We start from the raw sequence: 144,179 nt of genomic DNA, 5'->3' as shown, positions 1-144,179 counted from the left end.
AAATGATGCAACTACTTTGGAAAATAGTTTGGTATTTTCTTCCAAAGTATATACCTACTAAGTGTTCCTGCCATTCCACTCCTGGTTATTTACTCAAGAGCAACTAAAGCCTATGGCCATATGTACAAAGACTCATACACAAATGTTCATAGTACTTTTATTTGTATATGGCCAAAATGTAAAACAACCCAAGTATCCATTAATAGGTGAGTGAATAAAAAAATATAAATAATATTACTCAAAATAAAAATGAACTACTGATACAGTAACATGGATTAATCTTGAAATAATTTCCTGAGTGATGGCAATCAAAATATATACTGTAGATTTCCATTATATAAAAATCTAGAAAATGCAAACCAATCTCCACTGACAGAGAGCAAATCCATGATTCTTGGGGACAAAAACGGGAAGTAAGAAGAGAGTAGAAAGGAGAGATGACAAAAGGATGCAAGGAAACTTTTTCTTCCTGTTAAAAGTAAAATAAGCCCAGGAAATAAAATTCAGCTGCTGTTTAATTTGCACACCAGATTTGGGAAAAGGTGCAATGATTCCTCCGTCAGGCATGTAGAGCTGTCCCCAACCTAGCCACATGTGTACAACTTCTGTGCATTGAGAGCTGAAGCATGGGCTATGCCCTTCAAAGCCATAGGGTGGGGCTGCTTGAGATTGTGAAGCCCAGCCACCACCCCAGCATATCTGGAAAGTGGGAACATGGGGTCCAAAAGGTTATATTCAAGTCTTAAGATTTAATGTTGCTTCCCTATTGAGTTTTTCATTACTTAGGACCCTTTCTCCTCCCTTATTTCCTGTTTCTCCCTTTTGAAATGAGAATGTTTTTCCTAAGTCCGGTCCACCATTATATTTTGGAAACACATATCTTATTTGATTTCATAGTCTCCCAGCTGTAAGTTAATGTTTTATTTTCTATCAAAGATAAACCCACAATGTAACACACAAACATGTTTACTGTAGAAACCATATGGTTAAAATGTAGCCATCTTTAAGCTCCTTGTCATGTATCCACTTCCAACTATAACTACAACTTTGCCATCCCCAATTTAAAAATAAGCCAATCCTCCTATCAGAGTAAGGGGCAGTGCTGCTTTAGGGATAACAGCAGGCAAACCGCCTTCCTAAGTGTGTTTTTCTTGCCAGACTACTGCTGTAGCACACCCTTCTGCAGAACTAAAGCTGGCCTTGCTGACCTACTTCCGAGCATGCCTTTGATTCCTTGTGGCACCCCATTATCCCTAAAACAGCCGAGAGCAATTTTCCTCAGGAAGAATCATACTTTGAGTGTGACCCATAACTGATTTATAATCAGGACTTAAGAATTTTGAGATGTTGATAGAGCAGGTTGATCTTTCAGGGATACTGAGATAGAATGAATGTATTCTGCATATGAGGAAAACATGAATTTTGGAAGCCAACAATAAAATTCTGTGGTATGAGTGTGTTCCCTGAAATTCATATATTGGAAATTTAATCCCCAATGCTACATTGTTGGAAGGTGGGGTCTAATGGGAGTGTTTAGGCATAAGGGCTCTGACTTCCTAAGTGGATTCATGCTGCTATAAAAATGACTGACAGAGCCAGGCCCAGAGGCACTGTAATTCCAGGAAGCTGAGAGGATCACAAGTTTGAGACCAGGCTAGGCAATCTAGACAGATCTTCTCTCAAAAAAAGAAGACTAGAAATGTAGCACAGTGGTAGAGTGGTTGCCTAGCATGTATGAGGCCCTAGGTTCAATCCTTGGTACTGCAAGAAAAAAAAAATGGCAAGATTGCATTCTTTCTCTTCTGATCTTGGGCCATGTGAGCACATAACATTCATCCCTGCTTGCCAGACAACTTTCTCCTATATAAGGATGCAGTAAAAAGGCCCTCACCAAATTCCAAAGCCTTGATCCTGGTCTGTACAACCACCAAAACTGAGAAATAAGATTCAGATCTTTATGAATTATCCAGGTGGTAGCTCAACTAGACTTAGGACAATAGACTGCCATGACTTCACTGTGCACAGTCAATACTTGAGCTCTCAATCATTAAAGCCACATGCCTGCAGCTCTCCAGGGCTGGTATTAAAAGACCCGGCTCTGGAGATACAACAAATCAGATCCTTCCCCTCACCCTAATTCAAACAGCAATGACAATAGTGAAAAACATAAAAGGAACTTTATGAAGAATGACTTTAAGGCATTTGCCAGTAAATGGATGGATCTAGAGACTATCATGCTAGATGAAATAAGCCAGTCCCAAAAAACCAAAGGTTGAATGTTCTCTTTGATATGTGGATCCTGACACACAATGGGGGAAGAGGGAAGCAGCTGCAGCCAGAATAGAAGTTCATTGGATTAGGCAAAGGGGAATGAAGGGAAGTGGGGGAATGGGAATAGGAAAGACAGTAGAATGAATCAGACATAACTTTCCTATGTTCATATATGAATACACAATAATGTAACTCCACATCATGAACAACCACAAGCATGGGAAGTTATACTCCATGTATGCATGATATATCAAAATACATTCTACTTTCATGTATAACTAAAAAGAACAAATAAATTTCTTTTTAAAAAAAGGAATTTTAATGCAGTACAGCTGCACTTTGAAGACAAGGGGATCTATGTCTTTAGTCATAGCTTCAAGAGACTGTCAATGCCTTTGAAGATTTATAGAAAGTGGAATGAGGGCAATGGCATTTGGGAGTCCTTTTAAGTGGAGGAACTGCACAGCTACCAAAGCAGATGATCCAAGCATGGTCTGATGGACCATTTCTTCCAGGTTTGCCAGGAAGGTCCTGGTCAGATAAGAAAGTTCCTCTCACCTAGGCATATTTTTTACTCTTGTCATGTTTATCCATCTTGTTTCTGGAATCCAAAGTGATTGCAGAGGAGAATGGCCTCTGAAGAAAAAAAGTCAGAAAGACAAATTGGAGTCACAATGGAGATGGGTCTGTGAGGTTGCCTCCCTCCATAAGTGCTTGTTATGCTATTACTGATTGCTGGTGACACTACAGGTCTGGAATCTTTAGGGAATCCCTCTCCCAGGCTCCATGAGGCATCGCCCTAGAGGGAACTCTTTGAGGTGGCTCTGCCCCCACCATAATTCACTGTTTGCTCCCTGAGGCTGTCCAAAGCATCCTTTGAAATCCAGGTGGAAGAAGTCATGCATCCACAGTACCTACACTCTATGCACCTGTGGAGTCAGTACCAAATGGGCACTTTCGCCCTGCAGAGCAGCAGCCTGAGCTTCACCTAGGCCTGCTCGTAGGAAGTACCATGCTGGAACACTAGGAACGGAGATTTGAGACAGGGACCCCTGAGCTCCAGGTCCCAGGGGCATACTGGGGTCTCTCGAAATCCTTCTGCCCTCAAGACCTGGGCCCATGAAGGGCATGACAAAGACCTGTGAAATGCCTTCAAGGTCATTCTCCCATTGTTTTGATGAATAGCATCCAGTTTCTTTCAATCAATACTAATCTCCTTAATGAACAAGGAGATTATATAATTGTGTGAAATGGGATATGTGACTTGAGTGTTATAGACATCAGAAAATAAGATTGGAATAAGAGAACCTGTGATTGTCCAGCTGATGACTGCTAGGTAAGTGATCCACAAGTATTCAGTGTACGGCCAGTGTAACCTGTGAATTCACAGTGTAGCCTGTGAATTCTGGAAAGACACAAACATGTTTTGCCTATGTTAATGACATAGCACACTCACCACAGAATTCAACTGAAATTTTTAACAAATTGCTAGAGGCTTAGTGGGAGCCATGACAAGAATGTGGAATCCCAGAAGCCACAAACCAGCGGGCGAACCTACAGAGTTGTTTCCACAAACCTCACTTGGCTAAGAACACAGAGGAAAAACTGAGAAAGCCAATCTCATGGATCATCCTTCAGTAAGAGAAGAAGCCTCTGTGGAAATGGCACAGAGTTCATTAAGATCTTTCTCTTGTCTCCCTGCCAAGAGATTGGAGAGGAGAGTGTGAGCTTCCAATTAGCACAATTCTGCATAATGTAGGCCTAGCAAAAGAGGAAGTACCCTCATTTCCAGATGTGTGCCTTTCAACCAAAAACCTTGAATTGAACACAGGATACCACAATTTGTGGTATGCCACTAAAACAGAATTTGGAGGGGGGGGGACATTTTGGAGCACTAAATACTTACATTAGAAAATTTTTTTTAAAAATTCTCAAAAATGATCAAAGTCTCTATATTAAGAAACTAGAACCCAGCACGGTGGCGCATGCTTATAATCCCAGCAGCTCAGGAAATTGAGGCAGGAGGATCAAGAGTTCAAAGCCAACCTCAACAACAGTGAGGAGCTAAGCAATTCAGTGAGACCCTGTCTCTAAATAAAATACAAAAAAAGGGCTGGGGGTATGGCTCAGTGGTTGAGTGTCGCTGAGTTCAATCCCTGGTACTCACCCACCCACCCACCCCCCCCAAAAAAAAGAAACTAGAAAAGAAGGAAAGAAACCAATTAAAAAAACAGAACTCAATAAATCAATAACAAAACCAATTTTAAAAATCAATAAAATGTAAAGCTGATTCTTGGGAAAAAAATCCAACAAAATTGCCAACCCCCCTCGCACAGTGATTAAGAAAAGAAGGGAGAAAACAACATTACATTGATAGTGGAAAAAGAAGATATTACTATAAACTTTACAGAGTGTAAGAATTAGAAAGTATTATAAAAAATCCCTATGCTTATAAATTCCACAACTTAATTCCCTGAAACTAATTCCCTGAAAGTCACACTGCTGAAGCTCACACAAGAAAAAACCGATAACTAGGGCTACATCTATTGGTCCTCACGCTTGCTGTTTATTGTACCTGCAATGTTTCCTCCATATTGCTACATTCCTTACCCAGCTCCAGGGTGAGGAGACCTTCTCGTGCCCCGTTAACAAAAGTAATTGCCTTTCCCAGTCACCAGATATTGCATAAATTTGGTTTTATCATTTCCAAAGTGTTTATACTATATAACCTTATCTGGTTTACTTTTTACATATTTGCTTATAATCTCTCTTCCCACTTTGTCTTGTTCACCAGTGTGACCACAGGACTTAGCACAGAGTTTGGGGGCTTGGAGGTGCTTAATATTATACTTTCTGAATAAATAAAAGTAATGATACTTCACAAAATAATCACTTCTTACCAGTCTTACTAATTTGTCTCAGCTAAGTCAAGTCCACCTGGAATAAAGACTTTAACAAGCTCAACCTCTGAATCTATAGCCCAAACCCCCATGTCTACTTCTACTTTGCATTATCTGGCTAATCTTCTAATCCCACTATCTGAAAATGAAGAAGTCAATTAAGTTCAACAGTGAGGAAACTGACAAACAAAATGTTTTCTCTGTTTAAATGTCTGAGTGCAGTATAAAACTTCCCCCCCCCCTTCCTTCTTATGCATATTAACCCATTTCATCATTGCAACACTGAAGATTGGGTATTATTATAGTTCCTGTCTTATCAGTGAAGAAACTGACAGAGTTTAAGTCACACTGTTCATCATACAGCCAGATTTTAAATCCAGGCTGTCTGGTGCCAGAGAGGAGGCTCTTAAACACTCCACTAGACAGCCTGTATGAAGGAGTAAATATCCTGCCTGATTGACCACAGGCACTTTATCATCGTTCCCTTTTCCATCCTGATTGACCAATAATCCAAGACAGAGACAGGAAACCAGGAAGCTAGTCCCTTAAGAAGCATTCCAGGATCCAAAGAGCCACTAGGGCAAGAGAGATGGGATCCAACCCAGAGAGGATCCAAGGGGGGGGGTAAGAAGGCCTTTCTCTAATGACAGTCACCACACAGAACAAAAAACCTTGCTCTCTTCAAGAAAGGGTACGTGAAATCAGGCAGAGTGGGCTGTCTAGAGTTGGCCCTATCTTCTGGCTGCAAGATCTCTCAAATCCAAAGAAAGTACTGTTTTTTGACCTACTGTCCAGCAATTTCTTATATGACTGGCTGGCAAAAGTAACATTGCTAACAATGGGCTGTCACACACCTCCTCTACACCAAGGGCAGAGTCCTCAGTTACCTAAGGAAAGTGATCCTGAAGGAAGCTCAGCAGATCAGGACATTTTGGCCAACCCTCCCTGGTTCCAGCTTCCTTGTTGATTTTAGCCTTTACATTGTTACCAGTAATCATTAAAGGGGGCCTTGGGGATTTCTATGTGAAAGTCTAGTACAGTTCTTATTTTACCTTCCACCTTGTATTTTTCTTTTTTTTAATATTTATTTTTTAGTTGTAGTTGAACACAATGCCTTCATTTTTATTTATTTATTTTTATGTGGTGCTGAGGGTCAAACCCAAGGCCTTGCAAGTGCTAGGCGAGTGTTCGACTGTGAGCCAAAACCCCAGCCCCAACCTGGTATCTTTCCCAAGGGAAAAAATTAACTTAATTAAGAAGTTTTTTCTTTACTTTTTTTTTGCCACAGTTGTTCCCTCAAATGAAAAAGTACAGCATTCCCCAGCCAAAAGGACAAAAATTAACTTAAAAAAATAAAGGCAGTCACCCAAAAAGTCCAAATCTTTCAGCAAATTAGGTCAGGGTTCTTGATTCCTAACACACAGATGATAGTCTCTTGAATAATTCAATACCTCTTTCATACCAGGACCAGGAGTTATGCCCTCCTAGCCTACAAACCCTTCAGGGAAAGTGAATAACTCTGGGGTTTTCCTGCAGAAAGAAATCTGCTCTTTACTGATTTCACAACACTCATGTCTGACTTCAGTGGTTCTCGATCTATGATGACACAACTCTTGCAGTGGCAAATATTCTTCAATAATACCTTTACTGTCTTAAAACTGAATTCATGAAAAATTATAACCTGAGCCAAGCACATTGGTGCACACCTGTAATCCCAGTGATTTGGGAGCTGAGGCCGGAGGATCACAAGTTCAAGGCCAACCTCAGTAATTTAATGAGAGCCTACCTCAAGATAAAAACTATTGGGATGGAGATGTAGCTCAGTGGTAAAGTGCTTCTGAGTTCAACCCCTAGAACCCCCCAAGAAAATTATAACCTACCCACACATATTATTATCTAAAAAACAACCAAATGCCTTGACTATAATACAAAAGAGAAATGAAAAGAATTACATTTATAATAAAACAATGTGTATGCCAACAGGCTCAGACACAGCTATACCATATAAATAGTAAATGTCTCCACACACGGAATCAGTGGGAATTTGACATATACGTGGGCATACTGATTTAGGTGTATTGCACTGGCAGTTCAAATGCCAAAACCAGCATGGTCTTTGGGTAATATGAAACCAAGAAAACAATTCTTTGTTGTTTGTGTAGGACACACAATATCTTTACTAACTTATTTTTTATGTGGTGCTAACGATTGAACCAGTGCCTCACACATGGTAGGCAAGTGCTCTACTGCTGAGCTACATCCCTAGCCCAAGAGAACAACTCTTGGTAAAGTTCCAAACAAATCAAGCATTCTCTTCATCAATTTACACAATTTAGTCTTGGAAAATGTAGACTATTTTAAAACCATACAAAAAATATTGTGATTTTATATGTAAAACCTAACTAGGTTCTATACCCCAAATTATAAGCAAGTTTCCACCTACTTGAGTGGTGACTGCAAGGCATTCAAGTTCTTTTTTTAATTGTTCTTTTTAGATATACATGACAGTATAGTATATTCATATATGTACATAGAAAAGTTATGTCCAATTCATTCTACTGTCTTTCCTATTCCTATCCTTCTCCCTTCCCTTTATTTTCCTCTGTGTAATACAGTGAACTTCTGTTCTTCCTCTCCCACCCTTTGTTGTGTGTTATTATCATCATATCAGAGAGAACATTCAATCTTTAGTTTTTTGGGGACTGGTTTATTGCACTTAGCATGATAGTCTCCAATTCCATCCATTTACTGGCAAATGTCATAAAGTCATTTTGTTTATGGCTGAGCAATATTCCATTGTGTATGTATACAACATTTTCTTTATCCATTCACCTGCTAAAGGACACCTGGGTTGTTTCCATAGCTTAGCTATTGTGAATTGAGCTGCAATAAACATTGATGTGGCAGTGTCACTGTAGTGTGCTGATTTTAAGTCCTTTGGCTATATGCCAAAAAATGGGATAACCAGATCAAATGGTGGTTCCATTCTAAGTTTTCCTAGGAATCTTTGTACTCTTTCCACAGTGGTTTCACCAATTTGTAGTCCCACCAGCAATATATGAGTGTACCTTTTCCCCCTCACCAACATTTATTGTTACTTGTATTCTTGATAACTGCCATTCTGACTGGAGTGAGATGGAATCTCAGTGTAGTTTTAATTTTTATTTCTCTAATTGCTAGAGATGTGGAACATTTTTTCATATATTTGTTGATAATTCATATTTCTTCTTCTGTGGGGTGCCTGTTCAATTGTTTTGCCCATTTACTTATTGGGTTATTTGGTTTTTTGGTGTTAAGTTTTTTTGAGTTCTTTGTATAGCCTGATCTATCTGAGGTGCAGGTAGCAAATATTTTCTCCCATTCTGTAGGCTCTCTGATCACGTTCTTGATTGTTTCCTTTGCTATGAAGAAGCTTTTTAGTTTGATGCCATTCCACTTATGATTCTTGACTTTACCTCTTCCATGTTAGGAGCCTTGTTGAGGAAGTCAGTTCCTGAGCTGATGTGATGAAAAGTTGGGGCTACTCTTTCTTCAAGTAGGTGCAGGGTCTCTGGTCTAATGCCTAGATCCTTGATCCACTCTGAATGGAGTTTTGTGCAGCCTGAGATATGAGGGTTCAATTTGAATCTACTACATATAGATTTCTGGTTTTTCTAGCATCATTTGTTGAAGAAGCTAGCTTTTCTCCATTGTATGTTTTTAGGGCCTTTGTCTAGTATGAGATAACTGCATTTATGTGGGTTTGTTTCTGTATTTTCTATTCTGTTCCATTGGTCTTCATGTCTATTTTGCTGCCAATACCATGCCATTTTTGTTACTACAGCTCTATAGTATAATTTAATGTCTGATATTATGATCACTTCCCTCACTAAGGATTGTTTTATCTATTCTTAGCCCCTTATTTTTCCAAATGAATTTCATGACTGCTTTTTCTATTTCTATAAAAAATATCATTGTAATTTTAATAGGAATTGTTTTAAATCTACATAGTGTTTTGGTAGTATAGCCATTTTGACAATATTAATTCTGCCTATCCAAGAACATGCAGGATCATTCCATTTTCTAAGATCTTCTTCAATTTCTTTCTTTAGTGTTCTGTAGTTTACATTGTAGAGGTCTTTCACCTCTTTTGTTGGATTGATTCCCAAGTGTTTGGGGTTTGTTTATTTATTTGTTTGTTTTAAGGCTATTTTGAGTGGGGTAGTTTCCTGATTTCTCTTTCAGCTAATTCATCATTGGTTTATAGGAACACAATTGATTTATGAGTATTAATTTTATATCCTGCTACTTTACTGAATTTGTTTATGATTTTGAGAAGCTTTCTGGTGGAGTTTTTTGAGTCTTTCAAATATAGGATCATGTCATTGGCAAACAGGGATAGTTTGAGCTCTTCTTTTCCTATTTGTATCCCTTTAATTTCTTTCTTTTGTCTAATTGCTCTGACTAGGATTTAAAGAACTATGTTGAATAGTAGTGGTGAAAGAGGGCATCCCTGTCTTGTTACAGTTTTTAGAGGGAATACTTTTTAATTTTCTTCATTGAGAATAATGTTGGCCTTGGGCTTAGCATATGTAGCTTTTACAATGTTAAGGTATGTTCCTGCTATCTAATCTTTCTAGTGTTTTGAACATGAATGGATGCTGAATTTTGTCAAATGCTTTTTCTGCATCTATTGAGATAATCATGTGGTTCTTGTCTTTCAGTGTATTGATATGATGAATTACATTTATTGATGTCTGTATGCCACATGATCATGGTGCACAGTATTTTTAGTATATTTTGTATGTAATTTGCCAGTATTTTATTAAGAATATTTGCATCGGGGCTGGCGATGTGGCTCAAGCGGTAGCGCGCTCGCCTGGCATGCGTGCGACCCGGGTTCGATCCTCAGCACCACATACCAACAAAGATGTTGTGTCCGCCGAGAACTAAAAAATAAATATTAAAAATTCTCTCTCTCTCTCTCTCTCTCCTCGCTCACCTCTCACTCTCTCTTTAAAAAAAAAAGAATATTTGCATCTTTGTTCATATTGCATCTATGTTCATTCAATATTGGTCTGAAGTTTTCTTTCCTTGATGTGTCTTTCTCTGGTTTTGATATCAGGGTGATACCAGCTTCCCAGAATGAGTTTGGAAGGGTTTTCCTTCTGTTCTATTTTATGGAATAATTTGAGAAGTATTGGTATAAATTCTTCTTTGAAGGTCTGGGAGAACTCTGCTGAGAATCCATCTGGTCCTGGGATTTTTTTTTGTTGGTAGGTTTTTGATGGTGTCTTCAATTTCATTGCTTGAAATTGATCTGTTTAAATTTTCTATGTCCTCCTGTTTCAATTTGAATACGTCATATGTCTCTAGAAATTTGTTGATGTCTTCAAGATTTTCTATTTTTTTGGAGTATAGATTTTCAAAGTAGTTTCTGATTATCATCTGTATTTCAAGTGTCCATGATGATATTTCTTTTTTCATCACAAAGTTTAGTAATTTGAGTTTTCTCTCTCTTTCTCTTTATCAGTTTGGCTAAAGGTTTATTAATCTTATATATTTTTTTCAAAGAACTTACTTTTTGTTTTGTCAATTTGGGGGATTATTTCTTCTGTTTCAATTTTATTGATTTCAGCTCTGATTTTAATTACTTTCTGTTTTCTACTTCTTTTTGTGCTGATTTGTTTTTCTTTTTCTAGGGCTTTGAAATATAATGTTAGGTTATTTGTTCATTGGATTTCTATTCTTTTAATGAATGAGCTCAAAGCAATGAACTTTCCTTTTAGCACTGCCTTCATAGTATTCAGAGATTATGATATGTTGTATCAGTTCTCATTTACCTCTAAGTATTTTTTTTTATTTCACCCCTCATTTCTTCTGCTATCCACTGGTCATTTAATAGCATATTATTTAGTCTCCTGATGTTAGAGTAGCTTACATTTTTTATTTTATTGTTGATTTCATTTCATTATGACCTGATAGGATGCAAGGTATTATCTGTATTTTTTATTTGCTAAAAATTGCTTTGTTTTCTAAGATACAGTCTATTTTAGAGAAGGATCCATGTGCTGCTGAGAAGAAAGTGTATTCAGGGGCTGGGATTGTGGCTCAGTGGTAGAGTGCTCGCCTAGCATGGGCAGGACCCAGGTTTGATCCTCAGCACCACATAAAAAATAAAGGCATTGTGTTGTGTCCATCTACACCTAAAAAATAAATATTAAAAAAAGAAAGTGTATTCAGTCATCAATGGATAAAATATTCTATATATGTATGTTGAGTCTAAATTATTAATTGTATTTTTTAGTTCTATATCTTCTTTATTTAGTTTTTGTTTGAAGGATCTAGCCAGTGGTGAGAGAGGTATGTTAAAGTCACCCAACATTATTGTGTTGTGGTCTAATTGATTCTTGAATTGAGAAGGGTTTGTTTATATGTAGATGCTCCATTGTTTGGGGCATAAAGACTTAAAATTATTGTGTATTGTGATGTATAATTCCTTTATGCAGTGTTGTTGTAGAGGACAGATGAGGCTAGGCACTGAAGATAGCAAGAAACAGTTTTATTTGACTGCAGCCAGGTTCAGAGGGCAGAGCTTTTGCTGTAATCAATTAATGCCCTGAACCCTGAGTTCAGGTAGTTTCATAATTTTATACCCAGCATATAAGGGGAGAGGCTCAGAAGTTCACAGTCTACAGAAGTTCACATAAAAGCAGCTTTTTCTTTCACTGTTCTGGGCAAGTTAACCCTTCAAAGATAACACCTGAGAAAGGGAGAGCTTCTTCTCCCCATTTTTTCCTGTTACCATGGAGCCAAATCGGTAAATTCTCTTATCTTAGAAATGTAGACATCTCTGTGAAGCCCACCTCAAGGCCAGAGGCTTGTTAAAGGATTTGTCTTTTTTTTAATTACACTTTGTATTTGCAAAAACACTTCTACAAACTACTATACTGGATAAATGTTTGTGAGAAATTAGTAAGGTGGGAAGACAGCACCTGGAGTGCTGATTTCTTCTAGGCCAGTGGCTAAGAAAAATAGGCCAACAGGAAAATAGGAAGTTTAACTACATTGAACTCTTTCGTAGAGACTCTTTTGCTGATAGTCCTAAAATCAGCCATGGTGAAGATTTCTGGAGAAGCCCAGTTAAGATTTTCTGTGGAGAAGGGGGTGCCACTACAGTATGAAATGCTCTTCTTTGGCCCTCTGATTAACTCTGGCTTAAAGTTCACTTTATCTGATATGAGACTAGAAATCCCTGTTTGTTTACAAGATCCATGTGAATAATGTTTTTTCCCATCCTTTTACCTTCAGTCTGTGGATGTCTTTGCCTATGAGGTGATAGTCTTTTGGAAGCAGCATATTATTGGGCCTTGGTTTTTAATCCAATCTGCCAGTTTATGTCTTTTGGTTGATGAGTTTGTGCCATTTACACTTAATGTTGTTATTGTGATATGATTTTTATTACCTGTCATTTTTATTTATTTCTGATTTTGAATTTGAATTAGTTTCTCCATTGATTCCCTGTTTTTTAGTGTAGTTCCTCCCTTTGCTGGTTTTCACTTTTATTTTTCATTTCTTCTAATGAAATATCTTTGATTATGTTTTATAGTGCAGGCTTTCTAGTTGTGAATTCTTTTAACTTTTGTTTATCATGGAAGGTTTTTATTTCATCATCAATCTAAAGCTTAATTTTGCTAGGGATAGTATTCTTAGCTGGCCTTCATTTTCTTTCAGAGATTGGCATATATTATTTTTTTTCTTTTTTTTTATTTTTTTTATTGTTGGTTGTTCAAAACATTACATAGTTCTTGATATATCATATTTCACACTTTGATTCAAGTGGGTTATGGATTCCCATTTTTACCCCGTATACAGATTGCAGAATCACATCAGTTACACTTCCATTGATTTACATATTGCCATACTCATGTCTGTTGTATTCTGCTGCCTTTCCTATCCTCTACTATCCCCCCTCCCCTCCCCTCCCCTCTTCTCTCTCTACCCCCTCAACTGTAATTCATTTCTCCCCCTTGTATTATTTTTCCCTTTCCCCTCACTTCCTCTTGTATGTAATTTTGTATAACCCTGAGGGTCTCCTTCCATTTCCATGCAATTTCCCTTCTCTCTCCCTTTCCCTCCCACCACTCATCCCTGTTTAATGTTAGTCTTCTTCTCATGCTCTTCTTCCCTACTCTGTTCTTAGTTACTCTCCTTATATCAAAGAAGACATTTGACATTTGTTTTTTAGGGACTGGCTAGCTTCACTTAGCATAATCTGCTCTAATGCCATCCAGTTCCCTCCAAATTCTATGATTTTGTCATTTTTAAATGCAGAGTAATACTCCATTGTGTATAAATCCCACATTTTTTTTATCCATTCGACTATTGAAGGGCATCTAGGTTGCTTCCACAGTCTTGCTATTGTGAATTGTGCTGCTATGAACATCGATGTAGCAGTGTCCCTGTAGCATGCTCTTTTTAGGTCTTTAGGGAATAGACCCAGAAGGGGAATAACTGGGTCAAATGGTGGTTCCATTCCCAGCTTTCCAAGAAATCTCCATACTGCTTTCCAAATTGGCCTCACCAATTTGCAGTCCCACCAACAATGTACAAGTGTACCCTTTTCCCCACATCCTCGCCAGCACTTGTTGTTGTTTGACTTCATAATGGCTGCCAATCTTACTGGAGTGAGATGGTATCTTAGGTGGTTTTGATTTGCATTTCTCTGACTGCTAGAGATGGTGAGCATTTTTTCATGTACTTATTGATTGATTGTATGTCCTCCTCTGTGAAGTGTCTGTTCAGATCCTTGGCCCATTTGTTGATTGGGTTATTTGTTATCTTATTGTTTAATTTTTTGAGTTCTTTGTATACTCTGGATATTAGGGCTCTATCTGAAGTGTGAGGAGTAAAGATTTGTTCCCATGATGTAGGCTCCCTATTTACCTCTCTTATTGTTTCTTTTGCTGAGAAAAAACTTTTTAGTCTGAGTAAGTCCCATTTGTTGATTCTAGATATTAACTCTTGTGCTATGGGTGTTTTATTGAGGAATTTGGAGCCCGACCCCACAGTACGTAGATCGTAGCCTACATTTTCTTCTATCAGATGCCGTGTCTCTGATTTGATATCAAGCTCCTTGATCCATTTTGAGTTAACTTTTGTGCATGGTGAGAGAAAGGGATTCAATTTCATTTTGTTGCATATGGATTTCCAGTTTTCCCAGCACCATTTGTTGAAGATGCTATCCTTCCTCCATTGCATGCTTTTAGCCCCTTTATCAAATATAAGAAAGTTGTAGTTTTGTGGGTTGGTTTCTGTGTCCTCTATTCTGTACCATTGGTTCACCCGCCTGTTTTGGTACCAGTACCATGCTGTTTTTGTTACTGTTGCTCTGTAGTATAGTTTGAAGTCTGGTATCGCTATACCACCTGATTCACACTTCCTGCTTAGCATTGTTTTTGCTATTCTGGGTCATTTATTTTTCCATATGAATTTCATGATTGCTTTCTCTATTTCTACAAGAAATGCCGTTGGAATTTTGATTGGCATTGCATTAAACCTATAGAGAACTTTTGGTAATATCGCCACTTTGATGATGTTAGTTCTGCCTATCCATGAACAGGGTATATTTTTCCATCTTCTAAGATCTTCTTCAATTTCTCTCTTTAGGGTTCTGTAGTTTTCATTGTATAAGTCTTTCACCTCTTTTGTTAGGTTGATTCCCAAGTATTTTTTTTTTTGAGGATATTGTGAATGGAGTGGTTGTCCTCATTTCCATTTCAGAGGATTTGTCACTGATATACAGGAATGCCTTTGATTTATGCATGTTGATTTTATATCCTGCCACTTTGCTGAATTCATTCATTAGCTCTAACAGTTTCTTTGTAGACCCTTTTGGGTCTGCTAGGTATAGAATCATGTCATCTGCAAATAGTGATAATTTAAGTTCTTCTTTTCCTATTTTTATGCCTTTAATTTCTTTCATCTGTCTAATTGCTCTGGCCAGTGTTTCTAGAACTATGTTGAACAGAAGTGGTGAGAGAGGGCATCCCTGTCTTGTTCCAGATTTTAGAGGGAATGCCTTCAATTTTTCTCCATTCAGAATGATGCTAGCCTGAGGCTTAGCATAGATTGCTTTTACAATGTTGAGGTATGTTCCTGTTATCCCTAGTTTTTCTAGAGTTTTGAATATAAAGGGATGCTGTACTTTGCCGAATGCTTTTTCCGCATCTATCGAGATGATCATATGGTTCTTATTTTTAAGTCTATTGATGTGGTGAATAACATTTATTGATTTCCGTATATTGAACCAGCCTTGCATCCCAGGGATGAATCCTACTTGATCATGGTGCACAATTTTTTTGATATGTTTTTGTATCCGATTCGCCAGAATTTTATTGAGGATTTTTGTATCTAGGTTCATTAGAGATATTGGTCTGTAGTTTTCTTTCTTTGAAGTGTCTTTGTCTGGTTTAGGAATCAGGGTGATGTTGGCCTCGTAGAATGAATTTGGAAGTTCTCCCTCTTTTTCTACTTCCTGAAATAGCTTGAAAAGTATTGGTATTAGTTCCTCTTTAAAGGTTTTGTAAAACTCTGCTGTATAACCATCCGGTCCTGGGCTTTTCTTAGTTGGTAGTCTTTTGATGGTTTCTTCTATTTCCTCAATTGATATTGGTCTGTTTAGGTTGTCTATATCATCCTGACTCAATCTGGGCAGATCATATGACTTAAGAAATTTATTGATGCCTTCACTATCTTCTATGTTATTGGAGTATAAGGATTCAAAATAATTTCTGATTATCTTCTGTATTTCTGAAGTGTCTGTTGTGATATTGCCTTTTTCATCCTGTATGCTAGTAATTTGAGTTCTCTCTCTTCTTCTCTTCATTAGCATGGCTAAGGGTCTGTCGATCTTATTTATTTTTTCAAAGAACCAACTTTTAGTTTTATCAATTTTTTCAATTATTTCTTTTGTTTCAATTTCATTAATTTCAGCTCTGATTTTAATTATTTCTTGCCTTCTACTTCTTTTGCTGTTGTTTTGCTCTTCTTTTTCTAGGATTTTGAGATGAAGTATGAGATCATTTATTTGTTGGTTTTTTCTTTTTTTGAGGAATGAACTCCAAGCAATGAATTTTCCTCTTAGAACTGCTTTCAATGTTTCCCATAGATTCCAATATGTTGTGTCTGTGTTTTCATTTATCTCTAAGAATTTTTTAATTTCCTCCTTGATGTCTTCTAAAACCCATTGATCATTCAGTAACCTATTGTTCATTCTCCAAGTGATGCATGATTTTTCCTTCCTTCTTTTATCGTTGATTTTCAGTTTCATTCCATTATGATCAGATAAGATGCATGGTATTATCTCTACTCCTTTATATTGTCTAAGAGTTGCCCTGTGACATAATATATGATCTATTTTTGAGAAGGATCCATGTGCTGCTGAGAAAAAAGTGTAACTGCTTGATGTTCGGTGGTATATTCTATATATGTCAATTGAGTCTAGGTTATTAATTGTGTTATTGAGTTCTATAGTTTCCTTATTCAACTTTTATTTGGAAGATCTGTCCAGTGGTGAGAGAGGTGTGTTGAAGTCTTCCATGATTATTGTATGGTGGTCTATTAGACTCTTGAACTTGAGAAGAGTTTTTTTGATGAACATAGCTGCACCATTGTTTGGGGCATATATATTTATGATTGTTATGTCTTGTTGGTGTATGATTCCCTTGAGCAGTATGTAGTGTCCCTCTTTATCCCTTTTGATTAACTTTAGCTTGAAATCTATTTTATTTGATATGAGTATGGACACTCCTGCTTGTTTCATATGAGTGATATGATTTTTCCCAACCTTTCACCTTCAGTCTATGTATGTTTTTCCTATCAAATGCGTCTCCTGTAGGCAGCATACTGTTGGGTCTTGTTTTGTGATCCATTCAACTAGCCCGTGTCTCTTAATTGGTGAGTTTAAGCCATTAACATTTAGGGTTATTATTGAGATATGGGTCATTCTTCCAGCCATATTTGTTTATTTATGTTACTAAACATGGTTTGTTTTCCTCTTTGATTATTTTTCCCCCTTACTGTCCTACCTCCCACTGTTGGTTTTCATTGTTATTTTCCATTTCCTCTTCCTGTAATGTTTTGCCGAGGATTTTTGGAGAGATGGTTTTCTAGCTGCAAATTCTTTTAACTTTTGTTTATTGTGGAAGGTTTTAATTTCATCTTCCATCCTGAAGCTTAATTTTGCTGGATACACAATTCTTGGTTGGAACCCATTTTCTTTCAGTGTTTGAAATATGTTATTCCAGGATCTTCTAGCTTTCAAAGTCTGTGTTGAGAGATCAGCTGTTATCCTGATTGGTTTACCCCTAAATGTAATCTGCTTCCTTTCTCTTGTAGCTTTTAAAATTCTTTCCTTATTCTGTATGTTGGGCATCTTCATTATAATGTGTCTAGGTGTGGATCTCTTATGATTTTGCGCATTCGGCGTCTTGTAGGCTTCTAGGATTTGGGATTCTGTCTCATTCTTCAAGTCTGGGAAGTTTTTTTGTATTATTTCATTGAATAGATTGCGCATTCCTTTGGTTTGGACCTCTATACCTTCCTGTATCCCAATGACTCTTATGTTTGGTCTCTTTATGTTATCCCATATTTCTTGGATGTTCTTCTCATGGTTTCTTAACAGTCTTGCTGAGCTGTCTATGTTCTTTTCAAGTTGAAATACTTTGTTTTCATTGTCTGATGTTCTATCTTCTAAGTGTTCTACTCTGTTGGTAGTATTCTCACTTGAGTTTTTAAGTTGGTTTATTGCTTCCTGCATTTCTAGGATTTCTGTTTGTTTGTTTTTTATAACCTCTATCTCCCTGTATAGTTGATCTTTTGCTTCCTGGATTTGTTTATGTAATTCATTGTTGAAGTGATCTTTCATTGTCTGATTTTGCTGTCTAATGTCTTCCTTGAGACTCCAGATCATCTGAAGCATGTATATCCTGAATTCTTTATCTGACATTCCATCTGCTGCAGATATTACCTCTTCTAACGTTGAGTTGACCTGCATTGCTTGTGGTCCTTTCTTTCCTTGTCTCTTCATACTGTTCGCGTTTCTTTCTGCTTGGTGAAACTGTTGTGTTACTGAATTTTCCCCCTATATATTTGTATTACTCTTGTATAGTTGCAAAGTCTCCCGCGCAGGCACGGGCGGTGGCTCTGCTCCTCCTCCAATTGGGGCAATGTGCCTACCACACCGGCAGGCCGCTGGGCCTGTTCTGCCGGTTGGTAGCAGGTACACCTACCTTGCAGGCACGGGCGGCGGCTCTGCCCCTCTGCGGGCCCCTGGACCTGTTCTGTCGGTGGTCACAGTTCCACCTACTTTGCAGGCTCGGGCAGCGTCTCTGCCCCTCTGAAGGCCGCTGCGCCTGTTCTGCCGGTGTATGGCAGGTCTGCCTACCTTGCAGGCATTGGGGGAGGGGGCGGCTCTGCCCCTCAGCAGGCCACAGGGCCTGTTCTGCTGGTGGTCACAGTTCCACCTACCTTGCAGGAGCGGGGGGGGGGGCAGCTCTGCCCCTCACCAGGCCTCTGGGCCTGATCTGCCCGTGGGTCGCAGGTCCGCCTACCTTGCAGGCGCGGGGGGCGGCTCTGCCCCTCTGCGGGTTGCTGGGCCTACTCTGCTGGTGGGTCGCAGGTCCGCCTACCTTGCAGGCGTGGTTTGCAGCTCTGCCCCTCCGCGGGCCACTGAGCCTGTTCTGTTGGTGGTCACAGTTCCACCTACCTTGCAGGCACGGGGGGGAGGGGGCGGCTCTGCTTCTCAGCACGCTACTGGGCCTGTTCTGCTGGTGGGTCGCAGGTCCGCCTACCTTGCAGGCGCGTGGGGTGGCTCTGCCCCTCCGCGGGTTGCTCTGGTATATATTATTATTCTAAGACTTCCTAGCTTTGAGGGTCTGGGTTGAGAGATCAGCTGATATCTATATTGGTGTCCCTCTAAATATTACCTGTCATTTTTCTCTGGTAGTCTTTAAAATTCTTATTCTGTATAGGCACTTTCATAATAATGTGCCTTGGTGTGAGTCTGTTGTAATTTTGTATATTTGGGGTCCTATAAGCCTCATATATTTGATTTTCCATCTTGTTCTTTAGGTTTGGGAAATTATCTGATATTATTTCATTAAAAAATCGCTTGTTTCTTTCATTTATATCTCTGAGCCTTCATCTATACCAATAAATCTTAAGTTTGGTCTTTTCAGGTTATCCCATATTTCTTGGGAATTCTACTCATGATCTCTTAACATCTTTTTTCCATGGTCACCTTTGCTTTCAAGATTACATACTTTGCCTTCATTGGCTGAAACTCTGTCTTCCAAGTGATCTAGTCTGTTGGTGATGTTTTCAATTGAATTTTTAATTTGGCTTATTGATTCCTTCATTTTGACAACTTCTGCTTTTTTATTTTTTTTCACAATCTATCTCTTTATAGAAGTGATCTTTCACTTCCAGTATTTTCTCTCTGATTTCACTCCTTACATCATCCTTTACCTCACAGGCCAGTTTAACTATGTGTATTATAAACTCCTTCTCTGACACTCCTTCCACTGTGGTGTTGATTGACTCTGTTATTAGAGTATCTTGGTTTGTTTGAGGTGATTTGTTCCCTGGTGTTTTTTTATGTTGTTTTTGTGTCTATTGATCTAACAGTATGGATCTGAAGCAGTAGAGTTTCTACCCTGTGAACTTATAGTGTTGCTGAAGGTTTCCAGCACCTCACCATTGAGGGGGAGACAAATAATAACAACCAATGCAAACAATATACAGCATTAAATAGTTCCTACTAGGACATCTACATTGTTAACTTTCATAATAAACAGAAATTATATGATAAGTTATTGCCTAAAATAAAAACCATAAGTTTACAAAAGAGTTTACGATTTCAAATGGTGAACAGGAAGAGAACAGAAGTGGTATAGGATGTGATGATTATGAGGAAGGAGGAGAGAAGATGGTAGTAAAAAATTAAAGGAAGAGTGAAAGAGAGAACAACAGAGATTAGCTGTTAGTGGGAGAAAAGGGAAAAAGAATCAAGGGAAACATGTGGGAGAAATATATATGTATATAAAATAATTTTTAATTAAAATAAAAATAAGAGAACACAAAACTGAAATATACTAATCAAACATTCTATTCCTCAAAAAACTGATCCATGAAAAATAACTGGCTTCAAAACTGCTAGAAATGAGAAAAAAACAAAATATGAGTATTATAAATGTCCATGGATCATTAAGGTCACAATTAAACAGCGAAAAGAAAAAGAAAACAAACAAAAAAGAAAAAAAATTTCAATGAAAAGTTAAAGAATTGTTTCCATTGAAGTTCAAAAGATTCTCAGCTTCTCAGCAGTATTATATGGGGTCATCTAGAGTGTTGATGTTCCACCCTCTGAATCACTGGAGTGAGAGAGGTAATCCCATGGGTAGAAATCCTGCAGGTAGGGCTCAGGCTTAGGTGGGCTCTAGGTCTAGGCTCTTCACTGAATACTACCAGCTGGTCTGGAGATTTTAATCAGCACACCTCCAGGGCCCAGAAATTTTCAGTCTATCTGGAAGACTGCACCCCAGGGATCTCCCCTGGCTTCCACTCCTGTGGTGGAGGAACCAATTGTCAGACTACTCGATTACCCAGATTACCCGCAGACCCCACATTTCCTGGTCTCAGGTTCAGTCTCCAAACTCCATCTCTCCTGCCCCTGCCCTTTCAAATTCCCAGCCAGGCATGTCTCATCCAGCCGGTCCTGCAAGCAACCAGATTGGAGGGAAAGAAGTGCTAGGTAGATTTCCACCACGAGTTGTCTCCTGTATAAACCTCTCTACACATTTGATTTCCTCCTGGTCACTCCTGGGCACACTCTATGTCGTGCAGTGTGGGTTTGCCATACCTGTATTTCAGGCCAAACTCAGGTTTGCCAGGAATTGGCTCCCCTAGCTGCCAGCTCCTGCCCCTCACTGCAAAATGGTTCCTTCCTCTGTCCTCCACACACAGCCAGGAGAGATGGCTGCTTCTTTCCAGCACAAGGATATTGTGCAGCACACCTTTCAGTTGAGTCAGGCAGTGTCTTTGATCTCTAAGTTCTCCATATCAGACAGGACTCAGGCCTCCTAAAAACGCTGGTTCTCTTAATTCCCTTATCCTTCTACTTTGCTCTGGGGGGACTGCTCTGGCTGGTGCCTCCAGCTACAGTAGCAGCTGTAGCACTGGGGATTTTTTCCTTATTCATTATATCCAAACTTTGAGCCCCCAATCTGCTCTGAATGTCCAGATTTAAATTCCAGTAAAGTCCTCCCAACCTTTTCTTTTCACCCACCTTGCTGAGAAGCTGCCTGTTTTCTTGGTTCCATGCCCCAGAGCAGCCAGGAAAGTGACCCTCTCTATTCAGCCATCTTAAAAGTCCTCCTGAAGATCCTTCTTGATTGGACACAACCTTCCTTTGCAGACTGAAACTCCATCCCTTTCTTCACACAATTACTTGCTCCCATACTTACCCTACACTTCCACCTCCACGCTTTGCCCTTTGCCTTGAATTATTCCCTGCCCCATTTCTAGCCACTGTTTAAAGTTCCACTTAAGATTCTACCTAAGAACTCTCCCCTCCTTTCAGTGGGAAAGTTCACTTCTTTTTGGCCCCCCATGACTGTGTGTCTCTCAGAAAGTTACTGTTCTCTGCTTTGCATCACAACTATCTTGTGACTTTCACATCTTGTCTGAACTCTAAACTATAAGACCCCTGAGGATAGAAGTCTTTCTATTTCTTTCTTATACTTCCAGTACCAAGTATAGCACCTTGAATATACATGGTAGATGTTCAATAAGTATTTTCTAAAATTTAGAAATTTAAACCTAAAATCCAGATCCTGGGAGCACTGACTACATACCCCAGTAGTGCAATTCACTCTTTACTCCAGAACTTAACTTTTGGGTAATGTGTGAAGTTTCTAGGGGGGAGAAGGGCAAATTGAGAGAATGAGAATCCAGTGATCATGAAGAGAGAAAGTGAAAATAGTGTTACATTCCTGGTTCCAAATAGTGACTCGTTGTATCACCAAAAATGAAGACTGTTTATGATCCAATATTTTAGCTTACCAATTAGAAGAGTTTAAAACCTCCACATCTTCTTTATTGTAAAATTTTTAAGAGATTACAAAGAATCTCTTAACTTTCCAAACATCATGTCAGCATTTCTTTAACATAATCCAGCAAGGAGAAAATGAGCAGTTGCCTCCCTCTCTAATATCAATTCCATTAGCAAATGGAATTGACATGAAAATAGCAGGGCAAGGAGAAAATATTGGCTATCTATAAGGTTTCCACAATGGTGCTGTAAGAGAACACCAAATCAGCATTATTCAGTATGTATTAGTCAAAGCCAAAAGTAGAAAAGGTCAGTGTCTATGAAATATTGAAGTATTCCAAATTTATTCTCTAAAATCTGGAACATAATAAAGAAGAAGACAAATGCTTGAAGTTTAAGTGGAGACAAATTTAGAGTGAATAAAATATGCACAAGTTTTTTCTAAAGTGGGATAAACTTCAGGCTTTTCTTAACTAATAGACTACAGCAGACAACAGTGAAAGGCTGAGTACATCCATAGGTGTAAAGTTAAAACTCATAAAGCTTATTGATGAAAGAGATTTTTGTGGGAATGGGACCCACTCTGTTGGGTTCTGAGGCTTGCTGGTCATTTTATCTACTACAAGAAGACCTCAAGTACATATACCCATCAAGCCACATCTATGGATTGTAAAAATGATATACCCAACCATTTGGCACAAACATAGAGAGACATTACTGATGAGTCACAAATGGCAGATAGGTTGTGGAAGCCAGGTGAGCCATTCACTTCATCCTATGAGTGAAGCTGTAAGGAGGAGAGGATTCTACTCCATGGAGCCTCATGCCAATGAATGGAATCATAGTGGGAGCTGCACTTTGAAGAGCCCTGAGTAGAAAGCAGAGGCAGACCCAACAAGATGGCATAAGGTTGCATGAGGAGCACCAGGACACCTCAGATCTTCGGAGAAATGACCACAATCATATGATTCTATATATGGTTACATATTTTGTAAGAATGGATAAGGGGGCTGAGCTCTAGACTTAAACACAGCTCCCAGACAGCAGAAAGGGTAAAACAAAGCCATGAGGAATTAGAGGAGAAAATCAAACATGAGCATCACTTTCCCTGTTATTGACCCTGGGAATGGAGCTCAAGAAAAATTGAACTGCTCTTGAGAGATGTGAGGACCTTGGACAATAGCTCAGTTTCTTATATAAATTCACACAAAAATATCCCTGGTTTCTTGGGAGCTTCATGCCATTATTTGTTTCTTTAGTAGACAGAATAATACCTTTAAACATTTTACATTTTAAAAAATGTCCATATTACGAGAGTCAAGAACCACGGTTTTTAGAGCATTGGCCCATTATGATTGATGTCCAGAAGAACACAAAGTTGTCGGACCTCTTGAGAGAAGGAAAGCTGAGCTGAGTCCACAACAGACCATTGTCTTTCCTGAAAGCAACTGCATGCCACATCCCAGCTGTGTGTGCTGTTGGATAAGTAGAAATGCCAGTCACTGGAAGGCCCAGCATGAGTGTAAGTGGTCAGAGCCTTAGTCAAAGCCTCTGCTTCCCATTCCTTCCTCTACCTCATTTAATCCTCAGGCAACCCTATCCAGAGGTTAATGTTATGATCCCAATAATGAAGAAACTGAGGCACAGAGCTGACCTTCTCACACTGGTAAAAGTTATATCCATTACATTTTAAAATGAAGTCTTCTCTAAACCTTTTCTTAATAATTTATATACTTTGTCCCCAATTTAATAGAAGTACTTTTTAGTCCCAAATACCTAACAATTCCTTCTATAGCAATTAGGAATGTCATTTACACTTGTATCTCTTATAACACAGTAATTGGAAGTCTACATGTAAATTAGACTTCGATTTAGTCCTCGGGGAATGCATAAACTTACTAAGACATTAGTGTGACATTAATTCAGAGTTAAGATCCATTCTGATAAAACTCTTACTATTTTTTGCATTTACCAAATAGACAAAGACAAGGAAAAATGCCTGGGTGAGGAAAATGAGGACTGAGAAGGTATAAAGGACACTTAAATTACAAGCATCAGCTAACAAAATGCCAGGATAAAAAATAAACTGATCTCTAGGACTGTGGGAACGATGCCTAGAGCAATGACAAGGCCTATCTTCTGGGCCAGCGCTGAGGGTTAGAGTCAGGATGAGGTCTCAGGGTTGGGCTTCCCTAAGAGCAGGAATCCTACCTTTACGTCCCCAGCAACTGATGAAATGCAGACCTAAGAATAGGTGCTTAATAAATTTTTGAAGTTAAAAGAATGGATATATGTAGAAAATTATTTTAGCAGAGGGAGCAGAAGAAAAAAGAGACATTACTATCTAGGGATGTGGTGTGGCCTATTTATAAGTTTGTTAGGTACAGAGGCTAAGACTCCATGACCACCTCTGGATTACATGAAGGTAGGTTCCCAAGGCCTGACATGCTTTCCTAATTTTAAAAATACTTGCATTATTCCCTATGGCAATAGAACATACCAAAAATTGGGGTATTTAAGAATTTTCATTAAGTTCCCCAAACACCCAACTTTTCCTTTTTTTCCCTAAAGAGCTAGTAAATGACTTTTCTACATTCATTAGGGAGAAATAATATTTATTTCAAATTGTCCTTTTATGATATTAGTTTCTACCACCTTCACATGTTCAGGCTTTGTTTTTCAGCTTGAAAAATCGACTTTGAAACACACACACATTAAGATTTATGTCAACTTCAATTCTGCTTAGAAATGCAAGATCAACTTTGCTTTATATGTGGCATTATGGGAATTCTGATGCAATCAGAAGTTAGACACTCCTTCAAAGCCACAAAAATTCTTACATAGATAAGTAAATATACAGCAATCAAAAAAATCTCCTCTTATTAGACATTTCCTGGGAAGAAACCCAAAAATTTCACTGTTGATTCAATTGGTGTACCAATTAAATAAAACCTTCTTCTCAAAGCTTTCAGAACAAGAGAAGACTAACTGGCCAAGACAGAGGGTCTAGACTTCTGCATCTGGAAAAAGTGCCTTGAGAACCTTCAAACTCCAATATTCTGTCTCAAAGAATAAGCACAGTCAATTGTCTAGACACAGGGTCAGCTCACCAGGAAACAGACCCAGAAAGGGCAAGTTCATTAGAATTAACATGTGTTCAGACCAGAATGAAGACTATTAACCATGAGGTGAGATGTCACCCACCCAGTAATTTTCTAACCACTCATACTAATGAAATCATAAATTCATAGCAATTTAGGATTGGGTGAGGCATTAACAAATCATCTAGATTCTAGGACAAAACACATCATCAGATGCATGACTATACATATTTTAATTTATTTCTTACATGAAATTAAATGTATTTTGAAATGAATGAAGAAAGTCTGAATTAATCACTTTTAAGTTGCTGGCATTTTATGTACATCCAACTTGAACAACAACAACAACAAAAAAAAAAACACTTGCCAAAAACCAATAAAGTATAGGATGAAATGTTTAGGAAGATAGTAATTTAGGAAATTCTGGTAGGTGTTTTTTGTTTTCTTTGGTTTTTAATGTTTAAACATCTATTTTGAAACTTACTTTAGATAACAAAAAAAAGATGAAACAAAAAGAAGGTAAAGGGATGAAAAATATAACACATATTATTTCTCTGTCAAATGATAAAACCAAACATGTGCCCCTACTGATTGTAGAGGGACCTCGGTCCCACTGACATAGATTAGCTGCTTGATTCTGGCAGCTCTGCCAAAGCAGCAGATGTTTTATTTTATTCTAATATTTCTCTGTGGCTTTACAGCTACTAAATTTTAAAAGATGTCATAGCTTTCCCCCTGAAGTCTAAGATCTGTTTAAATGATAAGGTCATAGATGCTTAACATTTCCCAAACTTGCTACCACTTGTAGCTACTTGGTTCATTTTTCTAAGACCTTTCTACTAACAGTTCAGAAATGGCCCTGATGAGATCTTATAGAAAGTAATATGCAGTCTGCCTGAGAGGACTGGCTTTAAAAATTATGTCCTCTGAAAATTTATCCCTTACGTCTTTAAGATAAAACAAAGCCTGAAATAAAACATAACTGTCATCCATGTAAACTTTATTTATACAAAGAGCAACATTTAAATATAGCATTAAGTGAATAATAGTAGAGGCTTGGTTAAATAAATGATAATAATATATCATTCTACTGGCAACCAGGCAGTCATTTAAAAGATGTGAAAGAATGTGAAGTGGAAAATGTCTATAATGTATGATAAGGTTAGAAGACAGGAGACAAAACACTATCAGAATATAATCTTTATTTCATAGAGAAAACAGAAAAATGTACAGCAAAATAATAATTGTAGTTATATCTAAGCAGTAAAATCAAGTTGATTTTATTTTTATCTTGAACTTTTCCATATTTGTGGGCTTTTCTTTTAAAAGTATTATATTATTAAATAGATTTTAAATAATTGAAAAAATAGTCAGTATTATCTGTTCAGCAAAAGATGCCTTGAAAAACTAAAAGTGAAAATATTTTGTGTAATTGGGGATAAGCATCTTTTGCATTTTCCTTTTTTCTTGCCTCTTCTTTCTAGTCAAATCTATTATGTTATATTGCTGCATTACAAGTTACCCCAAAACTTAGCAGCTTAAAACAATACTCATTTATTATCCCAGTTTACATGGTAAATGAGTCTGGGAACAGCTTATCTGGGTCCTCTGCTTCATGTCCCTCCATCAAGGTGTCAATCCAGGGTCTACAGTCTCGTCTGAAGGTTTGACTGGGGAAGGATTGACTTCCCAGGCTCACTCAGTGCTTGTTCACAGAAGTCAATTGCTTGCAACCTGTTGAACTAAGAACCTTGGTTACTTGCTGGCCAGTGGTCAGAGGTAGCCCTCATAGCAGCTTCCTTCACCAATGTATGCAAGCTAGGCAGACAAAAGAAAAAATATGCTAGTAAAACAGAAGCCATTATATTTTGTAACCTAATCACAGAAGCAATAGTCCATTACCTCAGCATATTCTATTGGCAAGAACCAAGTCATTAAGTCTAGCCCACACTCAAAGAAAGAAGATTATACAAAGGCATGAATACCAGAAGATGGGAATCACTGGGGACCATCTTCTAATTCTGCATAGCATTTCATTCTTTGCAATTAGTCTTCTAAAATTTTCTCTGATAGGAGCAGTGGCATATGCCAATGATCCCAGCAACTCATAGAATGACAAGTTTGAGGCCAGACTCAGCAACTCAGCTAGACTTTCTCCAAAAAATAAAAAGTACTATGGATATAGCTCAGTGGTAGACCAACTTTAGGTTCAACCCCCATATAACAACAACAAAATTTAAAAAAACATATCTTGATAAACCCTATAATAAGTTTTCATCTTTCACATGCCTCAATTTCTCTTTCTTCATAGTGTATAAATTTATGAAAATAAATATAACAAAAATCAAGTTTTCTGTTTGGATAAAATAAGTAATGAAAATTTGTCTTTTCTGATGATAAATTGATGACATGTTTGAGTGTGTAATCTTTAAAGGATTTTCTATTTCTTCAATGGAAAAAATTCTTTCACCATATTTATTTATAATACCAACAAACCATTTTAACAAACTTTTTTCAGTATATATAAATTATGATAGTCATCAGATTAAATAATGATCATTAAAATCATGTTGTAGAAGAATACTTATAACACTAGAAATGCTTTCTATACTAGTAAATGAAAAAAACACGATCTAAAATAGTATGTGGAATATGATCACAATTTTTTAAAATATATAACTAAACAGAGATACTATTGGAAGTATGCACATTAAAATATTAGTTTATAGAATGAGATGGACATTATTACTCTAAGTACACATGAATGGTGTGACTCTAATTTGTGTACAACTAGAGATATGAAAAATTGTTGTATATGCATAATATGAGTTATAATGCATTCTGCTGTCATACATAACAAATTAAAATTAAAGTAATTAAAAAATTCGTTTATCTTTATTAAAATCTCAGTTAATTTTTCTTCTTTACAGTATCTTTAGAATTTGAATATTTTTAATTATCTATAATACAACAATGCAGTATTTAAATTTTATGTATTTATTACTAATATTTAATAAATACACAGAACTAATATTAACCACAAATTCCTGATAAAATTTTTAATTATAATACTAAATTATTTTGAAATTCAAGTAATATAAATAAATATTAGAAGATGCAGAACATTAGACAAAGTTACAATGACCTCATACACTAAGGGAATATTATCTGTCAAGACTAAGAACACAAGGGAGAACAAATAATGCAGAATCCTGTTTGATGAAATTTCTTTGGAACATGGAATGAGTGAAGTATAAACAAAGTTACAAAAAAAACAAGGTTTGCTTTTTTTTTCATGTGTTACTTAAGGTGTCTATTATATACAAAGAGATATCCTTATAAAACTCTAAATTACCTGTTAGTTTGGAAACATAAAATCCAATCTAGCACATAAGATTTTCCTGTTTTGATGTATTAGACCAGTTTTTAAATGTCCAACAGGATTTTCTAACTAATGTATTGAATTTGTATTTACATCCACTAAACTTTTAATATAAGTTACTTGCTACTGAATTTTCAGTAAATTAGCCTTCTGCCATTTTTGTCACATTATATAGGCAAAAACTAATAATACACAGGAATATTAATATTAATGTTAATCAACATTAAAATATCACCTAAAAAATACTGCTTTAGTCATGATCGAGTATCTTTCACAACTTCCAGTGGGCAAAATTCATTTGTTTTTAAAAATTAACTTTAAGAGACTAAATAGAAAATAAAGGAAAAAAGAGGTAAAGGAGAAACCTTCCAAAGCTCACTGAGGACAAGTTAGTCATGTGAAATTGTCTAGCCAATCATTTGCATAAACAATATCTATTTATGCTGTTCTTTATGCCTCCATTTTGATTTAGCCATCATCTTGTCTTTAAAAATATGTCTTTTCTGGGCCAGGTGCAGTGGTACCTGCCTATAATCCCAGCAAGCTCAGGAGGTTCTGGCAGGAGGATTCCAAGTTCAAAGCTAGCCTCAGCAACTTAGCAAGACCCTAAGCAACTTGATGAGACCCTGTTTTAAAATAAAAAAAAATAAAAAGGGCTGGGGCTTGGGATGTGGCTGTATGATTAAGCAACCCTGGCTTCAACCCCCGGTAACACGCCCTCAAAAAAAAAAAAAAAATACAAACACACACACAATATAAGTAATAAGTACTCATTGTAAAAAATTTGGAAAACAGACACATGCATAAGGAAAAACATAAAACTTGCCCACATGCACCGCATAGATTTTACTATTAATATTTATATCATTATCTTTCTTTAATTTTATTTTTTTACTCACCAAAGGAATTTTGTTAAATATAAAGTTGTATGTCCTTCTTTTTCACTAAACAGTGTACATTTTCTCATGGCATTAAATGTCTTTTGAATACAGTATTTTAATGATGCTCCATCCTGGTGATTTCTTTTTCCATTTAAATCTCTGTACACAAAACGTTTTATCAAATTTTATATCAGCATCATACAACATTTATAAACTAACTGATAAAATTTTAACATGATGTCCCTATGCTTTACAACAGTTTCTATGAAGCAGTAATTATCTTTTTTCAAAAAAAAAACAAAAAGTTACCTTTTCCAACTCTCTACATAGCATTATTTGGGAGATAAGGGAAATTCCTATATGATTTGAACAATTCAGATTTTCTACTCATGTTGAATCAATCTGGGTAATTTTTTCCAGAAAATTTATGTGTGTTATCTATAGTTGGTTGGTAAAAATTCTTTCTCACATAAGGCAAATTATTGCTCAGTATTCTAGTTTTGAGTATACTTCAAGATTATTCAAATAGGAAGGTGGGAGAAGACAAATCAAGCACTTCCAGCCAGCAGCCACCATGTTCAGAAACCTCTCCATCAACTTTTGAAAACTCAATGTCTGCCTGGAGGTGTATCAACGGTAGTAATAAAAAAAACTTATTAAATATTTACTATGTTCCAGATCCTGTGCTAAGTGCCTTAGGTATATTATTTAATGTGACCCTTACAACAATTTTACAGCAACCAAGTATTATTAATGCTATTTATAGATGAGGAAATGGAACATTGAAGGAGTTAAGTAATTTATCTAACCTGTGGGTGATGGAGCTAGTCCAGTGTCCAAGTCTATAATGACTCAACCCATTTCCTTAAGTGCAATGCAATATTCTCTGCCATTATGAGCCATTTTTTACTTCATTTATCACTTAATTCTATATGTTTACATACATTAACAATTTCTCTCACCTGTTAAAGATGGTGAAAGACTCTAAAATGAAAAAAAAAAAGAGAAAGGAAACTATAATAAACAAAAGACTTTGCCACCATGTTGCAGGAGACATAAGTTGAAAGATCCCAAAGTTTTCCAAAAACTGAAAATGTTCTACAGCATTATCTTACCAAAATGAAGTCCCATGTGCAGGTCTTGTTCTGCTGTATGTTAAATGACAGCAACAATATTTTCACTTAATCACTGCCATTATATCTTAGAATCAAGAGATTCACAGCAGGACAAATCTTTGGGTATATAAGACATTTAAAACATTATATTATCCATAATTCTCAAAACAAAAGAGAAAATATCTTTTCTGGCTGAACTAGTGCCCCAACAATCAAACCGTTGGGGATGAAATTATACTGAGTCAGTGAGGAGAATAAGCATCCAGTTTTTAGAGAACAAAAAGAAAAACATCATTATCATTTAACATTATTCATAAAATACAATTTAGAAAAAAATATATAATTCATTGGGAAGATGTTTTAGTCTAGGCAAGAGGGAGGCAAAAAAAAGTCATTTGCTCATGTAGATCAGATATTTGTCTATATCCTTTTCATTGAGATACTCTGTAATAATATGAGCCTAATACAGTTCTTTCAAGTGAACCATCAATCATATAGGAACAAAAGATTTTTAAAAAATTTAAGCACCTGTAATCCCAGGGCTCTTTGTGCCCTCAAAAAGATGAGTCATGATTCTCAAGAGCTATAGGAATTGAAGAACATAGATAGGTCCCTGTGACTGTCAATCAGAAAAACAAAGTCTCTAATACGCTACTAAAATCCAAGATCAACATTTGGTTGAGGTATTTGGTTCTATTAGGAAGAACATGCCATACCTAATATAACACCATGGACAGAGAAAACAAGCAGTAGTGTAAAAGTGACCCATAAATCAGTGATCAAATCAAACAATAATTTAATGCCTGACATTCACTACCTAATTATCCATGCTATTATTCCTGGAGCCAATTACTAAATTCTAGAGATTATGAAGTCCTTTTTATCAAAGCAACACAAAGAATTCAGACATTTAAAATAAGATCAATGGTCACAGCAGGACTTTTCCACAGGTTATAGTAAAGGGAAATTCTCTAGAAACCACTGTTTCCTTTCAACTTTCCCTTTAATATCTCTGCTACTCCCTGTTAGCCTCTATCATATCATGACCAGTTATAAAGCCCAGAGAAAACTTTCTAAATTGGAGCTTTTATTTGTTATTCATCTGCTTCCCTGATGGGCAAGATTATCTCATACAGTGGCAGGAAATCACTCATATAAGCTCTGGACCACAAAATGGCAAACACAGTCTACAAGAAAGCAGTTCTATATTGTTACGATTATGGGAAACTATCACAAGTCCCAACTTTAAAAATTCTTGTTTCTAATGAATGTCATTTACAAGTAGATAATGAGTCTCTCAAGTAGCATCAGGTGAAACTAGAACTAATTTCCAATTAACAAAAGGAAAATATCCTGTGACATATATCAGTGTTGTAGCTCAAAAGCGGTGGTAAATTAAACGTGGAAAACATTAGAAAAAATAAAAATTCAACTGACAGTCGTTAAAACAGTAATATATGAATCAACATTTGGTCAGAATTCTATCTTAATGGATATAAAGTCTTTTCATGATTATTACTTAAGGCAAAGACGCTCAACTTGTTTTAGTTATTCAAGCAAAGAACAATTTAATTCACAATTTTCTGTTTGCTTGAACCCCATTTAAAAGTTTTGAAGTTATGAACTGTTTTTAATGTACCTATTTAATTTTATGCTTGACATGAAGTCATCTAACTTTCACAGAATATTAACCATAATCACCTCTGCAGCACTTCAGTGCTCAGTCGTTTTCTTCGCCTCTCAAGTCTAGAGGAACTCAGTCAATTTGGTAGAATTACTCGTTCACCCAGAATAGCCTCTGGGACCACATAATACAATCCCCAAGTTTCAGGAAATATCTGAGTATCAAAGACACCTTAGCTGTCAAGGAGCCATACTTAATAGCATCACAGATGAGCTCAAAGATCACACTGGACAAATCAGAATGGGTACAAGAAAATAAAAAATACCTCCTTGCTGTTGAGGTTCACAAGAGAAAGATCGACTTGAAGCACAAGTCAGGACAGGTAGTGCCACCTACTGGTCATCCAAGGTAGGAAAAAAATGAGTAGTGAATTCACTTGTGCTAAATTGGGTGATTTGGGGCTGAAAGAGTGGTGATCTCCTTTTAATCATGTATAGGAAACTCTGGAATCCCATTAATTTATTTTTAAAAATTAAACCAAAGTGATTAATGATGTTTATCAATAAAGTTGAAAAGGAGAGACACAGACATACTCCATAGAAATTTGTTTAACATACCACTCTATTTCAATCTACCTTCCTACTTCAGAAGTTCCCTGACCTTCATTTAAATTGGAATTCAATAAACACATGTCTCCATTATAAATTAATATTTTATTCTCTGGAAAGGAACATAATTAAGTTCTTTTTTTTAAATCAACAGTTAGAAATAATCTTATTTTGGATCTAAAACTAAGAGAAGCCTTACAAATAATCCTGGTTATTAACTCACAAGGTATTATTGAAATTGACCAATTTTATGTATAGGAAATTATCAAGTCAGAATATATTAGGGGGGGCTGGGGATGTGGTTCAAGCGGTAGCGCGCTCGCCTGGCATGCGTGCTGCCCGGGTTCGATCCTCAGCACCACATACCAACAAAGATGTTGTGTCCCCAGAGAACTAAAAAATAATAAATATTTTTAAAAAATTCTCTCTCTCTCTCTCTCTCTCTCTCTCTCTCTCCTCTTTTACTCTCTCTAAATATATATATATATATTAGGGGAATTGTAATCATTTCTATAAACTTGCCCCTCCAGCATACAAATTAGGTTTAGTACAGAAATGGGCCTTCTAACACAATATAACTTCCCGATTTATTCCTTAGAAATTAAGTTTTTTAAAAGTATTAATAATAAGATTCCATGGGCCATGAGATCTCAAATGCTAATGTCATTTTCAAACAGTAAATGGCACAAACGGTATTTGGTAATCAGCTGCTACTTTTAAATTTTTTCTCTCTCATACTATCAAAAAAGATTAAAGAACACAATTGCCCTTAATAGTTTTCTGAAACACAAGCAAAACAATAATGAGTCCAGAAAGCAAAATACCCACATCTCAAGTCAAATCAATTAAACCATGAAATCAGTTTACCCAGAAGATTTGAAAGATTTCTAAGGCCAGTCCTTGTTTTTCGAGAAATGGTCAGTGGTAAGCAGAGGAAAGGGACCAAAGGGTGGGAAATGGGGAGGGCAATGGGAGATACCAGGAATGAAACTGAGCAAATAAATTATGTTATGTGCATGTACCAATGTGTCACAATGAATCCCACTATTATGTATAATTATAATGCATCAATTAAAAATTAAGAAAAAAATGATCAGTACTTTTTTAAATCTTTTTAGTCATTCCAGCAAGAATTTATTATGCCAGTGACCACATTGTTAAATAAAAATTCTAGGCTTAATTATTACTAATTTTATTTTTTTTTAAACCTAAAGAATCACTAAAAACCTTCAGCATCTGGTTTCTATCCTAAGATCAGTTATTTGGTTGTATAAATCTGCTTCCTCTTGGCCTGACCTCTAGGGAGCTGTTCCTTATGCAGGCTCAGGAGAAGAGTTAATTGAATCTCTAACCTTGCTCGGTTGAGTGACTAGTACATTTTACATTGTTCTGGTAAAAAATTAACAGAATCAGCTTCGGAGAGAGCTCAGGACTTAAGCTCAAAACTGTGTTCAAATCCTGTCTTCCACTAACCAAATATGTACTCTAGAGTAAGTGATTTCTCAGGACCTGCTTCTTCATCTTTAAGGTGGGAGTAATCATGACCTAAATCAAGAGGTTGCTAAAGATGAGGTCGGGTGACCCATTTTCTGCAACTGGGCACACAGTAAGCATGCAAATATTTGTAGATATTTTTCACCAATAATACCCACATAGTGTTTAACATGTACCAGGCTCCATGCTAAGTGCTGGGCATGCAATCCTGAGAAAGACAGAAACAATGCCATCCCTCAGAAGCCTATATTCAAGTAAAGAATGCTATAGAATAAAAGCATACTGATAAAAAGAATTACAAATAATGATGTGTTACCATGGAAACAAAAAAAATCAAGACTACAAATAAGGAGAGGGTCAAGAAAAGCTTCTAGGCTTTTGTAGACTTCTTTTTTTTTTTTTTTTTTTTTGGTACCAGGGATTACTTAATCACTTAGCCACATCCCCAGCCCCTTTTTATTTTTTATTTTGAGATAGAGTCTTGCTAAATTGCTTAGGGCCTTGCTTAGTTGTTGAGGCTGGCCTTGAACTTGCAATCCTCCTGCCTAAGCCTTGGGAGCCAATGGGATTACAGATTTGTGCCACTGTGCTTGGCAAGAAGTGTCATTTAAACTGATGGCTGAAGGATGGCAAGGACCTGGTCATGCAGGTAGCTGGTAAATATTATTTCTGGGTATGTCTGGAAGGGCGTTTCCAGAAGAAATGGGCTTTTGAATTGGTGAACTGTGTAAGCAAATGAATGTCCCAACGTGGGTAACCGCCATCCAATCCACTGGTGAAAAATATCTACAAATATTTGCATGCTTACTGTGTACCTTGAATAGAACAAACGGGCAAAGGAAGGGTAAATTCCCTCTCTCACTTGAGCTGGGACATCCATTCTCTCCTGTCCTTGGACAGTGGTGCTCTTGGTTCTCAGACTTTCAAAGTCAGACCAGGACTTACCATCACCCCTCTCCAGCCTATTCGCAGATCTTTAGACTCAAATGGAATCAGCTTTCCTGATTCTCCAAATTCACAGAACAGATTGTAGGACTTCTCAGCCTCCCAAACCACAAGAGCCAATTCCTATAATAAATCTCCTCATATCCATACACATACACACACATACACACATTTTATATGTATCTGAAGTTCCTCAACTTACTTATTGGGTTACATCCCAATAAACCCATCATAAAATATTGTAAGTTGAAGATGCATTTAATAGAAATGGTAAGACAGAAAGGTCTTACCATCAAACACTTCCAGAGAAGAAAAAAGAGACACATTTACATTTTCATTTTTTAAATAAGCTGAACACTCGTGTCTTGCCAGAAATGTTTATTACTATGTGAAGTCTACACTGGGAGAGCAGGAATAGAAGGATGCCAACTCTGTCTGATGCTGCAACCCAGATGAGGAATGAGGTGTGGATTAAAGAGATGATAGCAAAACTGGAAAGAAATGGACGTATCTGAGAAATATTTTGGGAAATACAATGAAAAAGACTAACTGATGAATTTGGTGGGGTAGATGAAGGAATAGTGAGGTGAATTGTGATACCACTTTCTATGTAAGGAAAACAAGATTTTGTTTGTTTGGTTGATTTGGGTTTTTTTTCCGGGGTAGAGGAGGTGTTTGTTTTGGGCAACGATGGGGACTCCAACCCAGAGTCCCACATATGGTAAGCAAGTGCTGGACCACTAAGCTACATCACCAGTCCAGAAAACAAGACTTTCAAGAAAAAAACTAAAGCTTCATCCTGAATAGGAGGGTAAAGTTTCAGGACACCAAGTGGAGGTATTAAGAGACAAATATCTGAGTTTGGAGCTCAGAGGAGAGGTCTGAACAAGAGGTATGAATTTAGGGATTATTAATATTAAAATATTAAAAGGCACAAGAACAGATGAGTCACCTAAGAAAAGAAGGTAGAAGGGCTGGGTTTGTGGCTCATTGGTAGAGCACTTACCTGGTATGTGTGAGGCACAGGATTTGACCCTCTGCACAACATAAAAAATAAGTAAATAAATAAAGTAATATTGTGTCCATCTACGAGAGAGAGAGAGAGAGAGAGAGAGAGAGAGAGAGAGAGAGAGAGAAAGGGAGAGAGAGAGAGAGAGAGAGAGATAGGAGTTCCCATGGATGAAGGTTGAATAGAGAAGAGAAAATCAGCAAAGTAACATGTAAGTTGAAGATGCATTTAATAGAAATGGTAAAATAGAGGAAGGAGAGGAAGATGGCTACCATGTTCCCCTCATCCTTCAACCAAAGCTAAAATATCACAAGTTTCTCTCACCATTCCTTAAACATTGAGGATTTTATTCCCTCATTATCCTTTGGTGCCACTGCAGAAGAGACAGTGTCTTGTTTTATGGGGAAGAGAGTGAGTCTTCGGTTTATTTGATTTTTATATTTGTTTAGTTTTCTCTGAAAAGTTATAAAATAAAATTAAAACAAATTATGTTTATGTTAGGTTATCTGACCTCCATGGGCACAGAAATTCTAACTTTTAAGAAAACCATTCTTCCAAAGTTAAATGTATTCATTGGGTCTATAATTCTTTTGTTGCTTGTTTCACATCTTGCAAAATATCTTGTGATTTTAATTTTTCATTGGGTCTATAATTTTTAAAAATCAGAAGCATTGTTTCCCACATATTTTTAAATGACACATAAGATAATAAAGAATAACACATGTCCAATATTTACCCACTTCATGAAGGAAGACTAAGAAAAAAATCTATACAAGGAGAATTCATGTACCACTTTCTCAAGCTTAGACCCACTGGTATTACTGTCATTAGAGAGGCCAATCTTATCATGCATGTGAATTCCATTCTACTAAAAGCAAAAATGTTCTTTGGAAACCATTGATTGTTTCAGAGGATTATCACCTGCAAAACTAGAAGAGGATAAAATACTAACAAGGGTAAATAAATAACCAATGTGTAAGGATTATAACCTGCAAAACTAGAAGAGGATAAAATACTAACAAGGGTAAATAAATAACCAATGTTTATTTGTATCATCAGTAAGCATTAAATACTATATGTAAATTGAGACAAAATCAATCTCATGGGTTAATCCATAGTGTCAATCAAGAAGTCTATTCAACTAAGGTAAAAACATTCTTCTAGCAAACAAATTATATTATAAAAATCAGCTACTTGGGACTGGGGTTGTGGCTCAGTGGTAGAGTGCTTGCCTAGCATGTGTGACATACTGGGTTCAATTCTCAGCACCACATACAAATAAAATAAAATAAAAATTCATCAACAACTAATAAAAATTTTTAAAAATTTAAAAAGTCAGCTACTTTGTAAAATTTAAAAAAAAATCCTGCTGTCACATACAGCTTTCTTCCACATAATCTTATGCCCATATAGCACTTACCTGTGTGTATTAGAAATAATTTCTATGTCTCTGCTTACCTTGATAGAGCATGAGCTCTCAAAGTCATATCCTTTCTCTAGAGATAGGCCAGAACCTTCAAAGACCTCAAAGTAAAGATCCATGATTCACCTCCATTAGAATCACTTGGAGGATGTTTCCAAATGCAGATTCCTGGGTCTGATTTACCCAACCTTTGGAATTAATGTAGTATTTGTGTGGATTTCTAATAGCTTTTATAAGGTCTTCAGAATGTACCAGGGAGATAATAAATCCAAAAGATGTAACCCAAGAGCTACACACTGATAGTTCCACTTATTTACTCACACAGTTGTTCAGAATCTTCTGCCATGAAATTTGTTCAATGGAGGAATAAAGGAGAAAGCTTTCATCTTATAACTGAAACCACTTGCTACTATTATATTATAGCAGTACTTATTTTCCCTGAATCCAAGCAAACAATTTGGGGATTTTAAAATTAGAGACCTTAGAGATTATACCTGACATAAAATATGTTAAGAAAAAAATATACCAAGGTATGTTAAAAACATAATAGGCTGAACAGTCACAGCGCGAGTCCTGTCATTTATAAGAGCAATATTAAAGACTCTAAAATTATTAAAATCTCCAACCTTTTTTTTCTTTTTGCTTTTTTTCCCACATTTTTATTGGTACATTTTAATTGAACATAATGGTAGAATTTGTGGTTTCCTATTCATACACACACAAAATATAACAATATAATTTGGCCATTGTCATTCCCTAGTATTTCCCCTGTCCCCCTTCTCCTCCCTCACCCTGGTCCCCTTCCTCTATTCTACTGATCTTCATCAAATTTTCATGAGATTCATCCCCCATCCTTCTTTTCTTTTTTCCTCTCTACCTTCCACATGAGAGAAAACATACAACCCTTGACCTTTTGAAAAACTCCAAATCTTTTCAATGACAAAAATATTCATCCTTTGTTTCATAAAAAGGTTTTTAAGGAAGCATATTTTAAATATAAGAAATATTACAAAATTACATACAACAAATAATTTATTTTTTGATCAACGCACAACTAAATTTCACATCTATAAGTAGAAATATAATAAACAATATATCCTAGAACAGTATCAAAATAAAATTCACAATTGATTAGTAGATCCCCAAAATCCAATCTCAAAAACATTAAGTACATGTTATGATTTTTACAAATGAGAAATCCCTTTTAAAAAAAAATAGAATATTTTACCTATATTTTTGTATAGCACAAATGGTTCAAAATATTAAATGTTAAATCAAACCAACAAATTTCTTCTTTTTTGTTACTGCTTCAAAAATATTTATAGCTATACCTAAGTCTTATAGAGACTTACTATCTCTGATTGAAATAAGAAATGTCATATTTACCTTCCACCCTCCTAGCAGATAATAACCAGGAATCATTTCTTAAAACTAAGTTTTCACTTAATAATACAGGCTATACCACTTTATATAGTTCACAAATTAAGAAACATTTTATAATCATGATATATTTAAGGACTTGTAACTACTTTGTTATCTCCTTTAATCTTTTTCAAGAAAATAAATGTGTATTTAAAACAGGGCACTAGTACTTGGGACTGTAAGTCGAATATCATCACCTCTCTCTTTACTCACTAATAGCTTTGGTAAAACACTTAACCTGCCTTCTAACCGAGTACCTCCACCAGAGTAATAGCAATACTCTACTCTATTTGGTATCTATTTTTAGATGCATCAGAGAGTGAAAAAGCCATTATATAATTAATCTCTTACATCTTTGGTGGATAACTATGCTCTATTTAGAAGGGCCATTATGTTGCAAACTCCATTTTGCAGATGAAATTCATTTAGCAAATATGCTAATTCTGGATAGGCAAGGATAACCACAGGAGACCAGGAAGATGAGCAATAACATGGGCTCATGAAGTGTACTTTCCTTGAAAAAAAATGTTTATTTGCTCAAATTAGAGAGGGAACGTTGTAAATTGTACATCATTTGGGAAGACTGTTATCTCTTTTTCATTTTCAGTCACATTATATTATTGGATATAGCAGCTCCAGAAGCTAACGGATTATTGCTTTTATAATTGAATTCGTAAAGTTTCACGTCATGAAATTATATAATTACGTTTTGAAACATCACAGAAGCTCAAAATATATCTATTTGTAATCATCATAATGTGTACATCTGATCAGGACCCACCTATGTTCAAGGCCCGGTTCAATCATCATCCATATTTTCTGCCACAATCAAAGAAAACACATTGTGTGCTCTTAGTGGCCACTAAGAGAAGATGCTGTCTTGCAATGAGAGGAAATCATGAACAAATAAAATAACCATCCTTCATTGGGAAAAAAAAATCTGCAGAGAAAATGAGAGTCCTGAAAATGTCTAGTGGCACTAATTAAATGAATGTTTCAAAACAATGATTTGCCCCATTGTAGCACCAGCAGCAGAGTAGCCCACAATTATGTGACTGCACTAAAAATAGAGTCTACTCCTTTTTCTGCACAGTGAGTTGCAAAAAGGCACAAAGTTCACAAATAGATGTATTTTCAGGTATGGGAACAAAATGACATAAAAGATGACCTTGTTATCAATAGATGTTAGAGTTAAGAACATTTCAAGGAAAAACCCATTAGTATACAAAGCACTTGAGCCCAGCTGAAGTCCTCAAAAAGAACAATATCCCTTTGAACAGGGACAAGAATAATCAAGCTGTACATGGATGTACCTTACACATCAAAGTTCTAGAAATATCATTGCTAAGAATACATCCCATAAACCACATTGTCAAGTTTCAGTCTTCATGCATGCCCAGAAAAGGAGAAACTGGCATCCATCAATAATAAACAATAAATCAGTGGAGCATGGTGCCATGTGCCTGTAAGTCTCAGCTATTCAGAAACAGTAGGATTGCTTGGAAACCACAAGTGCAAGATCAGCTTGCACAATGCAGCAAGACCTGTCTCAAAAAAAAAAATCTTTTTGAAAAATAATGACAAAACAATGAATCATTTCAAATCTAACATATAGTTGCAAGAAATTTGTTGGAGGGGGTGGGGGTTTGCTGGGGATTGAACCCAGGGACTTGTGCATGTGAGGCAAGCACTCTTTACCAACTGAGCTATATTCTCAGCCAAAAAAAATTTTTTTTGTTTAAAATGTTTCTATGGGGCTCCTAAATCATATAACAACTTTCCTATTCCTAAAAATATCAGCTTCTTTGTATAAAATAAGTGGTATTAAGACATAATAGTGACAGGCACAGTGGCACATGTCTATAATCCCAGCAGCTTGGGAGGCTGAGGCAAGAGGATTTCGAGTTCAAAGCCAGCCTCAGCAAAAGCAAGACACAAAGCAACTCAGTGAGACCCTGTCTCTAAATAAATTACAAAACAGGGCTGGGTATGTGCTCAGTGGTCAAGTGCCCCTGAGTTCAATCCCTCCCTTATTCAAAAAAAAAAAAAAAGACAATAATAGGTATTTTGAGAACCTCCAAAAGAAAACTATTAAATGAGTACTGACAGATTGCAGACTAGCTTCACAGCATTAATATCACATGACTGGGGAGTAGATGGCAGCAAAAGAAACCTTTTACCAGAGGACAACAGAGTTATCTAAGCAAAAACCCAGCATGAAAAGAGCACTACTCCTGATTTCCTAGAATGCCTCCCTCACAAGGGATTATTTCTGATTCCTGGGACAGTGCACAGCAGTTCTCATTGAACACTTTAGAAGCACATTTGGTCACACCATGCTCTGCCTTATTAAATGATCTATGTTGAAACCACTCATTTTCATTTCCCTTACATCAATAAATGCCAAAAAAGAGGGATAAGACTGTCATTTACCCTCAATTTCCTCAATAATGTAAGGATTAGAGGGAGTGTGTAAGAACTCCAAAACAATAGGCTAATACATTCCCTAGTTCCCCTTTCTCCTTTATTTCTCCTAGGAGGAAACCTATTTCAGATAATATCTCCTCTAAAGTTTAGGAGGCTGAAAAGGATTGCTGCCTAACCCCTCCCCCCAAAAAAATATTCTCAAACATAGTGATTTTCCGAGTAAATACCTTTCAAAGGGAAAGTGCTACATAGAATATAAAACCTTCCCTGGAGTGCTCATAAAGAGTAACATAAAAGTAGTTATAGGTGGAAAAAAAAGAAATAATATTCTAAGAACTGCAAAAAAAAATCAAATACAAGTGATTCTACCCTCCCTGTGTCTTCCACCCATGCAAATGTATACACACAACAGACTCAACTACAAGTTTTAAGAGCAACTACAAAAAAGCAAAAAAGAAAATGAATCTTTGTTTCACAAAGAGAGAAAGTATGTCATAGAAAACAGCAGACCAAAGGAATCTTCCTTCACTTACTCAGTGAGCAAAAAACAATGCTTCTAGACCTATGGTAGGCATAATTCACATTTCATTTTCAGAAAATATTCTATTCAAAGTAGCATAACAAAATGAAGAAGTTCTGAGGTAATTATACTCCTATCCTAATTATCATTACATTAAGATTTTGCAAAACAAAACCTACAAAGCTGTTGCAATCAAGTTCTTAATATGGAAAACTAAACATGATATTAATGGGGAGAAAAAAAAGTTTATGTAAAAAAACTCCTTAAATCTTTCTTTTAAAAACTTCCAAATGAATATTAAAATCAGTCATATCAAGTAACTTATACAAACTATAAAAACAATTGCAATAAAGAGTATTGAGAAATCAAAATTACCAATTATATTTCAGACTTGATTCCACACACAAAAAACTAACCCAGAGTTCATGAAGGTATCTAAAAGAATTCTTATACAGATTTTTTTTTAAGAACAATAGTTCATTTCTTCAGAGATAGATCATCCACATCAAAATCCTCCTTGTTTAGCATCACCAATGGCTCCCCAAACGTCAAAGACAAATTCATCTGGGAATGCAAAGTCTCCAAGAGTTTCATCAAGTGCCGTGGCAAATTCATCTGGATTGTTTTTGTCCTTTCCAGCTTCAAACATTGTGGTGGCTGTCAAAGATAATTAAGGATAAATGAGATAGCATTATAGGACTGAGAAAAATGACCCCAGGAAGTGCTTTCCAAATGTAGCATGCATACATATCATATATTCCTAGGCAAATTAAAACATGAGGATACTCATTTTCACTTTTCATTTTTTCAAAAATCTGTCCAATGCACCAGGTTGGCAGCTGTCACCCATCGACCTCTCTCCTACCTTGAAGCTAATTGGGAACCTCCAGCATTCCTATGTGCAAAACAAGATATTCTGAAAGAAAACCTTGTAGTACACCCCTTCCCAGCCTCCCAAGAGTCATTAACTATCTAAGATGTAACAAAAAAAAATACAGCATCACATTTGTGGTACTCCTGCCAAGGAAGTGAACCCAACCTAGATGCCCTTCAATAGACGAATGGATAAAAAAAAAATGTGGCATTTATACACAATGGAGTATTACTCTGCATTAAAAAATGACAAAATCATAGAATTTGGTGGGAAATGGATGGCATTAGAGCAGATTATGCTAAGCGAAGCTAGCCAAGCCCTAAAAAACAAATGCCAAATGTCTTCTTTGATATAAGGAGAGTAACTAAGAACAGACTAGGGAAGAAGAGCAGGAGAAGAAGACCAACATTAAACAAGGATGAGAGGTGGGAGGGAAAGGGAGAGAGAAGGGAAATTGCATGGAAATGGAAGGAGACCCTCAGGGTTATACAAAATTACATACAAGAGGAAGTGAGGGGAAAGGGAAAAACAGTACAAGGGGAAGGAATGAATTACAGTAGTGGGGGTAGAGAGAGAAGAGGGGAGGGGAGGGGAGGGGAGGGGGGATAGTAGAGGATAGGAAAGGCAGCAGAATACAACAGACATGAGTATATCAATATGTAAAGCAATGAAGTGTAACTGATGTGATTCTGCAAGCTGTAAACGGGGTAAAATGGGAGTTCATAACCCGCTTGAATCAAAATGTGAAATATGATATATCAAGAACTATGTAATGTTTTGAACAACCAACAATAAAAAAAAAGAAGTGAACCCTAAATGTAATTATGGGGGGGCTGGGGATTTGGCTCAAGCAGTAGTGCGCTCGCCTGGCATGCATGTGGCCCGGGTTCGATCCTCAGCACCACATACAAACAAAGATGTTGTGTCCGCTGAAAACTTAAAAAATAAATATTAAAAAATTTCTCTCTCTCTCTCTCTCTCTCTCTCTCTCTCTCTTTAAAAAAAAGAAATATAAAAAAAATAAAATAAACAAATGTAATTATGGGGAAAAAAAATTGGACAAAACAAAATGGAGAAACATTCTACAAAATAACTTGCCTTTACCCTCCAAAACATGAAGATCATGACCATCAAGTAAATAAGGGATAACTATTTAAGTTGACACAGCATGGTATGTAAAAGCAACATATGATTTTTTTAACACACTCTTTTGCTATCAAACCTATTAAAGAACTTGATGAAACATGAATAGGAATAAATATTGGATGGCAATAATGTGTCAACATTATTTTCATTATTTGGTTGATTATATTTTGGTTCAATAGGGGAACACCATTGTTATAGGAAATACACAAAAATTTATTGGGGAACAATGGAATATCAGTAAGGTAACTTACTCTCAAATGGTTTAAGACAAAAATGTCTTTGCACTTCACATGTAACTCTTTGTAAGTTTGGGATAGTTTCAATTAAAGGGGGAAAAAACAGTAATAAAGAGGAGGAACTGAATCTCTTCTCTTAATTGTGGTTACCCTCCCTCACCTCTCAACCATGATCCAAAGTGCTCTTCATTGATCATTAACCAGAAGTACTTCAAAAAAGAGGGAGGTCCTCAGCTGCAGTGAACTGCTCCAGCCACAGATCCTACCAAGTTACTCAGACTCTTCTAAAGTTCCTGAGTTTATGAAAACTTTTCCTGTTTTTGAAGAATATGGCAAGATTGGGCAGGATGTATTAAACCAATACTCCAACATGCTGGTTTGACTTTATAAATTAGACTATTGAAAAACAATTTGGAAACAAGTGACAAAATCCTCAAAAATTTCATATCCATTAATCTACATAACATTTCCACCCTTGGGAATCTGTACTTTAAAAATAAAATCTTGGGCTGGATTTGGAACTCAGAGGTACCATGTGTGCAGCATGCAGAAGGGTCCAACCCCCTAGCACCAAAAAAAAAAAAAAAAGCAAAATCTTAAAAACAGAAAATAATTTAGCATAAAGGTATAACTAAGTATCAAATAAATCTAAAATGTAGAATTAATAAGTAATCTCTACTGCAATTAAATGTATGGGGTGAAATATTTGATAAAATATTTTTGAAATAATTTTAGTGTTTATGAACAATTTGTAATAACCTGGGGAAATATTTTCTCTTAGGATTTACTGAAAAAAACAGTTATATACATTTTACATTATAATCATAACTACATTTTTACAAAAATCTATACATGGAATAGATAAGTAGAAATAATAAACTCGGGGCTCAATGATACAGTGTGCACCTAGCACGTATGAGGCCCTGGGTTCGATCCTCAGCACCACATAAAATAAATAAAATAAAGGAATTGTGTCAAACTATAATTAAAAAAAAATGTTTTTTAAAAAGAAATAATAGACTAGGACAGGTCCGGCGGACGGCTGAGGGCTAGGCCCGTCCCCTCCCCCAGTGTCTGCAGGTAGGCGGGACTGTGAACACCAGCAGAGCGGGCCCAAAGCCTGCTGAGGGACGGAACCGGCCCCTCCCCCAGTGCCTGCAAGCTAGGCAAACCTGCAACCCATCGGGAGGTTAGGCCCAGCAACCTATGGAGTGACACAGGTGCCCCTGGTACCTGCTGGGTAAGTGGACCTTTGACCGACCAGCAAAGCAGACCTAGGGCCTGCCAGCATGGTAGACGGATCACACTAAGTGGAGGAGGATCACAGCCACTACCTGCCCTGCAAGGGTGATTTTTCAACTATACAAGAGCAATATAAATAAATAGAGGGGGAAAATATCAAAGACACAACAATTTCACCAAGCAGAAAGAAACGCCAGCAGTATGAAACAACAAGGAAAGAAAGGACCACAGGCAATGCAGGTCAACTCAACTTTAGAAGAGGTAATAGCTGCAACAGATGGAATGTCAGATAGAGAGCTCAGGACATACATGCTTCAGATGATCTGGAGTCTCAAGGAAGACATGAGACAGCAAAATCAGACAATGAAAGATCACATTGACAAACAAATCCAGGAAGTAAAAGATCAATTTCACAGGGAGATAGAGGTAATAAAAAACAAACAAATAGAAATACTAGAAATGCAGGAAACAATAAACCAACTTAAAAACTCAATTGAGAATACTACCAGCAGAGTGGATCACTTAGAAGATAGAACATCAGACAATGAAGACAGAGTATTTCAACTTGAAAAGAACATAGATAGCTCAGCAAGTCTACTAAGAAACCATGAGCAGAACATTCAAGAGCTATGGGATAATATCAAAAGACCAAACTTAAGAGTCATTGGGATACAGGAAGGCACAGAGCTCCAAACCAAAGGATTAAGCAATCTATTCAGTGAAATAATACAAGAAAACTTCCCAGACTTGAAGAATGAGACAGAATCCCAAATCCTAGAAGCCTACAGGACGCCGAATGTGCAAAATCATAAGAGATCCACACCTAGACACATTATAATGAAGATGTCCAACATACAGAATAAGGAGAGAATTTTAAAAGCTACAAGGGAAAGGAAGCAGATTACATTTAGGGGTAAACCAATCAGAATAACAGCTGATCTCTCAACACAGACTCTAAAAGCTAGAAGATCCTGGAATAACATATTTCAAATGCTTAAAGAAAATGGATTCCAACCAAGAATCTTGTATCCGGCGAAATTAAGCTTCAGGTTAGAAGATGAAATTAAAACCTTCCACGATAAACAAAAGTTAAAAGAATTCGCAGCTAGAAAACCATCTCTTCAAAAAATCCTTGGCAAAACATTACAGGAAGAGGAAATGGAAAATAACATTGATAACCAACAATGGGAGGTAGGACAGTAAAGGGGGGAAAGTAGTCAAAGAGGATAACAAATCAGGTTTAGTAACATCAATAAACAAATATGGATAGAAGAACAAACCATATCTCAATAATAACCCTAAATGTTAATGGCTTAAACTCACCAATTAAGAGACACAGGCTAGTAGAATGGATCAAAAAACAAGACCCAACAATATGCTGCCTGCAGGAGAGGCATTTGATAGGAAAAGATATACATAGACTGAAGGTGAAAGGTTGGGAAAAATCATATCACTCATATGGACCACGGAAACAAGCAGGAGTGTCCATACTCATATCTAATAAAATAGATTTCAAGCCAAAGCTAATCAAAAGGGATAAAGAAGGACACTTAATACTGCTCAAGGGAACCATACACCAACAAGACATAACAATCATAAATATATATGCCCCAAATAATGGTGCAGCCGTGTTCATCAAGCAAACTCTTCTCAAGTTCAAGAGTCTAATAGACCACCATACAGTAATCATGGGAGACTTCAACACACCTCTCTCACCACTGGACAGATCTTCCAAACAAAAGTTAAATAAGGAAACTATAGAACTCAATAACACAATTAACAACCTAGACTTAATTGACATATATAGACTATACCACCCAACATCAAGTAGCTACACTTTTTTCTCAGCAGCACATGGAACCTTCTCAAAAATAGACCATATACTATGTCACAGGGCAACTCTTAGACAATACAAAGAGGTAGAGATAATACCATGCATCTTGTCTGATCATAATGGAATGAAACTGAAAATCAATGATAAAAGAAGAAAAGAAAAATCAAACATCACCTGGAGAATGAACAATAGGTTGCTGAGTGATCAATGGGTTTTAGAAGACATCAAGGAGGAAATTAAAAAATTCCTAGAGTTAAATGAAAACACAGACACAACATATCAGAATCTATGGGACACATTGAAAGCAGTTCTAAGAGGAAAATTCATTGCTTGGAGTTCATTCCTCAAAAAAAGAAAAAACCAACAAATAAATGATCTCATACTTCATCTCAAAATCCTAGAAAAAGAAGAGCAAAACAACAGCAAAAGAAGTAGAAGGCAAGAAATAATTAAAATCAGAGCTGAAATTAATGAAATCGAAACAAAAGAAACAATTGAAAAAATTGACAAAACTAAAAGCTGGTTCTTTGAAAAAATAAATAAAATTGACAGACCCTTAGCCATGCTAACGAAGAGAAGAGAGAGAACCCAAATTACTAGCATACGGGATGAAAAAGGCAATATCACAACAAACACTTCAGAAATACAGAAGATAATCAGAAATTACTTTGAATCCTTATACTCCAATAAAATAGAAGATAGTGAAGGCATAGATAAATTCCTTGAGTCTTATGATCTGCCCAGATTGAGCCAGGAGGATGTAGACAACCTAAACAGACCAATAACAATAGAGGAAATAGAAGAAACCATCAAAAGACTACCAACTAAGAAAAGCCCAGGACCGGATGGGTATACAGCAGAGTTTTACAAAACCTTTAAAGAGGAACTAACACCAATACTTTCCAAGCTATTTCAGGAAATAGAAAAAGAGGGAGAACTTCCAAATTCGTTCTACGAGGCCAACATCACCCTGATTCCGAAACCAGACAAAGACACTTCAAAGAAAGAAAACTATAGACCAATATCTCTAATGAACCTTGATGCAAAAATCCTCAATAAAATTCTGGCGAATCGGATTCAAATACATATCAAAAAAATTATACACCATGATCAAGTAGGATTCATCCCTGGTATGCAAGGTTGGTTCAATATACGGAAATCAATAAATGTTATCCACCACATCAATAGACTTAAAAATAGGAACCATATGATCATCTCGATAGATGCAGAAAAAGCATTCGACAAAGTACAGCATCCCTTTATGTTCAAAACTCTAGAAAAATTAGGGATAACTGGATCATACCTCAACATTGTAAAAGCAATCTATGATAAGCCACAGGCAAGCATCATTCTGAATGGAGAAAAATTGAAGGCATTCCCTCTAAGATCTGGTACAAGACAGGGATGCCCTCTCTCACCACTTCTGTTCAACATAGTCCTCGAAACACTGGCCAGAGCAATTAGGCAGACGAAAGAAATTAAAGGCATAAAAATAGGAAAAGAAGAACTTAAATTATCACTATTTGCAGATGATATGATTCTATACCTAGCAGACCCAAAAGGGTCTACAAAGAAGCTATTAGAGCTAATAAATGAATTCAGCAAAGTGGCAGGATATAAGATCAACACGCATAAATCAAAGGCATTCCTGTATATCAGCGACAAATCCTCTGAAACGGAAATGAGGACAACTACTCCATTCACAATATCCCCCAAAAAAATAAAATACGTGGGAATCAACCTAACAAAAAAGGTGAAAGATTTATACAATGAAAATTACAGAACCCTAAAGAAAGACATAGAAGAAGACCTTAGAAGATGGAAAAATATACCCTGCTCATGGATAGGCAGAACTAACATCATCAAAATGGCGATATTACCAAAAGTCCTATATAAGTTCAATGCAATGCCAATCAAAATCCCAACAGCATATCTTGTAGAAATCGATAAAAGAATCATGAAATTCATATGGAATAATAAAAGACCCAGAATAGCAAAAACAATACTAAGCAGGAAGTGTGAATCAGGCGGTATAGCGATACCAGACTTCAAACTATACTACAGAGTAATAGTAACAAAAACAGCATGGTACTGGTACCAAAACAGGCGGGTGGACCAATGGTACAGAATAGAGGACACAGTAACCAATCCACAAAACTACAACTATCTTATTTTTGATAAAGGGGCTAAAAGCATGCAATGGAGGAAGGATAGCATCTTCAACAAATGGTACGGGGAAAACTGGAAATCCATTTGCACCAAAATGAATCTGAATCCCTATCTCTCGCCATGCACAAAAGTTAACTCAAAATGGATCAAGGAGCTTGATATTAAATCAGAGACATGGCATCTGATAGAAGAAAAAGTTGGTTATGATCTACACGCTGTGGGATCGGGCTCCAAATTCCTCAATAGGACACCCATAGCGCTAGAGTTAACAAATAGAATCAACAAATGGGACTTACTCAAACCAAAATTTTTTTCTCAGCAAAAGAAACAATAAGAGAGATAAACAGGGAGCCTACATCCTGGGAACAAATCTTTACTCCACACACTTCAGATAGAGCCCTAATAACCAGAATATACAAAGAACTCAAAAAATTAGACAATAAGATAACAAATAACCCAATCAATAAATGGGCCAAGGACCTGAACAGACACTTCTCAGAGGAGGACATACAATCAATCAACAAGTACATGAAAAAATGCTCACCATCACTAGCAGTCAGAGAAATGCAAATCAAAACTACCCTAAGATACCATCTCACTCCAGTAAGACTGGCAGCCATTAGGAAGTCAAACAACAATAAGTGCTGGAGAGGATGCGGGGAAAAGGGCACTCTTGTTCATTGCTGGTGGGACTGCAAATTGGTGCAGCCAATTTGGAAAGCAGTATGGAGATTTCTTGGAAAGCTGGGAATGGAACCACCATTCGACCCAGCTATTCCCCTTCTCGGTCTATTCCCTAAAGCCCTAACAAGAGCATGCTACAGGGACACTGCTACATCGATGTTCATAGCAGCTCAATTCACAATAGCAAGACTGTGGAACCAGCCTAGATGCCCTTCAATAGATGAATGGATAAAAAAAATGTGGCATTTATATACTATGGAGTATTACTCTGCATTAAAAAATGACAAAATCATAGAATTTGGAGGGAAATGGATGGCATTAGAGCAGATTATGCTAAGTGAAGCTAGTCAATCTTTAAAAAACAAATACCAAATGACTCCTTTGATATAAGGGGAGTAAACAAGGACAGGGTAGGGACGAAGAGCTTGAGAAGAAGATTTACATTAAACAGGGATGAGAGGTGGGAGGGAAAGGGAGTGAGAAGGGAAATTGCATGGAAATGGAAGGCGATCCTCAGGGTTATACAAAATGTCATATAAGAGGTAAGGAGGGGTAAGACAAGATAATACAAATGGAAGAAATGATTTACAGTAGAAGGGGTAGAGAGAGAAAAGGGGAGGGGAGGGGAGGGGAGGGGGGATAGTAGAGAATAGGACAGACAGCAGAATACATCAGACACTAGAAAGGCAATATGTCAATCAATGGAAGGGAAACTGATGTGATACAGCAATTTGTATACGGGGTAAAAGCGGGAGTTCATAATCCACGTGAATCAACCATGTAATATGATGTATTAAGAACTATGTAATGTTATGAACGACCAATAAAAAAAAAAGAAAAAAAAATAAAAAGAAATAATAAACTAATTATAGTAAAAAAAAAAAAACATTTGTGGGGACGGGGAATATAGCTCATTGTTAGAGTGCTTGCCTTGCATGCAAAAGGCCCTGGGTTCAATCCCCTGCACTATCAAAACAAAAAACTAAAAAACAATTGTGTGTATGTGTACTATTGGGGGTAGAACCCAGAACCTTGTGCATACTAGGCAAGTACTCTACCACTGAACTACACTCCAAGTCTTTTAGTAAAAGAAATTTTTTCCACTGGTACTGAGGATCAAACCCATAGCATCACACACACTGGCCCAACACTCTACCACTAAGCTTTATCCCCTATAATAAAATATTAATGGCAGAGTCTAGATGACAAATGGAGAAGAATTCACTAAAATGTCTTTCAACTGTGCTTTATGTTTTTAAACTACCACAGTAGAATATTGGGTGGAACCTCCATGCAGACAATGAATGAAAACTTTTTAAAACATAGTAGAGAAATTCAAATAGGAGAGAAAAAAAATTCCTCATGGGTACTAAGTAGCTGTACTTGGGAAATTATTTTCTAAACCATTAAGGAATCCCTAATATCTATAACCGGTGCTTTATCTCTTTCAACAGAAAGTCATGGTACTATGTTCAAGAAAAGAAAAAAGCTCCCTCAAAAAAGAAACCAAATGTCCAGAAAAGTGTACTCCATCCATATTCCCCACAATCCTGGAGGTTCCATCTGCGTCTCTCTCCTCCTTAGATGTCCTGCCTTGGAGAACTGATCTGCAATCCCTATGTAAACAAGACCTTATGCAAAGAAGCCCCAGACCTTTGCTTCCACCCCCAACTTCTCATGAGCCCCACCCTCCCATGTCTGAATAAGTGGTGGGCAATCCTTCCTACATGTGCCATTAGCATCTCAAGCAGCAGATCCAGAAACCAAACATCATCTACCCCTCAGAAACTGATACCCTTTCTCCTGTTTCCACCACTGTCCTCAGTGTGGTAAGCTCTCTCCAGTTATCCTCCTCTTCTCCCAGTCCTTCAGCCTATGAACCAATACTGCCTCTCCTTTGTTCTACCTTTGTGATTGCTCTGATTCTTTCCATTTCATTCCCACTGCCACCATGCCATTTACTTCATCTCTAAGTCTTGTCATCAACCTATTCCACATGAGCACTTTAGACTCTTCTTCCTAAAGCACAGCTCTGATTCCATAGATAATAGAACAAAAGGACAAGGAAGCTCTGTTCCACCTCTTGTCTTTCTCATCCCCATACATAAAAATATTCCTTGTGTCACCAACTTCTTCAAAACTCTAAACCCTAGTTTGTCATTCTGATCTGAAGCACCTCTGGCTCCCAAATGACCCTACTCCTCTACACTAATGCTATACCCTCAAAAATATGATTACTCAAAATGCTATTTTTAATCCTTCTGTCTTTGCCTGGGATATCTCCTAGTCACCAGCTCCACCATCAAAATCCTTTCTCTCCTTGAAGGCCCTCTCCTCGATGAAACTCTTTGTCCACATATAGAAGTCATACCGGAATTCTCTAAACCCTTCTGTAGGCATTTTTCATACTAAAGGTGCAAACAATCTAACTACAATCTTGATAAAATACAGATTCTGCTTCAATAGTTCTGCAGTTATGCCTGAGATTTTTCCCTTTCAACAACTCCCAGGTGGTACTGATCCCCAAGCAATAATGAAGTAATAACATCTTACAGCACAAATTCATAACAATAAAATTATAGAAACAGCCTAGATGCCTAGATGTCAGTGGATGAATAAAGAAAATTGGTGTATACATTCACAGTGGAATATTAATCATCCATAAAGAAGAATGAAATCATACCATTGGCAGAAAAATAGATGAAATTGGAGATTATAATGTTAAGTGAAATAAGCCAGACTCAGAAAGGCAGTATTGCAGGTCTTCCCTCATATGTGGAATATAGGGATAGGTATGTTGACTGTGAAAGTAGAAAGGACATTGTTAGAAAAGAGTAAAGGAGGCGATCCTCAGGGTTATACAAAATGTCATATAAGAGGTAAGGAGGGGCAAGTCAAGAGAATACAAATGGAAGACATGATTTACAGTAGAAGGGGTAGAGAGAGAAAAGGGGAGGGGAGGGGAGGGGAGGGGAGGGGGGATAGTAGACAATAGGACAGACAGCAGAATACATCAGACACTAGAAAGGCAATATGTCAATCAATGGAAGGGTAACTGATGTGATACAGCAATTTGTATACGGGGTAAAAGCGGGAGTTCATAATCCACTTGAATCAAACCGTGTAATATGATGTATTAAGAACTATGTAATGTTATGAACGACTAATAAAAAAAAAAAAAAAAAGAATGTGATCTCAAGAAGATGGGCTTAGAATATAAATGAATGAGATTTTCTAAACCTTGAAAAAAAAAAAGAAAAGAAAAGAGTAAAGGAACTAGGGAGGGAAACGGAAAGGGCAAGAGAAAGTACTGAATTAGTAGATATTATATGCATGTATGAATATGCCACAATGAAACCCATTATTTTGTATAGTTGAAATGCACTAAAAATAACATTAATAAAAGATCTTATAGTGCATATTCAACATTGCTCAAGTCTTAAAATCCACACTGATCTTATTTTTATTTACTGTTTTCTATACTACTAAGGAATAAATTTCCAGTGGATCTTGATTAGCTTACTCAGTCTTTCATGCCCACAGGAACTAGTTCAGTGTCTTATATGTAGCAAATACTGGTGGATGAGTAGAGACAAAGGAGGTTTTGTAATTAAACTTAAATATTGTGCATATTGGGGGCTGGGGTTGTGGCTCAATGGTAGAATGTTCGCCTAGCATGAGGCATGAAGCACTGGGTTCAATCCTCAGCACCACATAAAAATAAAATAAAGATATTATGTCCACCTAAAAACTAAAAAATAAATATTTTTTTAAATATTGTGAAAGTTGGCACAGCTAGCATGTTTAGAGGAAGTGAAGTCCAAAACTCTGGACCCATAGCTAGGATGTGAAAGAAGAGCAGCCAAAACATAAATGGTAAGAATAACTGAAGTAAGACTCGAGTTCGGAATTTTGCTTAATCTACCTTTTAACTATTTCTTATAGGTCCATCAAATAGCATTTACTGAGTCAATTGCCTAAACACTTATGAGTAAAATATATGGAAGAAGAAATCTAGTTGAAAAAGAAATAAGATGCACACAGATAAAATATATAAGAAAATGTATAGACTATTCAGAAGCAGAAACAATAGAATAGATGATGATTTTAAGTGTTGGAATAATCAGTGTAGGCATTTACTGATGGACTTGGAATCAATCAAAATCTATCTATCTATCTATCTATTTCCCTCCCTCCATTAATACACACACACACACACACACACACAAACACACAAAAAACTGTAAAGAGGGAAAAACCCTTGGCACATATAGTACATTGTTTTTTATACCTCCAGGAACTCAGCAGTATTGTCTAGTGCACTGAGCTCAGGAATGTGCTGTGGACCTGGCCTGCTCTAACTTACAGAATCGCAGCTTTTGTTTACTAATTATAAAATGAGAAAAAATACTGCTTCAAGATGTCCATACTACATCTTTGCAGTCAAAATGTATAGTCTCACTCATGCACTCATTCTGACATAGAAGAAAAATGGAGTAAAACCCCCACATCCAATGCAGTCCCACAGGTACTCATACCTCCAGATATGCAGTCCTGTATTTTCTAACTCCACTCCTCTATTGTTATTGCTACTAATAATTATTAGTGATAATTGCTGAGAATAATAGTTACATACGTTATTTATGATGTAACAGGAACTTTATATACATTATTTGATGCCTTAGCAATCCTATGAGGTTGTTTTTATTGTGCCCCTTTTACAGATATGAAAATCAAAGCTTAATAATTTGCCCAAAGGCTAAAGCTTCAAAATAATGAAATCAGAATTCATATTCCCCGTGAATTCTCTACTTTTGTGCCTCTCAACACAAAAAGTACTTTGGGAGAGGTACTATAGAAGTGGTAAAAAAATACTAATTAGGCAGCTTCATAATTGTGCTAGAAATAAATACTGTAATGCCCCATAAATCTCTTGAAAACTGCACTTGAACATGTTATAAATTTTTGCTAATACATAAACATAATGTTTAAACATCCTTATAGGAGAAATGAATGTTAAAATTTTATCCTTTTTGATAAAAGATTATATCTCTGCTTTAAGAGAAAAGCCAGCTGGGCATGGTGGCACATGCCTATAATTTCAGCAACTCAGGAGGCTGAGGCAGGAGAATTGTAAGTTTAAGGCCAGCCTCAGCAACTTAACAAGGCCCTAAGCAACTTAGTGAGAAACCCTGTCTCAAAATTAAAAATTTTTAAAAGGCTCGGGATGTGACTTAGTGATTAAGTGTCCCTGGGTTCAATCCCCAGTACCAAAAGACAGAGAGAGAGAGAGAGAGAGAGAGAGAAAACTTCAGCACAATGAAAAAGTTTTATCTTATATACTAATACACTGTATAGCTTATATAATACATTAACATAAGATAGTACTGAAATGATTTTTATCTGTTAACTGAAATAGATCTGCAATATATCGTAGTATAATATTTGAATACAGTCTGGCAAAAAAAAAAAAAAAATTCCACTGAAAGTAGCTTTTATACCACACATAGCAGCTAAGTGCTGACCTCTCATGGCCATTCTGAAAATATCTTATATCATCACCACCCCTGAACTTTCATTTTACTATTAAAGACAAATATAGTTTGATGACATAGGCCAATATAGTTTCCATTACGTTTTTAAATATTTAAACATAATTATTAGATATTTTTAAATTACTCCATGGCTTAAAATCTTAGTGGCAAAGTCCTAGAATTAAATCTTAGTTCTAACTTGTTAGTTTATTTAGGGCAAGTTGCAGAACTTCTCTGAATCTCAGCATTCAAACCTACAAAAGGCAAAAAGCAGTACTTAGATAAAGATTAGTCATCGGGCTGGGGATGTGGCTCAAGCGGTAGCGCGCTCGCCCGGCATGCGTGCGGCCCAGGTTCGATTCTCAGCACCACATACAAAGATGTTGTGTCCGCCAATAACTAAAAAATAAATATTAAAATTCTCTCTCTCCTTCTCTCTCCCTCTCTCACTCTCTCTTTAAAAAAAAAAAAAAAGATTAGTCATCACTGTTAACTTGACCATAAAATCTGTAACTGTATCTCACTCCATGGAAGGTCTTCAACATTTATACTCCTTAAGACTTTTCATAAATATCAACCCATTTAAAACAATTCACATGAGTCAAACACCAAAAACATAGCCAATATAGAATATATTCTTTTTTGCTCTTTTTAAAAAAACAAGCTTTATTGAGATATAATTCACACACCGTATAATTCAACCATTTAAAGAGTGGAATCTGAAGCTGGAGGAGGCACTCAGTGGTAGAGTGCTTTCCTAGCATGGGCAAAGCCCTGGCTTCAATTCCCAATATCAAAAGAAGAAGAAGGAGAAGGAGGAAGAAGAAGAGGAAGAGGGGAAAAAAACTTTATGATACAATTCCCATTAAGTTAGGTCAATTTAGATAAAACCTTATAGACTCAAAATCTTCTAGGACCTTTTTTGTTGTTGTTGCAACTGGTTGATTAAAAAAAAATCACAGTTCACACCTTAACTTTACAACCAAATAAAGTATATTCATCTTCAAATGCACACACACACACAGAGTTAACTTCCTACAAAAATTCATTTGAATTCATTTCTATTTTCAAATAATAAATATACCCTAATTCCTTTTTCTTTTTAAGGACAGTGTTTTCAATCACTTTATTATTATGCTATTTTTTTAATTTTTTAAACTTACATAATTCCAGAATAATGTGATATCAATGTAATTTGCATTAAGAAATAACATTTCTGAAAGTCAAGAAATACTAGGAATACATAGAAGTAAATATATTCATTAGTCTGTTAAATAAGTCTCACATTTGTGATTTATATTTCATGCTAATAATATCTGAATAGTAGAAAGCCCTAATTTAAAACATTCTTCAAATAATTACTTTCCTAATACTTTTCCTTCCTAAGTGACTGATCACTTATAGCTAATCATTATAATGATAATGCTTCATGGCAGCTGGAGGAATTTGCTACAGATGATTAATTAACCTTACAAAGAGATTGCTAATTTATTTACCAAAGAGTTTATTGATTTATTTTTTTATGTGGTGCTGAGGATGGAACCCAGAGCCTCACACCTGGGAGGCAAGCACTCTACCACTGAGCTACAGCCTCAGCCCTTGATTTATTTACAAGGAATTTGTGAGGGATGTTTAGTGCCCTGTGTGAACTTCTAGAACTGTGAGTTTTGTATTTTTCTTCAAGGATCAAGAAACAGAGCATGAGTGTTTTTCAGTTACAAACTTCATTTATACATCCTACTATAGAAATTTTTAAAGTTTGGACAGACAAGAAAAAAAATGAGTATAAATTCTGTAAATGAAATGGTCCTTGGTTTGGACTGAGTTCTTTGCACTAGGCCCAACAGATGAAACCAAAACAGGGTCACTTGTGCTGAAGTTCCACACCAGCAAGCCAAAACTAAATTATTCATCTCATCTTCCAAGAAATCAGGATGAGAAATAATAGCCAAATCCTAAAACAAGCCAGTTTTTGCTGGTATGACAAGGAAGTCCCCTGATGTCACCTTTATAAGGCAAGTAAACTTGGAATGACCAATTGTATTTGTTGTTTTGCTTTCTTCAGCCCCTTTCTGTCTATTAAGCCAGTCTCCTCTGTTCGGCTCATTAAAACATTCTTCCTTCTATTTTATAAAATAAGATGCTACCCAATTTTCAATTCTAGAACTGCAAATAAAAACCAATTAAGACTTTAAAGTATATTTGTTTTCATTTTGCCTTTTGACAATTCTATAAGAAAAATGTAAAATAAGTGGAAATTGAATAGAGAAGGATGAATGAACTTTAAATTCTCTACCTGGTAGCAGGTAAACAAAATAGGCAAGTCCTTGACTTTAGAAAATGTATTCAGCACCCTATTCAAATGCACACACACGCATCAGTGCATGCAGGCACAAACTGTACCCTGCAACACCTTCCCACAAGGAAAGAACCAGGCCTCTCTCAATCTTGATCCTAGTATTTCAGGATACTCTCAGCTCCAGAGATAGAACATTTGGCCCAGAACTAACCATCCCCCTGGGACTGCCAATCCAACCCAAGACAATCTTGGGCATTTTGTTCCAATGACTTGCCCCTCCATCTTTCCCATTGTGCTTGATGCTAAGAGGATAGAGAGTGGAGCAGTTGCAGTCATTTTAGTTTCATGAGGTACAGCCTGAAGTTGCCAGGGGATACCAAAGGGACACAGAATGAATCCAGAATTTCCAGAAGAAAAACCATACTCTTTTTTTTAATATTTATTTTTTAGTTGTAGCTGGACACGATACCTTTATTTTCTTTATATGTGGTGCTGAGGGTCAAACCCAGGGCCCCAAAAAACCATATTCTGATGACAGCATTATAACTCTGGGTCTAGCCATTCTTGAAGATAAGAGCTATCTCTGAACTTTTCAGTTATAAGAATCTAAAACTTCTCCCTTTTGTACCTCAAGACAGAGTTAGGGGTTTGGTTTGGTTTGGTTTTGCTTCATTCTTGTTTGTAGTTATTTGCAACCGATAGGATTTTAACTGACAAATCATGACCTTGACATTTTAATAATGACCTAATAAACACACAGAAATCCAACTGCTCAAATGCTTATCAGTCATGTGTCAAGTGTCTGTCTTCTCCTTTTTGTTTTTTAATGTTGCCTCACATATGCCAGCCAAGTGCTCTGCCATTGAACCACAACCCCCACCCCTTCTCCTTATTTCTGATTCATTGTTCAGAGGGTTTCAGGAACCTCATTAAACTGTATACAACTTTAATATTATAATACACAATTGTATCAATGTAAATATGGAAAAATCAGCTAATAAAATCATTTATTTGAATCACTTACAAAATTATTTTCATAAATATTTTTAAATTCATAAAATAACAGGCGATATCATTCACAACATACAGATCTTAAGAATTACCAGAGGCAGGGCAATCACAAGTTTATTAAAAAAAAAAAAAAAAAAAAAAAAAAAAAACGTTTTTAAGGGGCCGGTATGGAGATATAGGTCAGTGACAGAGCATCATTGGGTTTAATCCCTAAAAACACACACACAAAAAAAAAAAGAAACCTAAAATTTTCAAAAGTTGACTTATCTTTATACTCATTATTCTTTTAATGATTCTACAAATACTTTTTAATCTTGAAAGGCACAATTGGATATATAAATAAGACATAAATAAGCACTAGATTTCATCAAATTAGAAGATACAAGACTTCTGAAGGCAGCATATTCTTAGAGCAGAGAGAAGCAGTGAGAAGGATCCTCAGACTGAGCAAAGCCACAGCTGCTGCATCCCCGGGTCCAGCACCAAAGTCCCATCCCTTGTTGCCACCTTTCCCAAGAGAAAGGCTGAAGGGATGGAGAGATAAAGCCAAGGTAATGGGCAAACCAGAAAAGATCCACAAGGTTGTCTGCTCCTCCAAAGCCAGAGCCCAAGCCTAAAAATGCTCTGCAAAGAAGAGAGAGAAGATACCCAGATGAAAAAAAAGGAAAAGCTGATGCTGCCAAGGATGGGAACAAGCCTGCAGAAAATGGAGCTGCCAAGCAAACCAGGCACAGAAAGCTGGAGGTGCTGCCATGCCAAGAGAAGGGTGTGCACTGTTCCTAGCTGTGTGTTTCTGGTGACTATGCAGTTTGAAATACAATTTCTTATCAAGTTTTATCTTTAAAAAGCATATTCTTACCTAAATCAATATCTCGAATTCCCATGTACAGTTCAAGAAGATCATCAACCTTTTCGATTGCCTTTGCTTTGGTTTCAGAGGGCTTTATCAAAAACGAGAGAAATAAGACATTATATTTTTAAAATGAAATATCTTGATTGTCAGGGGAAAATGTGATGTGGAGCCAACTCATGGTGATGTTCTTCAGCTTATTTTAGTGAAAATATCTCAAGAATGTGCTCTATAACTAAATATAAATCAACACAGTAAATATTTGCTTTTGGTGTTAGCTTTAAATGTTATGGATTCAAAAACGAAAAGCTGGGAATACAGTTCCCAAGTAGCTTACTATCTAAATGGGGAGATCAAAGTAAAAATAAATGACTATGTAACAATCATAAAGGACATAAATGGTACAGAGGCACCATGGGGAGGAAGCAAATTTATCTAAGAGATATGGAAGACTTCAGAAAGAAGGTGACTTCAGAATTATGTTGTCCAAGTGGACAAGAAGAGGGGCACTTGAAGCAGAAGGCAAAAGATATGCAGAGTCTACATGAGGTTGGAGGCTTTGCATACTAAAGGAACTGTGAGAAGCCCCATGTGACTTGACCTTAAGGGTCACTAAAAGGACTTTGATCTTTATTGTCTAAACCAGGGTCTCCTAACTCTTGATGGCTCATCCCAACAGTAAAATGCTTCTAAACTTCCACTCTTTTTACTTACTTTTTATTTAACTGTATTGTGCATATTTTTATTAATTACATACATGTATTACCATATTAATATATCATATACATTATAAAAACACCAAAAAAGAAAATTTTATAAGTATGAGATACTTATGAGATAATATTCTTAACATAGTTTGTATTTTATGTACTAATGACACCAATTTTGTTCTTCCTAAAACTGTTAAAATTTTCAGTAAAAAGCATGATTATTTTTAATATTCTTTTAAAATATTTGGCAAGTCTTATTTATTATATGTTCAGATTATTCTTGGTTTTCTTCACACCTGAAAAGAAATGGCCCAAAGACATTTAATACTCAACTACAGGTCCAAATGTAGATTTCACCATTAGTCAGATTTTCAGAATTTCACATTATTTTCAATAATGTTATAAATATTTGTTGCTTTGTATTTTCAAAATTTACTAGTCATGTATTATATAGCAAATACAAATTTATGTTTATCTCCTTAAGGAGATCAACAGTACAATGTTTTACTTTTTTTTTTTTCCTTCTGGCTGTATATGTTAGGTAAGCACTCTAACACTGAGCTACAACCCAGGCCCCATATATTTTTATTGACAAGCACTAAGCTTAAAAATAGTAACAGACCTAATATATTGCTAATGCCTTCATTATAGTGTATTATTTTGAATTATCTGTGTAAAGTATCAGGCTACACAAAATAACTTAGGCATTAACATTTGTATCTATCTACACAGCCACACTGTAAGTTGCCATAACAAGTACCAGGACTTGGGCACACACAAGGGTTTGCCACTCTAACTCCTGCATAGCTCTTGATCTATAACCTCTTGTCCAGCCACACTGTTTGCCTGAGTCTATTCCTCATCTTTTCTTATGCACAGAAGCTTCCTTTTACCCGACCTTCCCATCACCCTCTCAAATCCATCCTGCTTAACAATCCATCCCCTCAAACCAAGGGATTTTTCTCTAACACAAAACTGATTGCATTGCTCCCCAGTTCTCATAAGCCCTCTTGCATCCAGACTCCAGCCAATTCCTCCAGCCTCATCACCCTCATTCCCCACCAGGTACTTCCAGTACCCACCCTTCTATCTCAGGAACAGTTTACCAGCTCCCCAAGCCCACCATTGTGTTGTGTCTAACATATTCTTCTCCCCATCTTGCATGAACTTAATCATTTTTTCTGGAAGGAAATTTGCTGGTGTCCTTTCTTTCCCCAGACCTGACAGCTACTGGCCAGCCCCTTCTTTGTGACACTGTGTACCTTGTGCAAAGCCCTGTTCAGCTGGTTCATAATGGCTTCTTGTCATGCCACTCTCCCTTAGAGGAGGAGCAAGGTCTTTATCTATCTTTATATTACCAGCAACTGTGCAGGCCCAACAAATGAATAAAGTATGAGGAATGCAAATAGAATATCACTCAGTGTTCAGAATTTGTGTCAGGTTGTAAGGGGATGATTTGTTTCAAATCCTATAAATCCTTTAAATACTTCAATCCTTGAAACTAGATTACAAGTCATTTGTATCAAATTTAATATTAGCCCCCAAACCGCTTTTTCCTCTCATTATCAGCTATTTTTAATTGGCCTATATAATTAAGCGGGCTATGCAAACAGGGATGGATTTTTTGGATGTTTCATTTTAAATAAATCTTTCCTACCTCCTCCGACAGATTTTAAGAATTCTTTTTCATCCTAGCACCTAATACACAGCAGGTGCTTAACAAATATTTATTATGTTAACTATTAGAAGGGACATCCTGCTCTCCCTGTTTCCTTTTCAAGCTGCTTCAAGTCTGCTCATTTTCCCTCACAGCCTCCAGCAGAAAGCAGGGCTGGCCTTCTCCTCACTGCCCACTGCCAGTTCCTTCCCACGGTTCTTCCATTCTCTTCAATGTATTTCTTCCACTCGGGCTTGTTCACTTGTTCAAGAAACAGTAATGGCCTTCGGCAACACGCCAGGCAGTATGCTCAGCAATGAAAACGTAAAGGCTCAAAATGACCAGGTGCTACTGTGTGGGTTTTGTTCACATGCCTCCTCAAATCTCATTTTCAAAATGCTTTTGACTCTACCAGGTCTGTCGGTTGCCATTTACCTCCAGATCAAACCTTTCATTCCCCCAGGACCTAAGTTCAAGGTATCTATACATTTCCAAGCACAACGGGAATCAAATGAACAGAACATACCATTTCTTCCATGGTGGCAGGACCTCTAGATCTCAGACGAAGGGTTCCTCTTGCAGTTCCAATTTTGTCTGCTGAAGACTTTCCAGCTTTTGATCTTGGTTCTATCTCTATAAACATATAATGAAGGGAGAAAGTTTTATGTGTGTGTGTGTATGTGTGTGTACATTTATATTCAGAAAGAATTCCAACAGATTGCCGCAAAAGCGAACACAGTTTCCATCACAAAAGTTATTGTAGAGATTTGACAAAAGGTATGCCTTCTTACAGAATCACCTAAAAAAAAATCAATTCATCTGTCATTCATTATTCTCATTATTCTTTTTGCGCCAATAAAAAGAGGGAATATGTGAAGTGTACCGATAAAGAAGATTGGAAGGCAGGCACTGTGGTGCATGCCTGTAATGTCAGCAACTCAGGACTGAGGCAGGAGGAGCAAAAGTTCAAAGCCAGTATCAGCAACTTAGTGAGGCCCTAAGCAATTTAGCAAGTCCCTGTCTCAAAATAAAAAATAAAAAGGGATAGGAATGTAGTTTAGTGATTAAGCGCCCCTGTGTTCAATCACCAGTACCAAAAAGAGAGAGAGAGAAAGGAAAAGAAAGAAAGAAAGATTGGAAGTTCTAAAGAAGACAGAACAGTTGGCTTTGTTATAAGAGCAAAGAGCTGTGAGTAGCCAAAAAGCAGCATTGGACTTCATCCAGGTTGTGAAGATGGGAAAGAACCATGTCTTAACAGAAGAGAGAGACAAAGGCACTATTATTTGTGTACCAAACTTCCACTTGATGCATTATGTACACAATCCCATTTAATATTCATACCACCCTCTCAGGAATACCATCACCCTCATTTTAAAAATGAGGTAACTGAACTCAGTAAGAAGTGTAGCTGGGATTCAAAACCAGGTCTTGTGATTCCAAAGTCAACATGCTTTAATCAACCTTACTCCAGCCAACACAAGGATAAATTTAAAGATAATTCATATAGAGAGAGAGTCTAAAGAAAAGTAGGCTGGGAGCAGTTCCAAGGGAGGAATTCCCCACAGACAGCGGGGACCAGAACAGGGAGGAGTAGTCCATGAGAAGCTGCCCTTTTCCTTATGTTTGTTTTGTGTTTTCTTTTTGTTTTTGCAATGTACTAAGTCACTCACCCACCCCCAATCCCAAGTGAAAGGAAAGGGTAGGAAGTGAGGATGATTGGAAGAAGTGTGCCATATCCAGAGCACTCCAACACTTCCTGCCCTGCTAAGAATGGAAATGTGGACCCTACTAAGCCAGATTTATTGTTTTGCAGAGAAACTGGATACTCAAGAGTTTGCATGAATTTCCTGATTTTTTCAGATTGGGTAATTAAGTTAAACATTTTAAAATAATGTATTGGCAAAAATAAGAGATCAGATTTCAAACACAGGCCACCAGTTTATAATCTCTGCATATATTTCCCATGTCCCCTGAGGTGAGGAAGAAGTACTGAGAGGATGCTGCACCTAGAGCTGGAGTCTGAGCTCCAGAGACTCACAGGAGCAGCTAAAAGCAAGCAGGTAACAAGGTCCATGCAAAACTCCCAAGACACAGACCTCAAGTGCCTGCACAAAGGCATTCTTACAAATTTGGAAACTAGAATAAACCCCACTTTTAGCCAAGTACTGCATTGGTATTGGGAATATATCCCAAGGTGATTAAAGATTTTGCATATTAATTTTACATTGCATTTGGGGATAGAGTCACCAAAACATAAGTTTTCCTCTGAGAATGAAAGTATAAAAAAAATGATCATGCAATAAGTAGAACAGCTCCCCCTAAGCAAAAAAAAAAAAAAAAAACTGTAAATGGTGGCTAAAAAGTTTTGGTTAACACCTAAATGCTAGTCCTGGGGACCAAACAGGTTCTCTAACTAAAGCTTTATCAACAAGCCTCCAGCAGTTGCCTTGCCACTCACCCTATGCCCTGAGGGAAGAAAGGATTCCCAGATGCTTGACAAAGAGCATCCAAAGAAAAAGACTGGGTTGGTCTGTCATCAGCACCTTCCAGGATTCTGTACCGCCTAGTGACTTAAGTGTTCCCACCCCAGAGTCACATCCCTAAAGTGATGAAGATAGTCTCAGCATAACAGCACTAACCATTAAACAAACAGCACATGGGCACACACAGACACACCAGCCCACTGTGATCTCACCAAGCAACCTATTCAGTATAGTTGTCGTCCCAAAAAAATTCCTACAAGGTATAAAATAAACTACTCAGATAACACATGCTTTGGTCAACTGCGACATATATATTTCTAATTGTAAGGCAATACATTGGCATTATGACTTATCAAAGTGTCTCTTGTAAATTTTGTGAGCATGATGTATTCCTGGAAATTTGAACAACTCTGAATTCATTGGGGGAAAAAATAAGGTTTCTGATATTTATAAAACTAAGGACTCAGACATAGGACTATAGGGCTTCCCACTTAAGAACTCAGCTGGCCTCCCTAAACAATGTCTCTATCTTTTCTTGCTCTTACTTGCTCTTACCAGTACCCAGAAGGAAAAATGTATGTAAAATACAAGATTTTTTAAAGTAATAAACTATATTTAGAGCAGTTTTATGTTCACAGTAAAACTGAGCATAAAGAATACAAATTTCCCATATATCCCTACCCCCTCTCACACGCACAGCCTCCTCCATCATCAGCAACCCCCACCACAGCAGCACATTGTAACCATGGATGAATCTATACTGGTGTTTGTGTGTGTGTGCTTGTGTGTGCATCTGTGTATTTTTTATTTTTTTGTAGTGGGAATTGAATTAAACCCAGGGGCACTTTACCACTGAGCTATATCCCTAGCCCTTTTTAATTTTGAGACAGGGTCTAGCTACTTAAGGCTTTGCTAAGTTGCTGAGGCTGACCTTGAATTTATAATCCTCCCACCTCAGTCTCCTCAGTCTCTGGGATTACAGGTATGTACCACCACACCCAGCTGGTACACTATTTTCACCCAGAGACCATAGCTCACATTAGGGTTCACTCTTAGTATTGTATATTCTATAGATTTGGATATATGTATAATGACATATATCCACCATTGTAGCTTTGGACAAAAGTATCACTACCCTAAAAATTCTGCATTCTGTCTATTCATCCCAGATTTTTTAATCATTATGTATTTACTAAACCATCTTCCTCTTGAAAGTGGCATGCTCACACTAACCACTTGAGGGCACCAAAGCAGAAGCTGAATTTTAAATTCTGGCTTGCATTGGGCTCCAGGAGTTTTTAACCTCCAAGGAAAGAGCGGCCAGTTTTCTCCATGATCCTGCGGTTCAGGTACATAAGTCGACCTGTTTATACATGAAAACAGAAGGATTCTCTTGTTCACCCGCAAGGAAAAAAAAAAAAACAGGTTTTGTGTTCTGGGAATTTTTTAAAAATTCTGAATGTTAATTGTCTGCTTCTACTTTAGGGAATGCTGGCCTGCTTAAGCTTGTCTGACTAGTGAAGCCGCACCCTAAATCAGCTACTTCATGTGAATGGGTCTGCATGTGCCTTTCACAGGGCTGACCTAAGAGGGGATGTGGTTTACACCGTAGATACAAATAATCAGCCTGCAGATTCACTAAGTTCATTGGTTCTCCCCACTCCACCAGCAAACATAGGGTCCCTGCCAGTCATGGGTCACTAAGGGCACAGGAACACTCTCAGCTTATGGATACCTAGCTGCTCCCACAGTTGAACTACATATCACCAAGAAGCTGTCATATTTGTCTCCACGTTTTCTTGTGGCAATTGTAATTTTTATTCTGATTTAATTTAAAAATGCATGAGCTGATGAAATGAGTGTGAAATGAGGAGTTATTATTGCTCCAAAAACTAGGTTGACTGCTTTGGAATGACTCCATAAGAGTTATTTTAAAAAAAAAAAAAAAAGGTGTGGGCAAGATGATTCTAAGAGATTAGTAAAAAAAAAAAATATATATATATATATATATATATATATCTTTAAACATCCATCATTTCACATGTTTTTAAAAATGAAAGGAGCTCACAGGTATGTATTAACATTGTGATTATATAAGAAAGACTTCATAGACTTCTAATTTGTGTCCTTTACTCCAAGAAAAAGTCTTCTCCATCAAGAGTGGTTAAAAAAATGTATATTTCTGTGCTTTAAATTAAAACATTTGTATGTATATGTATCATTCTTTATGAGGCTCTATTTTAGTTGACATTTTTAATAAGCACACAAACTCCCAGTCTCTGCTATATAGCAAAGCTCAGGCATTGGGGGTGAGAAAATGGGGAAGGCAGTAATGTATCTGTGTCTAGTCCCCACCTCACCCCAAAAAAAAACTGTACCTATATCTTAGAGAAGGAGGAAGTACAGACATAAGTCAAAAGCACTATTTCAGGAAAAGTGCATGCAACATGGCTTAGATTCTCAATGACAAAGGGTGACACATGGGGGAGGCTGGGCATTCTCCCCACTACTGCACAGTATGAGGGCCCTAGTTGGCCTGGAGTATGAAGCATTACTGGCAGAGCAGGGACAGTGAACACAACTTTAACAGGAGGTGGGCACAAATGCATAGAGCTGTATCCAACATCTCTTGTTGCTCAGTGAACAAGAGATGGTCCAGGGACTAGGGATGTAGCTCAGAGACAGAATGCTTAGCTAGCATGCACAAGGTCCCAGTTCAATCCACAGCACCACAGAGGGAAAGAGAGAAAGATGATCCCAAAATACCCAAAGCAGAGAATGCAATACTTATGATACAGAGGTCAACAGGGGTGCCTAACAGGATTAGACTTCCAAGCACATGTGAAACCCTTGGGAAGATTTAGAAATAACTATAAAGGGCCACACTGCAATGAACTGGATGTCATGCATGAAAAGAAAGAGGGAAAGAAAAATTAGTGGCATTTTGGTGACAGGAAACAAATGAATCACCTGCAGTTCAAAATTGTGATAAAACTTGTTCTACTATTTCTCATTAGATTTCAGCTGAAAGTAGAGACCCCTCTTATTTTTCTGATTTTTCAAAAACATTATCTGACCCTTTTAAGACATCTTGCAAGGACTTTATGACTGAGGTCTGATCATCTCTACCTTCACAGTGTTTTCAACTGTGGTATTGCAATGCCCCGAGTGATGTTCTCAATTGCATTCTGATGGCTGATATATCATGGTTTGCCCTAGGAGAAAATTTATAGATTATGTAACAAAATTATTATATAACAATATTATAGATTCTGGCCAAATCTATAGTGTTGTCCACAGATTAGTGGTTAAGAGCATGAAATTCAGAATCAGAATACCTGAGTTAATGCCTAGTTCCTTCATTTATAAGTTATGTGAACTTGAGGAGTAAGTCCTTATCTGTAAAACACCCTCTACATACAGCTTTGTTTAAGCACTCAAGGGACTGATGCATAAAAGGTGCTCAGCCCAGCAGCCGGCTCATGTTAACAGAATGCTGGATGAGTTTCAGTCTGGGGAAAGATCTGCTCTTCCACTCCCTCCATAACAGCACCGTTTACATTGGTTTTCTCTATGAAAACAAGAAACATGCAAAAAGGTCCCTTTCCAAATGTTCAAGTTGTCACTTCAAATATTAGGAGCAAAGGTCTCTTTTGTATTTAACTTTATTTCTTGCTTCTATGAAACACAAAGATCGTTCCCTTCCTTTTAGAGCAGGATAGAAACAATACGTGATTCTCCTACTGTTTCACAGATTCCCCAAAGTGGACAAGTTTAAGCCTGACCCCCCCCCCCCCCACGGGACATTCTACAGTGGAGACCTCCACTGTCCATCTCATTGGTGGGAGGACTTTTAGACAGAGAGAAGAAAAAGGGTCACTTAAGAACCTGATAATAGAGTGAAATCCCAGGACCCTGCAGTCTCTTTGTCCCTCATTAGTTTTTTAAGACCCATGGGCAAGTGACCAGACATATCTCCACTTCAACCCGGAAAAGGAAACACACAGTCCACTCCCCTGATCACCCATGTAGAGTGAATTCAGTTACCTCACCAAATTCAACAATTGATTTCCATAGTTTCCATCTTGACTTACATAGCACCAAGAGAAATATTAAAAGGTGACCAGATGGCAACTCGGGGAGGACTCTACAGCATGTATATACCAAGGATTCTCAGCTTTGTAAGCCCAGAATTGCTTGTTTTTTCAGGGTTCTCAGTGCTAATCTGAATCTCAGAGAATGAATCACACTAACCAAATTGACAAGGAGCAGATGTCATCACATCAGTTTAATCCATAGGTATAGGAGTGATTTTACACAGAGCTGAAAGCATTGTTCCGTACAGGAGTGCTTAAACAAAGCTGTAAATGTGTATCGTTTTACAGAAAAGGGTCTGGCACCTCAAGTTCGCATAATTTGTAAACAGAGGAGCTGGGATGTTAACTCAGGTCCTCTGATTCTAAAGTTCATACTCTTAACCATGTAAATCCATAGGCATCAGAGGGTCAGGTGGACTCCCATGCTTCTTCCTCATGAGCCTGAGACTTCCTGGAAAAAGTAATGTCCAAACAAAGACTCAACCACCAAGGGCAAGAACTTCAGGTGGGTAAAGGAACAGAGAATCAAATGTTGTAGGCCACAGATTCAGCAAGGTCCTAGACTACCAAAGCAAGGAGTGGAGAATTTCAGAGTCCCTCCCATCTGGAAGATTCCCAGTTCACTAGTTCTCTGGCCCTCCTGGAAATGGCTCATTAAAATTTCCTTCCCACTGGATATATGAGAAGCTTGGTGTGCATGGCACCAGATCAAAGGACTTGGGCATGAAGGACAGTACTCTTGGGCCAAGGCTGTAAAAAGGTCGTTCAAAGTTACAACTTTATTTCAAAGGAATAAATACACACATACTATAATTCACCTAGGAATACTAATGTAAATCATTGGGGAAAGTCAATATAAAGTAATAGCTTAACTAAGTATTTAATATAGCCCAGGCAACAGATAAATCTTTATATGTTCTTTCGTTTAATCCTTATAACACTAATACGAGATAGGTATTATTATTATCCTAATTTTATAATAAAGGAAAACAATGCTTAGAAAATTGGGATGATTTCACAGGGTCATAGATAACAGGTAAGTGGGCAGAGCTGGAATATAAGGCCAGGCAGGTCTAACCCAAGTCACCACTTGATTTTGTATTCTTAAAAATTATGAACTGTCATCAGAACTAATACTAATTGCTCATCTTCTCAGTACTAGTGGTCATTTAAAGATTATTGTGGTTCAGGGGAAACTGACTGCTCTCAGCTTCAGGGATGTGTCACATGAATGGGCCATGTCAGTAGACCCCTTCATCACAGTGACTGTCCCAGAGGTGGGCAGCATGAATCTCTCTGGTCTTTTACTAGAAATGATAAAAAACAAGGATACTCCCTTTCCTGCTCTGCTTGCATAAAGAAGCATATGGTCCCAGCCACTGCTGACGGCCATCCTGGGACACAGCATGGTGCCGACCTGAATGATGGAGCCGAAACATCAAGCAGCAGGGCAGAAAGAATGGGCAAGACACAGGATCCTGATCCCATCATGTGGGCTCTCCAAGGAGCCTTGCTGATGCCAGCACCACTCAAGGACTATTGACTTATAATTCCCCTTCCTGCTTAAGCCAGTTTTGGCAGGGTTTTCCTTTGTCTTCAACTGAAAGACACCTTGCAGATACAGAAGTCTGTCCAAGTAGTGAAGCAATCCATCTAAAAAGACTTTCCAATGCGTGGACACACACCAATAGCATGGTCCATATAGAGTTCACATGCTCCTTTCCCTGTATCCACCACCAACATACATATCTGATTCTCTGAATAGCTGACAAAATCTAGCTTGTGTCCTAGGACTTAAAATTGAACCATACATTTCCTTTTTCCATGTGTCCTTCCTCTCTCCAATATTTCTCAGACTTCTCTAGAATAGGCTTTTTAAAAATACAGCTAGAAGTTGTGCTGGGACAGATAAAAAGTTAAGAAAAAGTAGGCAAGTACTGTTCCACCAGCAAGAGGATGTTACTTGTTGTCTGTTGGATAAAAAGAGCCATCAACACAAGAGTGAACCCACAAGGACACAAAGTTGGCTCTGAAGCATTCCCTTGATGAGACTGAGCAGTGCCTGGCAAGTATCAAAAGTGGAAAACTGTGCCTGAAATCATCTTGTTCTTGAATTAAAGTGCATCATATGAGAAAATGCCAACCCCATTTTTATAACTCCCTAAAATTGCAAGCAAAAGTGAATGTGTATTTCTGGGGAGACTGTTGGTAGCTTTAATCCAGAGAGGAATATGTTACAAAAACAGATCACAAACCCCTGGACTCCAATTTGAGGAAAATAAAGAATCACTCTTCTTAAAAGAGTAACAGCTAAAATAACTTATTTTTACTCTTTTACTCATTTTAGTCTCCAACAAAATTTTATATGAGAATTCAAGAAACAAAAGTTATTGTTTTGTCTTTATGACTGGTTTATTGCATATATTTCCCCCCTAGACTTTTAAAAGTTAAGCAGTTATCAAAACAGATCCTGACAATTTGATAGGATGTAATATTCTACCACACTTGTAACATGGTACCATTTGCAATAATATTAAAGAAAATTGTTCAGTGATAGAGTTGAAAACCATAAAAATACTATTTTACAGAATGGCAAAGTTTCTTCCATTTCCTAGAATGCTAACCTTCTTTTTGAAAATAACCATTTTCTGGTTATAAAAGTTAAAATGTTCATTTGATATTTAAAATTTTAAAAACTCCAAAAAACCCTAAATAAAGTCATCCATACACTCACCACTAAAGGATAACCAGTTAACATTTTGATAGACATACAGGAAAAAATTGTTTTTCTTCTACATTAAAGATAGTTTTTACAAAAATGGTATATTACTGTACCTTGTTCTATAATCTTTTCACTTAATATATCACAAATGTTTTTCAATACATGAAAGGAATTGCTTCTCTGCTTAAGTTTTTCAGAACACACTCTGGCTACAATTTTGAGCATCATCTCTTAGATCTTTTTTCCTATAATTATATGAAAATTCCCACAATAAAAATAGTCTCTGAAGAAATATTCATTATTGTCATAATTGCTATTTTTCAATAAGTCACATTATACTCATATGATTCAGTCATATTAAAGAAGCCACTTGAATTTAGCATCATTGTTTACCCTTTATCCCACACTCCATTTTAATTACTAATTTTAAAAGGAGTTGAAAATCAGTAACTTCTTTCTACTCATGGTTGTTACTAGTTCCAAATGCTCCCTAAAATACATTATAGTTCCAAGAAATCAATCATAATCATCATTCAGGAAAATGTCTTGGAAAATATAGTTTACAAGATTTTTAGTACTATAGGTCAAAATAATTTTACTTTTTTCAGATTATAATGTAAGTGTTTAATAAAGTCTTTTTAGACGAGAAAAAAATAGAAAGAGTCCATACTCAGGTATCCAGCTGGTCTTACACTGAAAATGCATTTGTCAGTTATAATCAGGATTCATCCAACACATCTGCCATATCCCACAAGAGGGAACCTGGCTCCTCATTCATCTTCTCCCACGAGATCTCCAAAGCAAACTCTAAACCAATTTCTAGCTGGGTATGAGAAGACCAGAATAGACTCTACTACATAAAAGATGATTAAGGGACATGTTCTGCCACCCCCAAACCTGTCATTGTAAGCACTTTAAACTTGACCAGTATCTAAGAGTGCCACACAATGCATCCAAACCTTGAACCTCTCTCCCTCACTGTCCCAAAACCTTCTCTATATCCCAACTGCCTCATTTCCAATTATAGCATCATCGTTATCCCAGGCTCCCAGAATAGAAATCTTGGAAATGACATTTGCTCCTGAACTTTCTCTCCTGTCCTCTTCATCTAAGGGTCATCAATCCAGCTTTTATCCCTACTTTACCCTGGTTTCTTTCTGCCCTTGAAATCCCCACTGCTGCCCATGGCCCCCACCCTTATCATTTCCTCATAGACTGTCACAACAGCATCTCACATGGTTTATCCTCTAGCCAAATATAGCCCCATTGGTCTTCCAGGCTTAATTCCCCAAAACAGATTTCATACATCATTCTTCAATTCTAATGTCTAAATGATTCCCTATCCTCTCTAAAACAACCTTGTGTTCCCCACCTAGTTTTCAAAGCATTTCTTTTAACATGGCCCTAGTATGATTTTGTAGGCTGCTTTGCAACAGCTAGGCTCTTCCCTGTCCTGAACACATCCCCCAGGAAACCTTCCTTGTGTGAAATTTCCATCACATCCTCTAAGGCCAAATTCAAGTGCAATTTTCTCCAGGAATCTTTCTCAGAGTCCAGCCTATTCATATCTTTCTTCTCTCTGAACACCCATTTAAATTTTTTTACTGGATTTTAAATTTAACTCTCCAATTCTAGACATAAAAAGTGTCACATTGTACATGACCCCAAGCCCCCATGCTGTAAGTTTGGTGGGAATTTTAATCTTGGTTTTCTTTGGGAAGTTCTTCTCCCTCTGAGGATCCAGAGGGCTGATGTTGCATTCAGTCCATCACGAAGTCTACCCTGAAGCTCTACAACCAAGTCAGAGTGTCCACTCAAAGGCTGACCCCAAAATTTCAGATCAGCTCTTAAAGCTCGAATATCCCTTGACCATTGTAGAAGCCATCCTGTTATGAATGGGAGACTGGTCCTTGATGCTGGCAGGACTGCCATAAACCATCTCTCCTATGGCTCTCTCTTTGTGGAAGCTCCTTTTTAACCTTCTGTCCACGCCACCACTCTCTAAGACTTAGACTCCCTCTCCATAATGGATAAAACAGTTCTCATATGACTGCACTTTGTTTAAATCTGCTTTACAGCAAATATCCTGGTCTGCACTATATTCTGAAGAGACAGTAATACAAAATGCTAAGAGCTTAAGCTTGAAACAAACAGGACTGGAGTGCTATCCTTGTACTTCCAGTCCCCTCTGGGTGACCTTAGCAAGTTAGTTAACCACCCAAGCTCCAGTTGACTTGTCTGGAAAACCTTCATTGGAACAGCATGAGGATTAAATGGGGCCACAATAGCGGTAGTTTATATTTATGTGCCACTACGTACCCAGCAATATTCTAAGAACCTTACATGTATTAATTCATTTAATCCTCACAATAATTCACATATAAGTAAATAGGCATAGAAAGGTTAACTAACTAATACCTGAGATCACATAGCTAATAAAAGCAGCAGAGAAAGCAATCAAACCCAGGCAGCTTGGGTCAGAATCTATTCTTCATATATCACATCATTGTTTCTAAAAAGCATGCAATAAACAGTAACCATTACTATGAACAAAATTATACATTCCTAATGTATCTGTCTCTTTATGTAAACTGTAAGCCCCTTGAGGACAGCAACACATTGGCTCATTCATAACAGCTGTTAGAGAGCTGGCCCCAGAGGCTGGCCGAGTGGCTGGGAAGCCTACCTCCTTCGCTCATCACCTAAAACCTACAGCAAACTGCTTTCATTTATAGTTGGCTGTGAGGCTTAAATGGTTTCCTACTTAGAATTACTTTTCCTACTTGGAAAAGTAAATGGCAGCCACTATTGTGATATCCTGTTATACTTCATTATGTGATTTGAGATGGGATATTTTCAGCTATCTTCCTGAATCTGAAACAATGTCAGAGTTTTCAACAAATACTTGCTAATCGTCAACTCACCCACAATGTTTTTCCTGGTTCATGTGGGTTTCTCCTGTTTCTTAAATTAGGTCTTAAAGAAAAGGCTACACCTTCACCGTGTTGGCACAGGTTGAGTATCCCTTATTTGAAATGCTTGGGACCAGAAGTGTTTCAGATTCAGATTTTTTTTCAGATTCTGGAATATTTGTGTGTGTGTGTATATATATATATATATATATATATATATATATATAGAGAGAGAGAGAGAGAGAGAGAGAGAGAGAGAGAGAGAGATTTGGGGCATGGGACCCTTATATGCAGAGTCTGAAGGTAATTTTATATAATATTTTTAGCACACTTTTGATGGCAACCCGTCACACAGGGTCAGGGTAGTTTTTCCATTTATGGCATTAGGCCAGTAATCAAAAAGTTTAAGATTTTTGGATTTGAGGTGCTCAACTTGTGATAATAACAGTTTAATTTTTTTTTTTTTTTGGTACCAGGGATTGAACCCAGGACCAATGAACCACACCCTCAGCCCTTTTTTATATTTTATGAAGAGTCAGAGTCTCACTAAGTTGCTTAGGGCCTCACTAAGTTCTGTGGCTGGCTTTGAACTTGTGATCCTCCTGCCTCAGCCTTCCAAGCATGCACCAACAGTTTACTTTTTTTAATTGAAGACTTACTATTTGCCAAGGACTATTCTATGATTTTATCTTGTGTAATAACTCAATCTTCACAACAGTCAAATGTGTTAAATACTATCATCATTTTCATTTTTTTGTGTGAGGAAACCAAGGCACAGAGTGTTCTGCTTACTTATTCAATGTCAAATTATCACACAGCCTTGACCTGGCAGAGCTTGCAGGCTTAACCACTGCATTTTCTGTCTTTTGTCACTTATTTCACATTCTGCAATATATTTTGTAGAAGTCAGAATATATAAAAAGGAAAAGTAATTGTTGGTTGAATTTTTTTTGCTAGAAATAACATAAATAGTAAAAAGTATTTTTTAAATATTTAAAATATCTGCCTAAAATGTCATGTAAAACTTAAAATCGAAAGTTTATTTTCTAATAACAAGTAAGCTCAGCTTTTGAAACAAGTCTATCAGTTAAGCCGAATTGGGAAGATGAAGTCCAACACTTCCAGCTGCGAATGACTCAAAGGACTGAAACGCACTTCACATACTTAACATCCTAATCTGATGGATACACAGCACAGAAATGAAGGCTCTAAAAGAAGACATCACAGTTCCGCTGCAAAATCTAACCTCAAAACAAATGTCTTAGGAGGTAAGTGTTTTCTTTCAGTTCCCTTGCCGATTTTGAAAACAGAAATGTTCCAGGCCTCCTGTCACAGACCTCCTTCCATAAAGGAAAACAATTACAAATCAGGCAAATTCTCCAGGATAAATGGACTCAAAACTCATTTAAGGAAAACAAAATCAAAATTTCATAGGTTTAATAGTTCTTATGCTGCAATTAAGAGGTCTCATATGAAAATGAACCAGTTGGACTAGTCCGGTCTTTGGGTCATTTACATGGAAGAGTGGATTCACATAGCCTTGGGAAAATCTAGGTTCACAGGGTGAATTGCAGGGTTGAGCTCATTGTGAAGACGTATTCCTTTCATCAGCAAAAGGGGAAAGGAAGTGAGCCATGCCCTAAAAAATACCACTAGAAACATTCCAGCTGATACTTGATAAGAACTGGGAAGGCTGCCATCACCTCATGGGCTGGAAGAAGGAAAATCTGGATCAGAATGCAGCTGACCAGGAGAAACCATGCTAGGTATGGGAAAGATTTCCACTAAGCAACAAATTTTCAATAGGGAAGTCATTTAAACCAGTTTTTTGTCTTTGTTTGCGGGGGGCGGGGGTTGTTTTATTTGGCTGATTCATAGTAAGAAATATATGCCTTATATTGTAATCCATAAACACAAACATATATGGTGAAACTGAAACACACATACATGTGAAAAATAATATTTACCCTCACTTAGTACAAAGCACTATGTTATTTTCAACTCTTCCACTTTGCACTCTAAACACACTGGTTGAGATGCACTAGCTGAAAAACAGTGATTTAAACTCTGACCAACACAAGAGATGCTAAGGGTATCTTTTTAAATGACCTTTCATTCTCCCTCAGAGCCCCAAAGCCAACTTTGGAAAGCTACGTCGGAGCATCTGCTCTTGAGACAAGTGGTTTGTTTTATATGCTGCATCTTCCATGTGGGGCTATTCCTCACTAGGCCAGCTCCTCCTTTTCCTAGCCCTTTAGTGCAGATATCCCCCACAGCTCTGGTTTCCATCTTTTTCTCATAGCACTCTGAGGGACTGCATCTATTTGCATGGCTTCCACTACCAATGTAGGAGAATTACTCATTAACCCCATTTTCTAGACCTCAATTCCCAACCTCTTATCTCATAAGTTTCTACCCAAAATGAACCACAGATTACAAACTCATTAGATCCCAATACTATACTTATAATCTATCTCCTTACCCAAATCTTTTACAGCTTTCCTCATCACAAAGAAAGGCACTTCACTCCGCCCCTCACCCAAGCAACAAATCTGTGGGTCATCATTTGCCATCTTTCCTTCCTTTACCTCTACCTCCAAAGATTACTGATTCAGCCTTCTTAATACTCAGTAGTATGCAGGTAAACATTTAACAATCCACTTTCCGGTCTAAAAAGAGTCCCTACCATGCAACACTTACCTATTTCTGTAGTGTAAATACCCTACCATAACTCATTTCAAGCCACCCGTCTGATGCCCCTGAAGGAGGGATTGAGAAGAGATGTGCACAAATTACTCTGGCACACTATTTTCAATTACTCAGAACCATTTCTCTTCTCCATATCTGCTGGTGCTGCCTTAATTCAGGATTTCATCTCTCTCCCAACTAACAAAAAATGATCTCTATGATCACCTGACCTCATAACCCACTCCTCTGACAGTCTCCAAAATATCTTTCTAAAATCCAGTGCTCATGATGTCACTCCCCTAAACCCTTTATGTGTTCTCCATTACCCACTCTTTATATTCATATAGAATGTCCTTGATAATTTGGTCCCTACTGACACTTGAGCTTCATCTCTTGTGACAGCACTACCTATAAGCTATTCCAAAAAACACAGGCATCCATGATATCCCCAAATATATGACACTGTTCCATACCTCTGCACCTGTGCTCATTCTGTTCCTACTCCCAAGGAAAACCTTCCCCTACTGCGCACAGAGCAAGCACCTCATCTTCTCAGATTCAGCTCAAATTCCTTTGTAAAATTTATTTTCATGCATATTAATCATACAAGATAGTTATTTTCATTACACTATAGTCATACATGCATATAACATAATTTCATCAATTCCACTCCCTAATATCTCCTATTGCCTTCCCATTTATTGATTCTTGGCATTATATCCTGAGCTTTAGAAGTCCTACTCAGGAAGTTGTTGCCTGTGCCTATACCATGAAGAATTTTCTCTGTTTTCTTCTAGCAGTTGCAAAATTTCTAATCTAATTCCTAGATTTTTTTATCCATTTTGAGTTGACTTTTGTGCAGGGTGAGAGACAGGGATCTAGTTTCATTCTTCTACATATAGAATATCCAGTTTTCACCACATCATTTGTTAAAAGGCTGTCTTTTCTCCAATGTATTTTGGCAAGAATCAGGTAACCGCAGATGTGTGAGTTTGTCTCTGTGTCTTGTATTCTATTCTATTTGTCTATGTGTCTGTTTTTACACCAGTACCATGTTGTTTTTGTTACTATAGCTCTGTAGTATCATTTGAAACTGGGAATTGTGATGCCTCTAGCATTGGTCTTTTTGCTCAGGATTGCTTTGGCTATTCTGTGTCTTTGTTCCTCTATATGAATTTTAGGATTACTTTTTCTAGTTCTGTGAAATGTCATTGATATTTTGATGGGGACTGCATTGAATCTGCAGATCATTTTTGATAATATAGCTTTTTATTTTTCCTCAATACTGGGGATTGAGCCCAAGCGAGCTTTATCACTGAGCTACATTCCTAGCCCTTTTTGTTTTGAGATAAGGTCCCACTAAGCTGCTGAGAGTCTTGCTAAATTGCTGAGATTGTCCTTGAATATGTCATCCATATACCTTAGTCTCCAGAGGCACTGGGATTATAGGCGTGTGCCACTGCTCCCAGCAATCATTTTAACAATATTAATTCAGCCTATCCATAAACATGCAGGGGCAGGGAGGAGGGGGTCTGATCATCTTCCAGTGTCATCTTCTTTTTCCATTGTTCTGTAATTTCCCTTGTAGAGGTGTTTCCTTGGTTAGATTTGTTCCAGGGTGGTAGTGGCAACTGATGTTGAAGCTACTGTGAATGGAGTTATTTTCCTGATTTCTTTTCAAATCCCTTCTGTAGGGAAAATTCCTTAGGTAGACTTGATGCCTCCCACTTTCATACATCTAGTACATTTTAGTACCTCTAACCCCTTTACTGAACGTCTTTCTTATCATGTCTATTTCCTCTCACTGGAATAAGATCTGGATCTTATTCAGCATGTACTAAGCACGTAATGTGGTCATGGTGTACAGTAGGTTCTCAGTAATGGTGACTATTATTATCCAGGGTAATTAGCACCTTAAGACCAGTATATTCTAAATGCTCAAGAAGTGTTGAGCTGAAATATCAGTATGTTCTTGCCACTTGTCCAGGGCCAGACAACTGCTAAAGTACCAGTCCATTCTGGGTTGTTAGGGAGTTCAAGATCTACTTCCACTACCAAAGACCTGGCATTGTACTTTTTTTCCCTTGCCTATTGGCCTCTGTGTTAATTTTCAAAATGGGTGGCTTCAACAATGTAAGTTTATTTTCTCATAGTTCTGAAGGCTAGAAGTAAGTACAAGATTAAGGTGTCCCCAGCACTGGTTTCTTCTGAGGCCACTCTCCATTGCTTATAAATAAATGCCTATCTTCATTTTCAAATAGCATTCTTCCTCTAAGTGTGACTATGTCCAAATTTCCACTTCTCATAGGTACACGAGTCAGAATGGGTTAGAGTCCACCCTAATGACCTCATTCTAACATAATTGCCTCTTTAAAGGCCCTAACTCCAAATGCGGTCTCATTCAGAAGGACTGGTGATTAGCATTTCAACATAAGAATTGTGCAGGATACAATTCAGTCCATAACTACCTATTGGACTGTGAGCTCCTCAAAAAGCAGGAACTTGGGCTTCCTTCTTAGGCACCATTGCACCTATCAGAACACCTGGAACACAGGAGATTCTCAGCAAATCATGTGTGGGATACAAAAGTGAAGGACTTCCCAGAAGTACAGTCCAAATCTGTAGCCTCAAAATCCCGTGGCCAGCACCAAGAAAATTTAGGTTTTACTCTTTCCCAGAAACAGTGTTTGTTGCTGTCATCATCTCTAGCTAGTTCACTGCCAAACACCTATTTATGTGGCACTCTATTCATAGCATAAAAATGAAATCCTTAAGGACAGATATCCAAAGCCGTTGACAATATCCTCTTCTCTCCACATCTATTCTAATATTTGCAGACAGCTTGGCTAGAGTCAGATTCAAGGTTAAAAGAAAACCAACACTGCTCTGCCTTCAGAACAAGGTGTAACAGTGTAGGATAAAGGAGCTGGGCATCTGCTGCTTTTTTCCTACCCAAAAGGAAACTTCCCCCTCTCTGTTCTGTGTGATTTTGGTAGACCTATCAATCATATAGTCTGCCTTCCCCAGTTTCAGGATGGGCACATGACGTAATCAGTTCCCCCACATTCTAGGAATTTGAATCCTATGTAGAGTGACATGAAAAATCATTGGAGGGAAGTCCATCAATCCTATGCCATTAAAGCTTCCTGGTATACACATCCCTGAAAGTTACTGACTTTCCCAAGGCTTGATCAACTATTTTTGTTTGAGACTTACCTGGTAGATTTCCAACAAATGCTTTTCCCTTAAATTACATAGTGAATCTTAACATATACAGGGCCTCTAGAAGTGGAGTGTGGAAGTAGTGGTCCTAAAATATGGAAATGGAATCAGGTAGTAAGGATTCCCCTATTTGCTATAAAGATGTTGTGCTCACAATCCTTATTATGCCATGGCAGAATAAAGTATTTGAGGATATAGTTCACTCACATGCCTCTCCTGCCTAAACCTGTAGGGAAGTTGATAGGAAAATATCAAAATACTGGAGTATGTGGCCACTTCTGACTGTTCTTGGTAAGATCCTAGAAATGGGCCAGGTGCGGTGGTGCATACCTGTAATCCTGGCAGCTTGGGAGGCTGAGGCAAGAGGATCAAAATTTCAAAGCCAGCCTCAGCAATTTAGTAAAACCCTAAGCAATTTTGCAAGCCCCTGTTGCAAAGTTAGGGATGTGGCTCACTGGTTAAGCCCCTCCAGGTTCAATCCCTGGAACCAAAAAAAAAAAAAAAAACACCAAGATCCTATAAAGGACTTCACTTCAGCCAAGGTGGCTATATGAATATAAAAAAAAAAAAAAACCCTTCCTGACTTAGACTGACCCTGTTTCCTAGTAGAAATTCTAGATACTAGAGAGGCAGATAATTAATGAAAGGCTATGAAATTTGAATTTTTGGCCCTGAGTCAATGATAATGCTAGAAAATACAAGGAGAAAGGAAGGAAACATAGCAAAAGATAAGATTGCAACCAAGAGAATTGGGGGAAACCTGATCCCCCAAGTACCTTCTGATATAATCTCCCTCCCTGGCAAAGAACTAAGCATTGGGATGAAGCCAGAGGATGAGAAACAGACCAGCTTTGCCTTTATCCCAGAAGCAAAAACAAAAGTAACAAAATTAAGGGCTAGAGGATGGGCAAAGCAGTAAAGCTTTCTTCTAAGGCTAGGGCCAGAGTCAAGGGTCAAGCCACAGAGGAAAAATGTAGACTAGTAGGTTTGAAAACAAAAAGCTATCACTGCTCCAAAATCAATCTCCAGGTATCCTAGCCTACAGCACCAACAGAATTTGAGATACTGAAATACATACCCCTATCAAAAAAATCCTAGCCAGGGTGCATCTCAGATATATCTGTGAAATTCACTAGGCAATAAGGAGCAGGTTCAATAGTAGCTAGATACTTAAGTACATTAACTAAGTCACATGTCTCTGATATCAAAGAGAGAACTATAATTATAGGACAATAAGAGCTAAATACAATGACATCTGTAACACTCAAGACAAGTAGCAACTTTCTACAAAGACAAAAGAACCAGAAGATATAATATGCATAAACAGGAAAAAATTGAAAATGACTAACTCTGGAAAACACAATATATGTTAGAAAAAATGTAGGAAGAGTTCATATTTCTTCAATTGTACTAAGAGAATAGCTTTAATTTACAAAGACTCTAAATCAAATAAGAATATTTATCTCAAATCTCTTTTGCCCTTTTAGTTCATATGCCACGCCATTGGGGGAGCTGGACTACTAAACCAAGCCCTTTCAAAAGAAGCTGCTGGAGAGCAGCCTGGGGGCCACTGGCCTTCTTTTGTAGGAGGGAGAGCAGATGCTGCGGGTACCAGGCAGAATCACAGCAGCTTCCTAGAGTGCTCCCTCCAAGTGCAGCACAGGCAGAAGGCACTCTTTTCTTATACCTGCTATGGAACTCCATCTCCCACAAGCAATGTAACCTTTACTATATCTCCATTAAGTGGCACAGAATTGTGGGAGCAGAGAAAACTTCCTGATTCCATAGATGGAGCTTACTTGCTAAAACAAGGAAAATGTGATTCCCCAGACCCACTGCATTCTCCCACCATTTTCACTAACTGCCTTGAGAAAATGGCATTAGAAACAACTAGAAGGCATATTTGTGTTCTATGAGCAAAGGAAAGAACATGGGGTGGGTGGGGTCACGGATGAGTAAGGGCAGGCTTGGAATGATTCTGCCAAAGATATTTTAACACTGGTGAACACAGGCCTTCATCTGGCTTATTAAAATAGTGCTGGGTAGTGAGAGGGAAGCTGGCACATTCTCGTGTAGATGAGATGGCCCTGGGGGTTTGAACGACAGTTGTAATACAGCTGCCGTGGCTAAAACTAAGCAAGTACAGATGTCACATCAACGAGGGAGTAATTTCATACTGTTCCAGGCTGCCAAATTCAAAATGCCAATGGAGGAAAAGTAGAGGTGAAGGAAGTCTTTAAAATAGACTAGATAACTATTTTAAATACCAATTCTGTGTATAATTAAAACTTTTTGCTGCCGAGGTCCATGAACAACAGTTATTATGGCTTAAAGTACTCAATCAAAAATCTTACTGCTCAGCAAAATGAAGACAATACAATGTGCTGTTCTCAGAGATTGGAACAGCCACATCAAATTTAGTCACTAGACATTAGTCTTTGTCATTCCAAATGTTTGTTTATAAAATGTCCTTCTACAAGGCTTTATTTTTCCTCCTTCAGTAGTTGTTGTCCCTGTAAGCACAGCGCTCTGTCACTCTCTATGTCCCAAGCTGATGTATTAGATAAGATGAAATACTAAAAGCACACGGCATCACATAACAGTACTTGTTTCCTTGAAAAGCTAGATGAGAGGAAGAGATGATTCGTGTACGCACACACCCACACAAAACTTACCAAATGCCTTCTTGGGTTCTATTAACTTCAAGGTAAAGAGCTCCTCTTTTTTTAATTCCTTTAACTTCTTAGCAACTTCATAGTGACGCCACCCAACGATATTTTCTCCATTTATGGATTCAATATGATCCCCCACACAGATTGTTTTAACTGAGTCAATAATGCTACCATCTTTAATTCTCTGAAAGAAAAAAAATTGATGATGTTATAAAAAATAACTGTGAGGCATCACTTTTCATGCTCCTGACATATTACATCTATTGTACTGACATACTAACAATGCAGCTAAGGCTCAGTTAAAGAAGACCAAACAGCAAAGAACCACACCATCTAACTGCCAATCATTCTTCATCTTCCTTATCATTCAGAATTCAATTACCTCACAGTTACCTCGTCCTCTGAGAAGCTTTCCCTAACTTCCTCCCACAGGAATGAGTAAGGTGCCACTGTCATCTTCTACAATACTTTTTGCTATATACACTGAGCTTTAAGCTAAGCACTTTACACTTGCTGTTTAATTTAATTCTAACAACATTTTTGGTAGATCAGGAAGATGGAGGCTTGAGAAAAACCAAGTGATGTCCCAGATTCAACAAACCACAGGGCAGTTGCTCCTTTTCTTCTCACTCACCGTAGCTAAATTATGATATCCTTGGGGACAGAGAGTCTAACACATCATTGTACGTCCTGTGCATGGCACAATGCCTGCACAGAAAATCCTTCTGTAAATGATTGTTGAATCATTTCAACATGAGATCCACTACAGAAATATAAAGCTTAAGATTTTTTTCTGTTGGCTACATTTTTTAAACCTTATTTACAAATACAAAGATTCAAATGGTATGATCTTGACTAAGAAGACTGATACGTAATAAGAGACAAGTGTGGTTATCATTCAGGAGTCAGTAAGAGTGATTTTATACTATTGTTCTTCCTTGGTCTATTTTAGATGAGAACTCAAGACTAAAGTAGAAACTTGAAACTCATCTTTCTTCAGTCTTCTCTATAATGCATCCATTATATAGAGTCTCAATATTAGATCTAAGGTCCTGTAATGGTTAATTTGAATTGTCAACTTGATTGGATTGAGATGCCAATGAGTAAGAGGTTTTCGGGTGTATCAATGAGGATGTGTTTTGGCATGTGGGATAATCAACTGAAGTGGAGACCCTCCCTACGCATGAGTGGCACCATCCAACAGGACCATGAATTGGATGGAATATAAGTTGGAAGAGCAAGGAAGCAGCAGCAGATGCAAGCTCGTCGATTCTTCTTGAATAGGTTCTTGAATGCTGCTGCAATCAACTGACTCTGGCTTCTTCACTCTTCCAAAGCAGACTCTGCCAGTGATTCTCCAGAAGCCTTCAGTCTAGTATAGCACCATTGATCCCACTTATACTTCCTGTTATTCCGTCCCTCTAAAGAACCCTGACTCATCCAGGCTCCTAAGATGGCACCAAGAATTTCTGAAAGGATTTTAGGGACAAGAGTTCTAGAAAACTATGCAAGGGTAACACTCCTGCATGAATGTACAAGTACTTCCACAGTGACAAGAAGTGGGTCAAAATAAAGGACATCAGCTGCCTCGGGAGTCACAAATCCTTCACGGGAATGACAGGACAAACGCCAGGTGCTGCTGCTACTTCAAAAAAGCTGGTGTATTCCCCATCCTTGCCACATGGACGTGTAACATCTTCTGATTGAACATTGTGTCCAATGAGAGAAACTGATCTCATGTACCTCAGCATCTCCATAATACCATCATCAAAAAAAAAAGTTGTAAAAGATGAACCTGAGAAGGTTGGGATTTTTTTATGAAAAATGTGAGTAGATTTCCTTTTTTACACTTAAATTTTAAGAATATTGCTATGTTCATTGTTACAGTATTACCACGCTACATGCAAATGGAAAATAATACCAATTTAAACAGAGTTTATTATTTATCATTACAAATTGTTAATTATAAAGCAAAGAAACCGGAAATTGCATAATCTGGCATTGTTTTATTAGAAATCCTTATTAGACTTCTATAGTTAACAAAAACAAAAGTAATCAGAACATACCATTCAATACAACTACATTTTCTAAACTGCAACAGAAAAATAAACAAGATTAAGCAACAGATTAGAGTCTAAAGAAAAAAATTTAAACATACTGTTACATAACCATTTTAAAGGTATTAAAGAATTTAACTTGAACTGTTTTCTTAACTTTTATTCTAATTTATCTCTTGATATAGCTTGAAACTATTTTATATTTGATTAAATTATACCATGCAAATTTCAGTGTTCTACTACATGCTATTTTTAGTTTTTCAGACTTATTTTTATGAGTTTATTAAAAATAAGCATTACATAAAATTAATAAGTAAAAGACCTAAAAGTCACGCCTCACCCTTACTCCTGAAATAATGGTTGGAGTAATAGCAATTTCTCATTGCCCAGGCTACTGAGTAGGTATAACTGTCACTAGAAGAGGACCCAGACCAAAGGAGGAAAGGCAGTTACCAGGAGTCAGAGCAGGCAGCAGAGTGAGAATCCAGGCAGAGAATCTGGGATGAAAGAAGGGAAAATCAGTATGAGAAACTTAGAGAGGAAAACCAGAAGTTGGGCCAGATTTAGAAGCAAACTTGGAGACATTGATTATTTATAGAATGGGTTACCTGGAACTTAGCCTCCTAAATAGGTAGAATGAAGAATGAGGTAGCAATGGGGACTGAACCCAGGGGTGCTCTATCACCATCCTACATCCCCAGTCCTTTTTATTTTTTATTTTGAGACAAGGACTCACTAAGTTGCTGAGGCTGGCCTCAAACACAGTCCTCCTGCCTTGGCCTTCCAAGTCTCTGGGATCAACAGGCATGTACCACTTACCTCAGCTGGTTTTTACTTTTTTTTGAATGGTTTTTAATAATCAAAACAATATTTATAATATGAAAATTATAAGAAACCTAAATCACAGTATCTGTAAGTAAGGTTGGTCCCACAGGGAAACATCCATACTCACTCAAGTATTGCCCATGGCTGTGGTGACTAAGTCGTTGACATAGCTGAGTAGTTGCAACAGAGGCTGTACAACCCACAAAGCGCAAAATATTTACTATCTGGCCCTTTACAGGACATATCTGCCAGTTCCTGTCTCAGTCTAGACTAGAAATTGGTTTCATTATAAGCATGATTTAAATTTTCTAACGAAGTTATTTATATACTTTTTGTCCTGGGAAATGTTGAGACCTGGATGTTAAAATCATGACTGTTTAGGTCCGCTGTCTTTTCACCTGAGGAGTTTCACCTGTGAGAATCGTGGAGAACTACAGAAAGCATTTATCTGCCATGTCTCTCTCTCTCTCTCTCTCCTAATTATGTAATGATTTATTGTTACTAGTTTTATGATTAAAGTATTAGCTAACAATTAAGAACACTGTCAGGTATTTTCACGTATTATCTTTATGTCTCAAATAACCCTATAAGGTAGATGCTAATATTTGAGAGAAGGTTCAGAAAGGTTCAATGACTTAATCAGCGTCACAGGCTTGTCTGATTCTACATTCCCAGCTTTATTCATTACACTGTACTGCTTCCCCAATCTGGAGTCCTGCCCCTTGCCCTTAAATCCTATCACTGTCCTACTCTTACTTTGACCTACTCTTACTTCCAGCTACTATTAAAAGCACATTAAGTATTTACTTCAGTACTATATACACTGAAATTGTAGTCATACAGAAGAGACAAGCATGGTCCCTGCACAAGGATAGCATGCAAACTCATGCACATTCCATTTTTTTTTTCTGCTTATTTTGGCTAAGATAAGAATCACAGGAAGGATACGTCAGAAATGAATAAAACTGATTACTTCTAAGAAGTGGGGGAAGCTAATTGGGTAGAAGGAGTAGGAGAAGAAATGGTACATCTTTGAATATATATTTTAATATAGTTTTGACCTTTTTTGAATCATATAATATTTTTTATATTCAAAAAATAAAATTAGCTAAACAGGGATGAGGAAAAAACAAACAGAAGCAAATGGACTCAATAGTATTTCAATTGAAGCGCATAGTCACCTGTGGTAGGGGGAAGTAGGAAAAAACTATTCCAAGTAACTTGTGAATACAAAACTTCAACTCTATATAATTTATACACACATACACACACACACAATCTAAAAACGAAATGAGTGCATTCAGATCCTGAACTCTTCTCAATAGGTTTATTTTCCAGAGTATTTATGGATATAGCAATACTGAAACTGGTTGGTATAAATTACAGGACTAAGTAAATGAGTATTTATTTGAATAAATTTCAAAGTAAATATTTTTATAGAAAACCCAAGGAATAACCTTGAGATGAGAATGAAGCATAATTATGAATTCATCATTTCTAATAAACATGTTTTTCTTTGTTTTGGTTTGTTTGTTTGTTTTTTGGTACTAGGGATTGAACCCAGAGGCACTTATCACTGAGTCACATCTCCCATCCCTTTTCTGTATTTTATTTAGAGACAGGGTCTCACTGAGTTGCTTAGGGATTCACTAAATTGCTGAGGCTGGCTTTGAACTTGCAATCCTCCTGCCTCTACCTTCTGAGTTGCTGGGGTTACAGGCATGTACCACCATGCCCAGCATAAACATGTTTTTCTAATGTTATCACTGAAAAGACCTAGAAATAATAAAACTCCAGTAGCAATGAAAGAGTACAACTCATAACAACTTGAATTTGAAATATAATTTTAAAAAATCAGAGTTCCTTAGAGAAATTGTTGAGTCTAGGCCTGGGAAAAGGAAGACATAAGATGAGCCTAGAACATCTTGTGCCAGAAAGTAAGGAATTGCTCTGTTAAATGATGGAAGCCACATTGAAAGAGCCAACAGGATTCCCACAGGCCAAATCTCAGAAAATTTGAGCATCAAAATCAATTATAGTGCTAGCTTACAACCCATTGAATAAAATAAGAAATAATGTACTCATGCTAATAAATAAATAAGTAAATAAGTAATGACAGCTTTTTAAAATAGAATGTTTTCTAAGAAATATATAAAGAATGATGGTATTGGGAAAACCTCATTTTGCAACCATCATAGGAAAAATTGATTCAAGCAAGATATATCAACAGATGCTAGATGTGTGGATTGTGAGTAAGGGAATAGGATATTTTCATAATCTCAAATTATCTCCCCACCATTATTTATTAATTACAAAGGAAAATGGAATACCTTTGCAGTGAAAAGACTGGTGGACTCCACTTTAGACAAGAGATAAAAATTAATATCATAAATAACGAGACAAACCAACATCAAACACCTTCTGACTGTGGTACACTGAGGACACAGTAGTACTTAATGTAATTCTCCTTCCCAAAATGCACAACCTGTCTCTAACATGAAGAAACATCAAAAAAAACACCTCAAATTAAAGGATGTCTCTCAAAAGGCTAAGGGACTATTCTAAATTTTAAAAAACTACAAAGAAAAAACCCTGAAGGCTCAAGATAGCATAATAGTGACACCCAGTACTAGTTTTCTCCTCCCAGGGGATAGAAACAAAGCAACAGTTGTGTAACTGCTTTTGGGGTTGGTGGCTATGGGTGAGCATTGTAAATTGACAGCAAAGGAAACAAAACCTGGTGAAAGCCAGAGAGTAGGGATAATAATACAACAAGAGAATTCCCAGTGTCTGGAAGCTTAGCTGGGGAAAGGGGACTCTCCCTTCCAAGGGAGTAAAGGTGAAAGAGAAAAAGTTGCAATATGGCACAGAGGACAGCACCCTACAGACAAACAACTAGGTGACAAGGACTATGCATTACAAGTTAGCTTTGGAGAAGAAATTCATCCACCCCTCAGCAAACAGTGCTTTAGCCAGGAGCCCTTGAGATGGGTCCTATTGTCAGAGACCAAACTGCTCTGGGGGTCAGAAAATCTGGCATAATCACATGTCAGGGTTCCAGTGGACATTTGCTGCACTGACTAGATGGACAGTGGCCACATTAGACAAGTGAGGCTTAGAGGAGTGTTTCTACCCAGCTGCAACTAGAAGGAGTGGAGGGCACAGCAGTTCAGCAATTCTGACCTCTACAACATGAACAAAACCAATCGAGTGTGCTTCTGCATGACCAGGTCTGAAGGTGCCAGGATGAAGGCTAGCTGACTGCCAAGTCCTTGTATCATCACTTTCAGTTCAGAACTCAGTGGTTCAATTGCTCCCCCTACCCTTGGAGAAATTCTGGGGATCCGCTACAGTTTTGCCATTCACCAGGCCACCCAGCACAAAGACTAAAACCCTCAGAAGCAAACATACACCTGTCACAGACTACATTCTGCCAAAATTCAGCTGGGGAGAGGGGCTTGTTGTGGTTCCAACAATCGCCATGCCCCCAGGTGCACAGACTAAAAGCCTTGTGAGAGAATATATATACCCCTTCAAGATCAACACTCTGCCTCAACCTATTCAGCAAGATACCCAGGGCACAACCTGGATACCACCCCAAACTCACTTGGCAAGAGCTGAGAGGAACTATAGCAAGCAGTAGTTGAACCACACTACTATCCCCATACCTGGTGAATTCCAACCTTAGAAGTCCTAGTAAGAAACATGTTTGAGTGCCTTGGAGGAGTTTGTTGTTGTTGTTCTCTATTCTATCTTTTTTTTCTTACTTTTGTTTCATTTTTAATTTTTCCTTTTTTTTCTTTCTCATGTTTTTCCCTTTTATTTTTAATATCATTTTCCCTATCCGTTGTCTTTTTGTTTTTAGGTAGTTTTAATTATTTCTCCCTTTCTCTCTGTCTTTTATTTTTTCCAGTGCTGAGAATTGAACCCAGGGATTCAGATGCATCAGGAAGTGCTGATGTCTCTGACAACATTCCCAGCTCAGATGAGAGGAATTAAGCCCAGCACCAACCACAACCAGTCCTGCTAAGATCCTGGCAGACACTTCTGCTTAAAGAAAAGGGGGACATAAGCTCTCAACTGACCTCCCATACTAGGTGTGCACAGATAAGGAAGGCTGGGGCCTGTATCCTGGACTGTATTCTGTGTTATTCCTACAGTCATATTAGAGAAGACAAACAAAATGTCATTACATCTATATGGATCCTCTACATCATTCTTGGCCACACCTGGTCAGATCATGCAGGGCTATTATATCTGAAGATGAGTCCCACAGAGGAGAAGTTGTCATTCCAAGTCCAGTCTCCAATAAGAAGAAAGGAGCTTCAGGCTCTTCAACTACACTGAAAAAATCAGTATCAGAATCACTTTCAAATAATAGTTCTACTGCCATCAACAGTACTTGTGGAAAACCCCAACTCCAGATAGAGGCTACCACTTCCAAAATTGAAGTACCCAGAGTCACATCCCACATACTCTGCTGTCTATACCATATCTATCTGAAGTACAAGAATTCCCCACTCTTACAAGTCTTGCAGAGATAGTGTATCTTTTCAAATTCAATATGGTATGCTCTGTGCCCTAATCCACAAATCACAACCAAACAAGCTACAGGGAGATTACACTATGGAGTGAGATTAGAAATAAACATACTGTATGACAAACCACTGCATTCACACTGGCTTAAGAAAAATGCATACCATAAAGCCACCACATAAAAACAGAAGAGATACTGACCCCAACAGATGTGCAAATATCAACATAGATGGACAAGAAATAAGAACAAACAAGGTAATCTGTCACTTCCTAATGTTCATAGTACTAAAGAAAGAAAAAAAGAATGGATGAATGAAGAGAGCATACAAGATCTCTGGGACAGCATTAAAAGATCAAGCATCCATGGATACAGAAAATATAGTCAGTGAAATAATAGCAGAAAATCTCCCATATCTTAGGAAAGACTTGGACATCCAGATATAGAAGGCATTTAGGACTCCAAATAGACATAACCAGAAAAGAACATACCCACAACATATTATAGTTAAATTGCCAAAAGTACAGAAGAAATAAATAATATTAAAAGCTACGAAAGAGAAGCACCAAATCACATTTCAAGATGAAACCATTAGACTAACAGAAGATTTCTCACCAGAAACTCTGAAGGCCAGGAGTGCATGAAATAACACATTTCAAGTCCTGAAAGAAAATAATTGCTAACCAAAAATACTATACCCAGCAAGGTTAGCCTTCAGAATCAAAGAAGAAGAAAAAATACCTTCCACAAAAAGCATTAACTAAGCATATAGCATATAAATGAGCATATAACTTTCAATAATTCTGAATGTGAATGGTCTTAATTCTCCAATTAAAAGACACAGACCATCTGAATGGATTAAAAACCAAGACCCTGTCTGGGAGAGAGCAGGGGACACAAGACCCAATAATACACTGCTATTACAGTTTGAATCTAGAATGTCTCTCCACAATTCATCTGTTTAAGATGTAGTCCCTAAAATAGCCATGTCCAGGTGTGGTGCTTTAGGGAAATGATTGGATCATGAAGACAATATCTCATTAGGAGATTAATCTGTTTGATGGGTTAATAATTTAAATGGACTACTAGAAGGATTTAAAAACTGTAAGCAGTTGGGATGTGGTTGGAGGAAGCAGGTCATTGGGAGTGTGTCCTGGAAGGGTTTATTTTCTATCCAATTCCTACACCACCACCACCACTCCAAGAACTGAGCAGATTTTCTCTGCCATGCCCGTCCACCATGGTGTTCTGCCTCATCTCAGGCCCAAAGCAACAAAACTGTCCAACCATGAACTGAAACCTTTGAAACCATAAGCCAAAATAAACATTTATTCCTCAAGTTGTTTATGCCAGATATTTTGGTCACAGCAAAAAAAAAAGTTGACTAACATAGCTGCACATAGACACTTACCTAACCTGCAAAGTGAAAGTATAGAAAAGGATATTCCAAGCAAATGGAATTTGAAAGCAAGTAGGAGCAGCTGTAGTTATATATGACAAAATAGACTTTTAGACAAAATCAGTTAAGAGACAAAAAAGGTCACTATCTACTGATCAAGGAATAAGATATAACAATTATAAATACATATGCACTAACATCAGAACATCAAATTTCATAAAACAAATGCCAGTAGACATCAAAAGTAAAATAGGCCCCAATAAATAACATGGGAAACTTCAATATACTACTATCACCAATAAATAGATCATCTAGACAAAAAAAATCAACAAAGTAACATCAGATTTAAGTTATATGATAGATCAAATGGACTTAATAGACATCTATAGAATATTCCACCCAAGAGCTGCATAACACACATTCTTTTCATCAGTCCATGGAACTCTTCCCAAAACAGATAGTTTATTATTCTATAAAGCAAGTCTTAATGAATTCAAAAAAAATGTAATAATTTCTTACATCTTATCTGATCACAGTGGAAGGAAACAAAATCAGCAGCAAGAGAAGCTGCAGAAATTATGGCCGACCACCATGGTGCATGCCTGTAATCCCACCCTGTCTCTAAATAAAATACAAAATAGGATTGGGGATATGGCTCAGTGGCCAAGTACCCCGGTACCCACCCCCCGAAAAAAAAGAGAGGCAGAAATACAAGCACATGAAAATTAAACAACATAGTATTGAATAATGAGTCACTGAAGAAAGCCAGGAGCAGCGGCACATACCTATAACCTCAGGTACTCAGGAGACTGAGGCGGAGGATCACAAATTTGAGCCCAGCCTTGGCAATTTAGTGAGATCCTGTCTCAAAATAAAAAATAAAACGGCTTGAAATGTAGAGCTCTGTAGTAGAGCACACCTGATTTCAATCCCCAGTACCACCACAGACACACACACACACACACACACACACAAAAAAAAAAATGTTATATATATATTTAGGGGATATTTTGAAAAGTTATGTTAACAAATTGGAAAATCTAGAAGAAATAGACAAATTTCTGGAAACATAGGCCCTTTCAAAATTGAACCAAGAGGATATAAAAACAAAAAAAAAATAGAGCAATAACAAATAATGATATTGAAGCAGTAATAAAAAGTGTCCCAACAAAGGAAAGTCCAGAACAAGATGAATTCACTGCTAAATTTTATCAGACTTTTAAAAAAGAATAAGCACTAATATTCCTCAAACTAGTCCATAAACTATAAAGGGCAGGAACACTTCCAAACTTATTCTACAAAGCCAGTATTACCCTGCTATCAAAATCTGACAAGAACACTAAAAAACTAACAAGACATGGTGGTGCACACCTGTAATCCCAGCACAATTCCGGAGGCTGAGGCAGAAGGATCACAACTTCAAGGCCCAACAACTTAGTGAGACCCAGTCGCAAAATAAAAAAATTAAAAGGACTAGGAATGTAGCTCAGTGGTAGAATGTCCCTGGGTTCAATCACCAGTACTACCAAAAAAAAAAAGAAAAAGTATGAACCAATATCCTTGATGAACATAGATGTGAGAATATTCAACAAAATACATGCAAATTGAATTTAACAGCATATTAAAAAGATCATACACTATCATCAAGTTTGTTTCATTTGAGGGATGCAAGAATGGTTCTACATACACAAATCAATAAATATAATATAGCACATAAATAAAATCAAGGACAAAAATCACACAATCACCTCAATAGATAAATAAAAGGCCTTTAGTAATATTCAACATTCCCTTATGATAACAGCCCTGAATAAATTAGGTACAAAAGGATCATACTCTCAACATAATAAAGTCTACATAAGACAAACACATATATATTCAAGATCCTACTGAATGTGTATGTTAGTCAGTTTGTGTTGTTAATGATACCTGAAAAAAAAATTAGAGAAAGATTTTTTTTTTTTTTTGCTTATGGCTTCAGAGATTTCAGTCTGTGATTGGCTGGCTCCACTGCTTTGGGCCCAAAGTGAGTAACAGTATTATGGTCAAAGGTCACACTGGATGAAAGTTGCTCAGCTTGTGGCAACCAAAAAGGGGAGAGAAAGAAAGGAAGGAGGGGTCAGGTCCAGCAACCTGCCGAGCGAGAGATCAGCTACGCATGCCGGCAGGGAACGCGGACAGGACACACAAGTAGGACAGGGCCGGCGGCTTGCTGAAGGGCAGGCCCGTCCCCTCCCCCAGTGTCTGCAAGGTAGGCGGGACCCTGACCAGCGGCGGATGGCCCCAGCGGCCTGCTGAGGGGTGGAACCGGCCCCTCCCCCAGTGCCTGAAAGCTAGGCGAACCTGCAACCCACGGGCGGGTCAGGTCCAGCAACCTGCCGAGTGACAGAACAGCTACACACGCCTGCAGGGAACGCGGTCAGGACCCACAAGTAGGACAGGGCCGGCGGCTTGCTGAAGGGCAGGCCCGTCCCCTCCCCCAGTGTCTACAAGGTAGGAGGGCTGTGACCACTGGCAGATGGGGCCGAGCGGCCTACTGAGGGGTGGAACCGGCCCCTCCCCCAGTGCCTGCAAGCTAAGCGAACCTTCGACCCATCGGGAGGTCAGGCCCAGCAACCTGCGGAGTGACAGAGGTGCCCCTCATGCCTGCTGGGTAGGCGGACCTTTGACCGACCAGAAGAGTAGACCTAGGGCCTGCCAGCGTATCAGACGGATCACACAAATTGGAGGAGTATCACAGCCACTACCTGCCCTGCAAGGTGATCTTTCAACCATACAAGAGCAATATAAATAAATAGAGGGAAAATTTCAAAAACACAACAGTTTCACCAAACAGAAAGAAACGCCAGCAGTATGAAAAGACAAGGAAAGAAAGGACCACAGGCAATGCAGGTCAACTCAACTTTAGAAGAGGTAATAGGTGCAAAAGATGGAATGTCAGATAGAGAGGTCAGGATATACATGCTTCAGATGATCTGGAGTCTCAAGGAAGACATGAGACAGCAAAATCAGATAATGAAAGACCACATTGACAAACAAATCCAGGAAGTAAAAGATCAATTTCACAGGGAGATAGAGGTAATAAAAAACAAACAAATAGAAATCCTAGAAATGCAGGAAACAATAAACCAACTTAAAAACTCAATTGAGAATACTACCAGCAGAGTAGATCACCTAGAAGAGAGAACATCAGACAATGAAGATAAAGTATTTCAACTGGAAAAGAACATAGACAGCTCAGCAAGTCTGCTAAGAAACCATGAGCAGAACATCCAAGAACTATGGGATAATATCAAAAGACCAAACTTAAGAGTCATTGGGATACAGGAAGGCACAGAGCTCCAAACCAAAGGAATAAACAATCTGTTCAGTGAAATAATAAGAGAAAACTTCCCAGACTTGAAGAATGAGACAGAACCCCAAATCTTAGAAGCCTACAGGACGCCGAATGTGCAAAATCATAAGAGATCCACACCTAGACACATTATAATGAAGATGTCAAACATACAGAATAAGGAGAGAATTTTAAAAGCTACAAGAGAAAGGAAGTAGATTACATTTAGGGGTAAACCAATCAGGATAACAGCTGATCTCTCAACACAGACTCTAAAAGCTAGAAGATCCTGGAATAACATATTTCAAACGCTAAAAGAAAATGGGTTCCAACCAAGAATCGTGTATTCGGCGAAATTAAGCTTTAGGATGGAAGATGAAATTAAAACATTCCATGATAAACAAAAGTTAAAAGAATTTGCAGCTAGAAAACCATCTCTTCAAAAAATCCTTGGCAAAACACTACAGGAAGAGGAAATGGAAAACAATAATGAAAACCAACAGTGGGAGGTAGGACAGTAAAGGGGGGAAAACAAATCAGGTTTAATAGCATTAATAAACAAATATGGCTGGAAGAACAAACCATATCTCAATAGTAACCCTAAATGTTAATGGCTTAAACTCACCAATTAAGAGACACAGGCTAGTAGAATGGATCACAAAACAAGACCCAACAATATGCTGCCTACAGGAGACGCATCTGATAGGAAAAGATATTCATAGACTGAAGGTGAAAGGTTGGGAAAAATCATACCACTCATATGGACTGCGGAAACAAGCAGGAGTGTCCATACTCATATCCAATAAAATAGATTTCAAGCCAAAGTTAATCAAAAGGGATAAAGAAGGACACTTCATACTGCTCAAGGGAACCATACACCAACAAGACATAACAATCATAAATATATATGCCCCAAATAATGGTGCAGCTGTGTTCATCAAGCAAATTCTTCTCAAGTTCAAGAGTCTAATAGACCACCATACAATAATCATGGGAGACTTCAACTCACCTCTCTCACCACTCGACAGATCTACCAAACAAAAGTTAAATAAGGAAATTATAGAACTCAACAACACAATCAACAACCTAGACTTAATTGACATATATAGACTATACCACCCAACATCAAGTAGTTACACTTTTTTCTCAGCAGCACATGGAACCTTCTCAAAAATAGACCATATACTATGTCACAGGGCAACTCTTAGACAATATAAAGGGGTAGAGATAATACCATGCATCTTATCTGATCATAATGGAATGAAACTGAAAATCAATGATAAAAGAAGGAAGGAAAAATCAAGCATCACTTGGAGAATCAACAATAGGTTGCTGAATGATCAATGGGTTTTAGAAGACATCAAGGAGGAAATTAAAAACTTCCTAGAGTCAAATGAAAACACAGACACAACATATCGGAATCTATGGGACACATTGAAAGCAGTTCTAAGAGGAAAATTCATTGCTTGGAGTTCATTCCTCAAAAAAAGAAAAAACCAACAAATAAATGATCTCATACTTCATCTCAAAATCCTAGAAAAAGAAGAGCAAAACAATAGCAAAAGAAGTAGAAGGCAAGAAATAATTAAAATCAGAGCTGAAATTAATGAAATTGAAACAAAAGAAACAATTGAAAAAATTGACAAAACTAAAAGTTGGTTCTTTGAAAAAATAAATAAAATTGACAGACCCTTAGCCATGCTAACCAAGAGAAGAAGAGAGAGAACCCAAATTACTAGCATACGGGATGAAAAAGGCAATATCACAACAGACACTTCAGAAATACAGAAGATAATTAGAAATTATTTTGAATCCTTATACTCCAATAAAATAGAAGATAGTGAAAGCATAGATAAATTCCTTAAGTCTTATGATCTGCCCAGATTGAGTCAGGAGGATATAGACAACCTAAACAGACCAATAACAATAGAGGAAATAGAAGAAACCATCAAAAGATTACCAACTAAGAAAAGCCCAGGACCGGATGGGTATACAGCAGAGTTTTACAAAACCTTTAAAGAGGAACTAACACCAATACTTTTCAAGCTATTTCAGGAAATAGTAAAAGAGGGAGAACTTCCAAATTCATTCTACGAAGCCAACATCACCCTGATTCCGAAACCAGACAAAGACACTTCAAAGAAAGAAAACTACAGACCAATATCTCTAATGAACCTTGACGCAAAAATCCTCAATAAAATTCTGGCGAATGGGATTCAAATACATATCAAAAAAATAATACACCATGATCAAGTAGGATTCATCCATGGGATGCAAGGCTGGTTCAATATACGGAAATCAATTAATGTTATTCACCACATCAATAGACTTAAAAATAAGAACCATATGATCATCTCGATAGATGCAGAAAAAGCATTCGACAAAGTACAGCATCCCTTTATGTTCAAAACTCTAGAAAAATTAGGGATAACTGGATCATACCTCAACATTGTAAAAGCAATCTATGATAAGCCACAGGCCAGCATCATTCTGAATGGAGAAAAATTGAAGGCATTCCCTCTAAGATCTGGTACAAGACAGGGATGCCCTCTCTCACCACTTCTGTTCAACATAGTCCTCGAAACACTGGCCAGAGCAATTAGGCAGACGAAAGAAATTAAAGGCATAAAAATAGGAAAAGAAGAACTTAAATTATCACTATTTGCAGATGATATGATTCTATACCTAGCAGACCCAAAAGGGTCTACAAAGAAGCTATTAGAGCTAATAAATGAATTCAGCAAAGTGGCAGGATATAAGATCAACACGCATAAATCAAAGGCATTCCTGTATATCAGCGACAAACCCTCTGAAACGGAAATGAGGACAACTACTCCATTCACAATATCCCCAAAAAAAATAAAATACTTGGGAATCAACCTAACAAAAGAGATGAAAGATTTATACAATGAAAATTACAGAACCTTAAAGATATAGAAGAAGACCTTAGAAGATGGAAAAATATACCCTGCTCATGGATAGGCAGAACTAACATCATCAAAATGGCGATATTACCAAAAGTTCTCTATAAGTTCAATGCAATGCCAATCAAAATCCCAACAGCATTTCTTGTAGAAATAGATAAAAGAATCATGAAATTCATATGGAATAATAAAAGACCCAGAATAGCAAAAACAATACTAAGCAGGAAGTGTGAATCAGGCGGTATAGCGATACCAGACTTCAAACTATACTACAGAGCAATAGTAACAAAAACAGCATGGTACTGGTACCAAAACAGGCGGGTGGACCAATGGTACAGAATAGAGGACACAGTAACCAATCCACAAAACTACAACTATCTTATATTTGATAAAGGGGCTAAAAGCATGCAATGGAGGAAGGATAGCATCTTCAACAAATGGTGCTGGGAAAACTGGAAATCCATCTGCATCAAAATGAATCTGAATCCCTATCTCTCGCCATGCACAAAAGTTAACTCAAAATGGATCAAGGAGCTTGATATTAAATCAGAGACACGGCATCTGATAGAAGAAAAAGTTGGCTATGATCTACATACTGTGGGGTCGGGCTCCAAATTCCTCAATAGGACACCCATAGCGCAAGAGTTAACAACCAGAATCAACAAATGGGACTTACTCAAACTAAAAAGTTTTTTCTCAGCAAAAGAAACAATAAGAGAGATAAACAGGGAGCCTACATCCTGGGAACAAATCTTTACTCCACACACTTCAGATAGAGCCCTAATAACCAGAATATATAAAGAACTCAAAAAATTAGACAATAAGATAACAAATAACCCAATCAATAAATGGGCAAAGGACCTGAACAGACACTTCTCAGATGAGGACATACAATCAATCAATAAGTACATGAAAAAATGCTCACCATCACTAGCAGTCAGAGAAATGCAAATCAAAACCACCCTAAGATACCATCTCACTCCAGTAAGATTGGCAGCCATTAGGAAGTCAAACAACAATAAGTGCTGGAGAGGATGCGGGGAAAAGGGCACTCTTGTTCATTGCTGGTGGGACTGCAAATTGGTGCAGCCAATTTGGAAAGCAGTATGGAGATTTCTTGGAAAGCTGGGAATGGATCCACCATTTGACCCAGCTATTCCCCTTCTCGGTCTATTCCCCAAAGACCTAATAAGAGCATGCTACAGGGACACTGCTACATCGATGTTCATAGCAGCACAATTCACAATAGCAAGATTGTGGAATCAGCCTAGATGCCCTTCAATAGATGAATGGATTAAAAAATGTGGCATTTATACACAATGGAGTACTACTCTGTATTAAAAAATGACAAAATCATAGAATTTGGAGGGAAATGGATGGCATTAGAGCAGATTATGCTAAGTGAAGCTAGTCAATCTTTAAAAAACAAATACCAAATGACTCCTTTGATACAAGGGGAGTAAACAAGGACAGGGTAGGGACGAAGAGCTTGAGACGAAGATTTACATTAACAGGGTTGAGAGGTGGGAGGGAAAGGAAGTAAGAAGGGAAATCGCATGGTAATGGAAGGCGATCCTCAGGGTTATACAAAATGACATATAAGAGGAAAGGAGGGGTAAGACAAGATAATACAAATGGAAGAAATGATTTACAGTAGAAGGGGTAGAGAGAGAAAAGGGGAGGGGAGGGGAGGGGAGGGGAGGGGGGATAGTAGAGAATAGGACAGACAGCAGAATACATCAGACACTAGAAAGGCAATATGTCAATCAATGGACGGGTAACTGATGTGATACAGCAATCTGTATACGGGGTAAAATTGGGAGTTCATAACCCACTTGAATCAAACTGTGAAATATGATGTATTAAGAACTATGTAATGTTTTGAATGACCAACAATAAAAAAAAAATCCTTATTATTTTACCATTCAGCTGAAGTTAATAAACTTCTTTTGTCAAAAAAAAAAAAGAAAAAAGAAAATTTCCTTTTGTATTTTGTTATTTTTTTTATTTTGTTTTTACTTTTGCATGTGTATATGTTTGTTCTGTGGTAAGAATCCTCACATTAGGAGATTTACTCTTTTAACAACTAGATAAGTGGAAGTGGATAATATCATTTTGCTTACATAGGTGAAATGTTTTATAATATATGTCCAGAATTCTTTTTCTTTTTTCTTTTCCTTTTTTTTTTTTTTTTTGTACCAGGGATTGGACTCAGGGGCACTTGACCACTGAGCCATATCATATTCCCAGCCCTTTTTTATTTGGAGACAGAGTCTCACTGATTTGCTTAGTGCCTCACCATTGCTGAAGCTGGATTTGAACTCACAATCCTCCTGTCTCAGCCTCCTGAGCTGCTGGGATTCTAGGCATATGCCACTGTGCCCGGCTCAGAATTTATTCTTTTTATGTAACTCTCTATTTCCTCTAACCACGAGTTCCTGGCAGCCAGTAATATATCCTCTGCTTCTATGCATTTGCCTACTATTACCACTTCAACTTAAGCAGAATAATAGATAATTTAACATTTCAGTACAGTTTTATGTGACTTAGTATAATGTTCTTCAGATTCATCCATATTGTCTCCAATACCAAATTTACCTTCTCTTTTTAACATGAGTAGTACTCCACTGCATACATATGCCCTATATTGTTTATCCATTCATTGTTGATGGACACCTGGGTCAACTTCATATACTGGCAATTATAAATGCTTGAATAAACATAGGTTTTTGAAAAAAAAAAAAGAAAGGAAGGAGTGAGAGAAAAGATAAACCACAGCAAGCATCAGTGACATACTTCCTCCAACTAGGTCCAACTTCCCTTTAGTCAGCTGTCAATCAATTAATATTTATTATATATTCAGCTATTAATGGATAATCCATCAAATGGATTAATCCACTGATGAGGTTACAATCCTCATGATCCAATCTTTGCCTAAAAGCCTCATCTCTGAGTCCTGATGTTGGGGATCATGCTTTCAACAGGAAACTCTGGGGGACATTTCAGATTCAAACCATACCCTGGGAAAAAAACAAAGTATTTCCCCTAAGACATCAGAAATAAGACAAGGTTGTCCACTCTCATCACTCCTATTCAGTATAGTATTAGAAGTGCTAACCAGAGAAATCAGGCAATAGAAAGAAATAAAAGGCATACAAACTGGAAAGGAGGAAGTCAAATAACCCCTGTTTACAGACATGACTCAGTACATAGAAAATCCTAAAGATTCCATCAAAAGACTATTAGAGCTGGTAAACACATGTAAGTACCAGGATTCAAAATCAACATATAAAAATCAGTAGCTTTTCTATACACCAATAATGAACTCACTGAGAAAGAAATCAGGAAAGCAATCTGATTCATAATAGCCAGAAGACAAATAAGACAGCTAGGAACAAACCTAAGCAAGTATGTGAAATACCTTTACAATGAAAATGCAAAACAATGAAGAAAGAAATTAAGAACACACTAGAAGCAGAAAAGATTTCCCATGTTCATGGATTGAGAAAATTAATATTGATAAAATGGCCATACCACCCAAAAGTGATCTCCAGACTCAATGCACTCTTAATCAAAATGTAATGACATAGCTATCCCAGTCCTGGGTATATAACCAAAGGAAATCAAGTCAGCATACAAAAGAAATAACTTCACACCATGTCTATTGTGGCACAATTCAAAATAGCCAAAAGATGGAATTAGCCTAGGTGCCCATCAACAGATGAATAGATTAAAAAAAACAATACACAGACACAATGGAGTAATATTCAGTCATAAAGAAAAATAAAATCCTGCCACTTTCAGGAAAATGGGTGGAACTAGAAGACATCATGATTAAGTGAAATAAGCTATACTCACATAAAAAGACAAATATCACATTATCTCTCATATGTAGAAATGAAAAATAGATGACCTGAAAGTAGGACTATGAAAGTCCAGGAAGGGAGTTGGGGTAGGGTAGGAGAAGCGGGGAGGACATTATCAGAGTTTAACATATACATGTATGGAATGTCACAGTAATTCCCACTAATTTGTACAATTACTATGTTAATAATTATAATAATTTTTAAAAGACTAAAAATACATAACAAATGAAAATCATGACCCTAGATTAAACCTGTACTAGGGGAAATGGACACTATTAGGAAAACTGTTGAAGCTAAAATGTACACTACAGCTTAGTTTTAAAGTATTTTATAAATGTTAGATTTTAAAATTTTATAATTGCACTATAGTTAGATATAAAGAATATCCTTGTGCTTAGTAATTATACCCCAAGTACTAAGAGACATACATACATATTATATATCCCAAGTACTACATATATATGTGTACATATATACACACACATATACATACTAACACACACACACAAATGTATATAACAGAAAATAAAGCAAATGTAGAAATTGGATATTTAGGTAAATGATATACAAGAGTTCTTTATATGTTTATGCTGTTTTTGTATGTTTGAAATGATCCCATTTTTAAAATTTTTATAAACTAAGTACCCAATATGATATGAATCTCTCTTTTAAAGTAAACTCCATGTTTGCTATTTGGATTGTGTTCCACTTTCTCCTTTGCTACCAGGTTCTTGGTCTCCACAGGGTTAATGATAGTACTCTAAGGCAGGCACATGTTAGACAAGGCATTAAAAAAAAAAGAAGAAAGAAAGAAATGTGAGCTACAAACGTCAGAGACTAACATGTAAAAAATCCACACATGTTTGCAAAACTTCCAAGCCCTTCTCTGCTGACATTAGAAAGTCACTGCTGCATATGCCTCATGTCCTGATCTTCCCTTGGATAATCCCACATGACTTTCCCAACTCACAGATTTTCCATTTGGTCACCCACTCAACCTTCAGCACAGTCATATCTTTTGCAGAGCTAAAAATAGCCATTCTATCAAGTGGGTAGTTGAAGCACCATTTAGTTAGGAAGATAACTTTCCTAAGACTATTTCTTTAATGATGACAATGCATCAGCAAATCAAGATTTGGACAAAATAAAGACATGCAACATGCTGTGCTGCATGCAGCCTACCACTAATTCTTAGCTCAGTGCACAGAAATTCCAGGCCCACTGTGAGGCTTCTTGGGATTCATATCCTGAATTTTTCCAGCTGTACAACTTTGGGCAAGTTACTTTAACTTTCCTGATCCTATTTTTATATCTGCAAGATAAGAGTTGCTAATATTACCTTCCTGTGGACAAATCTCACAGACATCACGTTGAACAAAAGAAGTCAGAAAAAATAGAGTATATAAACTTCAAGAAGCAAATAGTGACAGAAGTCAAAAGAGTGGCTACAACTCTCCCCAAAGGGGTGGAGAGGAGAGTATTTACTGAGAAGGAGCACAGAAAGGCTTCAGTGCAGTAGAAATACAATTTCCATTGATCTGTGTGATAGGTACACAAGTGTTATGATGTAAACATTCATTAAAGCTGTACATTAAAAATTTGTTACATCTCAGCCAGGTGCTGTGGCACATGCCTGTCATCCCAGCAACTCAGGAGGCTGAGGCCAAAGGATTGCAAGTTCAAGGCCAGCCTCAGAAATTTAGCAAGGCCCTAAGCAACTTATTGAGATCCTGTCTGAAAATAAAAAATAAAAAGGGCTGGGGATGTGACTCAGCAGTTAAGTGCCCCAGGCTTCAATCCTGTATTACACTTATATGTAACTACTGGTACTATAACTACTGGTACCAAAAAAAAACAAAAAGAAAGAAAGAAAAAGAAAAAAGTTCTTACACCTCAACATAAAAGTAAATAAAAAAGAAAAAACATAATATCAACAAATAGAATTGTTGTGATAACTAAATAAAAAAATGTATGCCAAGTGCCTATTACATGGTAAGCATTTGATATAAGTCAGCTGTTATTATTACAATTAATGGTTACTCCGAGATAGGAGGATCACCTGATCCCAGAATTTCATAGCTAGACTGGGCAACATAGCAAGAAACCATTTCAAAAGAAAAAAAAAATTGCTTCTGTCTTGACCAAGTACAGATTTTTTTACTTGTAATTATTCCCCAAACAATACAACAACAATTTACATAACATTTAATTTTATAAGAATTATAAGTAATCTACAGATGATTGAAAGTATGTAGGAGGATGTCCATAGGTTATATGCAAATACCATATGCAAGATGTAAGCGTCTGAAGATTTCAGCATCCCCAGAGGGTCCTGGAACCAATCTCCCCACAGATGTCAGGTGACAACTGTCCTCATTACAACAGAACTATTTTAAAGAGGCATCTACCTTTTTACTACTCCCGAGTTCGTAAAAATTTTGTACCATTTCAAACTTCTTTCTCTTGCCTTTGTCTCTCTATATTACTTTGTATTTAAACAGAGAAATTATACCTTTTGTGTAATTTTGAAGAGCAATTTTAAAGAAGTAAATAAGATATCTGAAAATCTGTGCAGTTAAAAGTAACCCTCATCACTGGATGTCAGCATGGATGTCATCCGATTTTAGAGCTACAAACCTGGAAAAACTTACATGGATAATGAATAGGCACCAGGAACAGTCTTTCTTTTTCAGTAAGTTCTATATTCTAGAGGAAGTTTAAACCAAAGGGAAGAAATTCAAATAAAGGGTAAACAAAAAATGATGTCTTTGAACTTTTTTTTTAAATGAAAGTAAAACTAACGTTACCAGTTCATGCATGCCTGCTGAGCTGCCGCTCACTCTGAAGATCATTTCTAACTGTCATTGACCTGGTAGATTTTTCTTAAATGTTAACTTCAATTAGGTCACACTGTTTTGGTTTGCTTTTTAACTTACCTTGATAAAAGCATAGCCAACACCATTATCTGTAATGGTGAGTCCAAGTGAATCCTCAGATTTATATACATTCACTTCTTTTTTTAGTCCTTTCACATGGGCAAATATAAAATCTTCAAGACCTAATTGCCCTCCAAGGAGTTTTTCCATGTCAATTTTAGGTGTGTTTAAAGTACAATATAAGATCTACAAAGAGAAAGAAATATATTAAGTTAGTTTCTATTAGAAAAATGTTCTGGTCATCAACTTATTTGATAAACATTAAGTGAAATAGTACTAAATTTATGATGTCTAAGTCCACACATAAAACATGTTTGTATGTTGGCTGGACAAAATCGGAAACTCATTTTCATATAAAGACATTAGGTAACATGTACCATTTCCCATAGGCCTGACAGTAGCTTTATAAAGTACCGTGTTATTTCCATATCACAAACAGGAAATTAAGGCTTAGAAAGCTAGGTTGCTTAAAGTCACAAAGTCAGTACTTTTCAAAGCCAAGGATTCGAGGTGAGACTCTCCACCTTCAAAGTGTCTTCAACTATAAGATCTGCTACTTACAAGATTGAAAAGACTATATTCCCAAAGATCTGCATAATGCATACTCTGCATGATACACACATGGCAATGAAAATACAGGCAAACCCGCATGTGAAAACTGGTAAATATATTTTTTTAAAAGAAATTTTTTATTTATCTTGCATTACAATGCTAAAAAAAAAAATTCATGGCTAGGCATAGTGGTGTACCACCTGTAATCCCAGCAACTCAGGAGGCTGAGTCAGGAGGATTCCAAGTTCAAAACCAGCCTCAGCAACTCAGTGAGGCCATAAGCAACTTAGTAACACTCTGTCTCAAAATAAAAAATAAAAAAAAGCTGGAGATGAAGCTAAGTGGCAACATGTCACTGGGTTCAACCCCCAGTACCAAAAAAAAAAAAAAAAAATTCATTAGTGAATGAGGTGTAAAAAAGTAGAAATGTTTTAGGGCTAAATTAAAACTTAAAGACTGAAAAATCCAATCCCTTAACTTTAAAAAGGAGGACTGAGGTTTGGAGGAGTTAAAGCAATTTATCCAAATTCACAGGATAGTAAAAAGGTAACCAAAAAAGTAGCTTAACAGAAAATTGCGTGAACACTTTAAAGAACCTCCTTATGTTTGGCAAATATCTATTGGACTTCATTTTCCTTCAGAAATATGACTTATTTTACTAAAATATGCTGTGCCACTTTTAAGTTTGTTAACCATAATCTGGGTAATTTGGGGGTCCAAATACAAAATTATGGAAGAGAGGAAAGGCTGAGAATTTGTCACTGGTTTAATGTGTCACTGTTGGCAAAATCTCAGTCGTCATCCCCATGCCAATCCAATAATGAAGACAAGGTTTTGAAAAAGAAAAAAGAAGTTGTACTGCTTTGAGAGCAAAGGAGAAAAGCAGGGGACTCCTGTCCTAGAGGCTGTGATTCTCCCCATCATCGGGAACAGACTTGTTTTTAAAAGATGATTCAAAGGCTACATTTTCTGTCTAGAGTTGTAATTCACTTGTTCATTTAAAGACAGTCATTTCTTATATCTTCTGGTGCCATCCTCAAGCATGAATTACTTTGTTCCTGTGATGGGTGTGTGCTCAAGGACAGATAACCCTTCCCTTGATAGAGAGAAATGATAATTCTGTTTCCCCTGAGATTAGGATGAGGGGGTGATTAGGAACAGGGAGGGTGAGAGGAAGAGAAAGAAACACGTCGTCTTAAAAATAAGAAGTGGCAGAGCAACAAGGACTAAATTCAGATAATAAAGTGGCCCACTGTTACAAGACCACACCCAGATCAGCACCTTCATCCCAAAGCTTCGCTCCAGCCCTCAACTCTCAACTCCCCCTGTATCCCTGAGTTTTGCACCATTCCTAGTTCTCACCAGAACCCTAAGCCTTAACACCTCCATAATCCTCATGAAGTTCAAAATCAGGGGGCAATTACTATGTATCAAATGACTTTTTAGGCCATGTCAAAATGTGTCTGATTTAGCCAGGTGTGGTGGCATTTAGCCAGGCATTCCAGCAATTTAGGCAGCTGAGGCAAGAGGAGGATCTCAAGTTTGAGTCCAGCCTTGGCAATTTAGCAAGATCCTTTCTCAAAATAGAAAAAAAAATAAACAAATAAAAAGGATAGGGATATAGCTCAGTAGTAAAAGTGTGCTGGGTTCAATCCCCCATACCCAAAACATAATAGTAATAATTGTGCCTAATTTAGAAGAGCTTCATAAAACAAAGCTTTCTCTGCTACACAATTAAAAGTTTACAAGGTCAACAAAGGAATTAGGCAAGAAAAAGACCCCTGCACATACAACAGTGAATGCCTAAGGGAAAAACTAATGCCCCACCCTTTCCTCTTTACACCCTGGTCTTTCCAGAACCTTTCATTTAACTCTCTGTGTTCCTAGAATGGGTAAAATACATTCAGCCTTGTGCCCAATAGGTTTTTACTATATCCTCTACTGTAAAAACTGTAATATTCCCAGCGGGTAAAAAGTTAGGTAAGCCAAGAATGGCTTCTTTTTGTAATTGTAAAATCAATGACATAATCAGTCCATTGACAAAAACCAATTTAAGTGGTTGGAGGGGAAAGGGATTATTCACAGCTTTTCTGAACTCCTTTCTCAAAATCATGGGAAGAAATAACAAACAGTTCTCTCCTTGTGCTTTTTTTCAGTGAATCTGTCAATCATATTCAAAGCATATCTCAAACACCCCTAACATGAAAGCAACTTCACAGTTAAATAGGAAATAAAAGATTAAAACATAATGATAATATAAACAGGATAGGAGGAAACCCAAAAAAGGAAATCTCACACAAACTGACCTTCTAGTTACTAAGCCACTTCCTTTCTTTCAATTTATCACATGTCTCTCTGCAGAGCAAACATTGGATTTCCTGTAGATAGAACCCTTTGCCATTATGCTTCCTCCCCTGCAGAATAACACTCCTTTCCAAGCAGCCAGAGTTGGCAGGCAGGCTTCTTCTTCTTTTTTTTTTTTTTTTTAAATAAAAGAAGTAGAGCCAGCTATATCCTTCACTGAACAGAGATCAAAGGGAAGTTGTATTGAAAACTCACAGAAATGTGATGGCCACTAAGAGGTGAAGTAAAAGCCCTCCTTGAGCAGCAGGTAACTAAAGCTCCAAGACTTCTGATCAGCAGTTCATCACATGAGAATAAGAATCTACCACTCACTCTATATATATGCACATCTTTCAGCAGAGATATCTCTAAGTATGTGACAAAAGTCTAGAAACTCAAACACAGGGCTGGGAATACACCTCAGCAGCAGACACCTGCCTTGCATGCATGAGGCCTGGGTTCAATCCCCAGCACCAAAACAACAACAACAACAACAAAAAAAAAAAAACTGGATTTGCCAGGCACAGTGGTGCACAATGGTCCCAGCAATTTGGGAGACTAAAGCAGGAGGATAAAAAGTTAAAGGCCAGCCTCGGCAATTTTGCGAGTCTCCGTCTCAAAATAAAAAATTAAAGGAACCAAGGATGTAACTCAGTGGTAAAGCACCCTTGGATTCATTCCCCAGTACCAAAAAAAAAAAAAAAAAAAGAAGAAGAAGAAGAAAAGTAATTCAAACCATCGTCATAGATACTGTATTTTGAACTAAAAAATATAGCGCTACACCATCTTTTAAAGACTTCACAGTTTTTAATCATTCATCTACCCATTAAATACCCATTTAACACCTGGTTTTTGCCAAGTTCTGTGCTGGACACAGATGAATATCATAATCCCTATACAGGAGGAATTCCCAGGCTGGTAGATGGTCCACTGAGGTACAGTAAGGCAATAAAGAGCCAAATGTAATATAATAAAATCCATAAATATTTAAACCAAAAGGAACCTAAAATACATACCATGAATTTTCGTAAACTCTCATCTAGTTACTGTATTTAAAATCTAAAATGCCTGTCTGACCAACCCACTCCACCCCTATGTGACTGCCCAGGTGGAGTCAAACCTAATAATCACTCTTTCCATTTTGCTCATGTAATATAAAATCTAGTGCCTCCTTTGAGTGACTGAGTCACCTTCTCTGAAGTCCACTCAGTTTAACACACATATTTGTCACTCTCACTCTGCTGAGAGAGGGGGATCTTAGTCATTCTTCTCTCTCCTACAATGTCTAACATAGCATATTCACTTACCTCATCTAACATGACACACCTGCATACTAGATTTTATTATCCTCATTTTGTGGATGAGAAAATTGTGACTTTATCCAATTAACACACAAGAGTCAATGTTTATTGTTGAAAAGAAGCATAAGGGCTGGGGGTGTAGCTCAGTGGTAGAGTTCGTACGTACTTAGCATGCATGAGGCCCTGGGCTCAATCTCCAACACCAAAAATAAATAAATAGATAGATAGATTAATAGATAGATAGATAAGTAAAACTGAAGGAAACATGATAGAAAAGAAAAGAAACAGTGAGTTGGTAATGTTGTAAAAACATTCCTCTAGGAAATGTGTGCTTCCAAAGTAAAAATATGTTAGATAAAAGGCAGTAAATGCAATACCTTTTATCTTTTACACTCTGGAAAATAAATTAAATTCAAAAAGATTAGGAAAGCAAATGCATGGCAAGGTATCATGCAATATAAAGAAAACGACTGATCCATTATGTATAATAAATAACTTCTATGTTTTTCATGAAATCCTCAACACATTCTGGGGTATTTGTATTAGGTGCTTTACCATCATCATTGCCTATTTTCATAAGAAAAAATGGATTCTTTTTCATGATTTTTCATTTTTTAGAGTGGTATTTCCCAAAAGTATTATAATGTTAGCCACATAATTTTACATTTTCTAATAACCACATTAAAAAAGTAAAGTCAGGTGTGGTGGTACACACCTGTCATCCCAGTGACTTGGGAGGCTGAGGCAAGAAGAGCTGAAGTTCAAGGCCAGCCTTGGTAATTTAACAAGACCCTCAGTGACTTAGCAAGATACTGTCTCAAAATTTTTAAAATAGTAATAAAAAGAATTTTTAAAAATAAAGAAAAAGAGCTGGGGTTATGGCTCAGTGGTGAAACACTTGCCTTGCACATGTGAGGCACTGGGTCCAATTCTCAGCACCATATATAAATAAATAAATAAAATAAAGGTCCATAAATTTTTTTTTAAATAAAGAACAACAAAGTAAATAGAAATAAGTGAAATTAATTTAATTTATAGTTTAATTATATAACCCAACATAACCAAAATATTATAATTTAAACATATAAATATAGTTTATATTTTTGTATTAGGGCTTTTTTTTTTTAGTTGTATATAGACTCAGTGCCTTTATTTATTTATTTATTTATTTTTTGTAGTGCTAGGATTGAACCCAGTGCCTCACACTTGCAAGGCAAGTGCTCTACACTTTAGCCCCTCTATTAGGCTTTTAAGATCTGGTATGTATTTACTCTTATGTCTTTTCTCAATTTAAACTAGTAAGCCACAAAGTATTCATTAACCATATATAGACAGATCAGTTGTAAAATTGCATGTCTTTATCAATATTATACTTTGTGTTTTCCCATTTCTTTATATCTGATCATATCATTTTCTCAGGCAAAAATGCCATACCTTGAACCCAACTTCTGTATGTCTGTCAACACCTTCCCCACCCAATGAAGCCTAAACTAATTCTATCCACTACTATCCTAGAATAATGTTCTTTCTTCATCTTCTACATACCTATTAGATTTTATACTACTCTTATAGGGCTACCACATGCTAATTTGTAAACTTTTAGTTGACATGGATTTTTATCTTATTGTCTTTCACATGCCTATCACTCTCTTATGTATATATATAGAGAGAGATTAATAAAAGTAGAAAGCTATTGCCCTTGGGGTTACAAGATGGAGGGCCTTGAATTGTCATTACTATACTGGTTACCAATATTTACAAAATCATTCCCCCTTCCACTTGATTTTCCTCTGGCAACTTCTCCATTTAAGCCACAGGGAAGTTTGAGTGGGAGTGACCCCACCCTTAATTCCATTGAGATTGAGTCATGATTAAACTTAATACATTTAATGGCTTGATTAAGTCATAATCCAATTTAGTCCAGGAAGATTCAAGAAAAAATTTGTTGGGGTGTCTGGAGAAAGAATCTTTTGTTTTCCACAGAAGCTATTAAAAGGTGGCACACCTCCCATGCCTCTCCATCCCTGCTCCCTCCACTTCCCCAACTCCAGCTCACAAACTACAGAGGAGTGAGCCTGAGATAAAGCTGACAGAGAGGACAAAGCCTCTGGATTCTCATCATACCTAAATACAATCAGCGTTCCACTCTTTTCCATAATAACACAACCTCAGTATATATACCTCCCATGATCTTAGGAGGAAAAGGATTCACATCCCCTGTTCCAGGCATAACCTTCAGATAGTCTAAGTAGTGATTTAGGAATAGACAGATGTATGTCTCAATACTAGCCTATAAGCCATGAGAAGAGGACGTCCAGAAAGCTTCTGGAAAGTTCTTTTGCTCTTAAGATATAAAGAAAAAGGAGACAACCCCTTCCCCCCCACCCCGGAGGATATTGCCTTATCTGGAAGTGGTCTAGAAACTTTCACTACCATTGAGGCATCACCATCTTATTGTTGGCTGAGAAAGAAACCAAAGCCAAAAATGGAAAACCAAAGAAATGGAATAGGCCTAGATCCTTGATGACTCACTTTCTTTTATGCAAACTAATAAACTATCTTGTTTTAGCCAGTTGAGTAGGTAGTTTTCTGTTACTTTCAGCTGAAAACATACCATCTGATGTACAGGCTTATCCCAGAATATTCAGTCACATAAGCCAATTATTTCACTAAGGTTTTCTAGGTGGGATTTTCTGTTGCTTTCAACTAAAAGATTCCTGATAGGATAATAATTCGTTGTATCTTTAGAATTTTTCACAATTTAAAAGCTCCATTTATCTCATTTTATCCTTTAAAAAAATTTTGTAAAGCGCATGGTAAATTGTGTTTCTTTTAATGCACTGAGATACTATGGTATCTATAGTACCTCATATTCTACTCATAGTCTTATTCTATATCCTCTAACAGTCAGTTCCTCCCCCTTATTTTAAATATCAGTAAAATAAATCAATCTCTTAGGAATTATCTTGTCCTTATAATGATTGATAAAAGGAAAAAATATAAAAGGAAAGGCAAGAGACAAAAATGATGGATTAAGAGGTAGGATGCTGGGTCTAGTCCCCATTCTGTATGTTACAAGTTTTTTGGCCTCCTGGATCCGCATGTAAATCATGACATTAGTAAAGCTTGGGCTACATCACAGAATTGTTACAAAAATTCAATAAAAGCTATATATATAAAGTATTTTATAAACTCTGAAAGTTTTTATCATTATTCCTGTAATAAGCACCTGCTTCCTGAATAATAATATGCTTGAGAGCTTAAATTGCATGACTTTTGCTGAAGATATTACAGTTTTCTCCTTTTTTAATATCATAACTAGGATAAATTCCATTTTTACCCATAAACTGTATTACCCATTATCCTTCAACTTTTTTTTCTTATAGTTGTAGATGGACAGCATGCCTTTATTTTATTTGTTTTTTTAATTTTGTGTGGTGCTGAGGATCAAACGCGGTGCCTCACACATGCTAGGCAAGCACTCTGCCACTGAGCTAGAGGCCCAGCCCTCCTTCAACGTTTTTGTTGAAAGACAACTCATGGACAGTATTTTCTCTTTTTGGTACTGGGAATTGAATTCAGGGATGCTGATGCACATTCCCAGTCACAGAATTTTTTTTTTTTTTTTTTTTTAGACAAGGTCTGGCTAAGTTGCTTAGGGCCTCCCTAAGCTGCTGAGGCTGACTTCAAACCTGTGATCCTCCTGCCTCAGCCTCAATAGCCACTGGAATTACAGGTGTGCACCACCACTCCTGGCTCAAAATCATTTTTGAAACTCCAGGAAGTCCATTTCCAAATTTCTTTTGTTTAATGTTTTCCTTAAACAGGAACTGAGCTGGCTAAATAATCTACATCTTCCAAAGATATCTGCAAAAAAAAAAAAAAATATGAGCTTGTGCAGCTAGAATTAATGTTAATCGTGGATGTGATTTTAAATACAAGTAACTAGGGCTAGGCTTGTGGCTCTGCTGTAGAGCACTGCCTGGCATGTGTGAGGCATTGGGTTTAATCCTCAGCACCACATGAAAATAAATAAATAAATAAAAGGTATTGTGTCAATCTACAACTAAAAATATTTTTAATAAATAAATACAAGTAACCAGAACAGTTACCTTACAACTGCCTAAAGTGGCAGTACTAGTAAACATTTTTTTTTTTTTAGTTGTAGTTGGACATAATACCTTTACTTTATTTTTATGTGGTGCTAAGGATCAAACCAAGGGCTTCGCACATGCTAGGCAAGAGCTTTACCACTGGGTACAACCCTAGCCCATTAGCAAACATTTTTAATATGATGACTTTCATTTATCTCAATCTTCCCAGGAAGTTTCCTTTGTACACTTTATCTCAAATAAGCTTTATACAAATATCAGTCAAAATCATTATAGAAAATAAAGAAACTACATAATAATAAGCCTAGTATAATATTAACTAGACCTTACTTTCCTCAGGAGCTATTATCACATCTTTACATATAAAAAAAAAAAAACACTTGGGTTATGTTTCCTTTGTTAATGACTAAGGTTTTATCTGGGCTGTTCTTATTATTTAAGCCTCAAAAATGCTTTCTCAAAGAGAAAAAAAATGTTATTTTCCTCCAACTAGGTAATTGCCCTTAAAACAGTAGAAATTAAAACCAACTTGAATTTAAGAATGAAATAATTATTGGGTGTGGGGAAGATTACTCACTTACCTTGAGAACTTGAAGAGACAAGATCACCCCTAGCCATGTCACATGTAAAGAACTATATTACTCAAATACTTCCAAAAATCTTAGAGTGTCATAAGCTACACAACACCAAAATATTTGGTAAAGGTGTTGTATAAAGGAACTTTTATAACTCAAACTTTTTCAATTATATTCACAGACTTCATTTTGAATACTGGTTCCCACTTCCACTAAACTACTGTGAAAGCAAAAAATGGGGAGATGAAGTTCTGCAAGGATAAAAAGAATATTAATTATTAAGGTAAAAGAAATGATGATTACTTGTGTGCAATCAGCTACTTGCACATTTACTTCATTTAACCTTACAGTTCTAGGTCACAGAACATCCCTAGTCTGAAATGCAAAATCCAAAATATTTGAAAATCCAAAAATTCTTGTTGTACCAACATGGTGCCAAACTTAACATGGTCCACAACACAAACTTAGTTTCATTCACAAAAATATTTAAAATTGCATAAAACTGTATGAAATACCATCAGTCTATGTGTGTACAGAGTATATGAAATATAAAAGAATTTTGTGGGTAGACCTGGGTCCCAATCTCAAAGGAACTACTTTATTATGCATATGGAAATATTCCAAAATGCAAAAAACAAAAATGGAATTCTGGAATCGAAAACACTTCTGGTTCCAAGCATTTCAGATAAAGGCTGGTCAACCTTTGTACCATTTTTTTTCTTTTTTTTGGTGCTGGGTAGATTGAACACAGATTTCACACATGAATGATAACCACATACTCTACCACTGAGCTATATACCCAGTCCTACCTATTTTTTTACAGCTCGTAATGGCTTAGAGAAAATGGTTGTGTAGGGTCACATAATGCAAGTGGAACTTCAACACTGGTTGTCCAAATTTAATCTCTTTTCCCTGAAGTGCTTTTCTGACATCTAAGGATCATCATCCAGGACACTTGTTACTTTCTAATGCCTAGATCAACTAATTCTTATGAGTCAGGCATTAAAGAAAGTATCCCTATGCCCTATGCAGACAAGAAAATCAACTCGAACCCATTAAGAGATCTGTCTAAGTCCACCTAGCTAGTTAATGGCACTCAAAACTAGAATACAGGGTTAGGGACTTTTTCTAAACCATGACACTAGCTGCAATGCAAATATAAACTCAGTTTTGAATTTACAACTTCTGGAAGGCAGAGACTATATAGTTTTATGCTCTACATTGAGTCAAATAAAGTGTTTATTTCATAAATCACCTGCTACCTAAAAAGAGTAAGACATCTTGCAAAAGAAGCTATTTGTAACCAGGCACTGTGGTACATACCTATAACCCCAGAAACTCAGGAAACTAAGGCAGGAGGATCTCAAGTTTGAGACCAGCCTCAGCAACTTAGTGAGGCCCTAACCAATTTAGTGAGACCCTTTCTCAAAAAATAAACAGGGATGGGGATGTAGTTTAGTAATTGAGCACCTCTGGGTTCAATCCCTGGTACAAAATATATATATATATTTGTAAAGGGAATCTAAAAGTTAAACATATTATATGGCTTCACAAATATCAAAACAGCAATAATATATCACTGTTTAATTTGAATCACTGTAAATAAACTTTTAACATATTTCTTCCAGTTAAAAAATTTTAAAACTGACTGGTTACATTTATTTCTTTGTATTATAAACATAGACATTTTAATTCTCATGCTTATTATTCCAATACAATATATATACTATATTTCTAAGATTTGTTTTAAAATACATATCATTTTATATATCCAATGCCTTTATCTTCACCTTGTCAATAGCTGCAGTCATCTAGAAACAAGTTTCACAGCTTGGAAAAGATATGAAATTGGCAACAAGACAGATATTTAGAAACATGATACTGTATGCTCTATTTAGACCTTCATGAGGATATTGTATAAAGCCCTGCCTCGAACTGGGTAGAACTTTCTATAAATGATTCACTTCTAAATTAGCTGCCCTAGGTCAGCAGTTGTAAGCCTTAAATAAAAGGTGAATCATTCTTCATACTCTTTCTTCTCCAGTACAACTACTTTTTTTTCAGTGTTTTTAATGACCAAAATAGTATAACAAAAGAATTCTACCCACCCCCCAAATGAAAGACATAGTCAAGTTTATATTTTTAATCTACTAAATGACTTCCCAGAATAACTAAAAAAATATTTTTTTCGGGGGAGGGGATTGCTGGAATCTAATCAAAACAACTATGTATCCAAGAAAATCAAAATTGCAAAGCAATTCTTGAGACATTAAAAAAGGCTAAAAGTACAGAGAGGTTTCAGTCTTCCTTTGTGGACATGACCCAGACACTAAACCAACAAGTAAGTAAGATAAATCAAATGTGTGTAGCTATATATATCACCTCTCCCACAATATTCTTGCAGTCAGAGATGTCTGAGCTTATCCTAGTCTAATAATGCTGTAAGGTTACATGCCAATTTTAAAGACATCATAAATCATTGCTATTCCCCCTTGTCAGCTGCTGTCTCAAATTTTCCAGCTTTCTGACCATTTATCTTCTTTAAAAAGCTTTCGCCTGTTTGACACTAAAGAGAGGAGAAAACCTAAACAGAGAGACTAGAACAGTAGGGTATTTTGTAAAATAATAATGAATATAATAAATTATAATTTTCAGTAAAGAGATTTGTGAAATAACCTTTTTCAGTTAGCTAAACAAATACACTGACAGTTTGTAAAATATTGCCATTTATCTCAAAAAGATCCTTAACAAAACATTCTAATTTGTTTGGTAGAATGCTTATATTGCACTGTGTTCCAATTAGCCCAGGAGGCTGACTTAAACCCTTATAATGAAATGCCTAAGGAGCAAGTGATTTTTATAAACCACCCAAATGAATCATGGAAAACTGGAAAGCAGGCATGATGAGCCATTCAGGTGTCAACATGGAGCGGCAGGGGGCTGGGGTGCAGCTCAGCAGTAGAACTGTGGGTTTGAACCCCAGCAGTTCAGAAAAAGAAAAAAAAAAAAAAAGATGAGCAATGGGGGAAGACAGTCTATTCCTTACTGTTCTCCAGAACAGAAATTCTGACAGAAAGATGAATACTTTATGGAAGAAAAATAGGTCACTAGAGAAACTATCAGAGGGAGAGGGCACAGGGTGAAGCAGATTCATGAGAGACGCTAGGAAATGGTACTACAGAATTTGCTAGATGACAGGTGACAAAGAACTCTGGGGCAGGGAGTAGAGGCAAATTCACTGATCACCTGAGGCTCAAACTGTTCATTAGAAAGTTGGAAAGCACAGAGAGTAAACCTATGGGTAGGGCTGGTGGGACTGAAGCACAAGTTTCCCTCCATCAGGACTGTGTGTGAGGATTCTTCTAGGCTTGGGGTTACTTGGTTTTGAACCACCACAGGCCCTGGGGCCAGAGAGCCATAGGTACAGAGAATAAGAAAAGGTGAAAAGGAGCTGCCAAGAATAGAACTCTGTCACAGGCTCAGAGATACTCACAAACCCTGGCTGAAAGATTGTCCTTTGCTGTGAGTTGTTTATTACCAGCTCCCTGATCCCACTCTCACCAGACAGCTGATCCCACTCTCTGCTGGCCCACTTTACTGCCACTCCAGGCTGTGGGATTCCTGGTTTTGAGGGAGGCAAAGAATTTAGAGAAGTGGGAGAGACGACCAGACAGGGTGACCAGGCAGGATCAGGAGACTTCCCAAAGAAGTTGGCAGGCTACCTCGGGGCTCCATCCTCAACTCCCAGGAATGTGTCACCACAACACAGCCAGGACGAGGAGTACCAGTCCCCTGGCTCCAGGCTGGGTACTGACACCGCGCCCTTACTACCTGCTTCTATTTTTATGACCATGTGCACTGCCCTTCCCAAACGCCTTGAAACCTCCCTCACTGCCCAGGAAATAGGCTCATGTATTATTGGTGCCTAATTGACAAAGGTATGAAAAACTTTCTCACTTTATATTTTTCTTCTTTTTCCTTTTCTAGCAGGCAAGAAATGTATTGGTTTTATTGGTTATAACTTATTGGTTATAAGTAGGATAACTTCTAGCCTCAGTTTCCCTGTCATCCCAAAGTAATTATAAATACCATTCCTTTTATTCTCTGAAGTGTCTGGGCTTGGAACATAAATTATATATATGGTCACATATTTATACTATATTTCCTATTAAACTGATCAAATAAGCATGCTCCCATTTCAGGATGTGGAAAATCATATGACTTGGTGTTGAGGAAAGGCAGTGGCTGAATTCTTCCTCTATCCCTTGGTACCAAAGTCACCTTCTAAAAATGCCCCAGTCCTGCATTTCTTGGGAGAATATATCAATGTCCCATGACTTACACACAATAAACAAGACTCTAGGAGACTTAATGTGGGGAAAAGTGAAAATCAGCCCTAAATGTTGAGACAAATTCTGTCACAGGTACTCTCTATGTCTAGAAGTATGAAGCAAAGAAATACATATAAAGAGTCATTTTTGGCTTACGGGAATAAACATGAACAAATATACAAAACAATTCTGGATGAACTGGAATATTTACTTACTTATTTAATTTTTCAGGTTTAACTGAGATTCTTAACTTTGTTGACTAGGTTTATACTAAATTTTATTGAAGAAGCCCTCACCAGAAGAGTCCAGAATAGTTACTACAATACAACACAGAATTCCACACTGAGACATATTAGTTTGAGGACTGTATACAGAGATATGCTTTTAAGCTTGTCTTCCTTGTTTTCTGGGCTTAGGCAAAGGGTGGGAAAATGAAAACTGCGTGGGTCTAGAGTAGAAAAATTGCAAGGAAAATACTTAAATATTAGTATCATCCAGCATTCTATTTGAGGGAAAGAGAACTAGCATTTTTAAACCATTGTTCTGGACACCTAATATGCTATTTCATTTAATTCTCACAACATCCTATAATGCAGGGGGTTTTTTTGTACATTTTAGCTGGGAGAAAATTGAGGCCAGATGGTGGCATCTCCAGGAGTCAAATCCATGACATGCCATCCTCCTCTGAAACTCACCTCCCCATCTGACCTCGAAGGCTGTGCTCCTCTATCATGCCACCCTGACTGTCCATCTGCCACCAGACTCTGTAAGCCTCTCCAAAGCCATAGCAACATCTGACACCTCAAAACATTACAAAAGCTTGTCACATCACCAATTTAAACAATCATGTGTTCCACTTGCAAATTATAATCCTATAAAATTGATCCTAAAACTAAAAAAGGATAAAACCAACAGGAGTTCTATTTCCTGTCTTCAAGTGTAAGGCAATTACTTACTCCCAGGTAACCAGGATAAAGCACTGTTGCAGAGGAGGGACTGGAGTGATACTAATCTCTAAGGAAACAGGTTGAAATTTTGTGAGGGCTTTTTTGGTTGTATGATTATGTGACATCGTTTATGTTTGGGGAAAACTGGAAAGGGGCCAAAGATACTTTATGAATTGCAATACTTGAGAAGCCTGGCCAAGTTTTAAACTCTTTTGCATTCCACATGATTTTCAAATGTCCTACTTGACATTCATACTGGGAGTGAGGAAAATTATTATTTAAGCCTAGACCCTAATTCTGTGTTACAAATTAACTCATTTTTGTTCTTTATTTTTATGGACTGCAATTACCATGTAACTCAAGGAAAGACTGTACCGGTTTGTGCAGAACTTACCAAGAGTTGCTCATCATTTCAGAAAAGCAAGTCACTGACAGCAATGCTGTTCAAGATATTGAATTTTAAATATAAAACATGTTTATTAATCTGCTTCTATTGTTGCTACATTATGGTAATTCTGTGAACATGAACAAATGTTACTTAGACCTATTTCAAAAAGTCACAAGAAAAAGAAACATTAACATTTGGTTGAATATTGTCCTAATTTTACTCTTTTTAAATCCAAAATTTTCACTGTAAATAGATACAAGCACTTGACTACTTCATTATGTCTCCAAGGATACTTTTCCTAAATATTTGTATATTGAAAGCTATATTTCTCTCTAATATTAGAGTTAAGGAACATGTTTTAAATTATGTTTAAAGATAATATTCTTTTCATTTCAGGGTAGTAAAGGTGTTATCATTTAAAACTCACTACAGGGGAACTTTGGGCATATGATTAAGAATATCTGTGTAGGGTTGGGGTTGTGGCTTAGTGGTAGAGCACTTGCCTAGCACATGTGAGGTGCTGGGTTCAATCCTCAGCACCACAAAAATAAATAAATAAATAAATAAACAATATTGTGTACAGCTATGACTAAAAAATTTTTTTTTAATTGTGTAAAGGAAAGAGCATGGATTTTGGATTCAGACAGGCCTAAAGTCAAAGTCATCCCTCTGGACTGTGACTTGTGTAATTTACTTGTAATCTGAGCTCCGTTTGTCTAATCTATGGATGTTAGTCATTTCTGGGGGTTCTGTTAAGAATTAATTTCTGATAAGATAGCATACATAAGGGTGATAGAAGTAGTCAACAACAATTACAACATCTCTCCTCCCACCCCACCCCCTCTCTTTGGTACCAGGGATTGAACCCAGGAGTGCTTAAGCACTGAGCCAGATACCCAGCCCAACAACAATTCTTTTCTTAATTCTCAAGATATGTTTTCCATCCCCCACTTTGATCTACATAGAGGCAGACAAACTAAGCTAGGAAGGGGAAAATTCAACGAATACAGAAAGAGAGAAGAAACAATGAAAATCATGACCAGCCACCAAAACTAACCACACCCAGAACACATGGTCATTGTCAAATGAGAGCAGCTTCAAGAGGTTAAGTTTAGGTTCTGCCCTTGATCATGAAAGGCATATGGTTAATGCCAATCCTATAACCACCACTAGATGAACACAATATACAGATGTGTAAATCATTTCAAGAAAGCATACAGAATTAACATTTCCTCAACTTCGATACTGTGTATCCCTTAGAGATCACTTTATGCTTTGATTTTTCTCCAGGGAGATTTTTATACACATAGCAAATACATTTTCTGAATGCTTGAGTTGTTAAGTCTCCTAGCTACTAGTAACAGAGGGTCATAGAGTTTCTAAAAGCAAATACTCTATCACTGACAAGCTCTTAGGTCCCTTCTGGCCTTTTATATACCCAGAGAAGCCACAGAATCTCCTTGGTATTAATCATATCCAAGGCTCAACTTCCCGCTCCACATTTTTATCACTAAAACCTCAGAACACTCTGCACACTCCAAAGAGCACAGCTAGAATTCCTGAGTTTCTTGGATCCCAAAGAAGCAGTGACAGAGCCATCCACCCTCACTTCACTTTTCTTTGTCTATCTCAACAAGCATCAGGACCATAATAATTTGCTAATTAGTTACTTCTCCTTGAGTACTTCATTTCAAGGAATACCTTTGGTTACCCCCAGGTGATGGGAGTTTATCCTCAGGTAAACAGGGAAGCAAAAATAGTAGTACAGGAAACCCCTTCAGGAGACACGTGGGCTTCTTAGAAACCATTAAAATTTAGCTCATCGCCACTGAAGACATAATAGCAGCTCTCCTTGAATAAAGTACCCCCCAATGGCCCTCAGTACACTGCAGGCTGCCATTAACTGCCATTCTCATGCTTCAGCATCTCTTTCTTAGATCCACTCCTCTTCTGCCACTACCAACTGTACAGAACAGATGTACAACATGCTTCTAATTGGGATTTAAAATAAAAGCATAGGGGAAGGTAATATCCAGAGATATGCACATATTGTCACATACATGCATTTAAAAGAATTTCAGAAATTCAGAAAAGAAAGTAGCCATAGCAAATACTTCTGTGGAAAAGGATGAGGGAACTGTGGTTCTAGGTGACCCACATTTTTAAAATTTTTACCACATACATCATTATTTTTTAAATTAAAATAATGTCATTTACCATGCAGCTCTGCTTTTGTGTTCTATGGAGAGTAATTTCTGTTAGTAGCTTCAGTGATTGAATGAAACACAGAAGCAGGGAGATCGCTTTCCTTTGGTGGTCACACTGGTCAAACATTATGGATACTCTCATTAACTGAGAACCAATAGATGGATGGAAGAGGAAGCTCTCACAGGAAGGTTGCAATTCATACCAAGACAGAGTCAAGAGATGAAACTAGGTTGGAATAGAAATAGACTTTAAGAAACTAATTACAACTATCCTCCCTATGTTCAAAAGCTTTGAAGCAACAACGAAAGAGCTTATGTGATACCACCATGCCAAATTTTCAAGAATTACATTTGATGTCAGAAAAGCAAAAAATACAGCTAACATACTTAAACACTTTAATCTCTAGTTTATATTTCTGTACCTTACTGAATTACATGCATGGAATTATATTTTCTAAAATTCCTCATGGAGTTCAAAAACACTTTAAATGCATTTAGTATTTATCTCTAATTGACAGAAACTATTATTAGCACTTCAGTTTTAAGCTCTCTGTCCAGTACTTTTCTAACAAGAATGAAGTGCTCTCCAAATGAGCACTTAAATTACACCAGGGTCTCTACCATTTCAAGGATTTCAATGTTCCACCCACTTGCAAAGGACTTCATCTACAAACGGATGACAGGCCAGCTACCTAAAGCTATCAGGGAAGTTTTTATACTCCGTGTTTGTATAAATAAGTCAAAATATTTATACATGACTCTACTAAAAAGAACAAATTTTAGAAATAAATATGGGGCTGGGGTTGTGGCTCAGATGGAGAACGCTTGCCTCGAATGCGTGAGGCACTGAGTTTGATCCTCAGCACCACATAAAAATAAAATGAAGATATTGTGTCCACCTATAACTAAAAAAATAAATATTATATATGTGTGTGTGTGTGTGTGTGTGTGTGTGTGTGTGTGTGTCTGTGTGTATGTATGTATATATGTATTTTTTAATTAGAACATTCTCAGACCTTTGTTCAAAGCTGTAAGGGTAAGGCCCAGAAACTTATGTTCTTTAAAAGGATGACCAGGTGATTTTGAGCTACAACAAGCTTTGGACACCACTGCTCTGGTCCACTTGCCCTCTATTCATATGAAGAAACTGAGGCACGGTTAAGCAGAAGACCTGCCCAAAGTTGGATGGTGACATGAACAAACAGTCCAAAGATCAGCAGAGGACATGAATCAAATGGAAACTACCTGGCACAGCTGTTCTAAATGAGTTAAAGAGAAGCCTTTACTAATTGGAACATTAAAAAGTATCATAAATAGGGAACTTTTATTATAAAATAAAACAATTGATAAAGAGTTGTGTTTTCTTTAATCAATAGTTTAAAAAATTATAGGCCTCAAAATATTGGCCTAAGGAGTGTTATGCAGGGGAGAAATGGAGAGTTCCCTAGTTAAACAAATGTGGGAAATGATAAACACCAAGATTCTTAGATTTTTTTAACTTTTAATTCGTCTTTGATGCATATGAATTTACAAAATACATTTCCCAAAGTTATTTGAGAACAGAAGACATTTTTCTTGGCATTTAGGAAACCTTGCACTAGTTTGTCATGTCGCTTGTCTTTTTAAACCCAACTCCGCTGGAGGAGGGGGCTGTCTTTTCACCTTTGTATTTCCGGCATAGAGCTGAACTAATAGCAAGCACCCAGATAAGGACATGCCTTCCACAAAAATTAGTTACAAGTTATATTGGGGATGGGGAAGTTATAAATATGTAAATATATAAAGACCAAAAGTCGATAAATATCATCTGGGGCCAGAGAGGTTAAGGGTGGAGAGAGGGTAGGAGGGCGGAGGATTGGGAATAAATGGTTATTCATTTCTTTTGGAGTGATAAAAGTGCTCTAAAATTGATTGAGATGATGGCTGCACATCTCTGTGAACATACTAAAAAACACTGGATTATATACCTTATTTGTTCATTCCTTTGCAGTCCTGGGAATTGAACCTAGAGTCCCTGGATCACTGAGCTACATCCCCAGCCCTTTTTATTTTTTGTTTTAAAACAGGCTCTCACTAAATTGCTGAGGCTGGCCTCAAACTCAGCCTCCCAAATAACTGGGATTAGGATTGAATGCTTTTAATGGGTAAATTATGTGATATGTGAATTATAGCTCAATAAAGCTGTTTTAAAACACTTAAAAATAATTAGAAATGTTTATTTGATAAATAAGTAAAAAAAGTTAAAATACAATAAAGACCCTTTCAACTCTAGAATTATAACTAACACTTCACAAATACCTACTATATATCAGGCACTGATCAAACATACATAATTTCATATACTCCTCACAACGACCTTTTATAATGAGCCCCATCATTGGCCCCATTTTACAGATGAGGAACAGAAACAATGAGCAGCCAGGAATGTGCTCAAGCTCTCACAGTTAGTGACTCTTCTAACCACTATGTTATCTTCCACATATAAGAGGTTTCAGAACACAGGGTGCAGAGACAGTATTAGGAGTGATCAAATAAATGATGAAGGGTTTTCCAGCAAAAAGACATAAACATGCTTATGTCTCCTCCTGCTTAACAAAATCTTCTAGGTCCATTTTTCTTACAATGAAAGAAATGTGTGTGTAAAGAGAAACCCTGTATTCATAAGAGCTTGGACAACAGACAATAGGCCAACAAATGCTCACTGTACTGTCTGGCTGGTGTGGCATTGACTCAAGAAATAACCATCTCAGAGAAGGGAAGACTTGAACATAAGTTCATGCTGGCAGGAACTTTGTTTACTTTGTTCACTAATGAATTCCAAGATTTGGAGCAGTGACCAGAACAGGTTAGTACTCAAGAATTTCTAATGAATGGTAAGACTAAACAGGCTCAATATATGTACCTTCTATTTAAAAGACTTATTCAATGCTGGGTCTGGTGGCACACACCTGCAATCCCTTCTACTTAGGAGGCTGAAGCAAGAGAATCACAAATTTGAGGCTAATATGAGCAACTTAACAAGATCCTGTCTCAAAATAAAATTTTAAAAAGTGCTTTAGGGTAGAGCACTTTCCAAGCATGGTTTAGCCCCCCAGTACCACAAAAGCTAAAAATATTTTAAAACTGTATTATAATTAGTCTATCCGTTACAAATTCATAACATGTACAAATAAGTAGACATTTTTTGTATGATAAACCCCTTTTTTATTAGAGAGCTTTATGGTTTTCTCTTCCTGTACTTGATTCTTCACAAACATAGCAGAAATAAATATTATCTCCAGAGAATTCTTTTGAAGAATTAAAATTCTGCAAACATTCAGATTCAGAAAAAGTCCAACTGGCTTTGCCAAGGGTGTGACTGGTAAAATAGATAGTTCTAGCTTTATGCTCACAAGGCTGTAGAATAATATAGCTACAACTGGGTGCAGTGTTACATACCTGTAATCCAAACTATTGGGAGACTGACTCAAGAGGATTGCAAGTTTAAGGTTAGCCTAGGCAATTTAACAAGACCCTATCTCAGAATACAAAAATAAAAAGGACTGGGCATGTAGCTCATTGGGAGAGCATTTCTGAATTCAAACCCCAGTACCAAAAAAAAATGAAAAGAACAAAATAAAATCACAACTATTTCACTATGCAAACACTGAAACACAGAATATACAAGGGACTTTTCAAATGGTATGGAGTCTATTCCAGCAGAGATACATACAATATTGTAAAAGGTAAGACGTACCCTATTTTCTCTGTTGATTTTATTCATTCATTCAATCAGCACAAAATTTTAACTATACTTTTGATATTATCTCATCAGGAGGTAAAAAAGAACTCACTGGATTAAGCCTGAAGATACAACTATCAAACTATAAGAAATACAATGATGATGAATGCTTAATTATACTACAGGAATTTTTTTTAAGAGAGAGAGAGAGAGAGAGAGAGAGGGAGAATTTTAATATATATATATATTTTTTTAGTTTTCGTTGGACACAACATCTTTGTTTGTATGTGGTGCTGAGGATCAAACCCGGGCCGCACGCATGCCAGGCGAGCGCGCTACCTCTTCAGCCACATCCCCAGCCCTATACTACAGGAATTTAAACAACAAAAAAACAAAGTATGAAAAACCATACAGGATAAAAGATCTGGCTTCTTCAACAAATACATTGGGAAGGGGGAAAGAGCAAGGGTGATCTATAGATTGAGAGAGACTCAAAAGAAATATTTAAAAGAAATTTAAAATATTATGTTTAAGAAAGTACACTTTGAGGGGCTGGGGTTGTGGCTCAGTGGTAGAGCACTTGCCTAGCATGTGTGAGGCACTGGGTTTGAGTCTCAGCATCACATATAAATAAATTAAATAAAGATCCATCAACAACAAAAAAAAATTTTTTTAAAAAAAAGAGTATACTTTGAGGGCTGGGATTGTGGCTCAGTGGTAGAGTGCTTGCCTAGCATATGTGAGGCACTGGGTTCAATTCTCAGCACCACATATAAATAAACACAGTAAAGTCCATTGAGAACTAAAAAATATTAAAAAGAAAGAAAGTGTACTTTGAGAAAAAAGTGTAGGATTCACTACCATAAGTCAAGACAGTGGTTATTCTTAGGGGACAGGTGGAAGGACCACATAAAAGGTTCTCAGGTGGCTGCCAAGCTATCTATATCCTAAAACATGTGTGATTTACAAGAGTGTTCAACCTATCCATTAAGTTGTTTTATGTGCTTTGCCTTACTTGTGTTAAATTTAATAATAAAAACTTCGTTTTAATTGGATATGAAAAGAATAAATGTTGGCTCATGTTGATAACGGTTGCATCTGGGCACATGGAAGTTAATTACACTATTTTCTTACTTTAGCATATATTTAAAGTTTCTGTAATAAAAAGTTTTACTGCACACCAACTGCCAGCCCCTGCCCAGAGCAGCTCTCAGTCTCATGGAAGAGAGTCATAGAAGCTCAGAGAAAAGGCATGGAACCCAGCCCTGAGGTAGAGGGAAGGCTTTGGGTAGTGACTCTCGAGTTTTATAGCCTAAGTAAGAGTTGACAGAAAAGAACATGGGAAAGAGTTCCAGGTAAAGAGGAAAACGATGCATAAAAGTCACAAAGAACAGATTATAATTTCATGTTCTAGACAGGCCACGGAAGGTATCTGCCATTTATATTTCCCCAGTTCAGTAAGTCTCTGAATACCTGTCATGTACACAGTCTTCATACCATCTGACCTCACAAGCTGGAGCAGAGATGAGCCCACACTTGAGGGGCTTATCCCACCAGTACTGCTTCCTGACACAACAGACTCTCTCTTAGAGGCTTTGTTTGAGACACACAAAAAAAGGCACAGAAATCAAAGAGGCGGAGAAACATAAAGACAAAGAGACAAAGCAAAAAGAGTCTTGAAGGAGTAAAGTTAAAAAAAAAAAGTATGTGAAGAAAGAAAAGAATCATTCAGAAGTGGTAGTCACCAGAGAGAAGAAGACTGAGATGGAGGAGACAGAAGAAGCAACTAGACTTACTCTTGGTTCTCCAGCATATACAGCTACTACTTTAATCTGGGCAGGAGGAACCATGTTCCAGTTGTCCATGGAACCTAACTGTGCAGGTGCAGAAGCTGTCCTGGGCTTCCTTACCTCCCTCTACATCCGAATAATATTAACTGGTATAAACAATGTTTGTGTTCTCCAAAAAATACATATGTTAAATCCTAACTCCCAAGGTAATAATTTTGGGGAAGAGGTTAGGTCATAAGGCTGGAGCCCTCATGAATGGGATTGTTCCCCAAATAAGAGGCTCCAAAGAGCTCCCTTGTCCCTTCTGCCTTGTGAGAACACAGCAAAAGGCATCATCTATGAACCAAAAAGGGTCCTTCACCAGACACCAAATCTACTGGCATTTCAATCTAGGACTTCCCAGTCTCCACTACTGGGATAAATATAAATTTGTTCATTAGTCAATTGATTTACAACAGTTTATTACAGCAGCCCAAACAGACAGGTGAATACATATAAATTGCCCATAGTTACCTGAGTGTCTCCATCTCTTGAAACCTGCAAGAGCCTTCCACTCCACTCAGGATGGCTTGAGAAGCAAGGGAAAGTAAAGAGGACACCAGCTGGGTGAGGAGATGACAGGGCCAGCTTTCAGCCTAAAGGGTATCTGGGGATTGAACCCTATGAGCCCAAGGGTTCCAGTTTACCCTGGGGTTGTTCATACACCTACTTCAGAGGAGGTATAGCACAAGATGAAGCAGGCTTATCTATTTCTTACCTTCCTTAGAGCAATGAGATCTAGAAGACAGCTGGTTTAGATTTTCCTCCTACTTCTCAAAATGAGTCATATTGTTCTTGCTTTAAATTTTTATACAAAAAATGAAGCTAATGCTCATAGGGATATATTGAGCATACATAATAACTGTAACATATTTATAACTTCTGAGATGATACTGGATAAATCCAGAAAATATCACTACATTCAATTTAAACATTATTTATAAAGAAAACTAGCTAATGGATGATTGTGTTTTCCTTTATAAAATATACATCAAGCATCATTACCTTTTCTGAAAAACATCTGAGTTATTCACACTGCCTTCAGAAAAAAATTTGTACAATTCCTAGGACATTTAGACAACCTTGAACTGTCATCTACATTGTCAGCTTCACTGCCTATTGTATCACTCATATACTTGTATTTAGTAAACTTTTATGGAGCAGCTAACCATCTAGTGATTCAGGGAACAAGATTCTTTTTGTATACTTTTTTAAAAATTCTAATTTGTATTATATGAAAGCAGAATGCAATTCAATTCATATTACACATACAGAGCACAATTTTTCATGTCTCTGGTTGTACACAAAGTAGAGTCACACCATTTGTGTCTTCATACATGTACTTGGGGTAATGATGTCCATCTCATTCCGCCATCTTTCCTAACCCCATGGCCCCTCCCTTATACTCCCTCCCCTTCTCCCTATCTAAAGTTTGTCTATTCCTCCAGTGCTCCCCACTGCCATCCCTATTATAAATCAGCATCCTTATATCAGAGAAAACATTTGGCATTTGGTTTTTGGGGATTGGCTTACTTCACTTAGCATAATATTCTCCAACTCCATCCATTTACCTGCAAATGCCATGATTTTATTCTCTTTTAATGCTGAGTAATATTCCATTGTATATATATATATATATATATATATATATATTCCATTTTTTAATCCATTCATCTACTGAAAGGCATCTAGATTGGTTCCACAATTTAGCTATTGTGAATTGTGCTGCTATAAACATTGATGTGGCTGTGTCCCTGTAGTATGCTGTTTTTAAGCTCTTTAGGTATAAACCAAGGAACAGAATAGCTTGGTCAAATGGTGGTTCCACTCCCAGTTTAGGGAACAAGATTTTTAACAGAGAAAAAAGTGGGGCTGGGAATGTAGCTCAAGTGGTAGTGCGCTTGCCTCGTGTGCATGCGGCCCGGGTTCGATCCTCAGCACCACATACAAACAAAGATGTTGTGTCTGCCGAAAAAAAAATATATTAAAAATTCTCTCTCTCTCTCTCTCTCTCTCTCTCTCTCTTTAAAAAAAAAAAAAAGAGAGAGAAAAGTCCCAGCCCTCTGGAAAAGACACAGGAGAAACTAAATTCAATTCAATGGCCTGGTGCTACGTTCAAACTTGTACACCTATAGCTATCTAGAATGATAGGTTCACAGGATGGTTTCTTGGAGGAAATGACAGTTGAGATTGGAAAGACGAGTATAGACTATACTAAGAAATAAAGAACAGCATGAGAAAAGGCACAGAGGAATTAAACACTTAAATATTCTGAACTGTAATGAAGGGATTGTCAAAAACAGTAGTGGTAGCATCTGCCATAGTATAGGACTCAAGCAAGGAATATGAGAAATTGCTTTGCTTGGGCATGGAGAGTCATGGTATTGGCAAGAAACTAGAAGCCTGGAATTTTTTTTATGTGTGTGTGTGTGTGTGTATGTATGTGTGTGTTTTTTTCCTTTTGATGCTAGAAATTGAACTCAAAGATACTTTACTACTGAGGTGCATCCCTAGTGCTTTTTAATTTTTTGTTTTGAGACAGGTCTCACTAAGTTGCTGAGGCTGGCCTTGAACTTGCGATTCTCCTACCTCGGCCTCCAGAGTGCCACTGTGCCCCACTGCCCTGGAAGCTTTTGAGGAAATTGATATGATCAAAGCTCCAAAATATTAAAATAGAAGACAGATGAAATCAGGAAAACCAAATCCAAAGCGCCTCTTTACAAAAGTACAATAACCCAGCAATGACAACTGTCAATACCCATTAGTCAAAGATCACCAGGGATTCTCACATGAAGTTTAATGCTCCTTGCAATAAAACACCAATAGCTCTACAGGGAGACTGCATTCCATGTGAAATCTTAGGGAGAAAGAGGGACTGGGGATGTAGCTCAGGGGTAGTGCAAGGCCCTGGAAATATCTCACAAACACCACAGACAAATGCCTAAGAAAAAGTTTGGGCTTAGTGTTTGGTGAATTGGGGGAAAGTTCAAAGAAGCACAGGTTTGCTGTAGAGAGAATGCTGTCAGGAAGGAGGGTCAATCCTATGACCAAGTGTCTTAGTAAACCTGTTTACTAGGTGGGACACACTACCACAGTCACACAGCATTTTTACCTGATGCCAACATTCTGTGGAATTGTTTATGTGCAATGGGAGAACACCAACACCCACAGGGAGTGTCAGGCCAACTCCCGGATGCCAAGGGCTGCTGTTCTCTTATGCTCTTTCCACTCCATTTTATTGGGCTTACTTAGAGGTCAATGGTGATATTCACACCAAAATTTCTGATCCCCTCTTGTTGTGGGTTTGTTGTTGCTTCTGGGGGCTACACGCAAGTCAATGGACTCCATCTTTCTCCATTCTTCCTTGAGCTTCCATTTGTGAACCAAAGAGACAACAGTTTCATTTGCCAGTTATGTGCATTGCTGGGAAATGGTAAAATCTGAAGAACATTTCATATTCTTCAGAAGTGCCACATAAATACACAGTATTGATTTCCATACACACTCAGTGCTGGTGCCAGCAAGTGTATAAGGAGAAGCAGTTTCTGGGAAGCCTCACAAGGCAGCTCCCCATATGCTGTAACTCATTTAGGAAGCAACTTTGCTTGCTAACAGAGCCTCCAACTTTGTATTTCTAAGATGGATATGTCAATTAGTATGACATAATTACTCACTCTACATGCATATCAAATATTGTACATCTTAAATATTTTATTTGAAACTTAAAACAAGATATGAATATCCTCATACCCCTCCCCAACAAGACAAGTCTCTTTCCCCTCTACAATATAAAAAAGTTAATATCTACATAAGATGTCAGTGTTACAATCAATAGTAAAGCTTTATGTTAAAGATGCAGAATTTAAGTACAGAATTTGTGAGGATTCTTTTATTCAGCAATTATTTTTTGAGCTCCAAGGATGTTCCAGGTATAGTTCTAGGCCCTTGGGGCTATATCAATAAACACAAGACAAAACTTACTGCCTTTATGGTGCTTATATTCTACTGGGGTAAGGGGACAAACAAACAAAGTAAGTAATAAAAGTAATAAACAAAGTAAGTCATAGAGAAAAATTAAGAGGAGATACTTCATAGAGAAAAATTAAGTGGAGAAGGGAATGGGGTTGCTATTCATCTAGATTGGATGATTAATGTCAAGCCTTGCCAACATGACATGATGCAGATTTTAAAAAGAGCATTCTGTAGGAAGAGGTTCTGGCAGAGATAAGAGCCAATACAAAACCCCTCAGGCTCCAGTGTTCAAGGACTAGCCTGGTAGCCAGACTGGTTAGAGTATCCTGCCAGCATTGGAACAATAATGGCAGAGTAGTAATAAAACAGGGCCTAGAGCCCATCACAGGATTTTTGTTCAAAGTGAGATGGGAATCCATGGAAGTTTTGATCAAAGAGTGAGATACAAAACACATCTCATTGGAAATAGCAGCTTTGGAAGAGTTTTGCTATTAAGGAGAAATGGGGTGGAGAGGATGGGAACCAGTATCAAGGGAAGGTTGATTGGGTTAAGAGAAATAATAACATGTTTGCACACACAAAATTTTAGACTCATTGGAGCACTATTTAAAACCACAGCTCTTGCCAGGTGTGGTGACACATCTATGTAATCTGAGTTGAAGCAGGATGATTACTTGAGCATAGGAATTCGAGGCCAGATTGGGAAATACAGTGAAATCCTTAACAACAACAACAACAAATCACATCTCTTGTCTTCTCTGCACTCCAACTATGCTGTTCTATTTATCTACCTTACATGTCAAGAGAATGAATCACTGAATGATTCATTTATTCATTCAGTGAACTGTTTGGTGTCTAATATATACAAACTCATATTGGTTGAGCTTTCCTAATCATAAATTTGAAGTACTTCAAAATCTATAACTTTTTGAGTGATGATATAATGCCAGAAGTGGAAAATTCATCACCGAATTTATATGGTGGGTCATAGTCAATATATAGGTTAAAAATATTGTATACTAGGAGACTGGAATTGTAGCTCAGTGGTAGAGTGCTTGCCTTGTGTATGTGAGGCACTGGGCTCAATCCTCAGCACCATATAAAAATAAATAAATAAATAAAGATATTGTGTCCATCTACAAATAAAAAAAAATTTTTAAATATTGTATAGTAGTACCTTCAGGCTATGTGTATAAGGTATATAGAAAACATAAATTAATTTCATACTTACACTTGGGTGCCATCCCTAAGACATTCAATTATGTATATGGTAATATTCCAAAATTTAAAAATATCTGAAATCCAAAACATTTCTGCCCCAAGCATTTCAGATAAGTGATACTCAACATGTTATAACCAAGTCAAAAGGAAATAATATCTGAATTCTATAAAGAAACTGAGTCTGGGTTTTTAGTTATAGGACATGTCAAGCTTCTAACTACAAAACTGATTTATTGCTTTAAAAGCTTTTCAATTCATTATCTTTTCCTACAATCTTGCCTCAAAATAAAAATTTAAGTGAAGAAAACATGTCATGGCACAAACTACCTGCCAAATAATTACAGTAGTCAAATATTCAAAACGCCTCTTCAACCAAATTTATGACTATGCTTAAGAGCTATAGTCATAAATAATGACTCAACTCTTTTATGTAACCTGAATATTTTAAAAGATGGCATTAAACTTTCTGAAAAATTGCTCCTGCATTTATGTTATAACTATTTTTTAGATGAGATTAATTTACTTTTTCTTTTTTCTCTTTTTACTGAATTGCTCACTTAGTTGTTTTAGAAAAAAAGACATCAGATATATGGGATTTCTGCATAATTGACCATCTGTTTCGATGTAATGATCACAATAGACTGCAACCTGCCAGCATTGGTAACAAATCTTAAGAGATTCACAGGCTTCATTAGCTTCTCCCTTCAGGGATCATGAAACAGTCGAAATTCACAACTGTCAATTTCACAGAAGCATCATTTTGAGTTGAAAAACTATTTGTCTAAAAAGAAGGTTTTCCCAGGTTTGTACTTGGACTTTGAAAGCAGTTACTAAGAATTTTCCAGCTGGTTCCTTGAAACCAGGAAACCCAAATTCAAATTCCAGCTCTACCATGATCTGAGTGATTCTGGGCTAGCTCACCACCTCATTTGGCACAACTATAAAATGAGAATTCTCATAAGGATAATAAGTGACCAAACTGCTGACTACAAACCTATAACAGGTATGGGCATATTATGGGCCCCAGAAATTTATCTGAATGTGCCCATCTGACATCTAATCCTGTTCTTTTCCCTCAGTAAAGAGTATACAGCTCCTATCTGGGTGAGTTGGCCCACACCTGTAACCCCAGAGGATTGGGAGGCTGAGACAAGAGGATCACAAATTCAAAGCCAGCCTCAGCAACTTCACAAAGCCTTAAGCAACTTAGCAAAACCCTGTCTCGAAATAAAAAATAATAAGGGCTGGGGATGTAGCTCAGTAGTTAAGCACCCCTGTATTCAATCCCTGGTACTCCATCCCCCCAAAAAAATAAAAGTATATTTCTCTCTATAAAGTTCCATTTATATCCTTACAGCCACGTCCCTTGAGAAAAGACAGGCCTTCCAAGTTAACTATCTATTCAATCCTTTTAAGAGGGAAATATTCTGTTTCATATGCACTGATACCTCAAAAACTATTCACATCACTATTCCTCTTGCTAGGAGAATGGGAAAATGAATGGAATCTCTCTGGTGTGAATTTGATTTTAATAATTAACTTTTGTTTCAAAGTTAACTACTGAGATACTTAAGGCATACTATACAATGATGGCCAAAGGTTTATCCTGCACATATTTTTTAAAGGTCTTAATTGGTTTATTTATTTTTTTAATTGAAGAGCCAGGCAACACTTTGTCCCACAAAATAGTGCTCCAATGAGTCTAACATGCTGGAGCTGGAATTCTCTTACAGATCATGTATATATTTTGTTAGATTAAACCTAGATTTTTTTTTTCTATGCTGGGAATAAAACCCAAGGCCTTGGGCATGCTAGACAATAGCTATACCACCAAGTTACAGCCCACATTTGTTTTTTGGGCTCTTGTAAATGATATTCGTTTTCAATTTTCATTTTCTAGTTATTCACTGCTAGTATATAAAAAAAATTATTTTTTTACTTTGAGGTCATATGCTATAACTTGCTAGCTTTACTTATTTTCTGGAATTTGTGAAAATTCACTGCAATGTTTTCTAGAACTACGGCATCTGTGAATGGGACAATTTTCAGTATCTATGACTTGTAATTCTTTGCTTGCCTCATTTCAGATTGAACCCAGGGCCTCAAGCACGCTGGGCAAGTATCCTGCACATATTTATTAACTATTTTTTAAAATATTTTTTTAGTTGCCAACAGAACTTTTATTTATATGTGGTGTTGAGAATTGAACCCAGGGCCTCACATATGCTAGTCAAGTACTTTACTGAGTCACATACCCCAGCCATAACTATTTTTAATCCATTAATGTTGGTTATGCACATAATCATGCTAATATACATATATTAGGGCAATAAAATATACTTATGGGGCTGGGGTTGTGACTCAGTGGTAGAGCACTTGCCTTGCACATGTGAAATACTCAGTTCAATCCTCAGCACCACATAAAAATAAATAAATAAAGATATGTATCCATTTACAACTAAAAAAAAAATAAACATATACAAACATACACACACACGTTTATGAACTTTGATACAGCACATCAAAACACCTTATGTTCATTAGTTTGGAATTTTATCTTGCTAATCAGTGCACTGGAAACTGAAAATATTGAACATGGCTGCTAAAATAGGAGACACTGGAAAAATTGGGAAACAATAAAACTTCATGGAATTTGGAGTCAGAAGAAAAAAATTGGACTACCAGGCTTTACCATTTACTATGTGCAATTCTAAAAAAGTTCTGAATTCGAAAGCTTTCATTTTCTCTCTATGAAGCAGATATTAACAATAATACTTCCACCTTAGGGATTAAGTGGATTGAAAAAAAAATCATGCAGCTTGAGCTCAGAATAATGTCATATATAGTGATGAAGAAAACTGTTAATGTAAAGAAATCAGAATGGTGTCCTTGATTACAGGAGAGACATTTAAAGCTGTCAGTTAAGTATATTAACAATCTTACCACTATAGAAATAAAATCCAAGAATAAATAACAGCTGTTTTTTGTTTTCTTTTTTGTTTTGTTTTGTTTTGTTTTGTTGTTGTTGTTTTTTGGTAAGCTACATGACCTAACCCAAGGCCCAATCTCTTTATACCTCAGTTTATCATTTAACTGTTAAGCATTAATAATATTAATTACAATTCATTGAGCACTGATCATATGCCATGCCATCTGATAGGTTTATATACAAAGTCCAGTCTTCACAATATCCTTCAAGGTAGATAACCTTATCTGTACTTTATAGTTAACTAAAAATGAGAAGTTAAACTTGTTCAAGGCCACACACTAGCATATGGTAGAGCCAAGTTTATCTCATTAACCTGCTACTTACCTCACCTACAGAAGATCAAAGGGAATTGTTCCTTCAAATGCACTTTTGTTTTCCCAAATAAATGAATACTCTTGTTTATTATATATCAGTATTTCTAACATTGCATAGGACATATTTACATTAAAAAATAATTATTGGTTTATCTATAATTCAAATTTTAAAATTTTATTGGTGCATGATAATTATACATCATAGTAGAATTCACTGTGACAAATTGGTACAAGCACATGCATAATTTATCAATTTCAGACCCCAGTACCTTCCCTTCCCCTCCACTCCCCTCTCTTCCCAGTCCCCTTCCTCTAACTTTCTGGTCTCCCTTCTATTTTCATGAGATCCCTTTTCAGAAGTGCTTTTTAACATTGGGCATAGGGGTACTTGCTTCTAATCCCAGCTACTTGGGAGGATGAGTCAGGAAGATGGCAAGTTGGAGGCCAGCTTCTTGCAACTTAGGGAGACATTGTCTCAAAATTTCAAAATAGGGAAAGACAGCCAGTGTGGTTGCTCATACCTGTGATCCCAATAACTCAGGAGGCTTGAGGCAAGAAAATAAAGTTCAAAATCAGCCTAAACTTAGCAAGGCCCTAAGCAACTTAGCAAGACCCTGTCTCAAAATTTAAAAAATTTTAAAAAGGGCTGTGAACGTGGCTCAGTTGTTAAGTTCCCCTGGGTTCAATATCTGGTACCAAAAAATTGAAATAAAAAGGATGGAGTGGGGGGATAGTTCAGTGTCAGAGTGCTTGCCCAGTAAGAGCAAGGATCTAGGTCCAATTGTCAGTACCACTAAAATAAAAATTTAAAAAGTGGTTTTTTTTTAGTTGAAAAGTCCCTTGTAAAAGTAGTTTTATTAATGTCTCGTGTATATATAAATAGTTTACAAAATGGGTTTGTGATTTAGCCCTTAGTACTTGGAAACCGAAAGAACAAAGAGTTACGCTTTATGTTCTCTTTCACATCTTTTTGGAATTTTGCCTTGACCTCAATTTCGCTTAAATAGACTTGACAAACAACTAATTTAAAAAAAAAATCAAACAACAAATTAAAGAAAGGATATCTAGATGTTACCCTACGCCACTCAATGGCAGCTCTTTACACACAGAAGTCCAAGGCAACAAAATCCTGTGCTTTTTCCTAGAAATATACACAAAACATTTTCTTGAGCTAAGTTCTCACAAGTACATTTTACAGTTTGATCTCTTGGATAAGCACAACGTGGTCACATAAAAAAGCCCTCATAAACTAGTGCTTTTGCGAGCACTCCTACGTCAAACTCCAGTTCCCGGCAAGCACACATTGGAATTAGATTTCTCAGGTCCTTTTCAAGTTTAGCATGTAAAAGTTAAAGCTCATCTCCCCCATGTAAACTGCGTAATCTAGTCACACATAGTTAAGTATGATTAAAAAAAAAAAAAAAAAAACATGTCCCCCCTTGAAATAACAGCCCAGCTTTTAAAAACTTCTGAGAAATATACCACCGTTTCTGGAGTTGATGTTGGAAGTGACAAATGAGAGGTAACACGGGCCTTGGTTGGTGATCGCTTGGAAGACACTCCAATCTCCCCCCACCCTGGCGCCCCTATCCCTTACTTTGGCCAGAGGCCCAGCTCCACTCTCACACGCCTACAGAGGAATCTGGAGGGTAAAGTCCAATTGAGATGAAGGGTATTAATTTGCCCAGCCAGATCTTTGACTCTGGGAATCCTGAGCGGCTGAATCTGGGACATCTAAAGCCAACTCATTTACATGAAGAAGAAGAAAAGTCGCCTCGCCCCAGTTTCCCACTGGCTACATCTCGGAGCGTGGGGAAAGTGACTTTCTCCGGTCCTGGGACGTGCCTTTCCCCTTCCCTCTCTCTCGGTCCCTGAGGCGCTCCCGGAGGGCTCCACCCTGCGTGCGTGCGACCGAGGGTTTAGGGAAAGCTGCTCAACCAGTCTGAGCCAATTTAAGCCGACCGGGCACGGCCCACCGCAGGGAGGAGAGGCTGAGCATCTGGCCCTTACCTCCGACGGCGAGATCTCGAACACGCCGGCGATCTTCTCGTAGAGCTCACGGATGCTGGAGAAATCCTCCACCCGGCCCGTGGCGCTGCCGTGCGCCAGCTGCGTGTGGAAGACCAGCCTGCGTGCGGGAACCGGGGGATCTGGGAGGCTCCCGACGCCCGCGCCCGCCTGCTCGCCCTCCACCAGCCGAGCGGTCTCCTTGGACTTAGCCTTCTTCTTTCCCCGCAGCCCCAGCGGCATCTTGCCTGGCCGAGGGCGTGGGCGCACCTGCGCTGCCAGTCGCCGGCTCCTTGGCCCAGCGCCGCGGACTTTGCGCTTGGGGCCCCCCTGGGCTCCAGGCAGGTAAAAGCCGCCACTGGACCAATGGCAACGGCGCTTCCGCCTGGCAGTGCCCGGTTAGGGCCCCCTCCTCCCTGTGGAGCAGCAGGCACCTGGACCGGACCAACCGCCCTCCTTCCTTCCCTCGGTGTGAATCTGGAGAGAAGGAAAGTTGTGCGCAGTCCCTCAGCCTCTCTCCCGGTTTATGCTTCCTCCGGAAAAAAACTCGATTTCCGTGAAGGCCTCGGATGCTGACGCTTCCCAACAATATTGTTGGGAAGAACAATATTCTAAGACTTAGAATATAAACATGGTGGCATTTCTGTGCTTTTCAGAATTTCTAGTGTATGCTAGATGATTTGGCCGCTCTCCTTTGGCCTGGGCCTTTGGGGATAGGGATTTAGGTGGAACTCAACCTTCATCTGCTTTCTCAGCGCTTTATAGAGTACAGTTAGAAGGGAGAAGTCATATAACCTCGAAATTGGTGACACATTCGGTTCATAATCACACAACTGCAGGCAGGCCGTGGCACCTCTCAGTAGTGCTTTGTACTTTTCCCTGGGCTGGTTTCTCTCTCAAATCATTTGCCCCAACTCTGCCCTTCTCTCTACAGAGGATCTTCCTTATTATTCCACAGAGAGAATTGGGGCCATTCCTTGTGAGGCATGAGGGACCTCAATTTCCCATCCCTTGTCTGTAACTCCTCCAAGCTAGGAAGAAATCTTTTCATTTGACCCTTGATGTGATCTCTCCCCTCCTCAAGGAGCTCTATTTTTAATCTACCTATGGTGCTGCTTCTCACCAGTTGGTGCCACAGATGGTCATCATTATTATGTTATTTTCAAGTCGTCCATCCTTGGGGTTCCCTCTGGCTGAGTTTTTCACAGCAAGGCCAAAGAGTCTTGAATTATTAGCTGCATTTCCTCATTTCTTTGCTTTTAGACTCACTGTGATCAGACTTTGCCCCTTGGCTCCACTGAAATTGTGCTTACTATGGTCAGTACCTCTTAATCACCAAATACAATGAACTGATTTCAGTCTTGACCTCTAAATGCATCTTGACATTTTCATTCTTCTTCAATCTTTTTTTACTATATATATTTGAAAACCTGTTTTTTAAAATTTTTTATTGGTGCATTATAGTTGTACATAGTGTTGAGATTCCTCGTTATATATTTGAACACACACACAATATAGCAATAGAATTTGACCAATATCATTCCTTGGTTCCCTACCCTTTTTCATAAGATCTCCCCCGCCACGCACGCGCACACACACACACACACACACACACACACCTTTATTTTTATTTTTCTTCTCTAGCTTCTATATATGAAAGAAAATATACAACCCTTGAGTTTATCAGTTTGGTTTATTTCACTTGACATAACGGTTTCCACTTCCATCCATTTTCCTTCAAATAGCATAATTTCATTCTTCTTTATGGCTGAAACTCCATTGTGTATATATATATCACATTTTCTTTATCAATTCATTCATAGACTCCTAGTCTGGTTCCATAGTCTGGCTATTGTGAATTGTGCTTCTATAAACACGGGTATGCATGTACCATTATAATATACTGATTTTAATTATTGAGGATAAATATAAAGGAGTAATATAACGGGGTCATATGGTGGTTCTAGTCCTAGTCTATTTTTTTTTATTTGTTTGTTTGTTTGGTATCGGGACTGAACTCAGGGATACTCAACCACTGAACCACATCCCCAGCCCAATTTTGTATTTTATTAGAGACAGGGTGTCACTGAGTTGCTTAGTGCCTCGAAGTTGCTGAGTCTGGCTTTGAACTCACTATTCTCCTGTCTCAGTCTCTGAAGCCCCTGGGATGTGGGATTACAGGTGTATGCCACCGCGCCCAACCTAGTCCTAGTCTTTTGAGGAACTTCCATACTGATTTCCATAGGGGTTGTACTAATTTACAGTTCCACCAACAGTTTTCCTTTTTCTCTACATTCTCTTCGACATTTATTCCTTTTTGTATTCTTGCTGGTTGCCACCCTAACTGGAGTGTAATTCTTGAATTTTACCTCTTGAAATTTATGCTTCCCTTCCTTTATGCTCCCTATCCACAACTTTGCTAACTTCTGCTCTCCAGGGAGTGTGTTCACAAGACTATTTTTCCTTGGCCATCTTCCCCTTTTACTCCATGTGTTCTCTCTGAATGACTGTTTCTACTCATTTTGGTTTCATAGTGTAGATTTCCAAACTGATACTTCCAGCTCACTCCAAAAGGAAGGGAATGTTCTACAGGAAACTCAAATTGAGATTGTACAAAACTGACCTCATCCTTTTTCCAGAACATATAGTCTTTTTTCCTCTCCTGGCTGAAGTAAACAGAACTTCCATGCACTCGGTGACCCAAGTCAGACATCCCGAGTCCTCATGCCACACTTTGTCCTTTTCTCTAATGTCTCACATCAACTCAGCCCTGAAAATGCATGTGTCTCAAATTAGAATTAACAAATATACTTGGGGAAGAGAGAGGAGTCTATAAATTCTTTAGGATAATTTTTTGTTTTATGTTTTTGTGTCTTAAAATAGTAATGTAAATAGTCAGGTGTGGTGGTACTTGCCTATAATCCCAGTGGCTCAGGGGCTGAGGCAGGAGGATTGTATGTTTGAGTTCAGCCTTCAGCAATTTAGCAAGGCCCTAAGAAACTTAGTAAGACACTGTCTCAAAATAAAAAAATTAAAAAGGACTGAGGGTATAGCTCTTTGGTAAAGTAACCAGTGTCCCCCTTCCCCACAAAAAAAAAAAAAAGCAATGTAAACATATTCTGGTTCATCCAAATGATTTTGAATCATAACTCATAGGATCTCAAGTCTTGAATTTGCCTTTCAAGCCATGATTGCCATAGCACTAAATAGAATTGCTTAGTCCTGTACTAATGAGAAAAGAGTAAAGAAAAAAAAAGTAAATGATGCATTCCCATCAAAGCCAAACAACTTCACAATGTATTGTATGGGTTAAAAGCTAAGTTTGATTAAAGAAAAGTAGAAGTGAGTCATCATAGAGTACATTATCAACATCTGGGAACATGAGGGAACACAGGAGGTATTAAGAAAAACTTCAAAGAGAAGAATGCTTTTGAGCTATGTCAAAAAATATTAAAAGAACAACAGTATTGATATAGGGTAGAAAGGTCAGTTTCTATACTCTTTTTCAAATCCCTTTAATTTCTAAATGCTGTTTTCCCTTGCCTAGAAAGTGAAAGTGTTCATCAAGGCCTATATCAAGTCCACTTTTGCTGTATTTTCTCACTTAAGGAACCAACTGTATTGAGTATGATCACAGCAGGAAACAGATGGTAAGGTATTTTGTGATGATTTAATAAAGAGAATAGGCAGGTGGTGGTCAGGATATAACCAGAACATACAGTATAATACCCCAGGGCTATTTCTATCCCAAAGTTCAAGGATATAAGGGATTAGAAAGTTCTGTAAAGATAATTACCTTAAGAAGTAAAGTGACATTTGCTTGAAGGAAACATCCATCCAGAAATGATCTCCATCTCCAAGGAAAGAACCTGAGGAAAAAAATAGCTTGATCCAGTATGTTATCCATAACTGCAGGCAAAAGACGTTCCTATTACATATCTATATATGTAATAGATATCAGTACATATGATTGAATAAAATGGACTGACCTTTGTTACTACCTAAAGTAAGTAAATTAAATATAATTAATCAACATTATTGGGTTGGTGGTATACAGCACAGTGTCAGAACACCTGCCTGGAATGTACAAGGCCCTGGGTGTGATCCTCAGCATTGCCAAAAAAAAAAAAAAGGAGAAGTGGAAGGGGAAGGGGGAAGGGGAAGGGGAAGGGGAAGTAGAATGGGAAGGGGAAGGGGAACTAGGTCTTCGATTTACCTCTAGGCTTAACCTAGAATATCAATATGTAATATTTCTATTTTTTAACATTTGGTGTTTCTAACAGCATTAAAGTATCAACTATGAAATCAAACATAAGTAATTTATTTTTGAAATTGTAGAACTAATATAACCTTGCATGTCTGCCAAAGACAAAACATGTAGCCATCAAATGAATCATAAGATAAATTTACTAACTTGTTTTTCCCAGCAAATAAAGCCTCTAATTACAATGTGTAACATTAGGAGTTCTGGAACAATACCACATTGATCACCCTCCTTCAGTCTCCCCTCAACCCTGTTATATATGTATCTAGTAAGCAAATACTTCAGGGAAAATAAACACAGGATTTGTTAAACCATATGCTGTTTTTGTTAGGACTAAAGATAGCAGGTTTTAGAGTTCCATGGCAACAATGAGAAACTGACAATGGCAAATGGGGGAGGAAATAACTTTTACCTGAAATTCAGATAAAAAATTTGATAGGAATAACTGGGAATAGAAAACTGGAAAAAGGAAAAGGAAATGAAATGATACCATGTGAAGAATAAAGTTAATAATAAATAGGTACTTATTGAGCTCATTGAGAACCTACTATGTGTCTGGCCAGTATTATCTGCATTATCCCATTAATGTACACCTGGAAGAAACACTCTGGCATAGAGTCCATGTCACTTTGCATCTCCAAGGTTGTGGTAAATAAAACATTAAAGAGGCCCAATAAATGTGAACAGTAAGCTAATTTAATATAAGTTCTTACCATGACAGAAATATGGAAAACTGCATGAGGTTTAGAGAGTAGCCACAATCAAAAGATCACATGATTTTAATCATTCAAGATCCATATACAAAACTAAAATAGTAACTGGCTCACATGTAAGCCATAGAGGATTCTTTCAGAGTTGGGAAAATGATTTTCTTTATACAAGCCCAAAATAGTTGATTAAAACAAGTGTGTGTGTAGTACTGGAGATTAACCCAGGGATTGTCTACTACCAAGCTACATCCCAGCCCTTTTTATTTTATTTTGAGACAGGATCTCATTAGAGTGCCAGGGCTGGCCTTGAATTTAGGATCCTCTTGGTTCAACCCCCCAAGTTGCTGGGATTACAAGCAGGCACCACCACACCTGGCCAAAATAAATATTTCAATAAAAATAATAACCTAAAGCTTCTGAAAGTAATCATCACAATCATTTTTAAAATCAAAACATAGCAATGACAAAAAAGAAATGATATTTCTTAAGAAAATTTCCCCTTAAGAAAAAAATAAACATCTCATAATAGATGTTTTTAATACTTCTATTACAGATCAAAAATTTTGTGTTAGTCAGCTTTTTGTTGTTGTGACCAAAATATATGACATGCACAACTTAAACAAGGAAAGGTTTATTTTGGCTCATGGTTACAGAGGTTTCTATGAATGGTGGGCTGGCTATATTGTTCTGGGCCTAGATGAGGTGGAGAAAAGCTGCTGTCTCATGGCAGCCAGAAAGCAGAGAAAGACAGAGAGGGAAAGAGAAAGTGTCCAGGGAGAAGATAAACTTTTCCCAAGAATACCCATGGTAATGTGCTTCCTCCAGCTAGGTCCTACTCCCAGTAGTCCATTCAGCAATGGTCTGATGAGGTCAGAGCCCTCATGGTCCAGGCATTTCTAGAAACCCCCTGCCTGAACCTTGCTGAATTGGAGACCATGATTTCAACAGGAGACCTCCAGAACATTTTAAATCTAAACCACATAATATGAAGTTTGGGGTCAATCTGCTTTCCATTTATTGGGGAAAAGGTAGAAGATTGTCAACAATTTGGAATCATTAGCTGGTGATGATTATTTTCCCAGCCGTTCCATTGTAAACTTGAAATAAATGCAAATGATAGGTTCTTAAACATAGTCAAATACTTTTCACTTTGTTCCACCATTTTGTTCCAGAAATTATACTAGTAAATGTATCCAAAAATAGTTTTTTTCTTTTCTTTTTTTATTAATTTATTTTATAGTAAAATTCATTTTGACTATTGTCCA

General features: G+C 37.3%; 1 protein-coding gene and 1 non-coding gene across 2 annotated transcripts; one reads left to right on the top strand and one right to left on the bottom strand.

The window, feature by feature from the left end:
- Nucleotides 1-42,624: 42,624 nt before the first annotated feature.
- On the bottom strand, nucleotides 42,625-138,387 carry Gipc2 (GIPC PDZ domain containing family member 2). Its single transcript, XM_026409999.2, has 6 exons — nucleotides 137,944-138,387; nucleotides 105,132-105,317; nucleotides 83,260-83,440; nucleotides 62,987-63,093; nucleotides 60,103-60,184; nucleotides 42,625-42,871 (listed from the first exon to the last, which is right to left on the bottom strand). Exons 1-6 carry the CDS (start codon nucleotides 138,181-138,183, stop codon nucleotides 42,720-42,722), a joined length of 948 nt encoding a protein of 315 aa, XP_026265784.1. The 5' UTR covers nucleotides 138,184-138,387; the 3' UTR covers nucleotides 42,625-42,719.
- Nucleotides 86,940-87,044, top strand: LOC113197843 (U6 spliceosomal RNA). Its single transcript, XR_003302760.2, has one exon. It is a non-coding gene; the product is annotated as a U6 spliceosomal RNA (small nuclear RNA).
- Nucleotides 138,388-144,179: the final 5,792 nt, after the last annotated feature.

This window comes from Urocitellus parryii, chromosome 11 (genome assembly GCF_045843805.1).
Source record: "Urocitellus parryii isolate mUroPar1 chromosome 11, mUroPar1.hap1, whole genome shotgun sequence".
Taxonomy (NCBI): Eukaryota; Metazoa; Chordata; class Mammalia; order Rodentia; family Sciuridae; genus Urocitellus; species Urocitellus parryii.
The sequence above is the reverse complement of the archived record's forward strand: the minus strand, read 5'-3'. Positions and strand labels throughout refer to the sequence as shown.

Coding starts and splice junctions, on each gene's coding strand:
- Gipc2 (XM_026409999.2), bottom strand. CDS start 138,183: ATGCCGCTGGGGCTGCGGGGAAAGAAGAAGGCTAAGTCCAAGGAGACC. Junction 63,094..83,259: donor AGAACCCAAGAAGGCATTTG/GTAAGTTTTGTG, acceptor ATATGTTTATAG/AGATAGAACCAAGATCAAAA. Junction 60,185..62,986: donor CTGCCACCATGGAAGAAATG/GTATGTTCTGTT, acceptor TTTTTGATAAAG/CCCTCTGAAACCAAAGCAAA.